Genomic DNA, 144,179 nt, shown 5'->3' with positions numbered 1-144,179 from the left:
CTTACATTGGTTTATTCCATGGCATTGTGCACTCTACATGCAATATCTGTACAGTTCCAGATCACACTGTGTAGTTATATGCATGACCTTATCACAAAATACAATGAATAGAAAGTTAAACATTCAACTCAAAGGAGTGTATTGTTCAATCTTCCTGGAAACCAATACGTGTTAACATCATGTAAACGTTATTATTATACTCACCATATGATTTAGAGTAGTCTGCAACCAATTTTATGAGTGTGCTACCTATGCTCCAGATGTTAATTTCAGTAACATCACCTTTTCTGCACAGTGGAACATTAGGGTTTGCAGAAGTAAACAAAGTCAAAGACTGTTCCACAGTATAGAGCATCAGATAGGTTATGGAATTCAGCTTGCATTGGTGTATTCCAGCTCAATGAGCTCTCTACATGCAATACCTAGACATTTACAGATCACCTTGTACAGTTATATACCATGAATAGAAAGTAAAGCATTCAACTCAGTGTATCGTTCAATTTTGCTGAAAACCAATATGTGCTAACATGATGTAAACCTTATTATTATACTCACCATATGATTTAGAGTAGTCTGCAACCAATTTTATGAGTGTGCTACCTAAGCTCAAGATGTTACTTTCAGTAACATCAGCTTTTCTACACACTGGAACATAACCGTTTGCAGAACTTAACCAAGTCAATGATAGTTCATCTGCAAAGGGTGCCAGATAGGTTACTGAATTCAGCTTGCATTGGTTTATTCCATGGCATTGTGCACTCTACATGCAATATCTGTACAGTTCCAGATCACCTTTTGTAGTTATATACATGACCTTATCACAAAATACAATGAATAGAAAGTTAAGCATTCAACTCAAAGGAGTGTATTGTTCAATCTTCCTGGAAACCAATATGTGTTAACATGATGTAAACCTTATTATTATACTCACCATACGATTTAGAATAGTCTGCAACCAATTTTATGAGTGTGCTACCTAAGCTCAAGATGTTACGTTCAGTAACATAAGCTTTTCTACACACTGGAACATTAGCGTTTGCAGAAGTAAACCAAGTCAATGGCAGTTCATATGAAAAGGGTGCCAGATAGATTACTGAATTCAACTTGCATTGGGGTATTCCATGGCATTGTGCACTCTACATGCAATATCTGTACAGTTCCAGATCACCTAGTGTAGTTATATACATGACATCACAAAATACAATGAATTGAAAGTTAAGCATTCAACTCAAAGGAGTGTATTGTTCAATTTCGCTGGAAACCAATATGTGCTAACATGATGTAAACCTTATTATTATACTCACCATATGATTTAGAGTAGTCTGCAACCAATTTTATGAGTGTGCTACCTATGCTCCAGATGTTAATTTCAGTAACATCACCTTCTCTGCACAGTGGAACATTAGGGTTTGCAGCACAAAACCAAGTCAATGGCTGTTCCACTGGAAAGCGTACCAGGTAGGTTACTGAATTCAGCTTTGATTGGTTTATTCCATAGTATTCAGCACTCTACATGCAATATCTATACATTTCCAGATCACCTTGTGTAGTTATATACATGACCTTATCACAAAATACAATGAATAGAAAGTAAAGCATTCAACTCAGTGTATCGTTCAATTTTGCTGAAAACCAATATGTGCTAACATGATGTAAACCTTATTATTATACTCACCATATGATTTAGAGTAGTCTGCAACCAATTTTATGAGTGTGCTACCTAAGCTCAAGATGTTACTTTCAGTAACATCAGCTTTTCTACACACTGGAACATAACCGTTTGCAGAACTTAACCAAATCAATGACAGTTCATCTGCAAAGGGTGCCAGATAGGTTACTGAATTCAGCTTACATTGGTTTATTCCATGGCATTGTGCACTCTACATGCAATATCTGTACAGTTCCAGATCACACTGTGTAGTTATATACATGACCTTATCACAAAATACAATGAATAGAAAGTTAAACATTCAACTCAAAGGAGTGTATTGTTCAATCTTCCTGGAAACCAATACGTGTTAACATCATGTAAACGTTATTATTATACTCACCATATGATTTAGAGTAGTCTGCAACCAATTTTATGAGTGTGCTACCTATGCTCCAGATGTTAATTTCAGTAACATCACCTTTTCTGCACAGTGGAACATTAGGGTTTGCAGAAGTAAACAAAGTCAAAGACTGTTCCACAGTATAGAGCATCAGATAGGTTATGGAATTCAGCTTGCATTGGTGTATTCCAGCTCAATGAGCTCTCTACATGCAATACCTAGACATTTACAGATCACCTTGTACAGTTATATACCATGAATAGAAAGTAAAGCATTCAACTCAGTGTATCGTTCAATTTTGCTGAAAACCAATATGTGCTAACATGATGTAAACCTTATTATTATACTCACCATATGATTTAGAGTAGTCTGCAACCAATTTTATGAGTGTGCTACCTAAGCTCAAGATGTTACTTTCAGTAACATCAGCTTTTCTACACACTGGAACATAACCGTTTGCAGAACTTAACCAAGTCAATGATAGTTCATCTGCAAAGGGTGCCAGATAGGTTACTGAATTCAGCTTGCATTGGTTTATTCCATGGCATTGTGCACTCTACATGCAATATCTGTACAGTTCCAGATCACCTTTTGTAGTTATATACATGACCTTATCACAAAATACAATGAATAGAAAGTTAAGCATTCAACTCAAAGGAGTGTATTGTTCAATCTTCCTGGAAACCAATATGTGTTAACATTATGTAAACCTTATTATTATACTCACCATACGATTTAGAATAGTCTGCAACCAATTTTATGAGTGTGCTACCTAAGCTCAAGATGTTACGTTCAGTAACATCAGCTTTTCTACACACTGGAACATTAGCGTTTGCAGAAGTAAACCAACTCAATGGCAGTTCATATGAAAAGGGTGCCAGATAGATTACTGAATTCAACTTGCATTGGGGTATTCCATGGCATTGTGCACTCTACATGCAATATCTGTACAGTTCCAGATCAACTAGTGTAGTTATATACATGACCTTATCACAAAATACAATGAATAGAAAGTTAAGCATTCAACTCAAAGGAGTGTATTGTTCAATCTTCCTGGAAACCAATATGTGTTAACATGATGTAAACCTTATTATTATACTCACCATACGATTTAGAATAGTCTGCAACCAATATTATGAGTGTACTACCTAAGCTCAAGATGTTACGTTCAGTAACATCAGCTTTTCTACACACTGGAACATTAGCGTTTGCAGAAGTAAACCAAGTCAATGGCAGTTCATATGCAAACGGTGCCAGATAGGTTACTGAATTCAACTTGCATTGGGGTATTCCATGGCATTGTGCACTCTACATGCAATATCTGTACAGTTCCAGATCACCCTGTGTAGTTATATACATGACCTTATCACAAAATACAATGAATAGAAAGTTAAGCATTCAACTCAAAGGAGTGTATTGTTCAATCTTCCTGGAAACCAATATGTGTTAACATGATGTAAACCTTATTATTATACTCACCATACGATTTAGAATAGTCTGCAACCAATTTTATGAGTGTGCTACCTAAGCTCAAGATGTTACGTTCAGTAACATCAGCTTTTCTACACACTGGAACATCAGCGTTTGCAGAAGTAAACCAAGTCAATGGCAGTTCATATGCAAAGGGTGCCAGATAGGTTACTGAATTCAACTTGCATTGGGGTATTCCATGGCATTGTGCACTCTACATGCAATATCTGTACAGTTCCAGATCACCTTTTGTAGTTATATACATGACCTTATCACAAAATACAATGAATGGAAAGTTAAGCATTCAACTCAAAGGAGTGTATTGTTCAATCTTCCTGGAAACCAATATGTGTTAACATGATGTAAACCTTATTATTATACTCACCATACGATTTAGAATAGTCTGCAACCAATTTTATGAGTGTGCTACCTAAGCTCAAGATGTTACGTTCAGTAACATCAGCTTTTCTACACACTGGAACATTAGCGTTTGCAGAAGTAAACCAAGTTAATGGCAGTTCATATGCAAACGGTGCCAGATAGGTTACTGAATTCAACTTGCATTGGGGTATTCCATGGCATTGTGCACTCTACATGCAATATCTGTACAGTTCCAGATCACCCTGTGTAGTTATATACATGACCTTATCACAAAATACAATGAATAGAAAGTTAAGCATTCAACTCAAAGGAGTGTATTGTTCAATCTTCCTGGAAACAAATATGTGTTAACATCATGTAAACGTTATTATTATACTCACCATATGATTTAGAGTAGTCTGCAACCAATTTTATGAGTGTGCTACCTATGCTCCAGATGTTAATTTCAGTAACATCACCTTTTCTGCACAGTGGAACATTAGGGTTTGCAGAAGTAAACAAAGTCAAAGACTGTTCCACAGTATAGAGCATCAGATAGGTTATGGAATTCAGCTTGCATTGGTGTATTCCAGCTCAATGAGCTCTCTACATGCAATACCTAGACATTTACAGATCACCTTGTACAGTTATATACCATGAATAGAAAGTAAAGCATTCAACTCAGTGTATCGTTCAATTTTGCTGAAAACCAATATGTGCTAACATGATGTAAACCTTATTATTATACTCACCATATGATTTAGAGTAGTCTGCAACCAATTTTATGAGTGTGCTACCTAAGCTCAAGATGTTACTTTCAGTAACATCAGCTTTTCTACACACTGGAACATAACCGTTTGCAGAACTTAACCAAGTCAATGACAGGTCATCTGCAAAAGGTGCCAGATAGGTTACTGAATTCAGCTTGCATTGGTTTATTCCATGGCATTGTGCACTCTACATGCAATATCTGTACAGTTCCAGATCACCTTTTGTAGTTATATACATGACCTTATCACAAAATACAATGAATAGAAAGTTAAGCATTCAACTCAAAGGAGTGTATTGTTCAATCTTCCTGGAAACCAATATGTGTTAACATGATGTAAACCTTATTATTATACTCACCATACGATTTAGAATAGTCTGCAACCAATTTTATGGGTGTGCTACCTAAGCTCAAGATGTTACGTTCAGTAACATCAGCTTTTCTACACACTGGAACATTAGCGTTTGCAGAAGTAAACCAAGTCAATGGCAGTTCATATGCAAACGGTGCCAGATAGGTTACTGAATTCAACTTGCATTGGGGTATTCCATGGCATTGTGCACTCTACATGCAATATCTGTACAGTTCCAGATCACCTTGTGTAGTTATATACATGACCTTATCACAAAATACAATGAATAGAAAGTTAAGCATTCAACTCAAAGGAGTGTATTGTTCAATCTTCCTGGAAACCAATATGTGTTAACATGATGTAAACCTTATTATTATACTCACCATACGATTTAGAATAGTCTGCAACCAATTTTATGAGTGTGCTACCTAAGCTCAAGATGTTACGTTCAGTAACATCAGCTTTTCTACACACTGGAACATTAGCGTTTGCAGAAGTAAACCAACTCAATGGCAGTTCATATGAAAAGGGTGCCAGATAGATTACTGAATTCAACTTGCATTGGGGTATTCCATGGCATTGTGCACTCTACATGCAATATCTGTACAGTTCCAGATCACCTAGTGTAGTTATATACATGACATCACAAAATACAATGAATTGAAAGTTAAGCATTCAACTCAAAGGAGTGTATTCTTCAATTTCGCTGGAAACCAATATGTGCTAACATGATGTAAACCTTATTATTATACTCACCATATGATTTAGAGTAGTCTGCAACCAATTTTATGAGTGTGCTACCTATGCTCCAGATGTTAATTTCAGTAACATCACCTTCTCTGCACAGTGGAACATTAGGGTTTGCAGCACAAAACCAAGTCAATGGCTGTTCCACTGGAAAGCGTACCAGGTAGGTTACTGAATTCAGCTTTGATTGGTTTATTCCATAGTATTCAGCACTCTACATGCAATATCTATACATTTCCAGATCACCTTGTGTAGTTATATACATGACCTTATCACAAAATACAATGAATAGAAAGTAAAGCATTCAACTCAGTGTATCGTTCAATTTTGCTGAAAACCAATATGTGCTAACATGATGTAAACCTTATTATTATACTCACCATATGATTTAGAGTAGTCTGCAACCAATTTTATGAGTGTGCTACCTAAGCTCAAGATGTTACTTTCAGTAACATCAGCTTTTCTACACACTGGAACATAACCGTTTGCAGAACTTAACCAAATCAATGACAGTTCATCTGCAAAGGGTGCCAGATAGGTTACTGAATTCAGCTTGCATTGGTTTATTCCATGGCATTGTGCACTCTACATGCAATATCTGTACAGTTCCAGATCACCTTTTGTAGTTATATACATGACCTTATCACAAAATACAATGAATAGAAAGTTAAGCATTCAACTCAAAGGAGTGTATTGTTCAATCTTCCTGGAAACCAATATGTGTTAACATGATGTAAACCTTATTATTATACTCACCATACGATTTAGAATAGTCTGCAACCAATTTTATGAGTGTGCTACCTAAGCTCAAGATGTTACGTTCAGTAACATCAGCTTTTCTACACACTGGAACATTAGCGTTTGCAGAAGTAAACCAAGTCAATGGCAGTTCATATGCAAAGGGTGCCAGATAGGTTACTGAATTCAACTTGCATTGGGGTATTCCATGACATTGTGCACTCTACATGCAATATCTGTACAGTTCCAGATCAACTAGTGTAGTTATATACATGACATCACAAAATACAATGAATTGAAAGTTAAGCATTCAACTCAAAGGAGTGTATTGTTCAATTTCGCTGTTAACCAATACGTGCTAACATGATGTAAACATTATTTTACTCACCATATGATTTAGAGTAGTCTGCAACCAATTTTATGAGTGTGCTACCTATGCTCCAGATGTTAATTTCAGTAACATCACCTTTTCTGCACGGTGGAACATTAGGGTTTGCAGAAGTAAACAAAGTCAAAGTCTGTTCCACAGTATAGAGCATCAGATAGGTTAGTGAATTCAGCTTGCATTGGTGTATTCCAGCTCAATGAGCTCTCTACATGCAATACCTAGACATTTGCAGATCACCTTGTGCAGTTATATACACAAACCTATCACAAATTGCATTGAATACAAAGCAAAGCACACAACTCAATGAAGTGTACAGTTCAATTTTGCTGAAAACCAGTATGTGCTAACATGATGTAAACCTTATTATTATGCTCACCATATGATTTAGAGTAGTCTGCAACCAATTTTATGGGTGTGCTACCTAAGCTCAAGATGTTACTTTCAGTAACATCAGCTTTTCTACACACTGGAACATAACCGTTTGCAGAACTTAACCAAGTCAATGACAGTTCATCTGCAAAGGGTGCCAGACAGGTTACTGAATTCAGCTTGCATTAGTTTATTCCATGGCATTGTGAACTCTACATGCAATATCTGTACAGTTCCAGATCACCTTTTGTAGTTATATACATGACCTTATCACAAAATACAATGAATAGAAAGTTAAGCATTCAACTCAAAGGAGTGTATTGTTCAATCTTCCTGGAAACCAATATGTGTTAACATGATGTAAACCTTATTATTATAGTCACCATACGATTTAGAATAGTCTGCAACCAATTTTATGAGTGTGCTACCTAAGCTCAAGATGTTACGTTCAGTAACATCAGCTTTTCTACACACTGGAACATTAGCGTTTGCAGAAGTAAACCAAGTCAATGGCAGTTCATATGCAAACGGTGCCAGATAGGTTACTGAATTCAACTTGCATTGGGGTATTCCATGGCATTGTGCACTCTACATGCAATATCTGTACAGTTCCAAATCACCTTTTGTAGTTATATACATGACCTTATCACAAAATACAATGAATGGAAAGTTAAGCATTCAACTCAAAGGAGTGTATTGTTCAATCTTCCTGGAAACCAATATGTGTTAACATGATGTAAACCTTATTATTATACTCACCATACGATTTAGAATAGTCTGCAACCAATTTTATGAGTGTGCTACCTAAGCTCAAGATGTTACGTTCAGTAACATCAGCTTTTCTACACACTGGAACATTAGCGTTTGCAGAAGTAAACCAAGTGAATGGCAGTTCATATGCAAACGGTGCCAGATAGGTTACTGAATTCAACTTGCATTGGGGTATTCCATGGCATTGTGCACTCTACATGCAATATCTGTACAGTTCCAGATCACCCTGTGTAGTTATATACATGACCTTATCACAAAATACAATGAATAGAAAGTTAAGCATTCAACTCAAAGGAGTGTATTGTTCAATCTTCCTGGAAACCAATATGTGTTAACATGATGTAAACCTTATTATTATACTCACCATACGATTTAGAATAGTCTGCAACCAATTTTATGAGTGTGCTACCTAAGCTCAAGATGTTACGTTCAGTAACATCAGCTTTTCTACACACTGGAACATTAGCGTTTGCAGAAGTAAACCAAGTCAATGGCAGTTCATATGCAAAGGGTGCCAGATAGGTTACTGAATTCAACTTGCATTGGGGTATTCCATGGCATTGTGCACTCTACATGCAATATCTGTACAGTTCCAGATCACCTTTTGTAGTTATATACATGACCTTATCACAAAATACAATGAATGGAAAGTTAAGCATTCAACTCAAAGGAGTGTCTTGTTCAATCTTCCTGGAAACCAATATGTGTTAACATGATGTAAACCTTATTATTATACTCACCATACGATTTAGAATAGTCTGCAACCAATTTTATGAGTGTGCTACCTAAGCTCAAGATGTTACGTTCAGTAACATCAGCTTTTCTACACACTGGAACATTAGCGTTTGCAGAAGTAAACCAAGTCAATGGCAGTTCATATGCAAACGGTGCCAGATAGGTTACTGAATTCAACTTGCATTGGGGTATTCCATGGCATTGTGCACTCTACATGCAATATCTGTACAGTTCCAGATCACCCTGTGTAGTTATATACATGACCTTATCACAAAATACAATGAATAGAAAGTTAAGCATTCAAGTCAAAGGAGTGTATTGTTCAATCTTCCTGGAAACCAATATGTGTTAACATCATTTAAACGTTATTATTATACTCACCATATGATTTAGAGTAGTCTGCAACCAATTTTATGAGTGTGCTACCTATGCTCCAGATGTTAATTTCAGTAACATCACCTTTTCTGCACAGTGGAACATTAGGGTTTGCAGAAGTAAACAAAGTCAAAGACTGTTCCACAGTATAGAGCATCAGATAGGTTATGGAATTCAGCTTGCATTGGTGTATTCCAGCTCAATGAGCTCTCTACATGCAATACCTAGACATTTGCAGATCACCTTGTACAGTTATATACACAAACCTATCACAAATTGCATTGAATACAAAGCAAAGCACCCAACTCAATGAAGTGTACAGTTCAATTTTGCTGGAAACCAATATGTGTTAACATGATGTTCACCTTATTATTATACTCACCATACGATTTAGAATAGTCTGCAACCAATTTTATGAGTGTGCTACCTAAGCTCAAGATGTTACGTTCAGTACCATCAGCTTTTCTACACACTGGAACATTAGCGTTTGCAGAAGTAAACCAAGTCAATGGCAGTTCATATGCAAAGGGTGCCAGATAGGTTACTGAATTCAACTTGCATTGGGGTATTCCATGGCATTGTGCACTCTACATGCAATATCTGTACAGTTCCAGATCAACTAGTGTAGTTATATACATGACATCACAAAATACAATGAATTGAAAGTTAAGCATTCAACTCAAAGGAGTGTATTGTTCAATTTCGCTGGAAACCAATATGTGCTAACATGATGTAAACCTTATTATTATACTCACCATATGATTTAGAGTAGTCTGCAACCAATTTTATGAGTGTGCTACCTAAGCTCAAGATGTTACTTTCAGTAACATCAGCTTTTCTACACACTGGAACATAACCGTTGGCAGAACTTAACCAAGTCAATGACAGTTCATCTGCAAAGGGTGCCAGATAGGCTACTGAATTCAGCTTGCATTAGTTTATTCCATGGCATTGTGAACTCTACATGCAATATCTGTACAGTTCCAGATCACCTTTTGTAGTTATATACATGACCTTATCACAAAATACAATGAATAGAAAGTTAAGCATTCAACTCAAAGGAGTGTATTGTTCAATCTTCCTGGAAACCAATATGTGTTAACATGATGTAAACCTTATTATTATAGTCACCATACGATTTAGAATAGTCTGCAACCAATTTTATGAGTGTGCTACCTAAGTTCAAGATGTTACGTTCAGTAACATCAGCTTTTCTACACACTGGAACATTAGCGTTTGCAGAAGTAAACCAAGTCAATGGCAGTTCATATGCAAACGGTGCCAGATAGGTTACTGAATTCAACTTGCATTGGGGTATTCCATGGCATTGTGCACTCTACATGCAATATCTGTACAGTTCCAAATCACCTTTTGTAGTTATATACATGACCTTATCACAAAATACAATGAATGGAAAGTTAAGCATTCAACTCAAAGGAGTGTATTGTTCAATCTTCCTGGAAACCAATATGTGTTAACATGATGTAAACCTTATTATTATACTCACCATACGATTTAGAATAGTCTGCAACCAATTTTATGAGTGTGCTACCTAAGCTCAAGATGTTACGTTCAGTAACATCAGCTTTTCTACACACTGGAACATTAGCGTTTGCAGAAGTAAACCAAGTCAATGGCAGTTCATATGCAAACGGTGCCAGATAGGTTACTGAATTCAACTTGCATTGGGGTATTCCATGGCATTGTGCACTCTACATGCAATATCTGTACAGTTCCAGATCACCCTGTGTAGTTATATACATGACCTTATCACAAAATACAATGAATAGAAAGTTAAGCATTCAACTCAAAGGAGTGTATTGTTCAATCTTCCTGGAAACCAATATGTGTTAACATGATGTAAACCTTATTATTATACTCACCATACGATTTAGAATAGTCTGCAACCAATTTTATGAGTGTGCTACCTAAGCTCAAGATGTTACGTTCAGTAACATCAGCTTTTCTACACACTGGAACATTAGCGTTTGCAGAAGTAAACCAAGTCAATGGCAGTTCATATGCAAAGGGTGCCAGATAGGTTACTGAATTCAACTTGCATTGGGGTATTCCATGGCATTGTGCACTCTACATGCAATATCTGTACAGTTCCAGATCACCTTTTGTAGTTATATACATGACCTTATCACAAAATACAATGAATTGAAAGTTAAGCATTCAACTCAAAGGAGTGTCTTGTTCAATCTTCCTGGAAACCAATATGTGTTAACATGATGTAAACCTTATTATTATACTCACCATACGATTTAGAATAGTCTGCAACCAATTTTATGAGTGTGCTACCTAAGCTCAAGATGTTACGTTCAGTAACATCAGCTTTTCTACACACTGGAACATTAGCGTTTGCAGAAGTAAACCAAGTCAATGGCAGTTCATATGCAAAGGGTGCCAGATAGGTTACTGAATTCAACTTGCATTGGGGTATTCCATGGCATTGTGCACTCTACATGCAATATCTGTACAGTTCCAGATCAACCAGTGTAGTTATATACATGACATCACAAAATACAATGAATTGAAAGTTAAGCATTCAACTCAAAGGAGTGTATTGTTCAATTTCGCTGTTAACCAATATGTGCTAACATGATGTAAACCTTATTATTATACTCACCATATGATTTAGAGTAGTCTGCAACCAATTTTATGAGTGTGCTACCTATGCTCCAGATGTTAATTTCAGTAACATCACCTTTTCTGCACGGTGGAACATTAGGGTTTGCAGAAGTAAACCAAGTCAATGGCAGTTCATCTGCAAAGGGTGCTAGATAGTTTACTGAATTCAACTTGCATTGGGGTATTCCATGTCACAGAGCAATCTACATGCAATATCTAGACAGTTCTGGCTCACCTTGTGTAGTTATATACACAATCTTATCAGAAAATGCATTGAATAGAAAGCAAAGCATTTAACTCAATGAAGTGTCCTGTTCAATTTTGCTGAAAACCAGTATGTGCTAACATGATGTAAACCTTATTATTATACTCACCATATGATTTAGAGTAGTCTGCAACCAATTTTATGAGTGTGCTAGTTAGCACCAGAAGTTGCTTTCAGGAACAGCAAGCTTTCTCCACACGAACATTAGCGTTTGCAGAAGTAAACAAAGTCAAAGACTGTTCCACAGTATAGAGCATCAGATAGGTTAGTGAATTCAGCTTGCATTGGTGTATTCCAGCTCAATGAGCTCTCTACATGCAATACCTAGACATTTGCAGATCACCTTGTGCAGTTATATACACAAACCTATCACAAATTGCATTGAATACAAAGCAAAGCACACAACTCAATGAAGTGTACAGTTCAATTTTGCTGAAAACCAGTATGTGCTAACATGATGTAAACCTTATTATTATACTCACCATATGATTTAGAGTAGTCTGCAACCAATTTTATGAGTGTGCTACCTAAGCTCAAGATGTTACTTTAGGTAACATCAGCTTTTCTACACACTGGAACATTAGCGTTTGCAGAAGTAAACCAAGTCAATGGCAGTTCATATGCAAAGTGTGCCAGATAGGTTACTGAATTCAGCTTGCATTGGGGTATTCCATGGCATTGTCCACTCTACATGCAATATCTGTACAGTTCCAGATCACCTTGTGTAGTTATATACATGACCTTATCACAAAATACAATGAATAGAAAGTTAAGCATTCAACTCAAAGGAGTGTATTGTTCAATCTTCCTGGAAACCAATATGTGTTAACATGATGTAAACCTTATTATTATACTCACCATACGATTTAGAATAGTCTGCAACCAATTTTATGAGTGTGCTACCTAAGCTCAAGATGTTACGTTCAGTAACATCAGCTTTTCTACACACTGGAACATTAGCGTTTGCAGAAGTAAACCAAGTCAATGGCAGTTCATATGCAAAGGGTGCCAGATAGGTTACTGAATTCAACTTGCATTGGGGTATTCCATGGCATTGTGCACTCTACATGCAATATCTGTACAGTTCCAGATCAACTGGTGTAGCTATATACATGACATCACAAAATACAATGAATGGAAAGTTAAGCATTCAACTCAAAGGAGTGTATTGTTCAATTTCGCTGGAAACCAATATGTGCTAACATGATGTAAACCTTATTATTATGCTCACCATATGATTTAGAGTAGTCTGCAACCAATTTTATGAGTGTGCTACCTAAGCTCAAGATGTTACTTTCAGTAACATCAGCTTTTCTACACACTGGAACATAACAGTTTGCAGAACTTAACCAAGTCAATGACAGTTCATCTGCAAAGGGTGCCAGATAGGTTACTGAATTCAGCTTGCATTGGTTTATTCCATGGCATTGTGCACTCTACATGCAATATCTGTACAGTTCCAGATCACCTTTTGTAGTTATATACATGAACTTATCACAAAATACAATGAATAGAAAGTTAAGCATTCAACTCAAAGGAGTGTATTGTTCAATCTTCCTGGAAACCAATATGTGTTAACATAATGTAAACCTTATTATTATAGTCACCATACGATTTAGAATAGTCTGCAACCAATTTTATGAGTGTGCTACCTAAGCTCAAGATGTTACGTTCAGTACCATCAGCTTTTCTACACACTGGAACATTAGCGTTTGCAGAAGTAAACCAAGTCAATGGCAGTTCATATTCAACTTGCATTGGGGTATTCCATGGCATTGTGCACTCTACATGCAATATCTGTACAGTTCCAGATCACCTTTTGTAGTTATATACATGACCTTATCACAAAATACAATGAATGGAAAGTTAAGCATTCAACTCAAAGGAGTGTATTGTTCAATCTTCCTGGAAACCAATATGTGTTAACATGATGTAAACCTTATTATTATACTCACCATACGATTTAGAATAGTCTGCAACCAATTTTATCAGTGTGCTACCTAAGCTCAAGATGTTACGTTCAGTAACATCAGCTTTTCTACACACTAGAACATTAGCGTTTGCAGAAGTAAACCAAGTCAATGGCAGTTCATATGCAAACGGTGCCAGATAGGTTACTGAATTCAACTTGCATTGGGGTATTCCATGGCATTGTGCACTCTACATGCAATATCTGTACAGTTCCAGATCACCCTGTGTAGTTATATACATGACCTTATCACAAAATACAATGAATAGAAAGTTAAGCATTCAACTCAAAGGAGTGTATTGTTCAATCTTCCTGGAAACCAATATGTGTTAACATGATGTAAACCTTATTATTATACTCACCATACGATTTAGAATAGTCTGCAACCAATTTTATGAGTGTGCTACCTAAGCTCAAGATGTTACGTTCAGTAACATCAGCTTTTCTACACACTGGAACATTAGCGTTTGCAGAAGTAAACCAAGTCAATGGCAGTTCATATGCAAAGGGTGCCAGATAGGTTACTGAATTCAACTTGCATTGGGGTATTCCATGGCATTGTGCACTCTACATGCAATATCTGTACAGTTCCAGATCACCTTTTGTAGTTATATACATGACCTTATCACAAAATACAATGAATGGAAAGTTAAGCATTCAACTCAAAGGAGTGTATTGTTCAATCTTCCTGGAAACCAATATGTGTTAACATGATGTAAACCTTATTATTATACTCACCATACGATTTAGAATAGTCTGCAACCAATTTTATGAGTGTGCTACCTAAGCTCAAGATGTTACGTTCAGTAACATCAGCTTTTCTACACACTGGAACATTAGCGTTTGCAGAAGTAAACCAAGTCAATGGCAGTTCATATGCAAACGGTGCCAGATAGGTTACTGAATTCAACTTGCATTGGGGTATTCCATGGCATTGTGCACTCTACATGCAATATCTGTACAGTTCCAGATCACCCTGTGTAGTTATATACATGACCTTATCACAAAATACAATGAATAGAAAGTTAAGCATTCAACTCAAAGGAGTGTATTGTTCAATCTTCCTGGAAACCAATATGTGTTAACATCATGTAAACGTTATTATTATACTCACCATATGATTTAGAGTAGTCTGCAACCAATTTTATGAGTGTGCTACCTATGCTCCAGATGTTAATTTCAGTAACATCACCTTTTCTGCACAGTGGAACATTAGGGTTTGCAGAAGTAAACAAAGTCAAAGACTGTTCCACAGTATAGAGCATCAGATAGGTTATGGAATTCAGCTTGCATTGGTGTATTCCAGCTCAATGAGCTCTCTACATGCAATACCTAGACATTTGCAGATCACCTTGTACAGTTATATACACAAACCTATCACAAATTGCATTGAATACAAAGCAAAGCACCCAACTCAATGAAGTGTACAGTTCAATTTTGCTGGAAACCAATATGTGTTAAGATGTTGTAAACGTTATTATTATACTCACCATACGATTTAGAGTAGTCTGCAACCAATTTTATGAGTGTGCTACCTATGCTCCAGATGTTAATTTCAGTAACATCACCTTTTCTGCACGGTGGAACATTAGGGTTTGCAGAAGTAAACCAAGTCAATGGCAGTTCATCTGCAAAGGGTGCTAGATAGTTTACTGAATTCAACTTGCATTGGGGTATTCCATGTCACAGAGCAATCTACATGCAATATCTAGACAGTTCTGGCTCACCTTGTGTAGTTATATACACAATCTTATCAGAAAATGCATTGAATAGAAAGCAAAGCATTTAACTCAATGAAGTGTCCTGTTCAATTTTGCTGAAAACCAGTATGTGCTAACATGATGTAAACCTTATTATTATACTCACCATATGATTTAGAGTAGTCTGCAACCAATTTTATGAGTGTGCTAGTTAGCACCAGAAGTTGCTTTCAGGAACAGCAAGCTTTCTCCACACGAACATTAGCGTTTGCAGAAGTAAACAAAGTCAAAGACTGTTCCACAGTATAGAGCATCAGATAGGTTAGTGAATTCAGCTTGCATTGGTGTATTCCAGCTCAATGAGCTCTCTACATGCAATACCTAGACATTTGCAGATCACCTTGTGCAGTTATATACACAAACCTATCACAAATTGCATTGAATACAAAGCAAAGCACACAACTCAATGAAGTGTACAGTTCAATTTTGCTGAAAACCAGTATGTGCTAACATGATGTAAACCTTATTATTATACTCACCATATGATTTAGAGTAGTCTGCAACCAATTTTATGAGTGTGCTACCTAAGCTCAAGATGTTACTTTAGGTAACATCAGCTTTTCTACACACTGGAACATTAGCGTTTGCAGAAGTAAACCAAGTCAATGGCAGTTCATATGCAAAGGGTGCCAGATAGGTTACTGAATTCAGCTTGCATTGGGGTATTCCATGGCATTGTCCACTCTACATGCAATATCTGTACAGTTCCAGATCACCTTGTGTAGTTATATACATGACCTTATCACAAAATACAATGAATAGAAAGTTAAGCATTCAACTCAAAGGAGTGTATTGTTCAATCTTCCTGGAAACCAATATGTGTTAACATGATGTAAACCTTATTATTATACTCACCATACGATTTAGAATAGTCTGCAACCAATTTTATGAGTGTGCTACCTAAGCTCAAGATGTTACGTTCAGTAACATCAGCTTTTCTACACACTGGAACATTAGCGTTTGCAGAAGTAAACCAAGTCAATGGCAGTTCATATGCAAAGGGTGCCAGATAGGTTACTGAATTCAACTTGCATTGGGGTATTCCATGGCATTGTGCACTCTACATGCAATATCTGTACAGTTCCAGATCAACTGGTGTAGCTATATACATGACATCACAAAATACAATGAATGGAAAGTTAAGCATTCAACTCAAAGGAGTGTATTGTTCAATTTCGCTGGAAACCAATATGTGCTAACATGATGTAAACCTTATTATTATGCTCACCATATGATTTAGAGTAGTCTGCAACCAATTTTATGAGTGTGCTACCTAAGCTCAAGATGTTACTTTCAGTAACATCAGCTTTTCTACACACTGGAACATAACAGTTTGCAGAACTTAACCAAGTCAATGACAGTTCATCTGCAAAGGGTGCCAGATAGGTTACTGAATTCAGCTTGCATTGGTTTATTCCATGGCATTGTGCACTCTACATGCAATATCTGTACAGTTCCAGATCACCTTTTGTAGTTATATACATGAACTTATCACAAAATACAATGAATAGAAAGTTAAGCATTCAACTCAAAGGAGTGTATTGTTCAATCTTCCTGGAAACCAATATGTGTTAACATAATGTAAACCTTATTATTATAGTCACCATACGATTTAGAATAGTCTGCAACCAATTTTATGAGTGTGCTACCTAAGCTCAAGATGTTACGTTCAGTACCATCAGCTTTTCTACACACTGGAACATTAGCGTTTGCAGAAGTAAACCAAGTCAATGGCAGTTCATATTCAACTTGCATTGGGGTATTCCATGGCATTGTGCACTCTACATGCAATATCTGTACAGTTCCAGATCACCTTTTGTAGTTATATACATGACCTTATCACAAAATACAATGAATGGAAAGTTAAGCATTCAACTCAAAGGAGTGTATTGTTCAATCTTCCTGGAAACCAATATGTGTTAACATGATGTAAACCTTATTATTATACTCACCATACGATTTAGAATAGTCTGCAACCAATTTTATCAGTGTGCTACCTAAGCTCAAGATGTTACGTTCAGTAACATCAGCTTTTCTACACACTAGAACATTAGCGTTTGCAGAAGTAAACCAAGTCAATGGCAGTTCATATGCAAACGGTGCCAGATAGGTTACTGAATTCAACTTGCATTGGGGTATTCCATGGCATTGTGCACTCTACATGCAATATCTGTACAGTTCCAGATCACCCTGTGTAGTTATATACATGACCTTATCACAAAATACAATGAATAGAAAGTTAAGCATTCAACTCAAAGGAGTGTATTGTTCAATCTTCCTGGAAACCAATATGTGTTAACATGATGTAAACCTTATTATTATACTCACCATACGATTTAGAATAGTCTGCAACCAATTTTATGAGTGTGCTACCTAAGCTCAAGATGTTACGTTCAGTAACATCAGCTTTTCTACACACTGGAACATTAGCGTTTGCAGAAGTAAACCAAGTCAATGGCAGTTCATATGCAAAGGGTGCCAGATAGGTTACTGAATTCAACTTGCATTGGGGTATTCCATGGCATTGTGCACTCTACATGCAATATCTGTACAGTTCCAGATCACCTTTTGTAGTTATATACATGACCTTATCACAAAATACAATGAATGGAAAGTTAAGCATTCAACTCAAAGGAGTGTATTGTTCAATCTTCCTGGAAACCAATATGTGTTAACATGATGTAAACCTTATTATTATACTCACCATACGATTTAGAATAGTCTGCAACCAATTTTATGAGTGTGCTACCTAAGCTCAAGATGTTACGTTCAGTAACATCAGCTTTTCTACACACTGGAACATTAGCGTTTGCAGAAGTAAACCAAGTCAATGGCAGTTCATATGCAAACGGTGCCAGATAGGTTACTGAATTCAACTTGCATTGGGGTATTCCATGGCATTGTGCACTCTACATGCAATATCTGTACAGTTCCAGATCACCCTGTGTAGTTATATACATGACCTTATCACAAAATACAATGAATAGAAAGTTAAGCATTCAACTCAAAGGAGTGTATTGTTCAATCTTCCTGGAAACCAATATGTGTTAACATCATGTAAACGTTATTATTATACTCACCATATGATTTAGAGTAGTCTGCAACCAATTTTATGAGTGTGCTACCTATGCTCCAGATGTTAATTTCAGTAACATCACCTTTTCTGCACAGTGGAACATTAGGGTTTGCAGAAGTAAACAAAGTCAAAGACTGTTCCACAGTATAGAGCATCAGATAGGTTATGGAATTCAGCTTGCATTGGTGTATTCCAGCTCAATGAGCTCTCTACATGCAATACCTAGACATTTGCAGATCACCTTGTACAGTTATATACACAAACCTATCACAAATTGCATTGAATACAAAGCAAAGCACCCAACTCAATGAAGTGTACAGTTCAATTTTGCTGGAAACCAATATGTGTTAAGATGTTGTAAACGTTATTATTATACTCACCATACGATTTAGAGTAGTCTGCAACCAATTTTATGAGTGTGCTACCTAAGCTCAAGATGTTACTTTAGGTAACATCAGCTTTTCTACACACTGGAACATTAGCGTTTGCAGAAGTAAACCAAGTCAATGGCAGTTCATCTGCAAAGGGTGCTAGATAGTTTACTGAATTCAACTTGCATTGGGGTATTCCATGTCACAGAGCAATCTACATGCAATATCTAGACAGTTCTGGCTCACCTTGTGTAGTTATATACACAAACTTATCAGAAAATGCATTGAATAGAAAGCAAAGCATTTAACTCAATGAAGTGTCCTGTTCAATTTTGCTGAAAACCAGTATGTGCTAACATGATGTAAACCTTATTATTATACTCACCATATGATTTAGAGTAGTCTGCAACCAATTTTATGAGTGTGCTAGTTAGCACCAGAAGTTGCTTTCAGGAACAGCAAGCTTTCTCCACACGAACATTAGCGTTTGCAGAAGTAAACAAAGTCAAAGACTGTTCCACAGTATAGAGCATCAGATAGGTTAGTGAATTCAGCTTGCATTGGTGTATTCCAGCTCAATGAGCTCTCTACATGCAATACCTAGACATTTGCAGATCACCTTGTGCAGTTATATACACAAACCTATCACAAATTGCATTGAATACAAAGCAAAGCACACAACTCAATGAAGTGTACAGTTCAATTTTGCTGAAAACCAGTATGTGCTAACATGATGTAAACCTTATTATTATACTCACCATATGATTTAGAGTAGTCTGCAACCAATTTTATGAGTGTGCTACCTAAGCTCAAGATGTTACTTTAGGTAACATCAGCTTTTCTACACACTGGAACATTAGCGTTTGCAGAAGTAAACCAAGTCAATGGCAGTTCATATGCAAAGGGTGCCAGATAGGTTACTGAATTCAACTTGCATTGGGGTATTCCATGGCATTGTGCACTCTACATGCAATATCTGTACAGTTCCAGATCAACTAGTGTAGTTATATACATGACATCACAAAATACAATGAATTGTAAGTTAAGCATTCAACTCAAAGGAGTGTATTGTTCAATTTCGCTGGAAACCAATATCTGCTAACATGATGTAAACCTTATTATTATACTCACCATATGATTTAGAGTAGTCTGCAACCAATTTTATGAGTGTGCTACCTAAGCTCAAGATGTTACTTTCAGTTACATCAGCTTTTCTACACACTGGAAGGTAACAGTTTGCAGAACTTAACCAAGTCAATGACAGTTCATCTGCAAAGGGTGCCAGATAGGTTACTGAATTCAGCTTGCATTGGTTTATTCCATGGCATTGTGCACTCTACATGCAATATCTGTACAGTTCCAGATCACCTTTTGTAGTTATATACATGACCTTATCACAAAATACAATGAATAGAAAGTTAAGCATTCAACTCAAAGGAGTGTATTGTTCAATCTTCCTGGAAACCAATATGTGTTAACATAATGTAAACCTTATTATTATAGTCACCATACGATTTAGAATAGTCTGCAACCAATTTTATGAGTGTGCTACCTAAGCTCAAGATGTTACGTTCAGTACCATCAGCTTTTCTACACACTGGAACATTAGCGTTTGCAGAAGTAAACCAAGTCAATGGCAGTTCATATGCAAAGGGTGCCAGATAGGTTACTGAATTAAACTTGCATTGGGGTATTCCATGGCATTGTGCACTCTACATGCAATATCTGTACAGTTCCAGATCACCTTTTGTAGTTATATACATGACCTTATCACAAAATACAATGAATGGAAAGTTAAGCATTCAACTCAAAGGAGTGTATTGTTCAATCTTCCTGGAAACCAATATGTGTTAACATGATGTTCACCTTATTATTATACTCACCATACGATTTAGAATAGTCTGCAACCAATTTTATGAGTGTGCTACCTAAGCTCAAGATGTTACGTTCAGTAACATCAGCTTTTCTACACACTGGAACATTAGCGTTTGCAGAAGTAAACCAAGTCAATGGCAGTTCATATGCAAAGGGTGCCAGATAGGTTACTGAATTCAACTTGCATTGGGGTATTCCATGGCATTGTGCACTCTACATGCAATATCTGTACAGTTCCAGATCAACTGGTGTAGCTATATACATGACATCACAAAATACAATGAATGGAAAGTTAAGCATTCAACTCAAAGGAGTGTATTGTTCAATTTCGCTGGAAACCAATATGTGCTAACATGATGTAAACCTTATTATTATGCTCACCATATGATTTAGAGTAGTCTGCAACCAATTTTATGAGTGTGCTACCTAAGCTCAAGATGTTACTTTCAGTAACATCAGCTTTTCTACACACTGGAACATAACAGTTTGCAGAACTTAACCAAGTCAATGACAGTTCATCTGCAAAGGGTGCCAGATAGGTTACTGAATTCAGCTTGCATTGGTTTATTCCATGGCATTGTGCACTCTACATGCAATATCTGTACAGTTCCAGATCACCTTTTGTAGTTATATACATGAACTTATCACAAAATACAATGAATAGAAAGTTAAGCATTCAACTCAAAGGAGTGTATTGTTCAATCTTCCTGGAAACCAATATGTGTTAACATAATGTAAACCTTATTATTATAGTCACCATACGATTTAGAATAGTCTGCAACCAATTTTATGAGTGTGCTACCTAAGCTCAAGATGTTACGTTCAGTACCATCAGCTTTTCTACACACTGGAACATTAGCGTTTGCAGAAGTAAACCAAGTCAATGGCAGTTCATATTCAACTTGCATTGGGGTATTCCATGGCATTGTGCACTCTACATGCAATATCTGTACAGTTCCAGATCACCTTTTGTAGTTATATACATGACCTTATCACAAAATACAATGAATGGAAAGTTAAGCATTCAACTCAAAGGAGTGTATTGTTCAATCTTCCTGGAAACCAATATGTGTTAACATGATGTAAACCTTATTATTATACTCACCATACGATTTAGAATAGTCTGCAACCAATTTTATCAGTGTGCTACCTAAGCTCAAGATGTTACGTTCAGTAACATCAGCTTTTCTACACACTAGAACATTAGCGTTTGCAGAAGTATACCAAGTCAATGGCAGTTCATATGCAAACGGTGCCAGATAGGTTACTGAATTCAACTTGCATTGGGGTATTCCATGGCATTGTGCACTCTACATGCAATATCTGTACAGTTCCAGATCACCCTGTGTAGTTATATACATGACCTTATCACAAAATACAATGAATAGAAAGTTAAGCATTCAACTCAAAGGAGTGTATTGTTCAATCTTCCTGGAAACCAATATGTGTTAACATGATGTAAACCTTATTATTATACTCACCATACGATTTAGAATAGTCTGCAACCAATTTTATGAGTGTGCTACCTAAGCTCAAGATGTTACGTTCAGTAACATCAGCTTTTCTACACACTGGAACATTAGCGTTTGCAGAAGTAAACCAAGTCAATGGCAGTTCATATGCAAAGGGTGCCAGATAGGTTACTGAATTCAACTTGCATTGGGGTATTCCATGGCATTGTGCACTCTACATGCAATATCTGTACAGTTCCAGATCACCTTTTGTAGTTATATACATGACCTTATCACAAAATACAATGAATGGAAAGTTAAGCATTCAACTCAAAGGAGTGTATTGTTCAATCTTCCTGGAAACCAATATGTGTTAACATGATGTAAACCTTATTATTATACTCACCATACGATTTAGAATAGTCTGCAACCAATTTTATGAGTGTGCTACCTAAGCTCAAGATGTTACGTTCAGTAACATCAGCTTTTCTACACACTGGAACATTAGCGTTTGCAGAAGTAAACCAAGTCAATGGCAGTTCATATGCAAACGGTGCCAGATAGGTTACTGAATTCAACTTGCATTGGGGTATTCCATGGCATTGTGCACTCTACATGCAATATCTGTACAGTTCCAGATCACCCTGTGTAGTTATATACATGACCTTATCACAAAATACAATGAATAGAAAGTTAAGCATTCAACTCAAAGGAGTGTATTGTTCAATCTTCCTGGAAACCAATATGTGTTAACATCATGTAAACGTTATTATTATACTCACCATATGATTTAGAGTAGTCTGCAACCAATTTTATGAGTGTGCTACCTATGCTCCAGATGTTAATTTCAGTAACATCACCTTTTCTGCACAGTGGAACATTAGGGTTTGCAGAAGTAAACAAAGTCAAAGACTGTTCCACAGTATAGAGCATCAGATAGGTTATGGAATTCAGCTTGCATTGGTGTATTCCAGCTCAATGAGCTCTCTACATGCAATACCTAGACATTTGCAGATCACCTTGTACAGTTATATACACAAACCTATCACAAATTGCATTGAATACAAAGCAAAGCACCCAACTCAATGAAGTGTACAGTTCAATTTTGCTGGAAACCAATATGTGTTAAGATGTTGTAAACGTTATTATTATACTCACCATACGATTTAGAGTAGTCTGCAACCAATTTTATGAGTGTGCTACCTAAGCTCAAGATGTTACTTTAGGTAACATCAGCTTTTCTACACACTGGCACATTAGCGTTTGCAGAAGTAAACCAAGTCAATGGCAGTTCATCTGCAAAGGGTGCTAGATAGTTTACTGAATTCAACTTGCATTGGGGTATTCCATGTCACAGAGCAATCTACATGCAATATCTAGACAGTTCTGGCTCACCTTGTGTAGTTATATACACAAACTTATCAGAAAATGCATTGAATAGAAAGCAAAGCATTTAACTCAATGAAGTGTCCTGTTCAATTTTGCTGAAAACCAGTATGTGCTAACATGATGTAAACCTTATTATTATACTCACCATATGATTTAGAGTAGTCTGCAACCAATTTTATGAGTGTGCTAGTTAGCACCAGAAGTTGCTTTCAGGAACAGCAAGCTTTCTCCACACGAACATTAGCGTTTGCAGAAGTAAACAAAGTCAAAGACTGTTCCACAGTATAGAGCATCAGATAGGTTAGTGAATTCAGCTTGCATTGGTGTATTCCAGCTCAATGAGCTCTCTACATGCAATACCTAGACATTTGCAGATCACCTTGTGCAGTTATATACACAAACCTATCACAAATTGCATTGAATACAAAGCAAAGCACACAACTCAATGAAGTGTACAGTTCAATTTTGCTGAAAACCAGTATGTGCTAACATGATGTAAACCTTATTATTATACTCACCATATGATTTAGAGTAGTCTGCAACCAATTTTATGAGTGTGCTACCTAAGCTCAAGATGTTACTTTAGGTAACATCAGCTTTTCTACACACTGGAACATTAGCGTTTGCAGAAGTAAACCAAGTCAATGGCAGTTCATATGCAAAGGGTGCCAGATAGGTTACTGAATTCAACTTGCATTGGGGTATTCCATGGCATTGTGCACTCTACATGCAATATCTGTACAGTTCCAGATCAACTAGTGTAGTTATATACATGACATCACAAAATACAATGAATTGTAAGTTAAGCATTCAACTCAAAGGAGTGTATTGTTCAATTTCGCTGGAAACCAATATCTGCTAACATGATGTAAACCTTATTATTATACTCACCATATGATTTAGAGTAGTCTGCAACCAATTTTATGAGTGTGCTACCTAAGCTCAAGATGTTACTTTCAGTTACATCAGCTTTTCTACACACTGGAAGGTAACAGTTTGCAGAACTTAACCAAGTCAATGACAGTTCATCTGCAAAGGGTGCCAGATAGGTTACTGAATTCAGCTTGCATTGGTTTATTCCATGGCATTGTGCACTCTACATGCAATATCTGTACAGTTCCAGATCACCTTTTGTAGTTATATACATGACCTTATCACAAAATACAATGAATAGAAAGTTAAGCATTCAACTCAAAGGAGTGTATTGTTCAATCTTCCTGGAAACCAATATGTGTTAACATAATGTAAACCTTATTATTATAGTCACCATACGATTTAGAATAGTCTGCAACCAATTTTATGAGTGTGCTACCTAAGCTCAAGATGTTACGTTCAGTACCATCAGCTTTTCTACACACTGGAACATTAGCGTTTGCAGAAGTAAACCAAGTCAATGGCAGTTCATATGCAAAGGGTGCCAGATAGGTTACTGAATTAAACTTGCATTGGGGTATTCCATGGCATTGTGCACTCTACATGCAATATCTGTACAGTTCCAGATCACCTTTTGTAGTTATATACATGACCTTATCACAAAATACAATGAATGGAAAGTTAAGCATTCAACTCAAAGGAGTGTATTGTTCAATCTTCCTGGAAACCAATATGTGTTAACATGATGTTCACCTTATTATTATACTCACCATACGATTTAGAATAGTCTGCAACCAATTTTATGAGTGTGCTACCTAAGCTCAAGATGTTACGTTCAGTAACATCAGCTTTTCTACACACTGGAACATTAGCGTTTGCAGAAGTAAACCAAGTCAATGGCAGTTCATATGCAAACGGTGCCAGATAGGTTACTGAATTCAACTTGCATTGGGGTATTCCATGGCATTGTGCACTCTACATGCAATATCTGTACAGTTCCAGATCACCCTGTGTAGTTATATACATGACCTTATCACAAAATACAATGAATAGAAAGTTAAGCATTCAACTCAAAGGAGTGTATTGTTCAATCTTCCTGGAAACCAATATGTGTTAACATGATGTAAACCTTATTATTATACTCACCATACGATTTAGAATAGTCTGCAACCAATTTTATGAGTGTGCTACCTAAGCTCAAGATGTTACGTTCAGTAACATCAGCTTTTCTACACACTGGAACATTAGCGTTTGCAGAAGTAAACCAAGTCAATGGCAGTTCATATGCAAAGGGTGCCAGATAGGTTACTGAATTCAACTTGCATTGGGGTATTCCATGGCACTGTGCACTCTACATGCAATATCTGTACAGTTCCAGATCAACTTTTGTAGTTATATACATGACCTTATCACAAAATACAATGAATGGAAAGTTAAGCATTCAACTCAAAGGAGTGTATTGTTCAATCTTCCTGGAAACCAATATGTGTTAACATGATGTAAACCTTATTATTATACTCACCATACGATTTAGAATAGTCTGCAACCAATTTTATGAGTGTGCTACCTAAGCTCAAGATGTTACGTTCAGTAACATCAGCTTTTCTACACACTGGAACATTAGCGTTTGCAGAAGTAAACCAAGTCAATGGCAGTTCATATGCAAACGGTGCCAGATAGGTTACTGAATTCAACTTGCATTGGGGTATTCCATGGCATTGTGCACTCTACATGCAATATCTGTACAGTTCCAGATCACCCTGTGTAGTTATATACATGACCTTATCACAAAATACAATGAATAGAAAGTTAAGCATTCAACTCAAAGGAGTGTATTGTTCAATCTTCCTGGAAACCAATATGTGTTAACATCATGTAAACGTTATTATTATACTCACCATATGATTTAGAGTAGTCTGCAACCAATTTTATGAGTGTGCTACCTATGCTCCAGATGTTAATTTCAGTAACATCACCTTTTCTGCACAGTGGAACATTAGGGTTTGCAGAAGTAAACAAAGTCAAAGACTGTTCCACAGTATAGAGCATCAGATAGGTTATGGAATTCAGCTTGCATTGGTGTATTCCAGCTCAATGAGCTCTCTACATGCAATACCTAGACATTTGCAGATCACCTTGTACAGTTATATACACAAACCTATCACAAATTGCATTGAATACAAAGCAAAGCACCCAACTCAATGAAGTGTACAGTTCAATTTTGCTGGAAACCAATATGTGTTAAGATGTTGTAAACGTTATTATTATACTCACCATACGATTTAGAGTAGTCTGCAACCAATTTTATGAGTGTGCTACCTAAGCTCAAGATGTTACTTTAGGTAACATCAGCTTTTCTACACACTGGAACATTAGCGTTTGCAGAAGTAAACCAAGTCAATGGCAGTTCATCTGCAAAGGGTGCTAGATAGTTTACTGAATTCAACTTGCATTGGGGTATTCCATGTCACAGAGCAATCTACATGCAATATCTAGACAGTTCTGGCTCACCTTGTGTAGTTATATACACAAACTTATCAGAAAATGCATTGAATAGAAAGCAAAGCATTTAACTCAATGAAGTGTCCTGTTCAATTTTGCTGAAAACCAGTATGTGCTAACATGATGTAAACCTTATTATTATACTCACCATATGATTTAGAGTAGTCTGCAACCAATTTTATGAGTGTGCTAGTTAGCACCAGAAGTTGCTTTCAGGAACAGCAAGCTTTCTCCACACGAACATTAGCGTTTGCAGAAGTAAACAAAGTCAAAGACTGTTCCACAGTATAGAGCATCAGATAGGTTAGTGAATTCAGCTTGCATTGGTGTATTCCAGCTCAATGAGCTCTCTACATGCAATACCTAGACATTTGCAGATCACCTTGTGCAGTTATATACACAAACCTATCACAAATTTCATTGAATACAAAGCAAAGCACACAACTCAATGAAGTGTACAGTTCAATTTTGCTGAAAACCAGTATGTGCTAACATGATGTAAACCTTATTATTATACTCACCATATGATTTAGAGTAGTCTGCAACCAATTTTATGAGTGTGCTACCTAAGCTCAAGATGTTACTTTAGGTAACATCAGCTTTTCTACACACTGGAACATTAGCGTTTGCAGAAGTAAACCAAGTCAATGGCAGTTCATATGCAAAGGGTGCCAGATAGGTTACTGAATTCAACTTGCATTGGGGTATTCCATGGCATTGTGCACTCTACATGCAATATCTGTACAGTTCCAGATCAACTAGTGTAGTTATATACATGACATCACAAAATACAATGAATTGAAAGTTAAGCATTCAACTCAAAGGAGTGTATTGTTCAATTTCGCTGGAAACCAATATCTGCTAACATGATGTAAACCTTATTATTATACTCACCATATGATTTAGAGTAGTCTGCAACCAATTTTATGAGTGTGCTACCTAAGCTCAAGATGTTACTTTCAGTTACATCAGCTTTTCTACACACTGGAACATAACAGTTTGCAGAACTTAACCAAGTCAATGACAGTTCATCTGCAAAGGGTGCCAGATAGGTTACTGAATTCAGCTTGCATTGGTTTATTCCATGGCATTGTGCACTCTACATGCAATATCTGTACAGTTCCAGATCACCTTTTGTAGTTATATACATGACCTTATCACAAAATACAATGAATAGAAAGTTAAGCATTCAACTCAAAGGAGTGTATTGTTCAATCTTCCTGGAAACCAATATGTGTTAACATAATGTAAACCTTATTATTATAGTCACCATACGATTTAGAATAGTCTGCAACCAATTTTATGAGTGTGCTACCTAAGCTCAAGATGTTACGTTCAGTACCATCAGCTTTTCTACACACTGGAACATTAGCGTTTGCAGAAGTAAACCAAGTCAATGGCAGTTCATATGCAAACGGTGCCAGATAGGTTACTGAATTCAACTTGCATTGCGGTATTCCATGGCATTGTGCACTCTACATGCAATATCTGTACAGTTCCAGATCACCCTGTGTAGTTATATACATGACCTTATCACAAAATACAATGAATAGAAAGTTAAGCATTCAACTCAAAGGAGTGTATTGTTCAATCTTCCTGGAAACCAATATGTGTTAACATGATGTAAACCTTATTATTATACTCACCATACGATTTAGAATAGTCTGCAACCAATTTTATGAGTGTGCTACCTAAGCTCAAGATGTTACGTTCAGTAACATCAGCTTTTCTACACACTGGAACATTAGCGTTTGCAGAAGTAAACCAAGTCAATGGCAGTTCATATGCAAAGGGTGCCAGATAGGTTACTGAATTCAACTTGCATTGGGGTATTCCATGGCATTGTGCACTCTACATGCAATATCTGTACAGTTCCAGATCACCTTTTGTAGTTATATACATGACCTTATCACAAAATACAATGAATGGAAAGTTAAGCATTCAACTCAAAGGAGTGTATTGTTCAATCTTCCTGGAAACCAATATGTGTTAACATGATGTAAGCCTTATTATTATACTCACCATACGATTTAGAATAGTCTGCAACCAATTTTATGAGTGTGCTACCTAAGCTCAAGATGTTACGTTCAGTAACATCAGCTTTTCTACACACTGGAACATTAGCGTTTGCAGAAGTAAACAAAGTCAATGGCAGTTCATATGCAAACGGTGCCAGATAGGTTACTGAATTCAACTTGCATTGGGGTATTCCATGGCATTGTGCACTCTACATGCAATATCTGTACAGTTCCAGATCACCCTGTGTAGTTATATACATGACCTTATCACAAAATACAATGAATAGAAAGTTAAGCATTCAACTCAAAGGAGTGTATTGTTCAATCTTCCTGGAAACCAATATGTGTTAACATCATGTAAACGTTATTATTATACTCACCATATGATTTAGAGTAGTCTGCAACCAATTTTATGAGTGTGCTACCTATGCTCCAGATGTTAATTTCAGTAACATCACCTTTTCTGCACAGTGGAACATTAGGGTTTGCAGAAGTAAACAAAGTCAAAGACTGTTCCACAGTATAGAGCATCAGATAGGTTATGGAATTCAGCTTGCATTGGTGTATTCCAGCTCAATGAGCTCTCTACATGCAATATCTAGACATTTGCAGATCACCTTGTACAGTTATATACACAAACCTATCACAAATTGCATTGAATACAAAGCAAAGCACCCAACTCAATGAAGTGTACAGTTCAATTTTGCTGGAAACCAATATGTGTTAAGATGTTGTAAACGTTATTATTATACTCACCATACGATTTAGAGTAGTCTGCAACCAATTTTATGAGTGTGCTACCTAAGCTCAAGATGTTACTTTAGGTAACATCAGCTTTTCTACACACTGGAACATTAGCGTTTGCAGAAGTAAACCAAGTCAATGGCAGTTCATCTGCAAAGGGTGCTAGATAGTTTACTGAATTCAACTTGCATTGGGGTATTCCATGTCACAGAGCAATCTACATGCAATATCTAGACAGTTCTGGCTCACCTTGTGTAGTTATATACACAAACTTATCAGAAAATGCATTGAATAGAAAGCAAAGCATTTAACTCAATGAAGTGTCCTGTTCAATTTTGCTGAAAACCAGTATGTGCTAACATGATGTAAACCTTATTATTATACTCACCATATGATTTAGAGTAGTCTGCAACCAATTTTATGAGTGTGCTAGTTAGCACCAGAAGTTGCTTTCAGGAACAGCAAGCTTTCTCCACACGAACATTAGCGTTTGCAGAAGTAAACAAAGTCAAAGACTGTTCCACAGTATAGAGCATCAGATAGGTTAGTGAATTCAGCTTGCATTGGTGTATTCCAGCTCAATGAGCTCTCTACATGCAATACCTAGACATTTGCAGATCACCTTGTGCAGTTATATACACAAACCTATCACAAATTGCATTGAATACAAAGCAAAGCACACAACTCAATGAAGTGTACAGTTCAATTTTGCTGAAAACCAGTATGTGCTAACATGATGTAAACCTTATTATTATACTCACCATATGATTTAGAGTAGTCTGCAACCAATTTTATGAGTGTGCTACCTAAGCTCAAGATGTTACTTTAGGTAACATCAGCTTTTCTACACACTGGAACATTAGCGTTTGCAGAAGTAAACCAAGTCAATGGCAGTTCATATGCAAAGGGTGCCAGATAGGTTACTGAATTAAACTTGCATTGGGGTATTCCATGGCATTGTGCACTCTACATGCAATATCTGTACAGTTCCAGATCACCTTTTGTAGTTATATACATGACCTTATCACAAAATACAATGAATGGAAAGTTAAGCATTCAACTCAAAGGAGTGTATTGTTCAATCTTCCTGGAAACCAATATGTGTTAACATGATGTTCACCTTATTATTATACTCACCATACGATTTAGAATAGTCTGCAACCAATTTTATGAGCGTGCTACCTAAGCTCAAGATGTTACGTTCAGTAACATCAGCTTTTCTACACACTGGAACATTAGCGTTTGCAGAAGTAAACCAAGTCAATGGCAGTTCATATGCAAACGGTGCCAGATAGGTTACTGAATTCAACTTGCATTGCGGTATTCCATGGCATTGTGAACTCTACATGCAATATCTGTACAGTTCCAGATCACCCTGTGTAGTTATATACATGACCTTATCACAAAATACAATGAATAGAAAGTTAAGCATTCAACTCAAAGGAGTGTATTGTTCAATCTTCCTGGAAACCAATATGTGTTAACATGATGTAAACCTTATTATTATACTCACCATACGATTTAGAATAGTCTGCAACCAATTTTATGAGTGTGCTACCTAAGCTCAAGATGTTACGTTCAGTAACATCAGCTTTTCTACACACTGGAACATTAGCGTTTGCAGAAGTAAACCAAGTCAATGGCAGTTCATATGCAAAGGGTGCCAGATAGGTTACTGAATTCAACTTGCATTGGGGTATTCCATGGCATTGTGCACTCTACATGCAATATCTGTACAGTTCCAGATCACCTTTTGTAGTTATATACATGACCTTATCACAAAATACAATGAATGGAAAGTTAAGCATTTAACTCAAAGGAGTGTATTGTTCAATCTTCCTGGAAACCAATATGTGCTAACATGATGTAAACCTTATTATTATACTCACCATACGATTTAGAATAGTCTGCAACCAATTTTATGAGTGTGCTACCTAAGCTCAAGATGTTACGTTCAGTAACATCAGCTTTTCTACACACTGGAACATTAGCGTTTGCAGAAGTAAACTAAGTCAATGGCAGTTCATATGCAAAGGGTGCCAGATAGGTTACTGAATTCAACTTGCATTGGGGTATTCCATGGCATTGTGCACTCTACATGCAATATCTGTACAGTTCCAGATCACCTTTTGTAGTTATATACATGACCTTATCACAAAATACAATGAATGGAAAGTTAAGCATTTAACTCAAAGGAGTGTATTGTTCAATCTTCCTGGAAACCAATATGTGTTAACATGATGTAAGCCTTATTATTATACTCACCATACGATTTAGAATAGTCTGCAACCAATTTTATGAGTGTGCTACCTAAGCTCAAGATGTTACGTTCAGTAACATCAGCTTTTCTACACACTGGAACATTAGCGTTTGCAGAAGTAAACCAAGTCAATGGCAGTTCATATGCAAAGGGTGCCAGATAGGTTACTGAATTCAACTTGCATTGGGGTATTCCATGGCATTGTGCACTCTACATGCAATATCTGTACAGTTCCAGATCACCTTTTGTAGTTATATACATGACCTTATCACAAAATACAATGAATGGAAAGTTAAGCATTTAACTCAAAGGAGTGTATTGTTCAATCTTCCTGGAAACCAATATGTGTTAACATGATGTAAGCCTTATTATTATACTCACCATACGATTTAGAATAGTCTGCAACCAATTTTATGAGTGTGCTACCTAAGCTCAAGATGTTACGTTCAGTAACATCAGCTTTTCTACACACTGGAACATTAGCGTTTGCAGAAGTAAACCAAGTCAATGGCAGTTCATATGCAAACGGTGCCAGATAGGTTACTGAATTCAACTTGCATTGCGGTATTCCATGGCATTGTGAACTCTACATGCAATATCTGTACAGTTCCAGATCACCCTGTGTAGTTATATACATGACCTTATCACAAAATACAATGAATAGAAAGTTAAGCATTCAACTCAAAGGAGTGTATTGTTCAATCTTCCTGGAAACCAATATGTGTTAACATGATGTAAACCTTATTATTATACTCACCATACGATTTAGAATAGTCTGCAACCAATTTTATGAGTGTGCTACCTAAGCTCAAGATGTTACGTTCAGTAACATCAGCTTTTCTACACACTGGAACATTAGCGTTTGCAGAAGTAAACCAAGTCAATGGCAGTTCATATGCAAAGGGTGCCAGATAGGTTACTGAATTCAACTTGCATTGGGGTATTCCATGGCATTGTGCACTCTACATGCAATATCTGTACAGTTCCAGATCACCTTTTGTAGTTATATACATGACCTTATCACAAAATACAATGAATGGAAAGTTAAGCATTTAACTCAAAGGAGTGTATTGTTCAATCTTCCTGGAAACCAATATGTGTTAACATGATGTAAGCCTTATTATTATACTCACCATACGATTTAGAATAGTCTGCAACCAATTTTATGAGTGTGCTACCTATGCTCCAGATGTTAATTTCAGTAACATCACCTTTTCTGCACAGTGGAACATTAGGGTTTGCAGAAGTAAACAAAGTCAAAGACTGTTCCACAGTATAGAGCATCAGATAGGTTATGGAATTCAGCTTGCATTGGTGTATTCCAGCTCAATGAGCTCTCTACATGCAATACCTAGACATTTGCAGATCACCTTATACAGTTATATACCATGAATAGAAAGTAAAGCATTCAACTCAGTGTATCGTTCAATTTTGCTGAAAACCAATATGTGCTAACATGATGTAAACCTTATTATTATACTCACCATATGATTTAGAGTAGTCTGCAACCAATTTTATGAGTGTGCTACCTAAGCTCAAGATGTTACTTTCAGTAACATCAGCTTTTCTACACACTGGAACATAACCGTTTGCAGAACTTAACCAAGTCAATGACAGTTCATCTGCAAAGGGTGCCAGATAGGTTACTGAATTCAGCTTGCATTGGTTTATTCCATGGCATTGTGCACTCTACATGCAATATCTGTACAGTTCCAAATCACCTCTTGTAGTTATATACATGACCTTATCACAAAATACAATGAATGGAAAGTTAAGCATTCAACTCAAAGGAGTGTATTGTTCAATTTTGCTGGAAACCAATATGTGTTAACATCATGTAAACGTTATTATTATAGTCACCATACGATTTAGAATAGTCTGCAACCAATTTTATGAGTGTGCTACCTAAGCTCAAGATGTTACGTTCAGTAACATCAGCTTTTCTACACACTGGAACATTAGCGTTTGCAGAAGTAAACCAAGTCAATGGCAGTTCATATGCAAACGGTGCCAGATAGGTTACTGAATTCAACTTGCATTTGGGTATTCCATGGCATTGTGCACTCTACATGCAATATCTGTACAGTTCCAGATCACCCTGTGTAGTTATATACATGACCTTATCACAAAATACAATGAATAGAAAGTTAAGCATTCAACTCAAAGGAGTGTATTGTTCAATCTTCCTGGAAACCAATATGTGTTAACATGATGTAAACCTTATTATTATACTCACCATACGATTTAGAATAGTCTGCAACCAATTTTATGAGTGTGCTACCTAAGCTCAAGATGTTACGTTCAGTAACATCAGCTTTTCTACACACTGGAACATTAGCGTTTGCAGAAGTAAACCAAGTCAATGGCAGTTCATATGAAAAGGGTGCCAGATAGGTTACTGAATTCAACTTGCATTGGGGTATTCCATGGCATTGTGCACTCTACATGCAATATCTGTACAGTTCCAGATCACCTAGTGTAGTTATATACATGACATCACAAAATACAATGAATTGAAAGTTAAGCATTCAACTCAAAGGAGTGTATTATTCAATTTCGCTGGAAACCAATATGTGCTAACATGATGTAAACCTTATTATTATACTCACCATATGATTTAGAGTAGTCTGCAACCAATTTTATGAGTGTGCTACCTATGCTCCAGATGTTAATTTCAGTAACATCACCTTTTCTGCACAGTGGAACATTAGGGTTTGCAGAAGTAAACAAAGTCAAAGTCTGTTCCACAGTATAGAGCATCAGATAGGTTAGTCAATTTAGCTTGCATTGGTGTATTCCAGCTCAATGAGCTCTCTACATGCAATACCTATACATTTGCAGATCACCCTGTGCAGTAATATACACAAACCTATCACAAATTGCATTGAATACAAAGCAAAGCACACAACTCAATGAAGTGTACAGTTCAATTTTGCTGAAAACCAGTATGTGCTAACATGATGTAAACCTTATTATTATGCTCACCATATGATTTAGAGTAGTCTGCAACCAATTTTATGAGTGTGCTACCTAAGCTCAAGATGTTACTTTCAGTAACATCAGCTTTTCTACACACTGGAACATAACCGTTTGCAGAACTTAACCAAGTCAATGACAGTTCATCTGCAAAGGGTGCCAGATAGGTTACTGAATTCAGCTCGCATTGGTTTATTCCATGGCATTGTGCACTCTACATGCAATATCTGTACAGTTCCAGATCACCTTTTGTAGTTATATACATGACCTTATCACAAAATACAATGAATAGAAAGTTAAGCATTCAACTCAAAGGAGTGTATTGTTCAATCTTCCTGGAAACCAATATGTGTTAACATGATGTAAACCTTATTATTATAGTCACCATACGATTTAGAATAGTCTGCAACCAATTTTATGAGTGTGCTACCTAAGCTCAAGATGTTACGTTCAGTAACATCAGCTTTTCTACACACTGGAACATTAGCGTTTGCAGAAGTAAACCAAGTCAATGGCAGTTCATATGCAAAGGATGCCAGATAGGTTACTGAATTCAACTTGCATTGGGGTATTCCATGGCATTGTGCACTCTACATGCAATATCTGTACAGTTCCAGATCACCTTTTGTAGTTATATACATGACCTTATCACAAAATACAATGAATGGAAAGTTAAGCATTCAACTCAAAGGAGTGTATTGTTCAATCTTCCTGGAAACCAATATGTGTTAACATGATGTAAACCTTATTATTATACTCACCATACGATTTAGAATAGTCTGCAACCAATTTTATGAGTGTGCTACCTAAGCTCAAGATGTTACGTTCAGTAACATCAGCTTTTCTACACACTGGAACATTAGCGTTTGCAGAAGTAAACCAAGTCAATGGCAGTTCATATGCAAACGGTGCCAGATAGGTTACTGAATTCAACTTGCATTGGGGTATTAAATGGCATTGTGCTCTCTACATGCAATATCTGTACAGTTCCAGATCACCTTGTGTAGTTATATACATGACCTTATCACAAAATACAATGAATAGAAAGTTAAGCATTCAACTCAAAGGAGTGTATTGTTCAATCTTACTGGAAACCAATATGTGTTAACATGATGTAAACCTTATTATTATACTCACCATACGATTTAGAATAGTCTGCAACCAATTTTATGAGTGTGCTACCTAAGCTCAAGATGTTACGTTCAGTAACATCAGCTTTTCTACACACTGGAACATTAGCGTTTGCAGAAGTAAACCAAGTCAATGGCAGTTCATATGCAAAGGGTGCCAGATAGGTTACTGAATTCAACTTGCATTGGGGTATTCCATGGCATTGTGCACTCTACATGCAATATCTGTACAGTTCCAGATCAACTAGTGTAGTTATATACATGACATCACAAAATACAATGAATTGAAAGTTAAGCATTCTACTCAAAGGAGTGTATTGTTCAATTTCGCTGTTAACCAATATGTGCTAACATGATGTAAACCTTATTATTATACTCACCATACGATTTAGAATAGTCTGCAACCAATTTTATGAGTGTGCAACCTAAGCTCAAGATGTTACGTTCAGTAACATCAGCTTTTCTACACACTGGAACATTAGCGTTTGCAGAAGTAAACCAAGTCAATGGCAGTTCATATGAAAAGGGTGCCAGATAGGTTACTGAATTCAACTTGCATTGGGGTATTCCATGGCATTGTGCACTCTACATGCAATATCTGTACAGTTCCAGATCACCTAGTGTAGTTATATACATGACATCACAAAATACAATGAATTGAAAGTTAAGCATTCAACTCAAAGGAGTGTATTATTCAATTTCGCTGGAAACCAATATGTGCTAACATGATGTAAACCTTATTATTATACTCACCATATGATTTAGAGTAGTCTGCAACCAATTTTATGAGTGTGCTACCTATGCTCCAGATGTTAATTTCAGTAACCTCACCTTTTCTGCACAGTGGAACATTAGGGTTTGCAGAAGTAAACAAAGTCAAAGTCTGTTCCACAGTATAGAGCATCAGATAGGTTAGTCAATTTAGCTTGCATTGGTGTATTCCAGCTCAATGAGCTCTCTACATGCAATACCTATACATTTGCAGATCACCCTGTGCAGTTATATACACAAACCGATCACAAATTGCATTGAATACAAAGCAAAGCACACAACTCAATGAAGTGTACAGTTCAATTTTGCTGAAAACCAGTATGTGCTAACATGATGTAAACCTTATTATTATGCTCACCATATGATTTAGAGTAGTCTGCAACCAATTTTATGAGTGTGCTACCTAAGCTCAAGATGTTACTTTCAGTAACATCAGCTTTTCTACACATTGGAACATAACCGTTTGCAGAACTTAACCAAGTCAATGACAGTTCATCTGCAAAGGATGCCAGATAGGTTACTGAATTCAACTTGCATTGGGGTATTCCATGGCATTGTGCACTCTACATGCAATATCTGTACAGTTCCAGATCACCTTTTGTAGTTATATACATGACCTTATCACAAAATACAATGAATGGAAAGTTAAGCATTCAACTCAAAGGAGTGTATTGTTCAATCTTCCTGGAAACCAATATGTGTTAACATGATGTAAACCTTATTATTATAGTCACCATACGATTTAGAATAGTCTGCAACCAATTTTATGAGTGTGCTACCTAAGCTCAAGATGTTACGTTCAGTAACATCAGCTTTTCTACACACTGGAACATTAGCGTTTGCAGAAGTAAACCAAGTCAATGGCAGTTCATATGCAAAGGATGCCAGATAGGTTACTGAATTCAACTTGCATTGGGGTATTCCATGGCATTGTGCACTCTACATGCAATATCTGTACAGTTCCAGATCACCTTTTGTAGTTATATACATGACCTTATCACAAAATACAATGAATGGAAAGTTAAGCATTCAACTCAAAGGAGTGTATTGTTCAATCTTCCTGGAAACCAATATGTGTTAACATGATGTAAACCTTATTATTATACTCACCATACGATTTAGAATAGTCTGCAACCAATTTTATGAGTGTGCTACCTAAGCTCAAGATGTTACGTTCAGTAACATCAGCTTTTCTACACACTGGAACATTAGCGTTTGCAGAAGTAAACCAAGTCAATGGCAGTTCATATGCAAACGGTGCCAGATAGGTTACTGAATTCAACTTGCATTGGGGTATTAAATGGCATTGTGCACTCTACATGCAATATCTGTACAGTTCCAGATCACCTTGTGTAGTTATATACATGACCTTATCACAAAATACAATGAATAGAAAGTTAAGCATTCAACTCAAAGGAGTGTATTGTTCAATCTTCCTGGAAACCAATATGTGTTAACATGATGTAAACCTTATTATTATAGTCACCATACGATTTAGAATAGTCTGCAACCAATTTTATGAGTGTGCTACCTAAGCTCAAGATGTTACGTTCAGTAACATCAGCTTTTCTACACACTGGAACATTAGCGTTTGCAGAAGTAAACCAAGTCAATGGCAGTTCATATGCAAAGGATGCCAGATAGGTTACTGAATTCAACTTGCATTGGGGTATTCCATGGCATTGTGCACTCTACATGCAATATCTGTACAGTTCCAGATCACCTTTTGTAGTTATATACATGACCTTATCACAAAATACAATGAATGGAAAGTTAAGCATTCAACTCAAAGGAGTGTATTGTTCAATCTTCCTGGAAACCAATATGTGTTAACATGATGTAAACCTTATTATTATACTCACCATACGATTTAGAATAGTCTGCAACCAATTTTATGAGTGTGCTACCTAAGCTCAAGATGTTACGTTCAGTAACATCAGCTTTTCTACACACTGGAACATTAGCGTTTGCAGAAGTAAACCAAGTCAATGGCAGTTCATATGCAAACGGTGCCAGATAGGTTACTGAATTCAACTTGCATTGGGGTATTCCATGGCATTGTGCACTCTACATGCAATATCTGTACAGTTCCAGATCACCCTGTGTAGTTATATACATGACCTTATCACAAAATACAATGAATAGAAAGTTAAGCATTCAACTCAAAGGAGTGTATTGTTCAATCTTCCTGGAAACCAATATGTGTTAACATCATGTAAACGTTATTATTATACTCACCATATGATTTAGAGTAGTCTGCAACCAATTTTATGAGTGTCCTACCTATGCTCCAGATGTTAATTTCAGTAACATCACCTTTTCTGCACAGTGGAACATTAGGGTTTGAAGAAGTAAACAAAGTCAAAGACTGTTCCACAGTATAGAGCATCAGATAGGTTATGGAATTCAGCTTGCAATGGTGTATTCCAGCTCAATGAGCTCTCTACATGCAATACCTAGACATTTGCAGATCACCTTATACAGTTATATACCATGAATAGAAAGTAAAGCATTCAACTCAGTGTATCGTTCAATTTTGCTGAAAACCAATATGTGCTAACATGATGTAAACCTTATTATTATACTCACCATATGATTTAGAGTAGTCTGCAACCAATTTTATGAGTGTGCTACCTAAGCTCAAGATGTTACTTTCAGTAACATCAGCTTTTCTACACACTGGAACATAACCGTTTGCAGAACTTAACCAAGTCAATGACAGTTCATCTGCAAAGGGTGCCAGATAGGTTACTGAATTCAGCTTGCATTGGTTTATTCCATGGCATTGTGCACTCTACATGCAATATCTGTACAGTTCCAGATCACCTTTTGTAGTTATATACATGACCTTATCACAAAATACAATGAATAGAACGTTAAGCATTCAACACAAATGAGTGTATTGTTCAATCTTCCTGGAAACCAATATGTGTTAACATGATGTAAACCTTATTATTATACTCACCATACGATTTAGAATAGTCTGCAACCAATTTTATGAGTGTGCTACCTAAGCTCAAGATGTTACGTTCAGTAACATCAGCTTTTCTACACACTGGAACATTAGCGTTTGCAGAAGTAAACCAAGTCAATGGCAGTTCATATGCAAACGGTGCCAGATAGGTTACTGAATTCAACTTGCATTGGGGTATTCCATGGCATTGTGCACTCTACATGCAATATCTGTACAGTTCCAGATCACCTTGTGTAGTTATATACATGACCTTATCACAAAATACAATGAATAGAAAGTTAAGCATTCAACTCAAAGGAGTGTATTGTTCAATCTTCCTGGAAACCAATATGTGTTAACATGATGTAAACCTTATTATTATACTCACCATACGATTTAGAATAGTCTGCAACCAATTTTATGAGTGTGCTACCTAAGCTCAAGATGTTACGTTCAGTAACATCAGCTTTTCTACACACTGGAACATTAGCTTTTGCAGAAGTAAACCAAGTCAATGGCAGTTCATATGAAAAGGGTGCCAGATAGGTTACTGAATTCAACTTGCATTGGGGTATTCCATGGCATTGTGCACTCTACATGCAATATCTGTACAGTTCCAGATCACCTAGTGTAGTTATATACATGACATCACAAAATACAATGAATTAAAAGTTAAGCATTCAACTCAAAGGAGTGTATTGTTCAATTTCGCTGGAAACCAATATGTGCTAACATGATGTAAACCTTATTATTATACTCACCATATGATTTAGAGTAGTCTGCAACCAATTTTATGAGTGTGCTACCTAAGCTCAAGATGTTACGTTCAGTAACATCAGCTTTTCTACACACTGGAACATTAGCGTTTGCAGAAGTAAACCAAGTCAATGGCAGTTCATATGCAAACGGTGCCAGATAGGTTACTGAATTCAACTTGCATTGGGGTATTCCATGGCATTGTGCACTCTACATGCAATATCTGTACAGTTCCAGATCACCTTTTGTAGTTATATACATGACCTTATCACAAAATACAATGAATGGAAAGTTAAGCATTCAACTCAAAGGAGTGTATTGTTCAATCTTCCTGGAAACCAATATGTGTTAACATAATGTAAACCTTATTATTATACTCACCATACGATTTAGAATAGTCTGCAACCAATTTTATGAGTGTGCTACCTAAGCTCAAGATGTTACGTTCAGTAACATCAGCTTTTCTACACACTGGAACATTAGCGTTTGCAGAAGTAAACCAAGTCAATGGCAGTTCATATGCAAACGGTGCCAGATAGGTTACTGAATTCAACTTGCATTGGGGTATTCCATGGCATTGTGCACTCTACATGCAATATTTGTACAGTTCCAGATCACCTAGTGTAGTTATATACATGACATCACAAAATACAATGAATTGAAAGTTAAGCATTCAACTCAAAGGAGTGTATTGTTCAATTTCGCTGTTAACCAATATGTGCTAACATGATGTAAACCTTATTATTATACTCACCATATGATTTAGAGTAGTCTGCAACCAATTTTATCAGTGTGCTACCTATGCTCCAGATGTTAATTTCAGTAACATCACCTTTTCTGCACAGTGGAACATTAGGGTTTGCAGAAGTAAACAAAGTCAAAGTCTGTTCCACAGTATAGAGCATCAGATAGGTTAGTCAATTCAGCTTGCATTGGTGTATTCCAGCTCAATGAGCTCTCTACATGCAATACCTAGACATTTGCAGATCACCTTGTGCAGTTATATACACAAACCTATCACAAATTGCATTGAATACAAAGCAAAGCACACAACTCAATGAAGTGTACAGTTCAATTTTGCTGAAAACCAGTATGTGCTAACATGATTTAAACCTTATTATTATGCTCACCATATGATTTAGAGTAGTCTGCAAACAATTTTATGAGTGTGCTACCTAAGCTCAAGATGTTACTTTCAGTAACATCAGCTTTTCTACACACTGGAACATAACCGTTTGCAGAACTTAACCAAGTCAATGACAGTTCATCTGCAAAGGGTGCCAGATAGGTTACTGAATTCAGCTTGCATTGGTTTATTCCATGGCATTGTGCACTCTACATGCAATATCTGTACAGTTCCAAATCACCTCTTGTAGTTATATACATGACCTTATCACAAAATACAATGAATGGAAAGTTAAGCATTCAACTCAAAGGAGTGTATTGTTCAATTTTGCTGGAAACCAATATGTGTTAACATCATGTAAACGTTATTATTATAGTCACCATACGATTTAGAATAGTCTGCAACCAATTTTATGAGTGTGCTACCTAAGCTCAAGATGTTACGTTCAGTAACATCAGCTTTTCTACACACTGGAACATTAGCGTTTGCAGAAGTAAACCAAGTCAATGGCAGTTCATATGCAAACGGTGCCAGATAGGTTACTGAATTCAACTTGCATTTGGGTATTCCATGGCATTGTGCACTCTACATGCAATATCTGTACAGTTCCAGATCACCCTGTGTAGTTATATACATGACCTTATCACAAAATACAATGAATAGAAAGTTAAGCATTCAACTCAAAGGAGTGTATTGTTCAATCTTCCTGGAAACCAATATGTGTTAACATGATGTAAACCTTATTATTATACTCACCATACGATTTAGAATAGTCTGCAACCAATTTTATGAGTGTGCTACCTAAGCTCAAGATGTTACGTTCAGTAACATCAGCTTTTCTACACACTGGAACATTAGCGTTTGCAGAAGTAAACCAAGTCAATGGCAGTTCATATGAAAAGGGTGCCAGATAGGTTACTGAATTCAACTTGCATTGGGGTATTCCATGGCATTGTGCACTCTACATGCAATATCTGTACAGTTCCAGATCACCTAGTGTAGTTATATACATGACATCACAAAATACAATGAATTGAAAGTTAAGCATTCAACTCAAAGGAGTGTATTATTCAATTTCGCTGGAAACCAATATGTGCTAACATGATGTAAACCTTATTATTATACTCACCATATGATTTAGAGTAGTCTGCAACCAATTTTATGAGTGTGCTACCTATGCTCCAGATGTTAATTTCAGTAACATCACCTTTTCTGCACAGTGGAACATTAGGGTTTGCAGAAGTAAACAAAGTCAAAGTCTGTTCCACAGTATAGAGCATCAGATAGGTTAGTCAATTTAGCTTGCATTGGTGTATTCCAGCTCAATGAGCTCTCTACATGCAATACCTATACATTTGCAGATCACCCTGTGCAGTAATATACACAAACCTATCACAAATTGCATTGAATACAAAGCAAAGCACACAACTCAATGAAGTGTACAGTTCAATTTTGCTGAAAACCAGTATGTGCTAACATGATGTAAACCTTATTATTATGCTCACCATATGATTTAGAGTAGTCTGCAACCAATTTTATGAGTGTGCTACCTAAGCTCAAGATGTTACTTTCAGTAACATCAGCTTTTCTACACACTGGAACATAACCGTTTGCAGAACTTAACCAAGTCAATGACAGTTCATCTGCAAAGGGTGCCAGATAGGTTACTGAATTCAGCTCGCATTGGTTTATTCCATGGCATTGTGCACTCTACATGCAATATCTGTACAGTTCCAGATCACCTTTTGTAGTTATATACATGACCTTATCACAAAATACAATGAATAGAAAGTTAAGCATTCAACTCAAAGGAGTGTATTGTTCAATCTTCCTGGAAACCAATATGTGTTAACATGATGTAAACCTTATTATTATAGTCACCATACGATTTAGAATAGTCTGCAACCAATTTTATGAGTGTGCTACCTAAGCTCAAGATGTTACGTTCAGTAACATCAGCTTTTCTACACACTGGAACATTAGCGTTTGCAGAAGTAAACCAAGTCAATGGCAGTTCATATGCAAAGGATGCCAGATAGGTTACTGAATTCAACTTGCATTGGGGTATTCCATGGCATTGTGCACTCTACATGCAATATCTGTACAGTTCCAGATCACCTTTTGTAGTTATATACATGACCTTATCACAAAATACAATGAATGGAAAGTTAAGCATTCAACTCAAAGGAGTGTATTGTTCAATCTTCCTGGAAACCAATATGTGTTAACATGATGTAAACCTTATTATTATACTCACCATACGATTTAGAATAGTCTGCAACCAATTTTATGAGTGTGCTACCTAAGCTCAAGATGTTACGTTCAGTAACATCAGCTTTTCTACACACTGGAACATTAGCGTTTGCAGAAGTAAACCAAGTCAATGGCAGTTCATATGCAAACGGTGCCAGATAGGTTACTGAATTCAACTTGCATTGGGGTATTAAATGGCATTGTGCTCTCTACATGCAATATCTGTACAGTTCCAGATCACCTTGTGTAGTTATATACATGACCTTATCACAAAATACAATGAATAGAAAGTTAAGCATTCAACTCAAAGGAGTGTATTGTTCAATCTTACTGGAAACCAATATGTGTTAACATGATGTAAACCTTATTATTATACTCACCATACGATTTAGAATAGTCTGCAACCAATTTTATGAGTGTGCTACCTAAGCTCAAGATGTTACGTTCAGTAACATCAGCTTTTCTACACACTGGAACATTAGCGTTTGCAGAAGTAAACCAAGTCAATGGCAGTTCATATGCAAAGGGTGCCAGATAGGTTACTGAATTCAACTTGCATTGGGGTATTCCATGGCATTGTGCACTCTACATGCAATATCTGTACAGTTCCAGATCAACTAGTGTAGTTATATACATGACATCACAAAATACAATGAATTGAAAGTTAAGCATTCTACTCAAAGGAGTGTATTGTTCAATTTCGCTGTTAACCAATATGTGCTAACATGATGTAAACCTTATTATTATACTCACCATACGATTTAGAATAGTCTGCAACCAATTTTATGAGTGTGCAACCTAAGCTCAAGATGTTACGTTCAGTAACATCAGCTTTTCTACACACTGGAACATTAGCGTTTGCAGAAGTAAACCAAGTCAATGGCAGTTCATATGAAAAGGGTGCCAGATAGGTTACTGAATTCAACTTGCATTGGGGTATTCCATGGCATTGTGCACTCTACATGCAATATCTGTACAGTTCCAGATCACCTAGTGTAGTTATATACATGACATCACAAAATACAATGAATTGAAAGTTAAGCATTCAACTCAAAGGAGTGTATTATTCAATTTCGCTGGAAACCAATATGTGCTAACATGATGTAAACCTTATTATTATACTCACCATATGATTTAGAGTAGTCTGCAACCAATTTTATGAGTGTGCTACCTATGCTCCAGATGTTAATTTCAGTAACCTCACCTTTTCTGCACAGTGGAACATTAGGGTTTGCAGAAGTAAACAAAGTCAAAGTCTGTTCCACAGTATAGAGCATCAGATAGGTTAGTCAATTTAGCTTGCATTGGTGTATTCCAGCTCAATGAGCTCTCTACATGCAATACCTATACATTTGCAGATCACCCTGTGCAGTTATATACACAAACCGATCACAAATTGCATTGAATACAAAGCAAAGCACACAACTCAATGAAGTGTACAGTTCAATTTTGCTGAAAACCAGTATGTGCTAACATGATGTAAACCTTATTATTATGCTCACCATATGATTTAGAGTAGTCTGCAACCAATTTTATGAGTGTGCTACCTAAGCTCAAGATGTTACTTTCAGTAACATCAGCTTTTCTACACATTGGAACATAACCGTTTGCATAACTTAACCAAGTCAATGACAGTTCATCTGCAAAGGGTGCCAGATAGTTTATTGAATTCAGCTCGCATTGGTTTATTCCATGGCATTGTGCACTCTACATGCAATATCTGTACAGTTCCAGATCACCTTTTGTAGTTATATACATGACCTTATCACAAAATACAATGAATAGAAAGTTAAGCATTCAACTCAAAGGAGTGTATTGTTCAATCTTCCTGGAAACCAATATGTGTTAACATGATGTAAACCTTATTATTATAGTCACCATACGATTTAGAATAGTCTGCAACCAATTTTATGAGTGTGCTACCTAAGCTCAAGATGTTACGTTCAGTAACATCAGCTTTTCTACACACTGGAACATTAGCGTTTGCAGAAGTAAACCAAGTCAATGGCAGTTCATATGCAAAGGATGCCAGATAGGTTACTGAATTCAACTTGCATTGGGGTATTCCATGGCATTGTGCACTCTACATGCAATATCTGTACAGTTCCAGATCACCTTTTGTAGTTATATACATGACCTTATCACAAAATACAATGAATGGAAAGTTAAGCATTCAACTCAAAGGAGTGTATTGTTCAATCTTCCTGGAAACCAATATGTGTTAACATGATGTAAACCTTATTATTATACTCACCATACGATTTAGAATAGTCTGCAACCAATTTTATGAGTGTGCTACCTAAGCTCAAGATGTTACGTTCAGTAACATCAGCTTTTCTACACACTGGAACATTAGCGTTTGCAGAAGTAAACCAAGTCAATGGCAGTTCATATGCAAACGGTGCCAGATAGGTTACTGAATTCAACTTGCATTGGGGTATTAAATGGCATTGTGCACTCTACATGCAATATCTGTACAGTTCCAGATCACCTTGTGTAGTTATATACATGACCTTATCACAAAATACAATGAATAGAAAGTTAAGCATTCAACTCAAAGGAGTGTATTGTTCAATCTTCCTGGAAACCAATATGTGTTAACATGATGTAAACCTTATTATTATAGTCACCATACGATTTAGAATAGTCTGCAACCAATTTTATGAGTGTGCTACCTAAGCTCAAGATGTTACGTTCAGTAACATCAGCTTTTCTACACACTGGAACATTAGCGTTTGCAGAAGTAAACCAAGTCAATGGCAGTTCATATGCAAAGGATGCCAGATAGGTTACTGAATTCAACTTGCATTGGGGTATTCCATGGCATTGTGCACTCTACATGCAATATCTGTACAGTTCCAGATCACCTTTTGTAGTTATATACATGACCTTATCACAAAATACAATGAATGGAAAGTTAAGCATTCAACTCAAAGGAGTGTATTGTTCAATCTTCCTGGAAACCAATATGTGTTAACATGATGTAAACCTTATTATTATACTCACCATACGATTTAGAATAGTCTGCAACCAATTTTATGAGTGTGCTACCTAAGCTCAAGATGTTACGTTCAGTAACATCAGCTTTTCTACACACTGGAACATTAGCGTTTGCAGAAGTAAACCAAGTCAATGGCAGTTCATATGCAAACGGTGCCAGATAGGTTACTGAATTCAACTTGCATTGGGGTATTAAATGGCATTGTGCACTCTACATGCAATATCTGTACAGTTCCAGATCACCTTGTGTAGTTATATACATGACCTTATCACAAAATACAATGAATAGAAAGTTAAGCATTCAACTCAAAGGAGTGTATTGTTCAATCTTCCTGGAAACCAATATGTGTTAACATGATGTAAACCTTATTATTATACTCACCATACGATTTAGAATAGTCTGCAACCAATTTTATGAGTGTGCTACCTAAGCTCAAGATGTTACGTTCAGTAACATCAGCTTTTCTACACACTGGAACATTAGCGTTTGCAGAAGTAAACCAAGTCAATGGCAGTTCATATGCAAAGGGTGCCAGATAGGTTACTGAATTCAACTTGCATTGGGGTATTCCATGGCATTGTGCACTCTACATGCAATATCTGTACAGTTCCAGATCAACTAGTGTAGTTATATACATGACATCACAAAATACAATGAATTGAAAGTTAAGCATTCAACTCAAAGGAGTGTATTGTTCAATTTCGCTGGAAACCAATATGTGCTAACATGATGTAAACCTTATTATTATACTCACCATATGATTTAGAGTAGTCTGCAACCAATTTTATGAGTGTGCTACCTATGCTCCAGATGTTAATTTCAGTAACATCACCTTTTCTGCACAGTGGAACATTAGGGTTTGCAGAAGTAAACAAAGTCAAAGTCTGTTCCACAGTATAGAGCATCAGATAGGTTAGTCAATTTAGCTTGCATTGGTGTATTCCAGCTCAATGAGCTCTCTACATGCAATACCTATACATTTGCAGATCACCCTGTGCAGTTATATACACAAACCTATCACAAATTGCATTGAATACAAAGCAAAGCACACAACTCAATGAAGTGTACAGTTCAATTTTGCTGAAAACCAGTATGTGCTAACATGATGTAAACCTTATTATTATGCTCACCGTATGATTTAGAGTAGTCTGCAACCAATTTTATGAGTGTGCTACCTAAGCTCAAGATGTTACTTTCAGTAACATCAGCTTTTCTACACACTGGAACATTAGCGTTTGCAGAAGTAAACCAAGTCAATGGCAGTTCATATGCAAACGGTGCCAGATAGGTTACTGAATTCAACTTGCATTGGGGTATTAAATGACATTGTGCACTCTACATGCAATATCTGTACAGTTCCAGATCACCTTGTGTAGTTATATACATGACCTTATCACAAAATACAATGAATAGAAAGTTAAGCATTCAACTCAAAGGAGTGTATTGTTCAATCTTCCTGGAAACCAATATGTGTTAACATGATGTAAACCTTATTATTATAGTCACCATACGATTTAGAATAGTCTGCAACCAATTTTATGAGTGTGCTACCTAAGCTCAAGATGTTACGTTCAGTAACATCAGCTTTTCTACACACTGGAACATTAGCGTTTGCAGAAGTAAACCAAGTCAATGGCAGTTCATATGCAAAGGGTGCCAGATAGGTTACTGAATTCAACTTGCATTGGGGTATTCCATGGCATTGTGCACTCTACATGCAATATCTGTACAGTTCCAGATCACCCTGTGTAGTTATATACATGACCTTATCACAAAATACAATGAATGGAAAGTTAAGCATTCAACTCAAAGGAGTGTATTGTTCAATCTTCCTGGAAACCAATATGTGTTAACATGATGTAAACCTTATTATTATACTCACCATACGATTTAGAATAGTCTGCAACCAATTTTATGAGTGTGCTACCTAAGCTCAAGAAGTTACTTTAGGTAACATCAGCTTTTCTACACACTGGAACATTAGCGTTTGCAGAAGTAAACCAAGTCAATGGCAGTTCATCTGCAAAGGGTGCTAGATAGTTTACTGAATTCAACTTGCATTGGGGTATTCCATGTCACAGAGCAATCTACATGCAATATCTAGACAGTTCTGGCTCACCTTGTGTAGTTATATACACAAACTTATCAGAAAATGCATTGAATAGAAAGCAAAGCATTTAACTCAATGAAGTGTCCTGTTCAATTTTGCTGAAAACCAGTATGTGCTAACATGATGTAAACCTTATTATTATACTCACCATATGATTTAGAGTAGTCTGCAACCAATTTTATGAGTGTGCTAGTTAGCACCAGAAGTTGCTTTCAGGAACAGCAAGCTTTCTCCACACGAACATTAGCGTTTGCAGAAGTAAACAAAGTCAAAGACTGTTCCACAGTTTAGAGCATCAGATAGGTTAGTGAATTCAGCTTGCATTGGTGTATTCCAGCTCAATGAGCTCTCTACATGCAATACCTAGACATTTGCAGATCACCTTGTGCAGTTATATACACAAACCTATCACAAATTGCATTGAATACAAAGCAAAGCACACAACTCAATGAAGTGTACAGTTCAATTTTGCTGAAAACCAGTATGTGCTAACATGATGTAAACCTTATTATTATGCTCACCATATGATTTAGAGTAGTCTGCAACCAATTTTATGAGTGTGCTACCTAAGCTCAAGATGTTACTTTCAGTAACATCAGCTTTTCTACACACTGGAACATAACCGTTTGCAGTACTTAACCAAGTCAATGACAGTTCATCTGCAAAGGGTGCCAGATAGGTTACTGAATTCAGCTTGCATTGGTTTATTCCATGGCATTGTGCACTCTACATGCAATATCTGTACAGTTCCAGATCACCTTTTGTAGTTATATACATGACCTTATCACAAAATACAATGAATAGAAAGTTAAGCATTCAACTCAAAGGAGTGTATTGTTCAATCTTCCTGGAAACCAATATGTGTTAACATGATGTAAACCTTATTATTATAGTCACCATACGATTTAGAATAGTCTGCAACCAATTTTATGAGTGTGCTACCTAAGCTCAAGATGTTACGTTCAGTAACATCAGCTTTTCTACACACTGGAACATTAGCGTTTGCAGAAGTAAACCAAGTCAATGGCAGTTCATATGCAAAGGATGCCAGATAGGTTACTGAATTCAACTTGCATTGGGGTATTCCATGGCATTGTGCACTCTACATGCAATATCTGTACAGTTCCAGATCACCTTTTGTAGTTATATACATGACCTTATCACAAAATACAATGAATGGAAAGTTAAGCATTCAACTCAAAGGAGTGTATTGTTCAATCTTCCTGGAAACCAATATGTGTTAACATGATGTAAACCTTATTATTATACTCACCATACGATTTAGAATAGTCTGCAACCAATTTTATGAGTGTGCTACCTAAGCTCAAGATGTTACGTTCAGTAACATCAGCTTTTCTACACACTGGAACATTAGCGTTTGCAGAAGTAAACCAAGTCAATGGCAGTTCATATGCAAACGGTGCCAGATAGGTTACTGAATTCAACTTGCATTGGGGTATTAAATGGCATTGTGCACTCTACATGCAATATCTGTACAGTTCCAGATCACCTTGTGTAGTTATATACATGACCTTATCACAAAATACAATGAATAGAAAGTTAAGCATTCAACTCAAAGGAGTGTATTGTTCAATCTTCCTGGAAACCAATATGTGTTAACATGATGTAAACCTTATTATTATAGTCACCATACGATTTAGAATAGTCTGCAACCAATTTTATGAGTGTGCTACCTAAGCTCAAGATGTTACGTTCAGTAACATCAGCTTTTCTACACACTGGAACATTAGCGTTTGCAGAAGTAAACCAAGTCAATGGCAGTTCATATGCAAAGGATGCCAGATAGGTTACTGAATTCAACTTGCATTGGGGTATTCCATGGCATTGTGCACTCTACATGCAATATCTGTACAGTTCCAGATCACCTTTTGTAGTTATATACATGACCTTATCACAAAATACAATGAATGGAAAGTTAAGCATTCAACTCAAAGGAGTGTATTGTTCAATCTTCCTGGAAACCAATATGTGTTAACATGATGTAAACCTTATTATTATACTCACCATACGATTTAGAATAGTCTGCAACCAATTTTATGAGTGTGCTACCTAAGCTCAAGATGTTACGTTCAGTAACATCAGCTTTTCTACACACTGGAACATTAGCGTTTGCAGAAGTAAACCAAGTCAATGGCAGTTCATATGCAAACGGTGCCAGATAGGTTACTGAATTCAACTTGCATTGGGGTATTAAATGGCATTGTGCACTCTACATGCAATATCTGTACAGTTCCAGATCACCTTGTGTAGTTATATACATGACCTTATCACAAAATACAATGAATAGAAAGTTAAGCATTCAACTCAAAGGAGTGTATTGTTCAATCTTCCTGGAAACCAATATGTGTTAACATGATGTAAACCTTATTATTATACTCACCATACGATTTAGAATAGTCTGCAACCAATTTTATGAGTGTGCTACCTAAGCTCAAGATGTTACGTTCAGTAACATCAGCTTTTCTACACACTGGAACATTAGCGTTTGCAGAAGTAAACCAAGTCAATGGCAGTTCATATGCAAAGGGTGCCAGATAGGTTACTGAATTCAACTTGCATTGGGGTATTCCATGGCATTGTGCACTCTACATGCAATATCTGTACAGTTCCAGATCAACTAGTGTAGTTATATACATGACATCACAAAATACAATGAATTGAAAGTTAAGCATTCAACTCAAAGGAGTGTATTGTTCAATTTCGCTGGAAACCAATATGTGCTAACATGATGTAAACCTTATTATTATACTCACCATATGATTTAGAGTAGTCTGCAACCAATTTTATGAGTGTGCTACCTATGCTCCAGATGTTAATTTCAGTAACATCACCTTTTCTGCACAGTGGAACATTAGGGTTTGCAGAAGTAAACAAAGTCAAAGTCTGTTCCACAGTATAGAGCATCAGATAGGTTAGTCAATTTAGCTTGCATTGGTGTATTCCAGCTCAATGAGCTCTCTACATGCAATACCTATACATTTGCAGATCACCCTGTGCAGTTATATACACAAACCTATCACAAATTGCATTGAATACAAAGCAAAGCACACAACTCAATGAAGTGTACAGTTCAATTTTGCTGAAAACCAGTATGTGCTAACATGATGTAAACCTTATTATTATGCTCACCGTATGATTTAGAGTAGTCTGCAACCAATTTTATGAGTGTGCTACCTAAGCTCAAGATGTTACTTTCAGTAACATCAGCTTTTCTACACACTGGAACATTAGCGTTTGCAGAAGTAAACCAAGTCAATGGCAGTTCATATGCAAACGGTGCCAGATAGGTTACTGAATTCAACTTGCATTGGGGTATTAAATGACATTGTGCACTCTACATGCAATATCTGTACAGTTCCAGATCACCTTGTGTAGTTATATACATGACCTTATCACAAAATACAATGAATAGAAAGTTAAGCATTCAACTCAAAGGAGTGTATTGTTCAATCTTCCTGGAAACCAATATGTGTTAACATGATGTAAACCTTATTATTATAGTCACCATACGATTTAGAATAGTCTGCAACCAATTTTATGAGTGTGCTACCTAAGCTCAAGATGTTACGTTCAGTAACATCAGCTTTTCTACACACTGGAACATTAGCGTTTGCAGAAGTAAACCAAGTCAATGGCAGTTCATATGCAAAGGGTGCCAGATAGGTTACTGAATTCAACTTGCATTGGGGTATTCCATGGCATTGTGCACTCTACATGCAATATCTGTACAGTTCCAGATCACCCTGTGTAGTTATATACATGACCTTATCACAAAATACAATGAATGGAAAGTTAAGCATTCAACTCAAAGGAGTGTATTGTTCAATCTTCCTGGAAACCAATATGTGTTAACATGATGTAAACCTTATTATTATACTCACCATACGATTTAGAATAGTCTGCAACCAATTTTATGAGTGTGCTACCTAAGCTCAAGAAGTTACTTTAGGTAACATCAGCTTTTCTACACACTGGAACATTAGCGTTTGCAGAAGTAAACCAAGTCAATGGCAGTTCATCTGCAAAGGGTGCTAGATAGTTTACTGAATTCAACTTGCATTGGGGTATTCCATGTCACAGAGCAATCTACATGCAATATCTAGACAGTTCTGGCTCACCTTGTGTAGTTATATACACAAACTTATCAGAAAATGCATTGAATAGAAAGCAAAGCATTTAACTCAATGAAGTGTCCTGTTCAATTTTGCTGAAAACCAGTATGTGCTAACATGATGTAAACCTTATTATTATACTCACCATATGATTTAGAGTAGTCTGCAACCAATTTTATGAGTGTGCTAGTTAGCACCAGAAGTTGCTTTCAGGAACAGCAAGCTTTCTCCACACGAACATTAGCGTTTGCAGAAGTAAACAAAGTCAAAGACTGTTCCACAGTATAGAGCATCAGATAGGTTAGTGAATTCAGCTTGCATTGGTGTATTCCAGCTCAATGAGCTCTCTACATGCAATACCTAGACATTTGCAGATCACCTTGTGCAGTTATATACACAAACCTATCACAAATTGCATTGAATACAAAGCAAAGCACACAACTCAATGAAGTGTACAGTTCAATTTTGCTGAAAACCAGTATGTGCTAACATGATGTAAACCTTATTATTATGCTCACCATATGATTTAGAGTAGTCTGCAACCAATTTTATGAGTGTGCTACCTAAGCTCAAGATGTTACTTTCAGTAACATCAGCTTTTCTACACACTGGAACATAACCGTTTGCAGTACTTAACCAAGTCAATGACAGTTCATCTGCAAAGGGTGCCAGATAGGTTACTGAATTCAGCTTGCATTGGTTTATTCCATGGCATTGTGCACTCTACATGCAATATCTGTACAGTTCCAGATCACCTTTTGTAGTTATATACATGACCTTATCACAAAATACAATGAATGGAAAGTTAAGCATTCAACTCAAAGGAGTGTATTGTTCAATCTTCCTGGAAACCAATATGTGTTAACATGATGTAAACCTTATTATTATACTCACCATACGATTTAGAATAGTCTGCAACCAATTTTATGAGTGTGCTACCTAAGCTCAAGATGTTACGTTCAGTAACATCAGCTTTTCTACACACTGGAACATTAGCGTTTGCAGAAGTAAACCAAGTCAATGGCAGTTCATATGCAAACGGTGCCAGATAGGTTACTGAATTCAACTTGCATTGGGGTATTCCATGGCATTGTGCACTCTACATGCAATATCTGTACAGTTCCAGATCACCCTGTGTAGTTATATACATGACCTTATCACAAAATACAATGAATAGAAAGTTAAGCATTCAACTCAAAGGAGTGTATTGTTCAATCTTCCTGGAAACCAATATGTGTTAACATCATGTAAACGTTATTATTATACTCACCATATGATTTAGAGTAGTCTGCAACCAATTTTATGAGTGTGCTACCTATGCTCCAGATGTTAATTTCAGTAACATCACCTTTTCTGCACAGTGGAACATTAGGGTTTGAAGAAGTAAACAAAGTCAAAGACTGTTCCACAGTATAGAGCATCAGATAGGTTATGGAATTCAGCTTGCATTGGTGTATTCCAGCTCAATGAGCTCTCTACATGCAATACCTAGACATTTGCAGATCACCTTATACAGTTATATACCATGAATAGAAAGTAAAGCATTCAACTCAGTGTATCGTTCAATTTTGCTGAAAACCAATATGTGCTAACATGATGTAAACCTTATTATTATGCTCACCATATGATTTAGAGTAGTCTGCAACCAATTTTATGAGTGTGCTACCTAAGCTCAAGATGTTACGTTCAGTAACATCAGCTTTTCTACACACTGGAACATTAGCGTTTGCAGAAGTAAACCAAGTCAATGGCAGTTCATATGCAAACGGTGCCAGATAGGTTACTGAATTCAACTTGCATTGGGGTATTCCATGGCATTGTGCACTCTACATGCAATATCTGTACAGTTCCAGATCACCTTGTGTAGTTATATACATGACATCACAAAATACAATGAATTAAAAGTTAAGCATTCAACTCAAGGAGTGTATTGTTCAATTTCGCTGGAAACCAATATGTGCTAACATGATGTAAACCTTATTATTATACTCACCATATGATTTAGAGTAGTCTGCAACCAATTTTATGAGTGTGCTACCTAAGCTCAAGATGTTACGTTCAGTAACATCAGCTTTTCTACACACTGGAACATTAGCGTTTGCAGAAGTAAACCAAGTCAATGGCAGTTCATATGCAAACGGTGCCAGATAGGTTACTGAATTCAACTTGCATTGGGGTATTCCATGGCATTGTGCACTCTACATGCAATATCTGTACAGTTCCAGATCACCTTTTGTAGTTATATACATGACCTTATCACAAAATACAATGAATGGAAAGTTAAGCATTCAACTCAAAGGAGTGTATTGTTCAATTTCGCTGGAAACCAATATGTGCTAACATGATGTAAACCTTATTATTATACTCACCATATGATTTAGAGTAGTCTGCAACCAATTTTATCAGTGTGCTACCTATGCTCCAGATGTTAATTTCAGTAACATCACCTTTTCTGCACAGTGGAACATTAGGGTTTGCAGAAGTAAACAAAGTCAAAGTCTGTTCCACAGTATAGAGCATCAGATAGGTTAGTCAATTCAGCTTGCATTGGTGTATTCCAGCTCAATGAGCTCTCTACATGCAATACCTAGACATTTGCAGATCACCTTATACAGTTATATACCATGAATAGAAAGTAAAGCATTCAACTCAGTGTATCGTTCAATTTTGCTGAAAACCAATATGTGCTAACATGATGTAAACCTTATTATTATGCTCACCATATGATTTAGAGTAGTCTGCAACCAATTTTATGAGTGTGCTACCTAAGCTCAAGATGTTACGTTCAGTAACATCAGCTTTTCTACACACTGGAACATTAGCGTTTGCAGAAGTAAACCAAGTCAATGGCAGTTCATATGCAAACGGTGCCAGATAGGTTACTGAATTCAACTTGCATTGGGGTATTCCATGGCATTGTGCACTCTACATGCAATATCTGTACAGTTCCAGATCACCTTGTGTAGTTATATACATGACATCACAAAATACAATGAATTAAAAGTTAAGCATTCAACTCAAGGAGTGTATTGTTCAATTTCGCTGGAAACCAATATGTGCTAACATGATGTAAACCTTATTATTATACTCACCATATGATTTAGAGTAGTCTGCAACCAATTTTATGAGTGTGCTACCTAAGCTCAAGATGTTACGTTCAGTAACATCAGCTTTTCTACACACTGGAACATTAGCGTTTGCAGAAGTAAACCAAGTCAATGGCAGTTCATATGCAAACGGTGCCAGATAGGTTACTGAATTCAACTTGCATTGGGGTATTCCATGGCATTGTGCACTCTACATGCAATATCTGTACAGTTCCAGATCACCTTTTGTAGTTATATACATGACCTTATCACAAAATACAATGAATGGAAAGTTAAGCATTCAACTCAAAGGAGTGTATTGTTCAATTTCGCTGGAAACCAATATGTGCTAACATGATGTAAACCTTATTATTATACTCACCATATGATTTAGAGTAGTCTGCAACCAATTTTATCAGTGTGCTACCTATGCTCCAGATGTTAATTTCAGTAACATCACCTTTTCTGCACAGTGGAACATTAGGGTTTGCAGAAGTAAACAAAGTCAAAGTCTGTTCCACAGTATAGAGCATCAGATAGGTTAGTCAATTCAGCTTGCATTGGTGTATTCCAGCTCAATGAGCTCTCTACATGCAATACCTAGACATTTGCAGATCACCTTGTGCAGTTATATACACAAACCTATCACAAATTGCATTGAATACAAAGCAAAGCACACAACTCAATGAAGTGTACAGTTCAATTTTGCTGAAAACCAGTATGTGCTAACATGATTTAAACCTTATTATTATGCTCACCATATGATTTAGAGTAGTCTGCAAACAATTTTATGAGTGTGCTACCTAAGCTCAAGATGTTACTTTCAGTAACATCAGCTTTTCTACACACTGGAACATAACCGTTTGCAGAACTTAACCAAGTCAATGACAGTTCATCTGCAAAGGGTGCCAGATAGGTTACTGAATTCAGCTTGCATTGGTTTATTCCATGGCATTGTGCACTCTACATGCAATATCTGTACAGTTCCAAATCACCTCTTGTAGTTATATACATGACCTTATCACAAAATACAATGAATGGAAAGTTAAGCATTCAACTCAAAGGAGTGTATTGTTCAATTTTGCTGGAAACCAATATGTGTTAACATCATGTAAACGTTATTATTATAGTCACCATACGATTTAGAATAGTCTGCAACCAATTTTATGAGTGTGCTACCTAAGCTCAAGATGTTACGTTCAGTAACATCAGCTTTTCTACACACTGGAACATTAGCGTTTGCAGAAGTAAACCAAGTCAATGGCAGTTCATATGCAAACGGTGCCAGATTGGTTACTGAATTCAACTTGCATTGGGGTATTCCATGGCATTGTGCACTCTACATGCAATATCTGTACAGTTCCAGATCACCCTGTGTAGTTATATACATGACCTTATCACAAAATACAATGAATAGAAAGTTAAGCATTCAACTCAAAGGAGTGTATTGTTCAATCTTCCTGGAAACCAATATGTGTTAACATGATGTAAACCTTATTATTATACTCACCATACGATTTAGAATAGTCTGCAACCAATTTTATGAGTGTGCTACCTAAGCTCAAGATGTTACGTTCAGTAACATCAGCTTTTCTACACACTGGAACATTAGCGTTTGCAGAAGTAAACCAAGTCAATGGCAGTTCATATGAAAAGGGTGCCAGATAGGTTACTGTATTCAACTTGCATTGGGGTATTCCATGGCATTGTGCACTCTACATGCAATATCTGTACAGTTCCAGATCACCTAGTGTAGTTATATACATGACATCACAAAATACAATGAATTGAAAGTTAAGCATTCAACTCAAAGGAGTGTATTATTCAATTTCGCTGGAAACCAATATGTGCTAACATGATGTAAACCTTATTATTATACTCACCATATGATTTAGAGTAGTCTGCAACCAATTTTATGAGTGTGCTACCTATGCTCCAGATGTTAATTTCAGTAACATCACCTTTTCTGCACAGTGGAACATTAGGGTTTGCAGAAGTAAACAAAGTCAAAGTCTGTTCCACAGTATAGAGCATCAGATAGGTTAGTCAATTTAGCTTGCATTGGTGTATTCCAGCTCAATGAGCTCTCTACATGCAATACCTATACATTTGCAGATCACCCTGTGCAGTAATGTACACAAACCTATCACAAATTGCATTGAATACAAAGCAAAGCACACAACTCAATGAAGTGTACAGTTCAATTTTGCTGAAAACCAGTATGTGCTAACATGATGTAAACCTTATTATTATGCTCACCATATGATTTAGAGTAGTCTGCAACCAATTTTATGAGTGTGCTACCTAAGCTCAAGATGTTACTTTCAGTAACATCAGCTTTTCTACACACTGGAACATAACCGTTTGCAGAACTTAACCAAGTCAATGACAGTTCATCTGCAAAGGGTGCCAGATAGGTTACTGAATTCAGCTCGCATTGGTTTATTCCATGGCATTGTGCACTCTACATGCAATATCTGTACAGTTCCAGATCACCTTTTGTAGTTATATACATGACCTTATCACAAAATACAATGAATAGAAAGTTAAGCATTCAACTCAAAGGAGTGTATTGTTCAATCTTCCTGGAAACCAATATGTGTTAACATGATGTAAACCTTATTATTATAGTCACCATACGATTTAGAATAGTCTGCAACCAATTTTATGAGTGTGCTACCTAAGCTCAAAATGTTACGTTCAGTAACATCAGCTTTTCTACACACTGGAACATTAGCGTTTGCAGAAGTAAACCAAGTCAATGGCAGTTCATATGCAAAGGATGCCAGATAGGTTACTGAATTCAACTTGCATTGGGGTATTCCATGGCATTGTGCACTCTACATGCAATATCTGTACAGTTCCAGATCACCTTTTGTAGTTATATACATGACCTTATCACAAAATACAATGAATGGAAAGTTAAGCATTCAACTCAAAGGAGTGTATTGTTCAATCTTCCTGGAAACCAATATGTGTTAACATGATGTAAACCTTATTATTATACTCACCATACGATTTAGAATAGTCTGCAACCAATTTTATGAGTGTGCTACCTAAGCTCAAGATGTTACGTTCAGTAACATCAGCTTTTCTACACACTGGAACATTAGCGTTTGCAGAAGTAAACCAAGTCAATGGCAGTTCATATGAAAAGGGTGCCAGATAGGTTACTGAATTCAACTTGCATTGGGGTATTCCATGGCATTGTGCACTCTACATGCAATATCTGTACAGTTCCAGATCACCTAGTGTAGTTATATACATGACATCACAAAATACAATGAATTGAAAGTTAAGCATTCAACTCAAAGGAGTGTATTATTCAATTTCGCTGGAAACCAATATGTGCTAACATGATGTAAACCTTATTATTATACTCACCATATGATTTAGAGTAGTCTGCAACCAATTTTATGAGTGTGCTACCTATGCTCCAGATGTTAATTTCAGTAACATCACCTTTTCTGCACAGTGGAACATTAGGGTTTGCAGAAGTAAACAAAGTCAAAGTCTGTTCCACAGTATAGAGCATCAGATAGGTTAGTCAATTTAGCTTGCATTGGTGTATTCCAGCTCAATGAGCTCTCTACATGCAATACCTATACATTTGCAGATCACCCTGTGCAGTAATGTACACAAACCTATCACAAATTGCATTGAATACAAAGCAAAGCACACAACTCAATGAAGTGTACAGTTCAATTTTGCTGAAAACCAGTATGTGCTAACATGATGTAAACCTTATTATTATGCTCACCATATGATTTAGAGTAGTCTGCAACCAATTTTATGAGTGTGCTACCTAAGCTCAAGATGTTACTTTCAGTAACATCAGCTTTTCTACACACTGGAACATAACCGTTTGCAGAACTTAACCAAGTCAATGACAGTTCATCTGCAAAGGGTGCCAGATAGGTTACTGAATTCAGCTCGCATTGGTTTATTCCATGGCATTGTGCACTCTACATGCAATATCTGTACAGTTCCAGATCACCTTTTGTAGTTATATACATGACCTTATCACAAAATACAATGAATAGAAAGTTAAGCATTCAACTCAAAGGAGTGTATTGTTCAATCTTCCTGGAAACCAATATGTGTTAACATGATGTAAACCTTATTATTATAGTCACCATACGATTTAGAATAGTCTGCAACCAATTTTATGAGTGTGCTACCTAAGCTCAAAATGTTACGTTCAGTAACATCAGCTTTTCTACACACTGGAACATTAGCGTTTGCAGAAGTAAACCAAGTCAATGGCAGTTCATATGCAAAGGATGCCAGATAGGTTACTGAATTCAACTTGCATTGGGGTATTCCATGGCATTGTGCACTCTACATGCAATATCTGTACAGTTCCAGATCACCTTTTGTAGTTATATACATGACCTTATCACAAAATACAATGAATGGAAAGTTAAGCATTCAACTCAAAGGAGTGTATTGTTCAATCTTCCTGGAAACCAATATGTGTTAACATGATGTAAACCTTATTATTATACTCACCATACGATTTAGAATAGTCTGCAACCAATTTTATGAGTGTGCTACCTAAGCTCAAGATGTTACGTTCAGTAACATCAGCTTTTCTACACACTGGAACATTAGCGTTTGCAGAAGTAAACCAAGTCAATGGCAGTTCATATGCAAACGGTGCCAGATAGGTTACTGAATTCAACTTGCATTGGGGTATTAAATGGCATTGTGCTCTCTACATGCAATATCTGTACAGTTCCAGATCACCTTGTGTAGTTATATACATGACCTTATCACAAAATACAATGAATAGAAAGTTAAGCATTCAACTCAAAGGAGTGTATTGTTCAATCTTACTGGAAACCAATATGTGTTAACATGATGTAAACCTTATTATTATACTCACCATACGATTTAGAATAGTCTGCAACCAATTTTATGAGTGTGCTACCTAAGCTCAAGATGTTACGTTCAGTAACATCAGCTTTTCTACACACTGGAACATTAGCGTTTGCAGAAGTAAACCAAGTCAATGGCAGTTCATATGCAAAGGGTGCCAGATAGGTTACTGAATTCAACTTGCATTGGGGTATTCCATGGCATTGTGCACTCTACATGCAATATCTGTACAGTTCCAGATCAACTAGTGCAGTTATATACATGACATCACAAAATACAATGAATTGAAAGTTAAGCATTCTACTCAAAGGAGTGTATTGTTCAATTTCGCTGTTAACCAATATGTGCTAACATGATGTAAACCTTATTATTATACTCACCATATGATTTAGAATAGTCTGCAACCAATTTTATGAGTGTGCTACCTAAGCTCAAGATGTTACGTTCAGTAACATCAGCTTTTCTACACACTGGAACATTAGCGTTTGCAGAAGTAAACCAAGTCAATGGCAGTTCATATGAAAAGGGTGCCAGATAGGTTACTGAATTCAACTTGCATTGGGGTATTCCATGGCATTGTGCACTCTACATGCAATATCTGTACAGTTCCAGATCACCTAGTGTAGTTATACACATGACATCACAAAATACAATGAATTGAAAGTTAAGCATTCAACTCAAAGGAGTGTATTATTCAATTTCGCTGGAAACCAATATGTGCTAACATGATGTAAACCTTATTATTATACTCACCATATGATTTAGAGTAGTCTGCAACCAATTTTATGAGTGTGCTACCTATGCTCCAGATGTTAATTTCAGTAACATCACCTTTTCTGCACAGTGGAACATTAGGGTTTGCAGAAGTAAACAAAGTCAAAGTCTGTTCCACAGTATAGAGCATCAGATAGGTTAGTCAATTTAGCTTGCATTGGTGTATTCCAGCTCAATGAGCTCTCTACATGCAATACCTATACATTTGCAGATCACCCTGTGCAGTTATATACACAAACCGATCACAAATTGCATTGAATACAAAGCAAAGCACACAACTCAATGAAGTGTACAGTTCAATTTTGCTGAAAACCAGTATGTGCTAACATGATGTAAACCTTATTATTATGCTCACCATATGATTTAGAGTAGTCTGCAACCAATTTTATGAGTGTGCTACCTAAGCTCAAGATGTTACTTTCAGTAACATCAGCTTTTCTACACATTGGAACATAACCGTTTGCAGAACTTAACCAAGTCAATGACAGTTCATCTGCAAAGGGTGCCAGATAGTTTATTGAATTCAGCTCGCATTGGTTTATTCCATGGCATTGTGCACTCTACATGCAATATCTGTACAGTTCCAGATCACCTTTTGTAGTTATATACATGACCTTATCACAAAATACAATGAATAGAAAGTTAAGCATTCAACTCAAAGGAGTGTATTGTTCAATCTTCCTGGAAACCAATATGTGTTAACATGATGTAAACCTTATTATTATAGTCACCATACGATTTAGAATAGTCTGCAACCAATTTTATGAGTGTGCTACCTAAGCTCAAGATGTTACGTTCAGTAACATCAGCTTTTCTACACACTGGAACATTAGCGTTTGCAGAAGTAAACCAAGTCAATGGCAGTTCATATGCAAAGGATGCCAGATAGGTTACTGAATTCAACTTGCATTGGGGTATTCCATGGCATTGTGCACTCTACATGCAATATCTGTACAGTTCCAGATCACCTTTTGTAGTTATATACATGACCTTATCACAAAATACAATGAATGGAAAGTTAAGCATTCAACTCAAAGGAGTGTATTGTTCAATCTTCCTGGAAACCAATATGTGTTAACATGATGTAAACCTTATTATTATACTCACCATACGATTTAGAATAGTCTGCAACCAATTTTATGAGTGTGCTACCTAAGCTCAAGATGTTACGTTCAGTAACATCAGCTTTTCTACACACTGGAACATTAGCGTTTGCAGAAGTAAACCAAGTCAATGGCAGTTCATATGCAAACGGTGCCAGATAGGTTACTGAATTCAACTTGCATTGGGGTATTAAATGGCATTGTGCACTCTACATGCAATATATGTACAGTTCCAGATCACCTTGTGTAGTTATATACATGACCTTATCACAAAATACAATGAATAGAAAGTTAAGCATTCAACTCAAAGGAGTGTATTGTTCAATCTTCCTGGAAACCAATATGTGTTAACATGATGTAAACCTTATTATTATACTCACCATACGATTTAGAATAGTCTGCAACCAATTTTATGAGTGTGCTACCTAAGCTCAAGATGTTACGTTCAGTAACATCAGCTTTTCTACACACTGGAACATTAGCGTTTGCAGAAGTAAACCAAGTCAATGGCAGTTCATATGCAAAGGGTGCCAGATAGGTTACTGAATTCAACTTGCATTGGGGTATTCCATGGCATTGTGCACTCTACATGCAATATCTGTACAGTTCCAGATCAACTAGTGTAGTTATATACATGACATCACAAAATACAATGAATTGAAAGTTAAGCATTCAACTCAAAGGAGTGTATTGTTCAATTTCGCTGGAAACCAATATGTGCTAACATGATGTAAACCTTATTATTATACTCACCATATGATTTAGAGTAGTCTGCAACCAATTTTATGAGTGTGCTACCTATGCTCCAGATGTTAATTTCAGTAACATCACCTTTTCTGCACAGTGGAACATTAGGGTTTGCAGAAGTAAACAAAGTCAAAGTCTGTTCCACAGTATAGAGCATCAGATAGGTTAGTCAATTTAGCTTGCATTGGTGTATTCCAGCTCAATGAGCTCTCTACATGCAATACCTATACATTTGCAGATCACCCTGTGCAGTTATATACACAAACCTATCACAAATTGCATTGAATACAAAGCAAAGCACACAACTCAATGAAGTGTACAGTTCAATTTTGCTGAAAACCAGTATGTGCTAACATGATGTAAACCTTATTATTATGCTCACCGTATGATTTAGAGTAGTCTGCAACCAATTTTATGAGTGTGCTACCTAAGCTCAAGATGTTACTTTCAGTAACATCAGCTTTTCTACACACTGGAACATTAGCGTTTGCAGAAGTAAACCAAGTCAATGGCAGTTCATATGCAAACGGTGCCAGATAGGTTACTGAATTCAACTTGCATTGGGGTATTAAATGGCATTGTGCACTCTACATGCAATATCTGTACAGTTCCAGATCACCTTGTGTAGTTATATACATGACCTTATCACAAAATACAATGAATAGAAAGTTAAGCATTCAACTCAAAGGAGTGTATTGTTCAATCTTCCTGGAAACCAATATGTGTTAACATGATGTAAACCTTATTATTATAGTCACCATACGATTTAGAATAGTCTGCAACCAATTTTATGAGTGTGCTACCTAAGCTCAAGATGTTACGTTCAGTAACATCAGCTTTTCTACACACTGGAACATTAGCGTTTGCAGAAGTAAACCAAGTCAATGGCAGTTCATATGCAAACGGTGCCAGATAGGTTACTGAATTCAACTTGCATTGGGGTATTCCATGGCATTGTGCACTCTACATGCAATATCTGTACAGTTCCAGATCACCCTGTGTAGTTATATACATGACCTTATCACAAAATACAATGAATGGAAAGTTAAGCATTCAACTCAAAGGAGTGTATTGTTCAATCTTCCTGGAAACCAATATGTGTTAACATGATGTAAACCTTATTATTATACTCACCATACGATTTAGAATAGTCTGCAACCAATTTTATGAGTGTGCTACCTAAGCTCAAGATGTTACGTTCAGTAACATCAGCTTTTCTACACACTGGAACATTAGCGTTTGCAGAAGTAAACCAAGTCAATGGCAGTTCATATGCAAAGGGTGCCAGATAGGTTACTGAATTCAACTTGCATTGGGGTATTCCATGGCATTGTGCACTCTACATGCAATATCTGTATAGTTCCAGATCAACTAGTGTAGTTATATGCATGACATCACAAAATACAATGAATTGAAAGTTAAGCATTCAACTCAAAGGAGTGTATTGTTGAATTTCGCTGTTAACCAATATGTGCTAACATGATGTAAACCTTATTATTATACTCACCATATGATTTAGAGTAGTCTGCAACCAATTTTATGAGTGTGCTACCTATGCTCCAGATGTTAATTTCAGTAACATCACCTTTTCTGCACAGTTGAACATTAGGGTTTGCAGAAGTAAACAAAGTCAAAGTCTGTTCCACAGTATAGAGCATCAGATAGGTTAGTCAATTCAGCTTGCATTGGTGTATTCCAGCTCAATGAGCTCTCTACATGCAATACCTATACATTTGCAGATCACCTTGTGCAGTTATATACACAAAGCTATCACAAATTGCATTGAATACAAAGCAAAGCACACAACTCAATGAAGTGTACAGTTCAATTTTGCTGAAAACCAGTATGTGCTAACATGATGTAAACCTTATTATTATGCTCACCATATGATTTAGAGTAGTCTGCAACCAATTTTATGAGTGTGCTACCTAAGCTCAAGATGTTACTTTCAGTAACATCAGCTTTTCTACACACTGGAACATAACCGTTTGCAGAACTTAACCAAGTCAATGACAGTTCATCTGCAAAAGGTGCCAGATAGGTTACTGAATTCAGCTTGCATTGGTTTATTCCATGGCATTGTGCACTCTACATGCAATATCTGTACAGTTCCAGATCACCTTTTGTAGTTATATACATGACCTTATCACAAAATACAATGAATAGAAAGTTAAGCATTCAACTCAAAGGAGTGTATTGTTCAATCTTCCTGGAAACCAATATGTGTTAACATGATGTAAACCTTATTATTATACTCACCATACGATTTAGAATAGTCTGCAACCAATTTTATGAGTGTGCTACCTAAGCTCAAGATGTTACGTTCAGTAACATCAGCTTTTCTACACACTGGAACATTAGCGTTTGCAGAAGTAAACCAAGTCAATGGCAGTTCATATGAAAAGGGTGCCAGATAGGTTACTGAATTCAACTTGCATTGGGGTATTCCATGGCATTGTGCACTCTACATGCAATATCTGTACAGTTCCAGATCACCTAGTGTAGTTATATACATGACATCACAAAATACAATGAATTAAAAGTTAAGCATTCAACTCAAAGGAGTGTATTGTTCAATTTCGCTGGAAACCAATATGTGCTAACATGATGTAAACCTTATTATTATACTCACCATATGATTTAGAGTAGTCTGCAACCAATTTTATGAGTGTGCTACCTAAGCTCAAGATGTTACGTTCAGTAACATCAGCTTTTCTACACACTGGAACATTAGCATTTGCAGAAGTAAACCAAGTCAATGGCAGTTCATATGAAAAGGGTGCCAGATAGGTTACTGAATTCAACTTGCATTGGGGTATTCCATGGCATTGTGCACTCTACATGCAATATTTGTACAGTTCCAGATCACCTAGTGTAGTTATATACATGACATCACAAAATACAATGAATTGAAAGTTAAGCATTCAACTCAAAGGAGTGTATTGTTCAATTTCGCTGGAAACCAATATGTGCTAACATGATGTAAACCTTATTATTATACTCACCATATGATTTAGAGTAGTCTGCAACCAATTTTATGAGTGTGCTACCTATGCTCCAGATGTTAATTTCAGTAACATCACCTTTTCTGCACAGTGGAACATTAGGGTTTGCAGAAGTAAACAAAGTCAAAGTCTGTTCCACAGTATAGAGCATCAGATAGGTTAGTCAATTTAGCTTGCATTGGTGTATTCCAGCTCAATGAGCTCTCTACATGCAATACCTATACATTTGCAGATCACCCTGTGCAGTAATATACACAAACCTATCACAAATTGCATTGAATACAAAGCAAAGCACACAACTCAATGAAGTGTACAGTTCAATTTTGCTGAAAACCAGTATGTGCTAACATGATGTAAACCTTATTATTATGCTCACCATATGATTTAGAGTAGTCTGCAACCAATTTTATGAGTGTGCTACCTAAGCTCAAGATGTTACTTTCAGTAACATCAGCTTTTCTACACACTGGAACATAACCGTTTGCAGAACTTAACCAAGTCAATGACAGTTCATCTGCAAAGGGTGCCAGATAGGTTACTGAATTCAGCTCGCATTGGTTTATTCCATGGCATTGTGCACTCTACATGCAATATCTGTACAGTTCCAGATCACCTTTTGTAGTTATATACATGACCTTATCACAAAATACAATGAATAGAAAGTTAAGCATTCAACTCAAAGGAGTGTATTGTTCAATCTTCCTGGAAACCAATATGTGTTAACATGATGTAAACCTTATTATTATAGTCACCATACGATTTAGAATAGTCTGCAACCAATTTTATGAGTGTGCTACCTAAGCTCAAGATGTTACGTTCAGTAACATCAGCTTTTCTACACACTGGAACATTAGCGTTTGCAGAAGTAAACCAAGTCAATGGCAGTTCATATGCAAAGGATGCCAGATAGGTTACTGAATTCAACTTGCATTGGGGTATTCCATGGCATTGTGCACTCTACATGCAATATCTGTACAGTTCCAGATCACCTTTTGTAGTTATATACATGACCTTATCACAAAATACAATGAATGGAAAGTTAAGCATTCAACTCAAAGGAGTGTATTGTTCAATCTTCCTGGAAACCAATATGTGTTAACATGATGTAAACCTTATTATTATACTCACCATACGATTTAGAATAGTCTGCAACCAATTTTATGAGTGTGCTACCTAAGCTCAAGATGTTACGTTCAGTAACATCAGCTTTTCTACACACTGGAACATTAGCGTTTGCAGAAGTAAACCAAGTCAATGGCAGTTCATATGCAAAGGGTGCCAGGTAGGTTACTGAATTCAACTTGCATTGGGGTATTCCATGGCATTGTGCACTCTACATGCAATATCTGTACAGTTCCAGATCAACTAGTGTAGTTATATACATGACATCACAAAATACAATGAATTGAAAGTTAAGCATTCAACTCAAAGGAGTGTATTGTTCAATTTCGCTGTTAACCAATATGTGCTAACATGATGTAAACCTTATTATTATACTCACCATACGATTTAGAATAGTCTGCAACCAATTTTATGAGTGTGCTACCTAAGCTCAAGATGTTACGTTCAGTAACATCAGCTTTTCTACACACTGGAACATTAGCGTTTGCAGAAGTAAACAAAGTCAAAGTCTGTTCCACAGTATAGAGCATCAGATAGGTTAGTCAATTTAGCTTGCATTGGTGTATTCCAGCTCAATGAGCTCTCTACATGCAATACCTATACATTTGCAGATCACCCTGTGCAGTTATATACACAAACCTATCACAAATTGCATTGAATACAAAGCAAAGCACACAACTCAATGAAGTGTACAGTTCAATTTTGCTGAAAACCAGTATGTGCTAACATGATGTAAACCTTATTATTATGCTCACCATATGATTTAGAGTAGTCTGCAACCAATTTTATGAGTGTGCTACCTAAGCTCAAGATGTTACTTTCAGTAACATCAGCTTTTCTACACACTGGAACATAACCGTTTGCAGAACTTAACCAAGTCAATGACAGTTCATCTGCAAAGGGTGCCAGATAGGTTACTGAATTCAGCTCGCATTGGTTTATTCCATGGCATTGTGCACTCTACATGCAATATCTGTACAGTTCCAGATCACCTTTTGTAGTTATATACATGACCTTATCACAAAATACAATGAATAGAAAGTTAAGCATTCAACTCAAAGGAGTGTATTGTTCAATCTTCCTGGAAACCAATATGTGTTAACATGATGTAAACCTTATTATTATACTCACCATACGATTTAGAATAGTCTGCAACCAATTTTATGAGTGTGCTACCTAAGCTCAAGATGTTACGTTCAGTAACATCAGCTTTTCTACACACTGGAACATTAGCGTTTGCAGAAGTAAACCAAGTCAATGGCAGTTCATATGCAAACGGTGCCAGATAGGTTACTGAATTCAACTTGCATTGGGGTATTAAATGGCATTGTGCACTCTACATGCAATATCTGTACAGTTCCAGATCACCTTGTGTAGTTATATACATGACCTTATCACAAAATACAATGAATAGAAAGTTAAGCATTCAACTCAAAGGAGTGTATTGTTCAATCTTCCTGGAAACCAATATGTGTTAACATGATGTAAACCTTATTATTATACTCACCATACGATTTAGAATAGTCTGCAACCAATTTTATGAGTGTGCTACCTAAGCTCAAGATGTTACGTTCAGTAACATCAGCTTTTCTACACACTGGAACATTAGCGTTTGCAGAAGTAAACCAAGTCAATGGCAGTTCATATGCAAAGGGTGCCAGATAGGTTACTGAATTCAACTTGCATTGGGGTATTCCATGGCATTGTGCACTCTACATGCAATATCTGTACAGTTCCAGATCAACTAGTGTAGTTATGTACATGACATCACAAAATACAATGAATTGAAAGTTAACCATTCAACTCAAAGGAGTGTATTGTTCAATTTCGCTGGAAACCAATATGTGCTAACATGATGTAAACCTTATTATTATACTCACCATATGATTTAGAGTAGTCTGCAACCAATTTTATGAGTGTGCTACCTATGCTCCAGATGTTAATTTCAGTAACATCACCTTTTCTGCACAGTGGAACATTAGGGTTTGCAGAAGTAAACAAAGTCAAAGTCTGTTCCACAGTATAGAGCATCAGATAGGTTAGTCAATTTAGCTTGCATTGGTGTATTCCAGCTCAATGAGCTCTCTACATGCAATACCTATACATTTGCAGATCACCCTGTGCAGTTATATACACAAACCTATCACAAATTGCATTGAATACAAAGCAAAGCACACAACTCAATGAAGTGTACAGTTCAATTTTGCTGAAAACCAGTATGTGCTAACATGATGTAAACCTTATTATTATGCTCACCATATGATTTAGAGTAGTCTGCAACCAATTTTATGAGTGTGCTACCTAAGCTCAAGATGTTACTTTCAGTAACATCAGCTTTTCTACACACTGGAACATAACCGTTTGCAGAACTTAACCAAGTCAATGACAGTTCATCTGCAAAGGGTGCCAGATAGGTTACTGAATTCAGCTCGCATTGGTTTATTCCATGGCATTGTGCACTCTACATGCAATATCTGTACAGTTCCAGATCACCTTTTGTAGTTATATACATGACCTTATCACAAAATACAATGAATAGAAAGTTAAGCATTCAACTCAAAGGAGTGTATTGTTCAATCTTCCTGGAAACCAATATGTGTTAACATGATGTAAACCTTATTATTATACTCACCATACGATTTAGAATAGTCTGCAACCAATTTTATGAGTGTGCTACCTAAGCTCAAGATGTTACGTTCAGTAACATCAGCTTTTCTACACACTGGAACATTAGCGTTTGCAGAAGTAAACCAAGTCAATGGCAGTTCATATGCAAGCGGTGCCAGATAGGTTACTGAATTCAACTTGCATTGGGGTATTAAATGGCATTGTGCACTCTACATGCAATATCTGTACAGTTCCAGATCACCTTGTGTAGTTATATACATGACCTTATCACAAAATACAATGAATAGAAAGTTAAGCATTCAACTCAAAGGAGTGTATTGTTCAATCTTCCTGGAAACCAATATGTGTTAACATGATGTAAACCTTATTATTATACTCACCATACGATTTAGAATAGTCTGCAACCAATTTTATGAGTGTGCTACCTAAGCTCAAGATGTTACGTTCAGTAACATCAGCTTTTCTACACACTGGAACATTAGCGTTTGCAGAAGTAAACCAAGTCAATGGCAGTTCATATGCAAAGGGTGCCAGATAGGTTACTGAATTCAACTTGCATTGGGGTATTCCATGGCATTGTGCACTCTACATGCAATATCTGTACAGTTCCAGATCAACTAGTGTAGTTATATACATGACATCACAAAATACAATGAATTGAAAGTTAAGCATTCAACTCAAAGGAGTGTATTGTTCAATTTCGCTGGAAACCAATATGTGCTAACATGATGTAAACCTTATTATTATACTCACCATATGATTTAGAGTAGTCTGCAACCAATTTTATGAGTGTGCTACCTATGCTCCAGATGTTAATTTCAGTAACATCACCTTTTCTGCACAGTGGAACATTAGGGTTTGCAGAAGTAAACAAAGTCAAAGTCTGTTCCACAGTATAGAGCATCAGATAGGTTAGTCAATTTAGCTTGCATTGGTGTATTCCAGCTCAATGAGCTCTCTACATGCAATACCTATACATTTGCAGATCACCCTGTGCAGTTATATACACAAACCTATCACAAATTGCATTGAATACAAAGCAAAGCACACAACTCAATGAAGTGTACAGTTCAATTTTGCTGAAAACCAGTATGTGCTAACATGATGTAAACCTTATTATTATGCTCACCATATGATTTAGAGTAGTCTGCAACCAATTTTATGAGTGTGCTACCTAAGCTCAAGATGTTACTTTCAGTAACATCAGCTTTTCTACACACTGGAACATAACCGTTTGCAGAACTTAACCAAGTCAATGACAGTTCATCTGCAAAGGGTGCCAGATAGGTTACTGAATTCAGCTCGCATTGGTTTATTCCATGGCATTGTGCACTCTACATGCAATATCTGTACAGTTCCAGATCACCTTTTGTAGTTATATACATGACCTTATCACAAAATACAATGAATAGAAAGTTAAGCATTCAACTCAAAGGAGTGTATTGTTCAATCTTCCTGGAAACCAATATGTGTTAACATGATGTAAACCTTATTATTATACTCACCATACGATTTAGAATAGTCTGCAACCAATTTTATGAGTGTGCTACCTAAGCTCAAGATGTTACGTTCAGTAACATCAGCTTTTCTACACACTGGAACATTAGCGTTTGCAGAAGTAAACCAAGTCAATGGCAGTTCATATGCAAACGGTGCCAGATAGGTTACTGAATTCAACTTGCATTGGGGTATTAAATGGCATTGTGCACTCTACATGCAATATCTGTACAGTTCCAGATCACCTTGTGTAGTTATATACATGACCTTATCACAAAATACAATGAATAGAAAGTTAAGCATTCAACTCAAAGGAGTGTATTGTTCAATCTTCCTGGAAACCAATATGTGTTAACATGATGTAAACCTTATTATTATACTCACCATACGATTTAGAATAGTCTGCAACCAATTTTATGAGTGTGCTACCTAAGCTCAAGATGTTACGTTCAGTAACATCAGCTTTTCTACACACTGGAACATTAGCGTTTGCAGAAGTAAACCAAGTCAATGGCAGTTCATATGCAAAGGGTGCCAGATAGGTTACTGAATTCAACTTGCATTGGGGTATTCCATGGCATTGTGCACTCTACATGCAATATCTGTACAGTTCCAGATCAACTAGTGTAGTTATATACATGACATCACAAAATACAATGAATTGAAAGTTAAGCATTCAACTCAAAGGAGTGTATTGTTCAATTTCGCTGGAAACCAATATGCGCTAACATGATGTAAACCTTATTATTATACTCACCATATAATTTAGAGTAGTCTGCAACCAATTTTATGAGTGTGCTACCTATGCTCCAGATGTTAATTTCAGTAACATCACCTTTTCTGCACAGTGGAACATTAGGGTTTGCAGAAGTAAACAAAGTCAAAGTCTGTTCCACAGTATAGAGCATCAGATAGGTTTGTCAATTCAGCTTGCATTGGTGTATTCCAGCTCAATGAGCACTCTACATGCAATACCTATACATTTGCAGATCACCTTGTGCAGTTATATACACAAACCTATCACAAATTGCATTGAATACAAAGTAAAGCACAGAACTCAATGAAGTGTACAGTTCAATTTTGCTGAAAACCAGTATGTGCTAACATGATGTAAACCTTATTATTATGCTCACCATATTATTTAGAGTAGTCTGCAACCAATTTTATGAGTGTGCTACCTAAGCTCAAGATGTTACTTTCAGTAACATCAGCTTTTCTACACACTGGAACATAACCGTTTGCAGAACTTAACCAAGTCAATGACAGTTCATCTGCAAAAGGTGCCAGATAGGTTACTGAATTCAGCTTGCATTGGTTTATTCCATGGCATTGTGCACTCTACATGCAATATCTGTACAGTTCCAGATCACCTTTTGTAGTTATATACATGACCTTATCACAAAATACAATGAATAGAAAGTTAAGCATTCAACTCAAAGGAGTGTATTGTTCAATCTTCCTGGAAACCAATATGTGTTAACATGATGTAAACCTTATTATTATACTCACCATACGATTTAGAATAGTCTGCAACCAATTTTATGAGTGTGCTACCTAAGCTCAAGATGTTACGTTCAGTAATATCAGCTTTTCTACACACTGGAACATTAGCGTTTGCAGAAGTAAACCAAGTCAATGGCAGTTCATATGCAAACGGTGCCAGATAGGTTACTGAATTCAACTTGCATTGGGGTATTAAATGGCATTGTGCACTCTACATGCAATATCTGTACAGTTCCAGATCACCTTGTGTAGTTATATACATGACCTTATCACAAAATACAATGAATAGAAAGTTAAGCATTCAACTCAAAGGAGTGTATTGTTCAATCTTCCTGGAAACCAATATGTGTTAACATGATGTAAACCTTATTATTATACTCACCATACGATTTAGAATAGTCTGCAACCAATTTTATGAGTGTGCTACCTAAGCTCAAGATGTTACGTTCAGTAACATCAGCTTTTCTACACACTGGAACATTAGCGTTTGCAGAAGTAAACCAAGTCAATGGCAGTTCATATGCAAAGGGTGCCAGATAGGTTACTGAATTCAACTTGCATTGGGGTATTCCATGGCATTGTGCACTCTACATGCAATATCTGTACAGTTCCAGATCAACTAGTGTAGTTATATACATGACATCACAAAATACAATGAATTGAAAGTTAAGCATTCAACTCAAAGGAGTGTATTGTTCAATTTCGCTGTTAACCAATATGTGCTAACATGATGTAAACCTTATTATTATACTCACCATACGATTTAGAATAGTCTGCAACCAATTTTATGAGTGTGCTACCTAAGCTCAAGATGTTACGTTCAGTAACATCAGCTTTTCTACACACTGGAACATTAGCGTTTGCAGAAGTAAACCAAGTCAATGGCAGTTCATATGAAAAGGGTGCCAGATAGGTTACTGAATTCAACTTGCATTGGGGTATTCCATGGCATTGTGCACTCTACATGCAATATCTGTACAGTTCCAGATCACCTAGTGTAGTTATATACATGACATCACAAAATACAATGAATTGAAAGTTAAGCATTCAACTCAAAGGAGTGTATTATTCAATTTCGCTGGAAACCAATATGTGCTAACATGATGTAAACCTTATTATTATACTCACCATATGATTTAGAGTAGTCTGCAACCAATTTTATGAGTGTGCTACCTATGCTCCAGATGTTAATTTCAGTAACATCACCTTTTCTGCACAGTGGAACATTAGGGTTTGCAGAAGTAAACAAAGTCAAAGTCTGTTCCACAGTATAGAGCATCAGATAGGTTAGTCAATTTAGCTTGCATTGGTGTATTCCAGCTCAATGAGCTCTCTACATGCAATACCTATACATTTGCAGATCACCCTGTGCAGTTATATACACAAACCTATCACAAATTGCATTGAATACAAAGCAAAGCACACAACTCAATGAAGTGTACAGTTCAATTTTGCTGAAAACCAGTATGTGCTAACATGATGTAAACCTTATTATTATGCTCACCATATGATTTAGAGTAGTCTGCAACCAATTTTATGAGTGTGCTACCTAAGCTCAAGATGTTACTTTCAGTAACATCAGCTTTTCTACACACTGGAACATAACCGTTTGCAGAACTTAACCAAGTCAATGACAGTTCATCTGCAAAGGGCGCCAGATAGGTTACTGAATTCAGCTCGCATTGGTTTATTCCATGGCATTGTGCACTCTACATGCAATATCTGTACAGTTCCAGATCACCTTTTGTAGTTATATACATGACCTTATCACAAAATACAATGAATAGAAAGTTAAGCATTCAACTCAAAGGAGTGTATTGTTCAATCTTCCTGGAAACCAATATGTGTTAACATGATGTAAACCTTATTATTATACTTACCATACGATTTAGAATAGTCTGCAACCAATTTTATGAGTGTGCTACCTAAGCTCAAGATGTTACGTTCAGTAACATCAGCTTTTCTACACACTGGAACATTAGCGTTTGCAGAAGTAAACCAAGTCAATGGCAGTTCATATGCAAACGGTGCCAGATAGGTTAATGAATTCAACTTGCATTGGGGTATTAAATGGCATTGTGCACTCTACATGCAATATCTGTACAGTTCCAGATCACCTTGTGTAGTTATATACATGACCTTATCACAAAATACAATGAATAGAAAGTTAAGCATTCAACTCAAAGGAGTGTATTGTTCAATCTTCCTGGAAACCAATATGTGTTAACATGATGTAAACCTTATTATTATACTCACCATACGATTTAGAATAGTCTGCAACCAATTTTATGAGTGTGCTACCTAAGCTCAAGATGTTACGTTCAGTAACATCAGCTTTTCTACACACTGGAACATTAGCGTTTGCAGAAGTAAACCAAGTCAATGGCAGTTCATATGCAAAGGGTGCCAGATAGGTTACTGAATTCAACTTGCATTGGGGTATTCCATGGCATTGTGCACTCTACATGCAATATCTGTACAGTTCCAGATCAACTAGTGTAGTTATATACATGACATCACAAAATACAATGAATTGAAAGTTAAGCATTCAACTCAAAGGAGTGTATTGTTCAATTTCGCTGGAAACCAATATGTGCTAACATGATGTAAACCTTATTATTATACTCACCATATGATTTAGAGTAGTCTGCAACCAATTTTATGAGTGTGCTACCTATGCTCCAGATGTTAATTTCAGTAACATCACCTTTTCTGCACAGTGGAACATTAGGGTTTGCAGAAGTAAACAAAGTCAAAGTCTGTTCCACAGTATAGAGCATCAGATAGGTTTGTCAATTCAGCTTGCATTGGTGTATTCCAGCTCAATGAGCACTCTACATGCAATACCTATACATTTGCAGATCACCTTGTGCAGTTATATACACAAACCTATCACAAATTGCATTGAATACAAAGCAAAGCACAGAACTCAATGAAGTGTACAGTTCAATTTTGCTGAAAACCAGTATGTGCTAACATGATGTAAACCTTATTATTATGCTCACCATATTATTTAGAGTAGTCTGCAACCAATTTTATGAGTGTGCTACCTAAGCTCAAGATGTTACTTTCAGTAACATCAGCTTTTCTACACACTGGAACATAACCGTTTGCAGAACTTAACCAAGTCAATGACAGTTCATCTGCAAAAGGTGCCAGATAGGTTACTGAATTCAGCTTGCATTGGTTTATTCCATGGCATTGTGCACTCTACATGCAATATCTGTACAGTTCCAGATCACCTTTTGTAGTTATATACATGACCTTATCACAAAATACAATGAATAGAAAGTTAAGCATTCAACTCAAAGGAGTGTATTGTTCAATCTTCCTGGAAACCAATATGTGTTAACATGATGTAAACCTTATTATTATACTCACCATACGATTTAGAATAGTCTGCAACCAATTTTATGAGTGTGCTACCTAAGCTCAAGATGTTACGTTCAGTAATATCAGCTTTTCTACACACTGGAACATTAGCGTTTGCAGAAGTAAACCAAGTCAATGGCAGTTCATATGCAAACGGTGCCAGATAGGTTACTGAATTCAACTTGCATTGGGGTATTCCATGGCATTGTGCACTCTACATGCAATATCTGTACAGTTCCAGATCACCCTGTGTAGTTATATACATGACCTTATCACAAAATACAATGAATAGAAAGTTAAGCATTCAACTCAAAGGAGTGCATTGTTCAATCTTCCTGGAAACCAATATGTGTTAACATGATGTAAACCTTATTATTATACTCACCATACGATTTAGAATAGTCTGCAACCAATTTTATGAGTGTGCTACCTAAGCTCAAGATGTTACGTTCAGTAACATCAGCTTTTCTACACACTGGAACATTAGCGTTTGCAGAAGTAAACCAAGTCAATGGCAGTTCATATGCAAAGGGTGCCAGATAGGTTACTGAATTCAACTTGCATTGGGGTATTCCATGGCATTGTGCACTCTACATGCAATATCTGTACAGTTCCAGATCAACTAGTGTAGTTATATACATGACATCAGAAAATACAATGAATAGAAAGTTAAGCATTCAACTCAAAGGAGTGTATTGTTGAATTTCGCTGTTAACCAATATGTGCTAACATGATGTAAACCTTATTATTATACTCACCATATGATTTAGAGTAGTCTGCAACCAATTTTATGAGTGTGCTACCTATGCTCCAGATGTTAATTTCAGTAACATCACCTTTTCTGCACAGTTGAACATTAGGGTTTGCAGAAGTAAACAAAGTCAAAGTCTGTTCCACAGTATAGAGCATCAGATAGGTTATGGAATTCAGCTTGCATTGGTGTATTCCAGCTCAATGAGCTCTCTACATGCAATATCTAGACATTTGCAGATCACCTTGTACAGTTATATACACAAACCTATCACAAATTGCATTGAATACAAAGCAAAGCACCCAACTCAATGAAGTGTACAGTTCAATTTTGCTGGAAACCAATATGTGTTAAGATGTTGTAAACGTTATTATTATACTCACCATACGATTTAGAGTAGTCTGCAACCAATTTTATGAGTGTGCTACCTAAGCTCAAGATGTTACTTTAGGTAACATCAGCTTTTCTACACACTGGAACATTAGCGTTTGCAGAAGTAAACCAAGTCAATGGCAGTTCATCTGCAAAGGGTGCTAGATAGTTTACTGAATTCAACTTGCATTGGGGTATTCCATGTCACAGAGCAATCTACATGCAATATCTAGACAGTTCTGGCTCACCTTGTGTAGTTATATACACAAACTTATCAGAAAATGCATTGAATAGAAAGCAAAGCATTTAACTCAATGAAGTGTCCTGTTCAATTTTGCTGAAAACCAGTATGTGCTAACATGATGTAAACCTTATTATTATACTCACCATATGATTTAGAGTAGTCTGCAACCAATTTTATGAGTGTGCTAGTTAGCACCAGAAGTTGCTTTCAGGAACAGCAAGCTTTCTCCACACGAACATTAGCGTTTGCAGAAGTAAACAAAGTCAAAGACTGTTCCACAGTATAGAGCATCAGATAGGTTAGTGAATTCAGCTTGCATTGGTGTATTCCAGCTCAATGAGCTCTCTACATGCAATACCTAGACATTTGCAGATCACCTTGTGCAGTTATATACACAAACCTATCACAAATTGCATTGAATACAAAGCAAAGCACACAACTCAATGAAGTGTACAGTTCAATTTTGCTGAAAACCAGTATGTGCTAACATGATGTAAACCTTATTATTATGCTCACCATATGATTTAGAGTAGTCTGCAACCAATTTTATGAGTGTGCTACCTAAGCTCAAGATGTTACTTTCAGTAACATCAGCTTTTCTACACACTGGAACATAACCGTTTGCAGTACTTAACCAAGTCAATGACAGTTCATCTGCAAAGGGTGCCAGATAGGTTACTGAATTCAGCTCGCATTGGGGTATTCCATGGCATTGTGCACTCTACATGCAATATCTGTACAGTTCCAGATCACCCTGTGTAGTTATATACATGACCTTATCACAAAATACAATGAATAGAAAGTTAAGCATTCAACTCAAAGGAGTGTATTGTTCAATCTTCCTGGAAACCAATATGTGTTAACATGATGTAAACCTTATTATTATACTCACCATACGATTTAGAATAGTCTGCAACCAATTTTATGAGTGTGCTACCTAAGCTCAAGATGTTACGTTCAGTAACATCAGCTTTTCTACACACTGGAACATTAGCGTTTGCAGAAGTAAACCAAGTCAATGGCAGTTCATATGCAAAGGGTGCCAGATAGGTTACTGAATTCAACTTGCATTGGGGTATTCCATGGCATTGTGCACTCTACATCCAATATCTGTACAGTTCCAGATCAACTAGTGTAGTTATATACATGACATCACAAAATACAATGAATAGAAAGTTAAGCATTCAACTCAAAGGAGTGTATTGTTGAATTTCGCTGTTAACCAATATGTGCTAACATGATGTAAACCTTATTATTATACTCACCATATGATTTAGAGTAGTCTGCAACCAATTTTATGAGTGTGCTACCTATGGTCCAGATGTTAATTTCAGTAACATCACCTTTTCTGCACAGTTGAACATTAGGGTTTGCAGAAGTAAACAAAGTCAAAGTCTGTTCCACAGTATAGAGCATCAGATAGGTTATGGAATTCAGCTTGCATTGGTGTATTCCAGCTCAATGAGCTCTCCACATGCAATATCTAGACATTTGCAGATCACCTTGTACAGTTATATACACAAACCTATCACAAATTGCATTGAATACAAAGCAAAGCACCCAACTCAATGAAGTGTACAGTTCAATTTTGCTGGAAACCAATATGTGTTAAGATGTTGTAAACGTTATTATTATACTCACCATACGATTTAGAGTAGTCTGCAACCAATTTTATGAGTGTGCTACCTAAGCTCAAGATGTTACTTTAGGTAACATCAGCTTTTCTACACACTGGAACATTAGCGTTTGCAGAAGTAAACCAAGTCAATGGCAGTTCATCTGCAAAGGGTGCTAGATAGTTTACTGAATTCAACTTGCATTGGGGTATTCCATGTCACAGAGCAATCTACATGCAATATCTAGACAGTTCTGGCTCACCTTGTGTAGTTATATACACAAACTTATCAGAAAATGCATTGAATAGAAAGCAAAGCATTTAACTCAATGAAGTGTCCTGTTCAATTTTGCTGAAAACCAGTATGTGCTAACATGATGTAAACCTTATTATTATACTCACCATATGATTTAGAGTAGTCTGCAACCAATTTTATGAGTGTGCTAGTTAGCACCAGAAGTTGCTTTCAGGAACAGCAAGCTTTCTCCACACGAACATTAGCGTTTGCAGAAGTAAACAAAGTCAAAGACTGTTCCACAGTATAGAGCATCAGATAGGTTAGTGAATTCAGCTTGCATTGGTGTATTCCAGCTCAATGAGCTCTCTACATGCAATACCTAGACATTTGCAGATCACCTTGTGCAGTTATATACACAAACCTATCACAAATTGCATTGAATACAAAGCAAAGCACACAACTCAATGAAGTGTACAGTTCAATTTTGCTGAAAACCAGTATGTGCTAACATGATGTAAACCTTATTATTATGCTCACCATATGATTTAGAGTAGTCTGCAACCAATTTTATGAGTGTGCTACCTAAGCTCAAGATGTTACTTTCAGTAACATCAGCTTTTCTACACACTGGAACATAACCGTTTGCAGTACTTAACCAAGTCAATGACAGTTCATCTGCAAAGGGTGCCAGATAGGTTACTGAATTCAGCTTGCATTGGTTTATTCCATGGCATTGTGCACTCTACATGCAATATCTGTACAGTTCCAGATCACCTTTTGTAGTTATATACATGACCTTATCACAAAATACAATGAATGGAAAGTTAAGCATTCAACTCAAAGGAGTGTATTGTTCAATCTTCCTGGAAACCAATATGTGTTAACATGATGTAAACCTTATTATTATACTCACCATACGATTTAGAATAGTCTGCAACCAATTTTATGAGTGTGCTACCTAAGCTCAAGATGTTACGTTCAGTAACATCAGCTTTTCTACACACTGGAACATTAGCGTTTGCAGAAGTAAACCAAGTCAATGGCAGTTCATATGCAAACGGTGCCAGATAGGTTACTGAATTCAACTTGCATTGGGGTATTCCATGGCATTGTGCACTCTACATGCAATATCTGTACAGTTCCAGATCACCCTGTGTAGTTATATACATGACCTTATCACAAAATACAATGAATAGAAAGTTAAGCATTCAACTCAAAGGAGTGTATTGTTCAATCTTCCTGGAAACCAATATGTGTTAACATCATGTAAACGTTATTATTATACTCACCATATGATTTAGAGTAGTCTGCAACCAATTTTATGAGTGTGCTACCTATGCTCCAGATGTTAATTTCAGTAACATCACCTTTTCTGCACAGTGGAACATTAGGGTTTGCAGAAGTAAACAAAGTCAAAGACTGTTCCACAGTATAGAGCATCAGATAGGTTATGGAATTCAGCTTGCAGTGGTGTATTCCAGCTCAATGAGCTCTCTACATGCAATACCTAGACATTTGCAGATCACCTTATACAGTTATATACCATGAATAGAAAGTAAAGCATTCAACTCAGTGTATCGTTCAATTTTGCTGAAAACCAATATGTGCTAACATGATGTAAACCTTATTATTATACTCACCATATGATTTAGAGTAGTCTGCAACCAATTTTATGAGTGTGCTACCTAAGCTCAAGATGTTACTTTCAGTAACATCAGCTTTTCTACACACTGGAACATAACCGTTTGCAGAACTTAACCAAGTCAATGACAGTTCATCTGCAAAGGGTGCCAGATAGGTTACTGAATTCAGCTTGCATTGGTTTATTCCATGGCATTGTGCACTCTACATGCAATATCTGTACAGTTCCAGATCACCTTGTGTAGTTATATACATGACCTTATCACAAAATACAATGAATAGAAAGTTAAGCATTCAACTCAAAGGAGTGTATCGTTCAATTTTGCTGAAAACCAATATGTGCTAACATGATGTAAACCTTATTATTATACTCACCATATGATTTAGAGTAGTCTGCAACCAATTTTATGAGTGTGCTACCTAAGCTCAAGATGTTACTTTCAGTAACATCAGCTTTTCTACACACTGGAACATAACCGTTTGCAGAACTTAACCAAGTCAATGACAGTTCATCTGCAAAGGGTGCCAGATAGGTTACTGAATTCAGCTTGCATTGGTTTATTCCATGGCATTGTGCACTCTACATGCAATATCTGTACAGTTCCAGATCACCTTTTGTAGTTATATACATGACCTTATCACAAAATACAATGAATAGAACGTTAAGCATTCAACTCAAATGAGTGTATTGTTCAATCTTCCTGGAAACCAATATGTGTTAACATGATGTAAACCTTATTATTATACTCACCATACGATTTAGAATAGTCTGCAACCAATTTTATGAGTGTGCTACCTAAGCTCAAGATGTTACGTTCAGTAACATCAGCTTTTCTACACACTGGAACATTAGCGTTTGCAGAAGTAAACCAAGTCAATGGCAGTTCATATGCAAACGGTGCCAGATAGGTTACTGAATTCAACTTGCATTGGGGTATTCCATGGCATTGTGCACTCTACATGCAATATCTGTACAGTTCCAGATCACCTTGTGTAGTTATATACATGACCTTATCACAAAATACAATGAATAGAAAGTTAAGCATTCAACTCAAAGGAGTGTATTGTTCAATCTTCCTGGAAACCAATATGTGTTAACATGATGTAAACCTTATTATTATACTCACCATACGATTTAGAATAGTCTGCAACCAATTTTATGAGTGTGCTACCTAAGCTCAAGATGTTACGTTCAGTAACATCAGCTTTTCTACACACTGGAACATTAGCTTTTGCAGAAGTAAACCAAGTCAATGGCAGTTCATATGAAAAGGGTGCCAGATAGGTTACTGAATTCAACTTGCATTGGGGTATTCCATGGCATTGTGCACTCTACATGCAATATCTGTACAGTTCCAGATCACCTAGTGTAGTTATATACATGACATCACAAAATACAATGAATTAAAAGTTAAGCATTCAACTCAAAGGAGTGTATTGTTCAATTTCGCTGGAAACCAATATGTGCTAACATGATGTAAACCTTATTATTATACTCACCATATGATTTAGAGTAGTCTGCAAACAATTTTATGAGTGTGCTACCTAAGCTCAAGATGTTACGTTCAGTAACATCAGCTTTTCTACACACTGGAACATTAGCGTTTGCAGAAGTAAACCAAGTCAATGGCAGTTCATATGCAAACGGTGCCAGATAGGTTACTGAATTCAACTTGCATTGGGGTATTCCATGGCATTGTGCACTCTACATGCAATATCTGTACAGTTCCAGATCACCTTTTGTAGTTATATACATGACCTTATCACAAAATACAATGAATGGAAAGTTAAGCATTCAACTCAAAGGAGTGTATTGTTCAATCTTCCTGGAAACCAATATGTGTTAACATAATGTAAACCTTATTATTATACTCACCATACGATTTAGAATAGTCTGCAACCAATTTTATGAGTGTGCTACCTAAGCTCAAGATGTTACGTTCAGTAACATCAGCTTTTCTACACACTGGAACATTAGCGTTTGCAGAAGTAAACCAAGTCAATGGCAGTTCATATGCAAACGGTGCCAGATAGGTTACTGAATTCAACTTGCATTGGGGTATTCCATGGCATTGTGCACTCTACATGCAATATTTGTACAGTTCCAGATCACCTAGTGTAGTTATATACATGACATCACAAAATACAATGAATTGAAAGTTAAGCATTCAACTCAAAGGAGTGTATTGTTCAATTTCGCTGGAAACCAATATGTGCTAACATGATGTAAACCTTATTATTATACTCACCATATGATTTAGAGTAGTCTGCAACCAATTTTATCAGTGTGCTACCTATGCTCCAGATGTTAATTTCAGTAACATCACCTTTTCTGCACAGTGGAACATTAGGGTTTGCAGAAGTAAACAAAGTCAAAGTCTGTTCCACAGTATAGAGCATCAGATAGGTTAGTCAATTCAGCTTGCATTGGTGTATTCCAGCTCAATGAGCTCTCTACATGCAATACCTAGACATTTGCAGATCACCTTGTGCAGTTATATACACAAACCTATCACAAATTGCATTGAATACAAAGCAAAGCACACAACTCAATGAAGTGTACAGTTCAATTTTGCTGAAAACCAGTATGTGCTAACATGATGTAAACCTTATTATTATGCTCACCATATGATTTAGAGTAGTCTGCAACCAATTTTATGAGTGTGCTACCTAAGCTCAAGATGTTACTTTCAGTAACATCAGCTTTTCTACACACTGGAACATAACCGTTTGCAGAACTTAACCAAGTCAATGACAGTTCATCTGCAAAGGGTGCCAGATAGGTTACTGAATTCAGCTCGCATTGGTTTATTCCATGGCATTGTGCACTCTACATGCAATATCTGTACAGTTCCAAATCACCTTTTGTAGTTATATACATGACCTTATCACAAAATACAATGAATAGAAAGTTAAGCATTCAACTCAAAGGAGTGTATTGTTCAATCTTCCTGGAAACCAATATGTGTTAACATGATGTAAACCTTATTATTATAGTCACCGTACGATTTAGAATAGTCTGCAACCAATTTTATGAGTGTGCTACCTAAGCTCAAGATGTTACGTTCAGTAACATCAGCTTTTCTACACACTGGAACATTAGCGTTTGCAGAAGTAAACCAAGTCAATGGCAGTTCATATGCAAAGGATGCCAGATAGGTTACTGAATTCAACTTGCATTGGGGTATTCCATGGCATTGTGCACTCTACATGCAATATCTGTACAGTTCCAGATCACCTTTTGTAGTTATATACATGACCTTATCACAAAATACAATGAATGGAAAGTTAAGCATTCAACTCAAAGGAGTGTATTGTTCAATCTTCCTGGAAACCAATATGTGTTAACATAATGTAAACCTTATTATTATACTCACCATACGATTTAGAATAGTCTGCAACCAATTTTATGAGTGTGCTACCTAAGCTCAAGATGTTACGTTCAGTAACATCAGCTTTTCTACACACTGGAACATTAGCGTTTGCAGAAGTAAACCAAGTCAATGGCAGTTCATATGCAAACGGTGCCAGATAGGTTACTGAATTCAACTTGCATTGGGGTATTCCATGGCATTGTGCACTCTACATGCAATATTTGTACAGTTCCAGATCACCTAGTGTAGTTATATACATGACATCACAAAATACAATGAATTGAAAGTTAAGCATTCAACTCAAAGGAGTGTATTGTTCAATTTCGCTGGAAACCAATATGTGCTAACATGATGTAAACCTTATTATTATACTCACCATATGATTTAGAGTAGTCTGCAACCAATTTTATCAGTGTGCTACCTATGCTCCAGATGTTAATTTCAGTAACATCACCTTTTCTGCACAGTGGAACATTAGGGTTTGCAGAAGTAAACAAAGTCAAAGTCTGTTCCACAGTATAGAGCATCAGATAGGTTAGTCAATTCAGCTTGCATTGGTGTATTCCAGCTCAATGAGCTCTCTACATGCAATACCTAGACATTTGCAGATCACCTTGTGCAGTTATATACACAAACCTATCACAAATTGCATTGAATACAAAGCAAAGCACACAACTCAATGAAGTGTACAGTTCAATTTTGCTGAAAACCAGTATGTGCTAACATGATGTAAACCTTATTATTATGCTCACCATATGATTTAGAGTAGTCTGCAACCAATTTTATGAGTGTGCTACCTAAGCTCAAGATGTTACTTTCAGTAACATCAGCTTTTCTACACACTGGAACATAACCGTTTGCAGAACTTAACCAAGTCAATGACAGTTCATCTGCAAAGGGTGCCAGATAGGTTACTGAATTCAGCTCGCATTGGTTTATTCCATGGCATTGTGCACTCTACATGCAATATCTGTACAGTTCCAAATCACCTTTTGTAGTTATATACATGACCTTATCACAAAATACAATGAATAGAAAGTTAAGCATTCAACTCAAAGGAGTGTATTGTTCAATCTTCCTGGAAACCAATATGTGTTAACATGATGTAAACCTTATTATTATAGTCACCGTACGATTTAGAATAGTCTGCAACCAATTTTATGAGTGTGCTACCTAAGCTCAAGATGTTACGTTCAGTAACATCAGCTTTTCTACACACTGGAACATTAGCGTTTGCAGAAGTAAACCAAGTCAATGGCAGTTCATATGCAAAGGATGCCAGATAGGTTACTGAATTCAACTTGCATTGGGGTATTCCATGGCATTGTGCACTCTACATGCAATATCTGTACAGTTCCAGATCACCTTTTGTAGTTATATACATGACCTTATCACAAAATACAATGAATGGAAAGTTAAGCATTCAACTCAAAGGAGTGTATTGTTCAATCTTCCTGGAAACCAATATGTGTTAACATGATGTAAACCTTATTATTATACTCACCATACGATTTAGAATAGTCTGCAACCAATTTTATGAGTGTGCTACCTAAGCTCAAGATGTTACGTTCAGTAACATCAGCTTTTCTACACACTGGAACATTAGCGTTTGCAGAAGTAAACCAAGTCAATGGCAGTTCATATGCAAACGGTGCCAGATAGGTTACTGAATTCAACTTGCATTGGGGTATTAAATGGCATTGTGCACTCTACATGCAATATCTGTACAGTTCCAGATCACCTTGTGTAGTTATATACATGACCTTATCACAAAATACAATGAATAGAAAGTTAAGCATTCAACTCAAAGGAGTGTATCGTTCAATCTTACTGGAAACCAATATGTGTTAACATGATGTAAACCTTATTATTATACTCACCATACGATTTAGAATAGTCTGCAACCAATTTTATGAGTGTGCTACCTAAGCTCAAGATGTTACGTTCAGTAACATCAGCTTTTCTACACACTGGAACATTAGCGTTTGCAGAAGTAAACCAAGTCAATGGCAGTTCATATGCAAAGGGTGCCAGATAGGTTACTGAATTCAACTTGCATTGGGGTATTCCATGGCATTGTGCACTCTACATGCAATATCTGTACAGTTCCAGATCAACTAGTGTAGTTATATACATGACATCACAAAATACAATGAATTGAAAGTTAAGCATTCAACTCAAAGGAGTGTATTGTTCAATTTCGCTGTTAACCAATATGTGCTAACATGATGTAAACCTTATTATTATACTCACCATACGATTTAGAATAGTCTGCAACCAATTTTATGAGTGTGCTACCTAAGCTCAAGATGTTACGTTCAGTAACATCAGCTTTTCTACACACTGGAACATTAGCGTTTGCAGAAGTAAACCAAGTCAATGGCAGTTCATATGAAAAGGGTGCCAGATAGGTTACTGAATTCAACTTGCATTGGGGTATTCCATGGCATTGTGCACTCTACATGCAATATCTGTACAGTTCCAGATCAACTAGTGTAGTTATATACATGACATCACAAAATACAATGAATTGAAAGTTAAGCATTCAACTCAAAGGAGTGTATTGTTCAATTTCGCTGTTAACCAATATGTGCTAACATGATGTAAACCTTATTATTATACTCACCATACGATTTAGAATAGTCTGCAACCAATTTTATGAGTGTGCTACCTAAGCTCAAGATGTTACGTTCAGTAACATCAGCTTTTCTACACACTGGAACATTAGCGTTTGCAGAAGTAAACCAAGTCAATGGCAGTTCATATGAAAAGGGTGCCAGATAGGTTACTGAATTCAACTTGCATTGGGGTATTCCATGGCATTGTGCACTCTACATGCAATATCTGTACAGTTCCAGATCACCTAGTGTAGTTATATACATGACATCACAAAATACAATGAATTGAAAGTTAAGCATTCAACTCAAAGGAGTGTATTATTCAATTTCGCTGGAAACCAATATGTGCTAACATGATGTAAACCTTATTATTATACTCACCATATGATTTAGAGTAGTCTGCAACCAATTTTATGAGTGTGCTACCTATGCTCCAGATGTTAATTTCAGTAACATCACCTTTTCTGCACAGTGGAACATTAGGGTTTGCAGAAGTAAACAAAGTCAAAGTCTGTTCCACAGTATAGAGCATCAGATAGGTTAGTCAATTCAGCTTGCATTGGTGTATTCCAGCTCAATGAGCTCTCTACATGCAATACCTAGACATTTGCAGATCACCTTGTGCAGTTATATACACAAACCTATCACAAATTGCATTGAATACAAAGCAAAGCACACAACTCAATGAAGTGTACAGTTCAATTTTGCTGAAAACCAGTATGTGCTAACATGATGTAAACCTTATTATTATGCTCACCATATGATTTAGAGTAGTCTGCAACCAATTTTATGAGTGTGCTACCTAAGCTCAAGATGTTACTTTCAGTAACATCAGCTTTTCTACACACTGGAACATAACCGTTTGCAGAACTTAACCAAGTCAATGACAGTTCATCTGCAAAGGGTGCCAGATAGGTTACTGAATTCAGCTCGCATTGGTTTATTCCATGGCATTGTGCACTCTACATGCAATATCTGTACAGTTCCAAATCACCTTTTGTAGTTATATACATGACCTTATCACAAAATACAATGAATAGAAAGTTAAGCATTCAACTCAAAGGAGTGTATTGTTCAATCTTCCTGGAAACCAATATGTGTTAACATGATGTAAACCTTATTATTATAGTCACCGTACGATTTAGAATAGTCTGCAACCAATTTTATGAGTGTGCTACCTAAGCTCAAGATGTTACGTTCAGTAACATCAGCTTTTCTACACACTGGAACATTAGCGTTTGCAGAAGTAAACCAAGTCAATGGCAGTTCATATGCAAAGGATGCCAGATAGGTTACTGAATTCAACTTGCATTGGGGTATTCCATGGCATTGTGCACTCTACATGCAATATCTGTACAGTTCCAGATCACCTTTTGTAGTTATATACATGACCTTATCACAAAATACAATGAATGGAAAGTTAAGCATTCAACTCAAAGGAGTGTATTGTTCAATCTTCCTGGAAACCAATATGTGTTAACATGATGTAAACCTTATTATTATACTCACCATACGATTTAGAATAGTCTGCAACCAATTTTATGAGTGTGCTACCTAAGCTCAAGATGTTACGTTCAGTAACATCAGCTTTTCTACACACTGGAACATTAGCGTTTGCAGAAGTAAACCAAGTCAATGGCAGTTCATATGCAAACGGTGCCAGATAGGTTACTGAATTCAACTTGCATTGGGGTATTAAATGGCATTGTGCACTCTACATGCAATATCTGTACAGTTCCAGATCACCTTGTGTAGTTATATACATGACCTTATCACAAAATACAATGAATAGAAAGTTAAGCATTCAACTCAAAGGAGTGTATCGTTCAATCTTACTGGAAACCAATATGTGTTAACATGATGTAAACCTTATTATTATACTCACCATACGATTTAGAATAGTCTGCAACCAATTTTATGAGTGTGCTACCTAAGCTCAAGATGTTACGTTCAGTAACATCAGCTTTTCTACACACTGGAACATTAGCGTTTGCAGAAGTAAACCAAGTCAATGGCAGTTCATATGCAAAGGGTGCCAGATAGGTTACTGAATTCAACTTGCATTGGGGTATTCCATGGCATTGTGCACTCTACATGCAATATCTGTACAGTTCCAGATCAACTAGTGTAGTTATATACATGACATCACAAAATACAATGAATTGAAAGTTAAGCATTCAACTCAAAGGAGTGTATTGTTCAATTTCGCTGTTAACCAATATGTGCTAACATGATGTAAACCTTATTATTATACTCACCATACGATTTAGAATAGTCTGCAACCAATTTTATGAGTGTGCTACCTAAGCTCAAGATGTTACGTTCAGTAACATCAGCTTTTCTACACACTGGAACATTAGCGTTTGCAGAAGTAAACCAAGTCAATGGCAGTTCATATGAAAAGGGTGCCAGATAGGTTACTGAATTCAACTTGCATTGGGGTATTCCATGGCATTGTGCACTCTACATGCAATATCTGTACAGTTCCAGATCACCTTTTGTAGTTATATACATGACCTTATCACAAAATACAATGAATGGAAAGTTAAGCATTCAACTCAAAGGAGTGTATTGTTCAATCTTCCTGGAAACCAATATGTGTTAACATGATGTAAACCTTATTATTATACTCACCATACGATTTAGAATAGTCTGCAACCAATTTTATGAGTGTGCTACCTAAGCTCAAGATGTTACGTTCAGTAACATCAGCTTTTCTACACACTGGAACATTAGCGTTTGCAGAAGTAAACCAAGTCAATGGCAGTTCATATGCAAACGGTGCCAGATAGGTTACTGAATTCAACTTGCATTGGGGTATTAAATGGCATTGTGCACTCTACATGCAATATCTGTACAGTTCCAGATCACCTTGTGTAGTTATATACATGACCTTATCACAAAATACAATGAATAGAAAGTTAAGCATTCAACTCAAAGGAGTGTATCGTTCAATCTTACTGGAAACCAATATGTGTTAACATGATGTAAACCTTATTATTATACTCACCATACGATTTAGAATAGTCTGCAACCAATTTTATGAGTGTGCTACCTAAGCTCAAGATGTTACGTTCAGTAACATCAGCTTTTCTACACACTGGAACATTAGCGTTTGCAGAAGTAAACCAAGTCAATGGCAGTTCATATGCAAAGGGTGCCAGATAGGTTACTGAATTCAACTTGCATTGGGGTATTCCATGGCATTGTGCACTCTACATGCAATATCTGTACAGTTCCAGATCAACTAGTGTAGTTATATACATGACATCACAAAATACAATGAATTGAAAGTTAAGCATTCAACTCAAAGGAGTGTATTGTTCAATTTCGCTGTTAACCAATATGTGCTAACATGATGTAAACCTTATTATTATACTCACCATACGATTTAGAATAGTCTGCAACCAATTTTATGAGTGTGCTACCTAAGCTCAAGATGTTACGTTCAGTAACATCAGCTTTTCTACACACTGGAACATTAGCGTTTGCAGAAGTAAACCAAGTCAATGGCAGTTCATATGAAAAGGGTGCCAGATAGGTTACTGAATTCAACTTGCATTGGGGTATTCCATGGCATTGTGCACTCTACATGCAATATCTGTACAGTTCCAGATCAACTAGTGTAGTTATATACATGACATCACAAAATACAATGAATTGAAAGTTAAGCATTCAACTCAAAGGAGTGTATTGTTCAATTTCGCTGTTAACCAATATGTGCTAACATGATGTAAACCTTATTATTATACTCACCATACGATTTAGAATAGTCTGCAACCAATTTTATGAGTGTGCTACCTAAGCTCAAGATGTTACGTTCAGTAACATCAGCTTTTCTACACACTGGAACATTAGCGTTTGCAGAAGTAAACCAAGTCAATGGCAGTTCATATGAAAAGGGTGCCAGATAGGTTACTGAATTCAACTTGCATTGGGGTATTCCATGGCATTGTGCACTCTACATGCAATATCTGTACAGTTCCAGATCACCTAGTGTAGTTATATACATGACATCACAAAATACAATGAATTGAAAGTTAAGCATTCAACTCAAAGGAGTGTATTATTCAATTTCGCTGGAAACCAATATGTGCTAACATGATGTAAACCTTATTATTATACTCACCATATGATTTAGAGTAGTCTGCAACCAATTTTATGAGTGTGCTACCTATGCTCCAGATGTTAATTTCAGTAACATCACCTTTTCTGCACAGTGGAACATTAGGGTTTGCAGAAGTAAACAAAGTCAAAGTCTGTTCCACAGTATAGAGCATCAGATAGGTTAGTCAATTTAGCTTGCATTGGTGTATTCCAGCTCAATGAGCTCTCTACATGCAATACCTATACATTTGCAGATCACCCTGTGCAGTTATATACACAAACCTATCACAAATTGCATTGAATACAAAGCAAAGCACACAACTCAATGAAGTGTACAGTTCAATTTTGCTGAAAACCAGTATGTGCTAACATGATGTAAACCTTATTATTATGCTCTCCATATGATTTAGAGTAGTCTGCAACCAATTTTATGAGTGTGCTACCTAAGCTCAAGATGTTACTTTCAGTAACATCAGCTTTTCTACACACTGGAACATAACCGTTTGCAGAACTTAACCAAGTCAATGACAGTTCATCTGCAAAGGGTGCCAGATAGGTTACTGAATTCAGCTCGCATTGGTTTATTCCATGGCATTGTGCACTCTACATGCAATATCTGTACAGTTCCAGATCACCTTTTGTAGTTATATACATGACCTTATCACAAAATACAATGAATAGAAAGTTAAGCATTCAACTCAAAGGAGTGTATTGTTCAATCTTCCTGGAAACCAATATGTGTTAACATGATGTAAACCTTATTATTATAGTCACCATACGATTTAGAATAGTCTGCAACCAATTTTATGAGTGTGCTACCTAAGCTCAAGATGTTATGTTCAGTAAAATCAGCTTTTCTACACACTGGAACATTAGCGTTTGCAGAAGTAAACCAAGTCAATGGCAGTTCATATGCAAAGGATGCCAGATAGGTTACTGAATTCAACTTGCATTGGGGTATTCCATGGCATTGTGCACTCTACATGCAATATCTGTACAGTTCCAGATCACCTTTTGTAGTTATATACATGACCTTATCACAAAATACAATGAATGGAAAGTTAAGCATTCAACTCAAAGGAGTGTATTGTTCAATCTTCCTGGAAACCAATATGTGTTAACATGATGTAAACCTTATTATTATACTCACCATACGATTTAGAATAGTCTGCAACCAATTTTATGAGTGTGCTACCTAAGCTCAAGATGTTACGTTGAGTAACATCAGCTTTTCTACACACTGGAACATTAGCGTTTGCAGAAGTAAACCAAGTCAATGGCAGTTCATATGCAAACGGTGCCAGATAGGTTACTGAATTCAACTTGCATTGGGGTATTAAATGGCATTGTGCACTCTACATGCAATATCTGTACAGTTCCAGATCACCTTGTGTAGTTATATACATGACCTTATCACAAAATACAATGAATAGAAAGTTAAGCATTCAACTCAAAGGAGTGTATTGTTCAATCTTACTGGAAACCAATATGTGTTAACATGATGTAAACCTTATTATTATACTCACCATACGATTTAGAATAGTCTGCAACCAATTTTATGAGTGTGCTACCTAAGCTCAAGATGTTACGTTCAGTAACATCAGCTTTTCTACACACTGGAACATTAGCGTTTGCAGAAGTAAACCAAGTCAATGGCAGTTCATATGCAAAGGGTGCCAGATAGGTTACTGAATTCAACTTGCATTGGGGTATTCCATGGCATTGTGCACTCTACATGCAATATCTGTACAGTTCCAGATCAACTAGTGTAGTTATATACATGACATCACAAAATACAATGAATTGAAAGTTAAGCATTCAACTCAAAGGAGTGTATTGTTCAATTTCGCTGTTAACCAATATGTGCTAACATGATGTAAACCTTATTATTATACTCACCATACGATTTAGAATAGTCTGCAACCAATTTTATGAGTGTGCTACCTAAGCTCAAGATGTTACGTTCAGTAACATCAGCTTTTCTACACACTGGAACATTAGCGTTTGCAGAAGTAAACAAAGTCAAAGTCTGTTCCACAGTATAGAGCATCAGATAGGTTAGTCAATTTAGCTTGCATTGGTGTATTCCAGCTCAATGAGCTCTCTACATGCAATACCTATACATTTGCAGATCACCCTGTGCAGTTATATACACAAACCTATCACAAATTGCATTGAATACAAAGCAAAGCACACAACTCAATGAAGTGTACAGTTCAATTTTGCTGAAAACCAGTATGTGCTAACATGATGTAAACCTTATTATTATGCTCACCATATGATTTAGAGTAGTCTGCAACCAATTTTATGAGTGTGCTACCTAAGCTCAAGATGTTACTTTCAGTAACATCAGCTTTTCTACACACTGGAACATAACCGTTTGCAGAACTTAACCAAGTCAATGACAGTTCATCTGCAAAGGGTGCCAGATAGGTTACTGAATTCAGCTCGCATTGGTTTATTCCATGGCATTGTGCACTCTACATGCAATATCTGTACAGTTCCAGATCACCTTTTGTAGTTATATACATGACCTTATCACAAAATACAATGAATAGAAAGTTAAGCATTCAACTCAAAGGAGTGTATTGTTCAATCTTCCTGGAAACCAATATGTGTTAACATGATGTAAACCTTATTATTATAGTCACCATACGATTTAGAATAGTCTGCAACCAATTTTATGAGTGTGCTACCTAAGCTCAAGATGTTACGTTCAGTAACATCAGCTTTTCTACACACTGGAACATTAGCGTTTGCAGAAGTAAACCAAGTCAATGGCAGTTCATATGCAAAGGATGCCAGATAGGTTACTGAATTCAACTTGCATTGGGGTATTCCATGGCATTGTGCACTCTACATGCAATATCTGTACAGTTCCAGATCACCTTTTGTAGTTATATACATGACCTTATCACAAAATACAATGAATGGAAAGTTAAGCATTCAACTCAAAGGAGTGTATTGTTCAATCTTCCTGGAAACCAATATGTGTTAACATGATGTAAACCTTATTATTATACTCACCATACGATTTAGAATAGTCTGCAACCAATTTTATGAGTGTGCTACCTAAGCTCAAGATGTTACGTTCAGTAACATCAGCTTTTCTACACACTGGAACATTAGCGTTTGCAGCAGTAAACCAAGTCAATGGCAGTTCATATGCAAACGGTGCCAGATAGGTTACTGAATTCAACTTGCATTGGTGTATTAAATGGCATTGTGCACTCTACATGCAATATCTGTACAGTTCCTGATCACCTTGTGTAGTTATATACATGACCTTATCACAAAATACAATGAATAGAAAGTTAAGCATTCAACTCAAAGGAGTGTATTGTTCAATCTTCCTGGAAACCAATATGTGTTAACATGATGTAAACCTTATTATTATACTCACCATACGATTTAGAATAGTCTGCAACCAATTTTATGAGTGTGCTACCTAAGCTCAAGATGTTACGTTCAGTAACATCAGCTTTTCTACACACTGGAACATTAGCGTTTGCAGAAGTAAACCAAGTCAATGGCAGTTCATATGCAAAGGGTGCCAGATAGGTTACTGAATTCAACTTGCATTGGGGTATTCCATGGCATTGTGCACTCTACATGCAATATCTGTACAGTTCCAGATCAACTAGTGTAGTTATATACATGACATCACAAAATACAATGAATTGAAAGTTAAGCATTCAACTCAAAGGAGTGTATTGTTCAATTTCGCTGGAAACCAATATGTGCTAACATGATGTAAACCTTATTATTATACTCACCATATGATTTAGAGTAGTCTGCAACCAATTTTATGAGTGTGCTACCTATGCTCCAGATGTTAATTTCAGTAACATCACCTTTTCTGCACAGTGGAACATTAGGGTTTGCAGAAGTAAACAAAGTCAAAGTCTGTTCCACAGTATAGAGCATCAGATAGGTTAGTCAATTTAGCTTGCATTGGTGTATTCCAGCTCAATGAGCTCTCTACATGCAATACCTATACATTTGCAGATCACCCTGTGCAGTTATATACACAAACCTATCACAAATTGCATTGAATACAAAGCAAAGCACACAACTCAATGAAGTGTACAGTTCAATTTTGCTGAAAACCAGTATGTGCTAACATGATGTAAACCTTATTATTATGCTCACCGTATGATTTAGAGTAGTCTGCAACCAATTTTATGAGTGTGCTACCTAAGCTCAAGATGTTACTTTCAGTAACATCAGCTTTTCTACACACTGGAACATTAGCGTTTGCAGAAGTAAACCAAGTCAATGGCAGTTCATATGCAAACGGTGCCAGATAGGTTACTGAATTCAACTTGCATTGGGGTATTAAATGGCATTGTGCACTCTACATGCAATATCTGTACAGTTCCAGATCACCTTGTGTAGTTATATACATGACCTTATAACAAAATACAATGAATGGAAAGTTAAGCATTCAACTCAAAGGAGTGTATTGTTCAATCTTCCTGGAAACCAATATGTGTTAACATGATGTAAACCTTATTATTATACTCACCATACGATTTAGAATAGTCTGCAACCAATTTTATGAGTGTGCTACCTAAGCTCAAGATGTTACGTTCAGTAACATCAGCTTTTCTACACACTGGAACATTAGCGTTTGCAGAAGTAAACCAAGTCAATGGCAGTTCATATGCAAACGGTGCCAGATAGGTTACTGAATTCAACTTGCATTGGGGTATTCCATGGCATTGTGCACTCTACATGCAATATCTGTACAGTTCCAGATCACCCTGTGTAGTTATATACATGACCTTATCACAAAATACAATGAATAGAAAGTTAAGCATTCAACTCAAAGGAGTGTATTGTTCAATCTTCCTGGAAACCAATATGTGTTAACATGATGTAAACCTTATTATTATACTCACCATACGATTTAGAATAGTCTGCAACCAATTTTATGAGTGTGCTACCTAAGCTCAAGATGTTACGTTCAGTAACATCAGCTTTTCTACACACTGGAACATTAGCGTTTGCAGAAGTAAACCAAGTCAATGGCAGTTCATATGCAAAGGGTGCCAGATAGGTTACTGAATTCAACTTGCATTGGGTTATTCCATGGCATTGTGCACTCTACATGCAATATCTGTACAGTTCCAGATCAACTAGTGTAGTTATATGCATGACATCACAAAATACAATGAATTGAAAGTTAAGCATTCAACTCAAAGGAGTGTATTGTTGAATTTTGCTGTTAACCAATATGTGCTAACATGATGTAAACCTTATTATTATACTCACCATATGATTTAGAGTAGTCTGCAACCAATTTTATGAGTGTGCTACCTATGCTCCAGATGTTAATTTCAGTAACATCACCTTTTCTGCACAGTTGAACATTAGGGTTTGCAGAAGTAAACAAAGTCAAAGTCTGTTCCACAGTATAGAGCATCAGATAGGTTAGTCAATTCAGCTTGCATTGGTGTATTCCAGCTCAATGAGCTCTCTACATGCAATACCTATACATTTGCAGATCACCTTGTGCAGTTATATACACAAAGCTATCACAAATTGCATTGAATACAAAGCAAAGCACACAACTCAATGAAGTGTACAGTTCAATTTTGCTGAAAACCAGTATGTGCTAACATGATGTAAACCTTATTATTATGCTCACCATATGATTTAGAGTAGTCTGCAACCAATTTTATGAGTGTGCTACCTAAGCTCAAGATGTTACTTTCAGTAACATCAGCTTTTCTACACACTGGAACATAACCGTTTGCAGAACTTAACCAAGTCAATGACAGTTCATCTGCAAAAGGTGCCAGATAGGTTACTGAATTCAGCTTGCATTGGTTTATTCCATGGCATTGTGCACTCTACATGCAATATCTGTACAGTTCCAGATCACCTTTTGTAGTTATATACATGACCTTATCACAAAATACAATGAATAGAAAGTTAAGCATTCAACTCAAAGGAGTGTATTGTTCAATCTTCCTGGAAACCAATATGTGTTAACATGATGTAAACCTTATTATTATACTCACCATACGATTTAGAATAGTCTGCAACCAAATTTATGAGTGTGCTACCTAAGCTCAAGATGTTACGTTCAGTAATATCAGCTTTTCTACACACTGGAACATTAGCGTTTGCAGAAGTAAACCAAGTCAATGGCAGTTCATATGCAAACGGTGCCAGATAGGTTACTGAATTCAACTTGCATTGGGGTATTCCATGGCATTGTGCACTCTACATGCAATATCTGTACAGTTCCAGATCACCCTGTGTAGTTATATACATGACCTTATCACAAAATACAATGAATAGAAAGTTAAGCATTCAACTCAAAGGAGTGTATTGTTCAATCTTCCTGGAAACCAATATGTGTTAACATGATGTAAACCTTATTATTATACTCACCATACGATTTAGAATAGTCTGCAACCAATTTTATGAGTGTGCTACCTAAGCTCAAGATGTTACGTTCAGTAACATCAGCTTTTCTACACACTGGAACATTAGCGTTTGCAGAAGTAAACCAAGTCAATGGCAGTTCATATGCAAACGGTGCCAGATAGGTTACTGAATTCAACTTGCATTGGGGTATTCCATGGCATTGTGCACTCTACATGCAATATCTGTACAGTTCCAGATCACCTTTTGTAGTTATATACATGACCTTATCACAAAATACAATGAATGGAAAGTTAAGCATTCAACTCAAAGGAGTGTATTGTTCAATCTTCCTGGAAACCAATATGTGTTAACATGATGTAAACCTTATTATTATACTCACCATACGATTTAGAATAGTCTGCAACCAATTTTATGAGTGTGCTACCTAAGCTCAAGATGTTACGTTCAGTAACATCAGCTTTTCTACACACTGGAACATTAGCGTTTGCAGAAGTAAACCAAGTCAATGGCAGTTCATATGCAAACGGTTGCAGATAGGTTACTGAATTCAACTTGCATTGGGGTATTCCATGGCATTGTGCACTCTACATGCAATATCTGTACAGTTCCAGATCACCCTGTGTAGTTATATACATGACCTTATCACAAAATACAATGAATGGAAAGTTAAGCATTCAACTCAAAGGAGTGTATTGTTCAATCTTCCTGGAAACCAATATGTGTTAAGATGTTGTAAACGTTATTATTATACTCACCATACGATTTAGAGTAGTCTGCAACCAATTTTATGAGTGTGCTACCTAAGCTCAAGATGTTACTTTAGGTAACATCAGCTTTTCTACACACTGGAACATTAGCGTTTGCAGAAGTAAACCAAGTCAATGGCAGTTCATCTGCAAAGGGTGCTAGATAGTTTACTGAATTCAACTTGCATTGGGGTATTCCATGTCACAGAGCAATCTACATGCAATATCTAGACAGTTCTGGCTCACCTTGTGTAGTTATATACACAAACTTATCAGAAAATGCATTGAATAGAAAGCAAAGCATTTAACTCAATGAAGTGTCCTGTTCAATTTTGCTGAAAACCAGTATGTGCTAACATGATGTAAACCTTATAATTATACTCACCATATGATTTAGAGTAGTCTGCAACCAATTTTATGAGTGTGCTAGTTAGCACCAGAAGTTGCTTTCAGGAACAGCAAGCTTTCTCCACACGAACATTAGCGTTTGCAGAAGTAAACAAAGTCAAAGACTGTTCCACAGTATAGAGCATCAGATAGGTTAGTGAATTCAGCTTGCATTGGTGTATTCCAGCTCAATGAGCTCTCTACATGCAATACCTAGACATTTGCAGATCACCTTGTGCAGTTATATACACAAACCTATCACAAATTGCATTGAATACAAAGCAAAGCACACAACTCAATGAAGTGTACAGTTCAATTTTGCTGAAAACCAGTATGTGCTAACATGATGTAAACCTTATTATTATGCTCACCATATGATTTAGAGTAGTCTGCAACCAATTTTATGAGTGTGCTACCTAAGCTCAAGATGTTACTTTCAGTAACATCAGCTTTTCTACACACTGGAACATAACCGTTTGCAGAACTTAACCAAGTCAATGACAGTTCATCTGCAAAAGGTGCCAGATAGGTTACTGAATTCAGCTTGCATTGGTTTATTCCATGGCATTGTGCACTCTACATGCAATATCTGTACAGTTCCAGATCACCTTTTGTAGTTATATACATGACCTTATCACAAAATACAATGAATATAAAGTTAAGCATTCAACTCAAAGGAGTGTATTGTTCAATCTTCCTGGAAACCAATATGTGTTAACATGATGTAAACCTTATTATTATACTCACCATACGATTTAGAATAGTCTGCAACCAATTTTATGAGTGTGCTACCTAAGCTCAAGATGTTACGTTCAGTAACATCAGCTTTTCTACACACTGGAACATTAGCGTTTGCAGAAGTAAACCAAGTCAATGGCAGTTCATATGCAAAGGGTGCCAGATAGGTTACTGAATTCAACTTGCATTGGGGTATTCCATGGCATTGTGCACTCTACATGCAATATCTGTACAGTTCCAGATCACCTAGTGTAGTTATATACATGACATCACAAAATACAATGAATTAAAAGTTAAGCATTCAACTCAAAGGAGTGTATTGTTCAATTTCGCTGGAAACCAATATGTGCTAACATGATGTAAACCTTATTATTATACTCACCATATGATTTAGAGTAGTCTGCAACCAATTTTATGAGTGTGCTACCTAAGCTCAAGATGTTACGTTCAGTAACATCAGCTTTTCTACACACTGGAACATTAGCATTTGCAGAAGTAAACCAAGTCAATGGCAGTTCATATGAAAAGGGTGCCAGATAGGTTACTGAATTCAGCTTGCATTGGGGTATTCCATGGCATTGTGCACTCTACATGCAATATCTGTACAGTTCCAGATCACCTAGTGTAGTTATATACATGACATCACAAAATACAATGAATTGAAAGTTAAGCATTCAACTCAAAGGAGTGTATTGTTCAATTTCGCTGGAAACCAATATGTGCTAACATGATGTAAACCTTATTATTATACTCACCATATGATTTAGAGTAGTCTGCAACCAATTTTATGAGTGTGCTACCTATGCTCCAGATGTTAATTTCAGTAACATCACCTTTTCTGCACAGTGGAACATTAGGGTTTGCAGAAGTAAACAAAGTCAAAGTCTGTTCCACAGTATAGAGCATCAGATAGGTTAGTCAATTCAGCTTGCATTGGTGTATTCCAGCTCAATGAGCTCTACATGCAATACCTAGACATTTGCAGATCACCTTGTGCAGTTATATACACAAACCTATCACAAATTGCATTGAATACAAAGCAAAGCACACAACTCAATGAAGTGTACAGTTCAATTTTGCTGAAAACCAGTATGTGCTAACATGATTTAAACCTTATTATTATGCTCACCATATGATTTAGAGTAGTCTGCAAACAATTTTATGAGTGTGCTACCTAAGCTCAAGATGTTACTTTCAGTAACATCAGCTTTTCTACACACTGGAACATAACCGTTTGCAGAACTTAACCAAGTCAATGACAGTTCATCTGCAAAGGGTGCCAGATAGGTTACTGAATTCAGCTTGCATTGGTTTATTCCATGGCATTGTGCACTCTACATGCAATATCTGTACAGTTCCAAATCACCTTTTGTAGTTATATACATGACCTTATCACAAAATACAATGAAAGGAAAGTTAAGCATTCAACTCAAAGGAGTGTATTGTTCAATTTTGCTGGAAACCAATATGTGTTAACATCATGTAAACGTTATTATTATAGTCACCATACGATTTAGAATAGTCTGCAACCAATTTTATGAGTGTGCTACCTAAGCTCAAGATGTTACGTTCAGTAACATCAGCTTTTCTACACACTGGAACATTAGCGTTTGCAGAAGTAAACCAAGTCAATGGCAGTTCATATGCAAACGGTGCCAGATAGGTTACTGAATTCAACTTGCATTTGGGTATTCCATGGCATTGTGCACTCTACATGCAATATCTGTACAGTTCCAAATCACCTTTTGTAGTTATATACATGACCTTATCACAAAATACAATGAATGGAAAGTTAAGCATTCAACTCAAAGGAGTGTATTGTTCAATCTTCCTGGAAACCAATATGTGTTAACATGATGTAAACCTTATTATTATACTCACCATACGATTTAGAATAGTCTGCAACCAATTTTATGAGTGTGCTACCTAAGCTCAAGATGTTACGTTCAGTAACATCAGCTTTTCTACACACTGGAACATTAGCGTTTGCAGAAGTAAACCAAGTCAATGGCAGTTCATATGCAAACGGTGCCAGATAGTTTACTGAATTCAACTTGCATTGGGGTATTCCATGGCATTGTGCACTCTACATGCAATATCTGTACAGTTCCAGATCACCCTGTGTAGTTATATACATGACCTTATCACAAAATACAATGAATAGAAAGTTAAGCATTCAACTCAAAGGAGTGTATTGTTCAATCTTTCTGGAAACCAATATGTGTTAACATGATGTAAACCTTATTATTATACTCACCATACGATTTAGAATAGTCTGCAACCAATTTTATGAGTGTGCTACCTAAGCTCAAGATGTTACGTTCAGTAACATCAGCTTTTCTACACACTGGAACATTAGCGTTTGCAGAAGTAAACCAAGTCAATGGCAGTTCATATGAAAAGGGTGCCAGATAGGTTACTGAATTCAACTTGCATTGGGGTATTCCATGGCATTGTGCACTCTACATGCAATATCTGTACAGTTCCAGATCACCTAGTGTAGTTATATACATGACATCACAAAATACAATGAATTGAAAGTTAAGCATTCAACTCAAAGGAGTGTATTATTCAATTTCGCTGGAAACCAATATGTGCTAACATGATGTAAACCTTATTATTATACTCACCATATGATTTAGAGTAGTCTGCAACCAATTTTATGAGTGTGCTACCTATGCTCCAGATGTTAATTTCAGTAACATCACCTTTTCTGCACAGTGGAACATTAGGGTTTGCAGAAGTAAACAAAGTCAAAGTCTGTTCCACAGTATAGAGCATGAGATAGGTTAGTCAATTTAGCTTGCATTGGTGTATTCCAGCTCAATGAGCTCTCTACATGCAATACCTATACATTTGCAGATCACCCTGTGCAGTAATATACACAAACCTATCACAAATTGCATTGAATACAAAGCAAAGCACACAACTCAATGAAGTGAACAGTTCAATTTTGCTGAAAACCAGTATGTGCTAACATGATGTAAACCTTATTATTATGCTCACCATATGATTTAGAGTAGTCTGCAACCAATTTTATGAGTGTGCTACCTAAGCTCAAGATGTTACTTTCAGTAACATCAGCTTTTCTACACACTGGAACATAACCGTTTGATGAACTTAACCAAGTCAATGACAGTTCATCTGCAAAGGGTGCCAGATAGGTTACTGAATTCAGCTCGCATTGGTTTATTCCATGGCATTGTGCACTCTACATGCAATATCTGTACAGTTCCAGATCACCTTTTGTAGTTATATACATGACCTTATCACAAAATACAATGAATAGAAAGTTAAGCATTCAACTCAAAGGAGTGTATTGTTCAATCTTCCTGGAAACCAATATGTGTTAACATGATGTAAACCTTATTATTATAGTCACCATACGATTTAGAATAGTCCGCAACCAATTTTATGAGTGTGCTACCTAAGCTCAAGATGTTACGTTCAGTAACATCAGCTTTTCTACACACTGGAACATTAGCGTTTGCAGAGGTAAACCAAGTCAATGGCAGTTCATATGCAAAGGATGCCAGATAGGTTACTGAATTCAACTTGCATTGGGGTATTCCATGGCATTGTGCACTCTACATGCAATATCTGTACAGTTCCAGATCACCTTTTGTAGTTATATACATGACCTTATCACAAAATACAATGAATGGAAAGTTAAGCATTCAACTCAAAGGAGTGTATTGTTCAATCTTCCTGGAAACCAATATGTGTTAACAAGATGTAAACCTTATTATTATACTCACCATACGATTTAGAATAGTCTGCAACCAATTTTATGAGTGTGCTACCTAAGCTCAAGATGTTACGTTCAGTAACATCAGCTTTTCTACACACTGGAACATTAGCGTTTGCAGAAGTAAACCAAGTCAATGGCAGTTCATATGAAAAGGGTGCCAGATAGGTTACTGAATTCAACTTGCATTGGGGTATTCCATGGCATTGTGCACTCTACATGCAATATCTGTACTGTTCCAGATCACCTAGTGTAGTTATATACATGACATCACAAAATACAATGAATTGAAAGTTAAGCATTCAACTCAAAGGAGTGTATTATTCAATTTCGCTGGAAACCAATATGTGCTAACATGATGTAAACCTTATTATTATACTCACCATATGATTTAGAGTAGTCTGCAACCAATTTTATGAGTGTGCTACCTAAGCTCAAGATGTTACTTTCAGTAACATCAGCTTTTCTACACACTGGAACATAACCGTTTGCAGAACTTAACCAAGTCAATGACAGTTCATCTGCAAAGGGTGCCAGATAGGTTACTGAATTCAGCTCGCATTGGTTTATTCCATGGCATTGTGCACTCTACATGCAATATCTGTACAGTTCCAGATCACCTTTTGTAGTTATATACATGACCTTATCACAAAATACAATGAATAGAAAGTTAAGCATTCAACTCAAAGGAGTGTATTGTTCAATCTTCCTGGAAACCAATATGTGTTAACATGATGTAAACCTTATTATTATAGTCACCATACGATTTAGAATAGTCTGCAACCAATTTTATGAGTGTGCTACCTAAGCTCAAGATGTTACGTTCAGTAACATCAGCTTTTCTACACACTGGAACATTAGCGTTTGCAGAAGTAAACCAAGTCAATGGCAGTTCATATGCAAACGGTGCCAGATAGGTTACTGAATTCAACTTGCATTGGGGTATTAAATGGCATTGTGCACTCTACATGCAATATCTGTACAGTTCCAGATCAACTAGTGTAGTTATATACATAACATCACAAAATACAATGAATTGAAAGTTAAGCATTCAACTCAAAGGAGTGTATTGTTCAATTTCGCTGTTAACCAATATGTGCTAACATGATGTAAACCTTATTATTATACTCACCATACGATTTAGAATAGTCTGCAACCAATTTTATGAGTGTGCTACCTAAGCTCAAGATGTTACGTTCAGTAACATCAGCTTTTCTACACACTGGAACATTAGCGTTTGCAGAAGTAAACCAAGTCAATGGCAGTTCATATGAAAAGGGTGCCAGATAGGTTACTGAATTCAACTTGCATTGGGGTATTCCATGGCATTGTGCACTCTACATGCAATATCTGTACAGTTCCAGATCACCTAGTGTAGTTATATACATGACATCACAAAATACAATGAATTGAAAGTTAAGCATTCAACTCAAAGGAGTGTATTATTCAATCTTCCTGGAAACCAATATGTGTTAACATGATGTAAACCTTATTATTATAGTCACCATACGATTTAGAATAGTCTGCAACCAATTTTATGAGTGTGCTACCTAAGCTCAAGATGTTACGTTCAGTAACATCAGCTTTTCTACACACTGGAACATTAGCGTTTGCAGAAGTAAACCAAGTCAATGGCAGTTCATATGCAAACGGTGCCAGATAGGTTACTGAATTCAACTTGCATTGGGGTATTAAATGGCATTGTGCACTCTACATGCAATATCTGTACAGTTCCAGATCAACTAGTGTAGTTATATACATAACATCACAAAATACAATGAATTGAAAGTTAAGCATTCAACTCAAAGGAGTGTATTGTTCAATTTCGCTGTTAACCAATATGTGCTAACATGATGTAAACCTTATTATTATACTCACCATACGATTTAGAATAGTCTGCAACCAATTTTATGAGTGTGCTACCTAAGCTCAAGATGTTACGTTCAGTAACATCAGCTTTTCTACACACTGGAACATTAGCGTTTGCAGAAGTAAACCAAGTCAATGGCAGTTCATATGAAAAGGGTGCCAGATAGGTTACTGAATTCAACTTGCATTGGGGTATTCCATGGCATTGTGCACTCTACATGCAATATCTGTACAGTTCCAGATCACCTAGTGTAGTTATATACATGACATCACAAAATACAATGAATTGAAAGTTAAGCATTCAACTCAAAGGAGTGTATTATTCAATTTCGCTGGAAACCAATATGTGCTAACATGATGTAAACCTTATTATTATACTCACCATATGATTTAGAGTAGTCTGCAACCAATTTTATGAGTGTGCTACCTAAGCTCAAGATGTTACTTTCAGTAACATCAGCTTTTCTACACACTGGAACATAACCGTTTGCAGAACTTAACCAAGTCAATGACAGTTCATCTGCAAAGGGTGCCAGATAGGTTACTGAATTCAGCTCGCATTGGTTTATTCCATGGCATTGTGCACTCTACATGCAATATCTGTACAGTTCCAGATCACCTTTTGTAGTCATATACATGACCTTATCACAAAATACAACGAATAGAAAGTTAAGCATTCAACTCAAAGGAGTGTATTGTTCAATCTTCCTGGAAACCAATATGTGTTAACATGATGTAAACCTTATTATTATAGTCACCATACGATTTAGAATAGTCTGCAACCAATTTTATGAGTGTGCTACCTAAGCTCAAGATGTTACGTTCAGTAACATCAGCTTTTCTACACACTGGAACATTAGCGTTTGCAGAAGTAAACCAAGTCAATGGCAGTTCATATGCAAACGGTGCCAGATAGGTTACTGAATTCAACTTGCATTGGGGTATTAAATGGCATTGTGCACTCTACCTGCAATATCTGTACAGTTCCAGATCACCTTGTGTAGTTATATACATGACCTTATCACAAAATACAATGAATAGAAAGTTAAGCATTCAACTCAAAGGAGTGTATTGTTCAATCTTCCTGGAAACCAATATGTGTTAACATGATGTAAACCTTATTATTATACTCACCATACGATTTAGAATAGTCTGCAACCAATTTTATGAGTGTGCTACCTAAGCTCAAGATGTTACGTTCAGTAACATCAGCTTTTCTACACACTGGAACATTAGCGTTTGCAGAAGTAAACCAAGTCAATGGCAGTTCATATGCAAAGGGTGCCAGATAGGTTACTGAATTCAACTTGCATTGGGGTATTCCATGGCATTGTGCACTCTACATGCAATATCTGTACAGTTCCAGATCAACTAGTGTAGTTATATACATGACATCACAAAATACAATGAATTGAAAGTTAAGCATTCAACTCAAAGGAGTGTATTGTTCAATTTCGCTGGAAACCAATATGTGCTAACATGATGTAAACCTTATTATTATACTCACCATATGATTTAGAGTAGTCTGCAACCAATTTTATGAGTGTGCTACCTATGCTCCAGATGTTAATTTCAGTAACATCACCTTTTCTGCACAGTGGAACATTAGGGTTTGCAGAAGTAAACAAAGTCAAAGTGTGTTCCACAGTATAGAGCATCAGATAGGTTTGTCAATTCAGCTTGCATTGGTGTATTCCAGCTCAATGAGCACTCTACATGCAATACCTATACATTTGCAGATCACCTTGTGCAGTTATATACACAAACCTATCACAAATTGCATTGAATACAAAGCAAAGCACAGAACTCAATGAAGTGTACAGTTCAATTTTGCTGAAAACCAGTATGTGCTAACATGATGTAAACCTTATTATTATGCTCACCATATTATTTAGAGTAGTCTGCAACCAATTTTATGAGTGTGCTACCTAAGCTCAAGATGTTACTTTCAGTAACATCAGCTTTTCTACACACTGGAACATAACCGTTTGCAGAACTTAACCAAGTCAATGACAGTTCATCTGCAAAAGGTGCCAGATAGGTTACTGAATTCAGCTCGCATTGGTTTATTCCATGGCATTGTGCACTCTACATGCAATATCTGTACAGTTCCAGATCACCTTTTGTAGTTATATACATGACCTTATCACAAAATACAATGAATAGAAAGTTAAGCATTCAACTCAAAGGAGTGTATTGTTCAATCTTCCTGGAAACCAATATGTGTTAACATGATGTAAACCTTATTATTATACTCACCATACGATTTAGAATAGTCTGCAACCAATTTTATGAGTGTGCTACCTAAGCTCAAGATGTTACGTTCAGTAACATCAGCTTTTCTACACACTGGAACATTAGCGTTTGCAGAAGTAAACCAAGTCAATGGCAGTTCATATGCAAAGGGTGCCAGATAGGTTACTGAATTCAACTTGCATTGGGGTATTCCATGGCATTGTGCACTCTACATGCAATATCTGTACAGTTCCAGATCAACTAGTGTAGTTATATACATGACATCACAAAATACAATGAATTGAAAGTTAAGCATTCAACTCAAAGGAGTGTATTGTTCAATTTCGCTGGAAACCAATATGTGCTAACATGATGTAAACCTTATTATTATACTCACCATATGATTTAGAGTAGTCTGCAACCAATTTTATGAGTGTGCTACCTATGCTCCAGATGTTAATTTCAGTAACATCACCTTTTCTGCACAGTGGAACATTAGGGTTTGCAGAAGTAAACAAAGTCAAAGTGTGTTCCACAGTATAGAGCATCAGATAGGTTTGTCAATTCAGCTTGCATTGGTGTATTCCAGCTCAATGAGCACTCTACATGCAATACCTATACATTTGCAGATCACCTTGTGCAGTTATATACACAAACCTATCACAAATTGCATTGAATACAAAGCAAAGCACAGAACTCAATGAAGTGTACAGTTCAATTTTGCTGAAAACCAGTATGTGCTAACATGATGTAAACCTTATTATTATGCTCACCATATTATTTAGAGTAGTCTGCAACCAATTTTATGAGTGTGCTACCTAAGCTCAAGATGTTACTTTCAGTAACATCAGCTTTTCTACACACTGGAACATAACCGTTTGCAGAACTTAACCAAGTCAATGACAGTTCATCTGCAAAAGGTGCCAGATAGGTTACTGAATTCAGCTCGCATTGGTTTATTCCATGGCATTGTGCACTCTACATGCAATATCTGTACAGTTCCAGATCACCTTTTGTAGTTATATACATGACCTTATCACAAAATACAATGAATAGAAAGTTAAGCATTCAACTCAAAGGAGTGTATTGTTCAATCTTCCTGGAAACCAATATGTGTTAACATGATGTAAACCTTATTATTATACTCACCATACGATTTAGAATAGTCTGCAATAATTTTATGAGTGTGCTACCTAAGCTCAAGATGTTACGTTCAGTAATATCAGCTTTTCTACACACTGGAACATTAGCGTTTGCAGAAGTAAACCAAGTCAATGGCAGTTCATATGCAAACGGTGCCAGATAGGTTACTGAATTCAACTTGCATTGGGGTATTCCATGGCATTGTGCACTCTACATGCAATATCTGTACAGTTCCAGATCACCCTGTGTAGTTATATACATGACCTTATCACAAAATACAATGAATAGAAAGTTAAGCATTCAACTCAAAGGAGTGTATTGTTCAATCTTCCTGGAAACCAATATGTGTTAACATGATGTAAACCTTATTATTATACTCACCGTACGATTTAGAATAGTCTGCAACCAATTTTATGAGTGTGCTACCTAAGCTCAAGATGTTACGTTCAGTAACATCAGCTTTTCTACACACTGGAACATTAGCGTTTGCAGAAGTAAACCAAGTCAATGGCAGTTCATATGCAAAGGGTGCCAGATAGGTTACTGAATTCAACTTGCATTGGGGTATTCCATGGCATTGTGCACTCTACATGCAATATCTGTACAGTTCCAGATCAACTAGTGTAGTTATATACATGACATCACAAAATACAATGAATAGAAAGTTAAGCATTCAACTCAAAGGAGTGTATTGTTGAATTTCGCTGTTAACCAATATGTGCTAACATGATGTAAACCTTATTATTATACTCACCATATGATTTAGAGTAGTCTGCAACCAATTTTATGAGTGTGCTACCTATGCTCCAGATGTTAATTTCAGTAACATCACCTTTTCTGCACAGTTGAACATTAGGGTTTGCAGAAGTAAACAAAGTCAAAGTCTGTTCCACAGTATAGAGCATCAGATAGGTTAGTCAATTCAGCTTGCATTGGTGTATTCCAGCTCAATGAGCTCTCTACATGCAATACCTATACATTTGCAGATCACCTTGTGCAGTTATATACACAAAGCTATCACAAATTGCATTGAATACAAAGCAAAGCACACAACTCAATGAAGTGTACAGTTCAATTTTGCTGAAAACCAGTATGTGCTAACATGATGTAAACCTTATTATTATGCTCACCATATGATTTAGAGTAGTCTGCAACCAATTTTATGAGTGTGCTACCTAAGCTCAAGATGTTACTTTCAGTAACATCAGCTTTTCTACACACTGGAACATAACCGTTTGCAGAACTTAACCAAGTCAATGACAGTTCATCTGCAAAAGGTGCCAGATAGGTTACTGAATTCAGCTTGCATTGGTTTATTCCATGGCATTGTGCACTCTACATGCAATATCTGTACAGTTCCAGATCACCTTTTGTAGTTATATACATGACCTTATCACAAAATACAATGAATAGAAAGTTAAGCATTCAACTCAAAGGAGTGTATTGTTCAATCTTCCTGGAAACCAATATGTGTTAACATGATGTAAACCTTATTATTATACTCACCATACGATTTAGAATAGTCTGCAACCAATTTTATGAGTGTGCTACCTAAGCTCAAGATGTTACGTTCAGTAACATCAGCTTTTCTACACACTGGAACATTAGCGTTTGCAGAAGTAAACCAAGTCAATGGCAGTTCATATGCAAACGGTGCCAGATAGGTTACTGAATTCAACTTGCATTGGGGTATTCCATGGCATTGTGCACTCTACATGCAATATCTGTACAGTTCCAGATCACCCTGTGTAGTTATATACATGACCTTATCACAAAATACAATGAATAGAAAGTTAAGCATTCAACTCAAAGGAGTGTATTGTTCAATCTTCCTGGAAACCAATATGTGTTAACATGATGTAAACCTTATTATTATACTCACCATACGATTTAGAATAGTCTGCAACCAATTTTATGAGTGTGCTACCTAAGCTCAAGATGTTACGTTCAGTAACATCAGCTTTTCTACACACTGGAACATTAGCGTTTGCAGAAGTAAACCAAGTCAATGGCAGTTCATATGCAAAGGGTGCCAGATAGGTTACTGAATTCAACTTGCATTGGGGTATTCCATGGCATTGTGCACTCTACATGCAATATCTGTACAGTTCCAAATCACCTTTTGTAGTTATATACATGACCTTATCACAAAATACAATGAATGGAAAGTTAAGCATTCAACTCAAAGGAGTGTATTGTTCAATCTTCCTGGAAACCAATATGTGTTAACATGATGTAAACCTTATTATTATACTCACCATACGATTTAGAATAGTCTGCAACCAATTTTATGAGTGTGCTACCTAAGCTCAAGATGTTACGTTCAGTAACATCAGCTTTTCTACACACTGGAACATTAGCGTTTGCAGAAGTAAACCAAGTCAATGGCAGTTCATATGCAAACGGTGCCAGATAGGTTACTGAATTCAACTTGCATTGGGGTATTCCATGGCATTGTGCACTCTACATGCAATATCTGTACAGTTCCAGATCACCCTGTGTAGTTATATACATGACCTGATCACAAAATGCAATGAATAGAAAGTTAAGCATTCAACTCAAAGGAGTGTATTGTTCAATCTTCCTGGAAACCAATATGTGTTAACATGATGTAAACCTTATTATTATACTCACCATACGATTTAGAATAGTCTGCAACCAATTTTATGAGTGTGCTACCTAAGCTCAAGATGTTACGTTCAGTAACATCAGCTTTTCTACACACTGGAACATTAGCGTTTGCAGAAGTAAACCAAGTCAATGGCAGTTCATATGAAAAGGGTGCCAGATAGGTTACTGAATTCAACTTGCATTGGGGTATTCCATGGCATTGTGCACTCTACATGCAATATCTGTACTGTTCCAGATCACCTAGTGTAGTTATATACATGACATCACAAAATACAATGAATTGAAAGTTAAGCATTCAACTCAAAGGAGTGTATTGTTCAATTTCGCTGGAAACCAATATGTGCTAACATGATGTAAACCTTATTATTATACTCACCATATGATTTAGAGTAGTCTGCAGCCAATTTTATGAGTGTGCTACCTATGCTCCAGATGTTAATTTCAGTAACATCACCTTTTCTGCACAGTGGAACATTAGGGTTTGCAGAAGTAAACAAAGTCAAAGTCTGTTCCACAGTATAGAGCATCAGATAGGTTAGTCAATTCAGCTTGCATTGGTGTATTCCAGCTCAATGAGCTCTCTACATGCAATACCAATACATTTGCAGATCACCTTGTGCTGTTATATACACAAACCTATCACAAATTGCATTGAATACAAAGCAAAGCACACAACTCAAAGAAGTGTACAGTTCAATTCTGCTGAAAACCAGTATGTGCTAACATGATGTAAACATTATTATGCTCACCATATGATTTAGAGTAGTCTGCAACCAATTTTATGAGTGTGCTACCTAAGCTCAAGATGTTACTTTCAGAAACATCAGCTTTTCTACACACTGGAACATAACCGTTTGCAGAACTTAACCAAGTCAATGACAGTTCATCTGCAAAGGGTGCCAGATAGGTTACTGAATTCAGCTTGCATTGGTTTATTCCATGGCATTGTGCACTCTACATGCAATATCTGTACAGTTCCAGATCACCTTTTGTAGTTATATACATGACCTTATCACAAAATACAATGAATAGAAAGTTAAGCATTCAACTCAAAGGAGTGTATTGTTCAATCTTCCTGGAAACCAATATGTGTTAACATGATGTAAACCTTATTATTATAGTCACCATACGATTTAGAATAGTCTGCAACCAATTTTATGAGTGTGCTACCTAAGCTCAAGATGTTACGTTCAGTAACATCAGCTTTTCTACACACTGGAACATTAGCGTTTGCAGAAGTAAACCAAGTCAATGGCAGTTCATATGCAAAGGGTGCCAGATAGGTTACTGAATTCAACTTGCATTGGGGTATTCCATGGCATTGTGCACTCTACATGCAATATCTGTACAGTTCCAGATCACCTTTTGTAGTTATATACATGACCTTATCACAAAATACAATGAATGGAAAGTTAAGCATTCAACTCAAAGGAGTGTATTGTTCAATCTTCCTGGAAACCAATATGTGTTAACATGATGTAAACCTTATTATTCTACTCACCATACGATTTAGAATAGTCTGCAACCAATTTTATGAGTGTGCTACCTAAGCTCAAGATGTTACGTTCAGTAACATCAGCTTTTCTACACACTGGAACATTAGCGTTTGCAGAAGTAAACCAAGTCAATGGCAGTTCATATGCAAACGGTGCCAGATAGGTTACTGAATTCAACTTGCATTGGGGTATTCCATGGCATTGTGCACTCTACATGCAATATCTGTACAGTTCCAGATCACCCTGTGTAGTTATATACATGACCTTATCACAAAATACAATGAATAGAAAGTTAAGCATTCAACTCAAAGGAGTGTATTGTTCAATCTTCCTGGAAACCAATATGTGTTAACATGATGTAAACCTTATTATTATACTCACCATACGATTTAGAATAGTCTGCAACCAATTTTATGAGTGTGCTACCTAAGCTCAAGATGTTACCTTCAGTAACATCAGCTTTTCTACACACTGGAACATTAGCGTTTGCAGAAGTAAACCAAGTCAATGGCAGTTCATATGCAAAGGGTGCCAGATAGGTTACTGAATTCAACTTGCATTGGGGTATTCCATGGCATTGTGCACTCTACATGCAATATCTGTACAGTTCCAGATCACCCTGTGTAGTTATATACATGACCTTATCACAAAATACAATGAATGGAAAGTTAAGCATTCAACTCAAAGGAGTGTATTGTTCAATCTTCCTGGAAACCAATATGTGTTAACATGATGTAAACCTTATTATTATACTCACCATATGATTTAGAATAGTCTGCAACCAATTTTATGAGTGTGCTACCTAAGCTCAAGATGTTACGTTCAGTAACATCAGCTTTTCTACACACTGGAACATTAGCGTTTGCAGAAGTAAACCAAGTCAATGGCAGTTCATATGCAAAGGGTGCCAGATAGGTTACTGAATTCAACTTGCATTGGGGTATTCCATGGCATTGTGCACTCTACATGCAATATCTGTACAGTTCCAGATCACCTTTTGTAGTTATATACATGACCTTATCACAAAATACAATGAATGGAAAGTTAAGCATTCAACTCAAAGGAGTGTATTGTTCAATCTTCCTGGAAACCAATATGTGTTAACATGATGTAAACCTTATTATTATACTCACCATACGATTTAGAATAGTCTGCAACCAATTTTATGAGTGTGCTACCTAAGCTCAAAATGTTACCTTCAGTAACATCAGCTTTTCTACACACTGGAACATTAGCGTTTGCAGAAGTAATCCAAGTCAATGGCAGTTCATATGCAAAGGGTGCCAGATAGGTTACTGAATTCAACTTGCATTGGGGTATTCCATGGCATTGTGCACTCTACATGCAATATCTGTACAGTTCCAGATCACCTTTTGTAGTTATATACATGACCTTATCACAAAATACAATGAATGGAAAGTTAAGCATTCAACTCAAAGGAGTGTATTGTTCAATCTTCCTGGAAACCAATATGTGTTAACATGATGTAAACCTTATTATTATACTCACCATACGATTTAGAATAGTCTGCAACCAATTTTATGAGTGTGCTACCTAAGCTCAAGATGTTACGTTCAGTAACATCAGCTTTTCTACACACTGGAACATTAGCGTTTGCAGAAGTAAACCAAGTCAATGGCAGTTCATATGCAAACGGTGCCAGATAGGTTACTGAATTCAACTTGCATTGGGGTATTCCATGGCATTGTGCACTCTACATGCAATATCTGTACAGTTCCAGATCACCCTGTGTAGTTATATACATGACCTTATCACAAAATACAATGAATGGAAAGTTAAGCATTCAACTCAAAGGAGTGTATTGTTCAATCTTCCTGGAAACCAATATGTGTTAACATGATGTAAACCTTATTATTATACTCACCATACGATTTAGAATAGTCTGCAACCAATTTTATGAGTGTGCTACCTAAGCTCAAGATGTTACGTTCAGTAACATCAGCTTTTCTACACACTGGAACATTAGCGTTTGCAGAAGTAAACCAAGTCAATGGCAGTTCATATGCAAAGGGTGCCAGATAGGTTACTGAATTCAACTTGCATTGGGGTATTCCATGGCATTGTGCACTCTACATGCAATATCTGTACAGTTCCAGATCACCCTGTGTAGTTATATACATGACCTTATCACAAAATACAATGAATAGAAAGTTAAGCATTCAACTCAAAGGTGTGTATTGTTCAATCTTCCTGGAAACCAATATGTGTTAACATGATGTAAACCATATTATTATACTCACCATACGATTTAGAATAGTCTGCAACCAATTTTATGAGTGTGCTACCTAAGCTCAAGATGTTACGTTCAGTAACATCAGCTTTTCTACACACTGGAACATTAGCGTTTGCAGAAGTAAACCAAGTCAATGGCAGTTCATATGCAAAGGGTGCCAGATAGGTTACTGAATTCAACTTGCATTGGGGTATTCCATGGCATTGTGCACTCTACATGCAATATCTGTACAGTTCCAGATCACCTTTTGTAGTTATATACATGACCTTATCACAAAATACAATGAATGGAAAGTTAAGCATTCAACTCAAAGGAGTGTATTGTTCAATCTTCCTGGAAACCAATATGTGTTAACATGATGTAAACCTTATTATTATACTCACCATACGATTTAGAATAGTCTGCAACCAATTTTATGAGTGTGCTACCGAAGCTCAAGATGTTACGTTCAGTAACATCAGCTTTTCTACACACTGGAACATTAGCGTTTGCAGAAGTAAACCAAGTCAATGGCAGTTCATATGGAAAGGGTGCCAGATAGGTTACTGAATTCAACTTGCATTGGGGTATTCCATGGCATTGTGCACTCTACATGCAATATCTGTACAGTTCCAGATCACCTTTTGTAGTTATATACATGACCTTATCACAAAATACAATGAATGGAAAGTTAAGCATTCAACTCAAAGGAGTGTATTGTTCAATCTTCCTGGAAACCAATATGTGTTAACATGATGTAAACCTTATTATTATACTCACCATACGATTTAGAATAGTCTGCAACCAATTTTATGAGTGTGCTACCTAAGCTCAAGATGTTACGTTCAGTAACATCAGCTTTTCTACACACTGGAACATTAGCGTTTGCAGAAGTAAACCAAGTCAATGGCAGTTCATATGCAAACGGTGCCAGATAGGTTACTGAATTCAACTTGCATTGGGGTATTCCATGGCATTGTGCACTCTACATGCAATATCTGTACAGTTCCAGATCACCTTTTGTAGTTATATACATGACCTTATCACAAAATACAATGAATGGAAAGTTAAGCATTCAACTCAAAGGAGTGTATTGTTCAATCTTCCAGGAAACCAATATGTGTTAACATGATGTAAACCTTATTATTATACTCACCATACGATTTAGAATAGTCTGCAACCAATTTTATGAGTGTGCTACCTAAGCTCAAGATGTTACCTTCAGTAACATCAGCTTTTCTACACACTGGAACATTAGCGTTTGCAGAAGTAAACCAAGTCAATGGCAGTTCATATGCAAAGGGTGCCAGATAGGTTACTGAATTCAACTTGCATTGGGGTATTCCATGGCATTGTGCACTCTACATGCAATATCTGTACAGTTCCAGATCACCTTTTGTAGTTATATACATGACCTTATCACAAAATACAATGAATGGAAAGTTAAGCATTCAACTCAAAGGAGTGTATTGTTCAAACTTCCTGGAAACCAATATGTGTTAACATGATGTAAACCTTATTATTATACTCACCATACGATTTAGAATAGTCTGCAACCAATTTTATGAGTGTGCTACCTAAGCTCAAGATGTTACGTTCAGTAACATCAGCTTTTCTACACACTGGAACATTAGCGTTTGCAGAAGTAAACCAAGTCAATGGCAGTTCATATGCAAACGGTGCCAGATAGGTTACTGAATTCAACTTGCATTGGGGTATTCCATGGCATTGTGCACTCTACATGCAATATCTGTACAGTTCCAGATCACCTATTGTAGTTATATACATGACCTTATCACAAAATACAATGAATGGAAAGTTAAGCATTCAACTCAAAGGAGTGTATTGTTCAATCTTCCTGGAAACCAATATGTGTTAACATGATGTAAACCTTATTATTATACTCACCATACGATTTAGAATAGTCTGCAACCAATTTTACGAGTGTGCTACCTAAGCTCAAGATGTTACGTTCAGTAACATCAGCTTTTCTACACACTGGAACATTAGCGTTTGCAGAAGTAAACCAAGTCAATGGCAGTTCATATGCAAACGGTGCCAGATAGGTTACTGAATTCAACTTGCATTGGGGTATTCCATGGCATTGTGCACTCTACATGCAATATCTGTACAGTTCCAGATCACCCTGTGTAGTTATATACATGACCTTATCACAAAATACAATGAATGGAAAGTTAAGCATTCAACTCAAAGGAGTGTATTGTTCAATCTTCCAGGAAACCAATATGTGTTAACATGATGTAAACCTTATTATTATACTCACCATACGATTTAGAATAGTCTGCAACCAATTTTATGAGTGTGCTACCTAAGCTCAAGATGTTACGTTCAGTAACATCAGCTTTTCTACACACTGGAACATTAGCGTTTGCAGAAGTAAACCAAGTCAATGGCAGTTCATATGCAAAGGGTGCCAGATAGGTTACTGAATTCAACTTGCATTGGGGTATTCCATGGCATTGTGCACTCTACATGCAATATCTGTACAGTTCCAGATCACCCTGTGTAGTTATATACATGACCTTATCACAAAATACAATGAATGGAAAGTTAAGCATTCAACTCAAAGGAGTGTATTGTTCAATCTTCCTGGAAACCAATATGTGTTAACATGATGTAAACCTTATTATTATACTCACCATACGATTTAGAATAGTCTGCAACCAATTTTATGAGTGTGCTACCTAAGCTCAAGATGTTAAGTTCAGTAACATCAGCTTTTCTACACACTGGAACATTAGCGTTTGCAGAAGTAAACCAAGTCAATGGCAGTTCATATGCAAAGGGTGCCAGATAGGTTACTGAATTCAACTTGCATTGGGGTATTCCATGGCATTGTGCACTCTACATGCAATATCTGTACAGTTCCAGATCACCTTTTGTAGTTATATACATGACCTTATCACAAAATACAATGAATGGAAAGTTAAGCATTCAACTCAAAGGAGTGTATTGTACAATCTTCCTGGAAACCAATATGTCTTAACATGATGTAAACCTTATTATTATACTCACCATACGATTTAGAATAGTCTGCAACCAATTTTATGAGTGTGCTACCTAAGCTCAAGATGTTACCTTCAGTAACATCAGCTTTTCTACACACTGGAACATTAGCGTTTGCAGAAGTAAACCAAGTCAATGGCAGTTCATATGCAAAGGGTGCCAGATAGGTTAATGAATTCAACTTGCATTGGGGTATTCCATGGCATTGTGCACTCTACATGCAATATCTGTACAGTTCCAGATCACCTTTTGTAGTTATATACATGACCTTATCACAAAATACAATGAATGGAAAGTTAAGCATTCAGCTCAAAGGAGTGTATTGTTCAATCTTCCTGGAAACCAATATGTGTTAACATGATGTAAACCTTATTATTATACTCACCATATGATTTAGAATAGTCTGCAACCAATTTTATGAGTGTGCTACCTAAGCTCAAGATGTTACGTTCAGTAACATCAGCTTTTCTACACACTGGAACATTAGCGTTTGCAGAAGTAAACCAAGTCAATGGCAGTTCATATGCAAACGGTGCCAGATAGGTTACTGAATTCAACTTGCATTGGGGTATTCCATGGCATTGTGCACTCTACATGCAATATCTGTACAGTTCCAGATCACCCTGTGTAATTATATACATGACCTTATCACAAAATACAATGAATGGAAAGTTAAGCATTCAACTCAAAGGAGTGTATTGTTCAATCTTCCTGGAAACCAATATGTGTTAACTTGATGTAAACCTTATTATTATACTCACCATACGATTTAGAATAGTCTGCAACCAATTTTATGAGTGTGCTACCTAAGCTCAAGATGTTACGTTCAGTAACATCAGCTTTTCTACACACTGGAACATTAGCGTTTGCAGAAGTAAACCAAGTCAATGGCAGTTCATATGCAAAGGGTGCCAGATAGGTTACTGAATTCAACTTGCATTGGGGTATTCCATGGCATTGTGCACTCTACATGCAATATCTGTACAGTTCCAGATCACCTTTTGTAGTTATATACATGACCTTATCACAAAATACAATGAATGGAAAGTTAAGCATTCAACTCAAAGGAGTGTATTGTTCAATCTTCCTGGAAACCAATATGTGTTAACATGATGTAAACCTTATTATTATACTCACCATACGATTTAGAATAGTCTGCAACCAATTTTATGAGTGTGCTACCTAAGCTCAAGATGTTACGTTCAGTAACATCAGCTTTTCTACACACTGGAACATTAGCTTTTGCAGAAGTAAACCAAGTCAATGGCAGTTCATATGCAAACGGTGCCAGATAGGTTACTGAATTCAACTTGCATTGGGGTATTCCATGGCATTGTGCACTCTACATGCAATATCTGTACAGTTCCAGATCACCCTGTGTAGTTATATACATGACCTTATCACAAAATACAATGAATGGAAAGTTAAGCATTCAACTCAAAGGAGTGTATTGTTCAATCTTCCAGGAAACCAATATGTGTTAACATGATGTAAACCTTATTATTATACTCACCATACGATTTAGAATAGTCTGCAACCAATTTTATGAGTGTGCTTCCTAAGCTCAAGATGTTACGTTCAGTAACATCAGCTTTTCTACACACTGGAACATTAGCGTTTGCAGAAGTAAACCAAGTCAATGGCAGTACATATGCAAAGGGTGCCAGATAGGTTACTGAATTCAACTTGCATTGGGGTATTCCATGGCATTGTGCACTCTACATGCAATATCTGTACAGTTCCAGATCACCTGTTGTAGTTATATACATGACCTTAGCACAAAATACAATGAATGGAAAGTTAAGCATTCAGCTCAAAGGAGTGTATTGTTCAATCTTCCTGGAAACCAATATGTGTTAACATGATGTAAACCTTATTATTATACTCACCATATGATTTAGAATAGTCTGCAACCAATTTTATGAGTGTGCTACCTAAGCTCAAGATGTTACCTTCAGTAACATCAGCTTTTCTACACACTGGAACATTAGCGTTTGCAGAAGTAAACCAAGTCAATGGCAGTTCATATGCAAAGGGTGCCAGATAGGTTACTGAATTCAACTTGCATTGGGGTATTCCATGGCATTGTGCACTCTACATGCAATATCTGTACAGTTCCAGATCACCTTTTGTAGTTATATACATGACCTTATCACAAAATACAATGAATGGAAAGTTAAGCATTCAGCTCAAAGGAGTGTATTGTTCAATCTTCCTGGAAACCAATATGTGTTAACATGATGTAAACCTTATTATTATACTCACCATATGATTTAGAATAGTCTGCAACCAATTTTATGAGTGTGCTACCTAAGCTCAAGATGTTACGTTCAGTAACATCAGCTTTTCTACACACTGGAACATTAGCGTTTGCAGAAGTAAACCAAGTCAATGGCAGTTCATATGCAAACGGTGCCAGATAGGTTACTGAATTCAACTTGCATTGGGGTATTCCATGGCATTGTGCACTCTACATGCAATATCTGTACAGTTCCAGATCACCCTGTGTAATTATATACATGACCTTATCACAAAATACAATGAATGGAAAGTTAAGCATTCAACTCAAAGGAGTGTATTGTTCAATCTTCCTGGAAACCAATATGTGTTAACTTGATGTAAACCTTATTATTATACTCACCATACGATTTAGAATAGTCTGCAACCAATTTTATGAGTGTGCTACCTAAGCTCAAGATGTTACGTTCAGTAACATCAGCTTTTCTACACACTGGAACATTAGCGTTTGCAGAAGTAAACCAAGTCAATGGCAGTTCATATGCAAAGGGTGCCAGATAGGTTACTGAATTCAACTTGCATTGGGGTATTCCATGGCATTGTGCACTCTACATGCAATATCTGTACAGTTCCAGATCACCTTTTGTAGTTATATACATGACCTTATCACAAAATACAATGAATGGAAAGTTAAGCATTCAACTCAAAGGAGTGTATTGTTCAATCTTCCTGGAAACCAATATGTGTTAACATGATGTAAACCTTATTATTATACTCACCATACGATTTAGAATAGTCTGCAACCAATTTTATGAGTGTGCTACCTAAGCTCAAGATGTTACGTTCAGTAACATCAGCTTTTCTACACACTGGAACATTAGCTTTTGCAGAAGTAAACCAAGTCAATGGCAGTTCATATGCAAACGGTGCCAGATAGGTTACTGAATTCAACTTGCATTGGGGTATTCCATGGCATTGTGCACTCTACATGCAATATCTGTACAGTTCCAGATCACCCTGTGTAGTTATATACATGACCTTATCACAAAATACAATGAATGGAAAGTTAAGCATTCAACTCAAAGGAGTGTATTGTTCAATCTTCCAGGAAACCAATATGTGTTAACATGATGTAAACCTTATTATTATACTCACCATACGATTTAGAATAGTCTGCAACCAATTTTATGAGTGTGCTTCCTAAGCTCAAGATGTTACGTTCAGTAACATCAGCTTTTCTACACACTGGAACATTAGCGTTTGCAGAAGTAAACCAAGTCAATGGCAGTACATATGCAAAGGGTGCCAGATAGGTTACTGAATTCAACTTGCATTGGGGTATTCCATGGCATTGTGCACTCTACATGCAATATCTGTACAGTTCCAGATCACCTGTTGTAGTTATATACATGACCTTAGCACAAAATACAATGAATGGAAAGTTAAGCATTCAGCTCAAAGGAGTGTATTGTTCAATCTTCCTGGAAACCAATATGTGTTAACATGATGTAAACCTTATTATTATACTCACCATATGATTTAGAATAGTCTGCAACCAATTTTATGAGTGTGCTACCTAAGCTCAAGATGTTACCTTCAGTAACATCAGCTTTTCTACACACTGGAACATTAGCGTTTGCAGAAGTAAACCAAGTCAATGGCAGTTCATATGCAAAGGGTGCCAGATAGGTTACTGAATTCAACTTGCATTGGGGTATTCCATGGCATTGTGCACTCTACATGCAATATCTGTACAGTTCCAGATCACCTTTTGTAGTTATATACATGACCTTATCACAAAATACAATGAATGGAAAGTTAAGCATTCAACTCAAAGGAGTGTATTGTTCAATCTTCCTGGAAACCAATATGTGTTAACATGATGTAAACCTTATTATTATACTCACCATACGATTTAGAATAGTCTGCAACCAATTTTATGAGTGTGCTACCTAAGCTCAAGATGTTACGTTCAGTAACATCAGCTTTTCTACACACTGGAACATTAGCGTTTGCAGAAGTAAACCAAGTCAATGGCAGTTCATATGCAAAGGGTGCCAGATAGGTTACTGAATTCAACTTGCATTGGGGTATTCCATGGCATTGTGCACTCTACATGCAATATCTGTACAGTTCCAGATCACCTTTTGTAGTTATATACATGACCTTATCACAAAATACAATGAATGGAAAGTTAAGCATTCAACTCAAAGGAGTGTATTGTTCAATCTTCCTGGAAACCAATATGTGTTAACATGATGTAAACCTTATTATTATACTCACCATACGATTTAGAATAGTCTGCAACCAATTTTATGAGTGTGCTACCTAAGCTCAAGATGTTACCTTCAGTAACATCAGCTTTTCTACACACTGGAACATTAGCGTTTGCAGAAGTAAACCAAGTCAATGGCAGTTCATATGCAAACGGTGCCAGATAGGTTACTGAATTCAACTTGCATTGGGGTATTCCATGGCATTGTGCACTCTACATGCAATATCTGTACAGTTCCAGATCACCCTGTGTAGTTATACACATGACCTTATCACAAAATACAATGAATGGAAAGTTAAGCATTCAACTCAAAGGAGTGTATTGTTCAATCTTCCTGGAAACCAATATGCGTTAACATGATGTAAACCTTATTATTATACTCACCATACGATTTAGAATAGTCTGCAACCAATTTTATGAGTGTGCTACCTAAGCTCAAGATGTTACGTTCAGTAACATCAGCTTTTCTACACACTGGAACATTAGCGTTTGCAGAAGTAAACCAAGTCAATGGCAGTTCATATGCAAAGGGTGCCAGATAGGTTACTGAATTCAACTTGCATTGGGGTATTCCATGGCATTGTGCACTCTACATGCAATATCTGTACAGTTCCAGATCACCTTTTGTAGTTATATACATGACCTTATCACAAAATACAATGAATGGAAAGTTAAGCATTCAACTCAAAGGAGTGTATTGTTCAATCTTCCTGGAAACCAATATGTGTTAACATGATGTAAACCTTATTATTATACTCACCATACGATTTAGAATAGTCTGCAACCAATTTTATGAGTGTGCTACCTAAGCTCAAGATGTTACGTTCAGTAACATCAGCTTTACTACACACTGGAACATTAGCGTTTGCAGAAGTAAACCAAGTCAATGGCAGTTCATATGCAAAGGGTGCCAGATAGGTTACTGAATTCAACTTGCATTGGGGTATTCCATGGCATTGTGCACTCTACATGCAATATCTGTACAGTTCCAGATCACCTTTTGTAGTTATATACATGACCTTATCACAAAATACAATGAATAGAAAGTTAAGCATTCAACTCAAAGGAGTGTATTGTTCAATCTTCCTGGAAACCAATATGTGTTAACATGATGTAAACCTTATTATTATACTCACCATACGATTTAGAATAGTCTGCAACCAATTTTATGAGTGTGCTACCTAAGCTCAAGATGTTACGTTCAGTAACATCAGCTTTTCTACACACTGGAACATTAGCGTTTGCAGAAGTAAACCAAGTCAATGGCAGTTCATATGCAAACGGTGCCAGATAGGTTACTGAATTCAACTTGCATTGGGGTATTCCATGGCATTGTGCACTCTACATGCAATATCTGTACAGTTCCAGATCACCCTGTGTAGTTATATACATGACCTTATCACAAAATACAATGAATAGAAAGTTAAGCATTCAACTCAAAGGAGTGTATTGTTCAATCTTCCTGGAAACCAATATGTGTTAACATGATGTAAACCTTATTATTATACTCACCATAGGATTTAGAATAGTCTGCAACCAATCTTATGAGTGTGCTACCTAAGGTCAAGATGTTACGTTCAGTAACATCAGCTTTTCTACACACTGGAACATTAGCGTTTGCAGAAGTAAACCAAGTCAATGGCAGTTCGTATGCAAAGGGTGCCAGATAGGTTACTGAATTCAACTTGCATTGGGGTATTCCATGGCATTGTGCACTCTACATGCAATATCTGTACAGTTCCAGATCACCTTTTGTAGTTATATACATGACCTTATCACAAAATACAATGAATGGAAAGTTAAGCATTCAACTCAAAGGAGTGTATTGTTCAATCTTCCTGGAAACCAATATGTGTTAACATGATGTAAACCTTATTATTATACTCACCATATGATTTAGAATAGTCTGCAACCAATTTTATGAGTGTGCTACCTAAGCTCAAGATGTTACCTTCAGTAACATCAGCTTTTCTACACACTGGAACATTAGCGTTTGCAGAAGTAAACCAAGTCAATGGCAGTTCATATGCAAACGGTGCCAGATAGGTTACTGAATTCAACTTGCATTGGGGTATTCCATGGCATTGTGCACTCTACATGCAATATCTGTACAGTTCCAGATCACCCTGTGTAGTTATATACATGACCTTATCACAAAATACAATGAATGGAAAGTTAAGCATTCAACTCAAAGGAGTGTATTGTTCAATCTTCCTGGAAACCAATATGTGTTAACATGATGTAAACCTTATTATTATACTCACCATACGATTTAGAATAGTCTGCAACCAATTTTATGAGTGTGCTACCTAAGCTCAAGATGTTACGTTCAGTAACATCAGCTTTTCTACACACTGGAACATTAGCGTTTGCAGAAGTAAACCAAGTCAATGGCAGTTCATATGCAAAGGGTGCCAGATAGGTTACTGAATTCAACTTGCATTGGGGTATTCCATGGCATTGTGCACTCTACATGCAATATCTGTACAGTTCCAGATCACCTTTTGTAGTTATATACATGACCTTATCACAAAATACAATGAATGGAAAGTTAAGCATTCAACTCAAAGGAGTGTATTGTTCAATCTTCCTGGAAACCAATATGTGTTAACATGATGTAAACCTTATTATTATACTCACCATACGATTTAGAATAGACTGCAACCAATTTTCTGAGTGTGCTACCTAAGCTCAAGATGTTACCTTCAGTAACATCAGCTTTTCTACACACTGGAACATTCGCGTTTGCAGAAGTAAACCAAGTCAATGGCAGTTCATATGCAAACGGTGCCAGATAGGTTACTGAATTCAACTTGCATTGGGGTATTCCATGGCATTGTGCACTCTACATGCAATATCTGTACAGTTCCAGATCACCCTGTGTAGTTATATACATGACCTTATCACAAAATACAATGAATGGAAAGTTAAGCATTCAACTCAAAGGAGTGTATTGTTCAATCTTCCTGGAAACCAATATGTGTTAACATGATGTAAACCTTATTATTATACTCACCATACGATTTAGAATAGTCTGCAACCAATTTTATGAGTGTGCTACCTAAGCTCAAGATGTTACGTTCAGTAACATCAGCTTTTCTACACACTGGAACATTAGCGTTTGCAGAAGTAAACCAAGTCAATGGCAGTTCATATGCAAAGGGTGCCAGATAGGTTACTGAATTCAACTTGCATTGGGGTATTCCATGGCATTGTGCACTCTACATGCAATATCTGTACAGTTCCAGATCACCTTTTGTAGTTATATACATGACCTTATCACAAAATACAATGAATGGAAAGTTAAGCATTCAACTCAAAGGAGTGTATTGTTCAATCTTCCTGGAAACCAATATGTCTTAACATGATGTAAACCTTATTATTATACTCACCATACGATTTAGAATAGTCTGCAACCAATTTTATGAGTGTGCTACCTAAGCTCAAGATGTTACCTTCAGTAACATCAGCTTTTCTACACACTGGAACATTAGCGTTTGCAGAAGTAAACCAAGTCAATGGCAGTTCATATGCAAAGGGTGCCAGATAGGTTAATGAATTCAACTTGCATTGGGGTATTCCATGGCATTGTGCACTCTACATGCAATATCTGTACAGTTCCAGATCACCTTTTGTAGTTATATACATGACCTTATCACAAAATACAATGAATGGAAAGTTAAGCATTCAACTCAAAGGAGTGTATTGTTCAATCTTCCTGGAAACCAATATGTGTTAACATGATGTAAACCTTATTATTATACTCACCATATGATTTAGAATAGTCTGCAACCAATTTTATGAGTGTGCTACCTAAGCTCAAGATGTTACGTTCAGTAACATCAGCTTTTCTACACACTGGAACATTAGCGTTTGCAGAAGTAAACCAAGTCAATGGCAGTTCATATGCAAACGGTGCCAGATAGGTTACTGAATTCAACTTGCATTGGGGTATTCCATGGCATTGTGCACTCTACATGCAATATCTGTACAGTTCCAGATCACCCTGTGTAATTATATACATGACCTTATCACAAAATACAATGAATGGAAAGTTAAGCATTCAACTCAAAGGAGTGTATTGTTCAATCTTCCTGGAAACCAATATGTGTTAACATGATGTAAACCTTATTATTATACTCACCATACGATTTAGAATAGTCTGCAACCAATTTCATGAGTGTGCTACCTAAGCTCAAGATGTTACGTTCAGTAACATCAGCTTTTCTACACACTGGAACATTAGCGTTTGCAGAAGTAAACCAAGTCAATGGCAGTTCATATGCAAAGGGTGCCAGATAGGTTACTGAATTCAACTTGCATTGGGGTATTCCATGGCATTGTGCACTCTACATGCAATATCTGTACAGTTCCAGATCACCTTTTGTAGTTATATACATGATCTTATCACAAAATACAATGAATGGAAAGTTAAGCATTCAACTCAAAGGAGTGTATTGTTCAATCTTCCTGGAAACCAATATGTGTTAACATGATGTAAACCTTATTATTATACTCACCATACGATTTAGAATAGTCTGCAACCAATTTTATGAGTGTGCTACCTAAGCTCAAGATGTTACGTTCAGTAACATCAGCTTTTCTACACACTGGAACATTAGCTTTTGCAGAAGTAAACCAAGTCAATGGCAGTTCATATGCAAAGGGTGCCAGATAGGTTACTGAATTCAACTTGCATTGGGGTATTCCATGGCATTGTGCACTCTACATGCAATATCTGTACAGTTCCAGATCACCCTGTGTAGTTATATACATGACCTTATCACAAAATACAATGAATGGAAAGTTAAGCATTCAACTCAAAGGAGTGTATTGTTCAATCTTCCTGGAAACCAATATGTGTTAACATGATGTAAACCTTATTATTATACTCACCATACGATTTAGAATAGTCTGCAACCAATTTTATGAGTGTGCTACCTAAGCTCAAGATGTTACCTTCAGTAACATCAGCTTTTCTACACACTGGAACATTAGCGTTTGCAGAAGTAAACCAAGTCAATGGCAGTTCATATGCAAAGGGTGCCAGATAGGTTACTGAATTCAACTTGCATTGGGGTATTCCATGGCATTGTGCACTCTACATGCAATATCTGTACAGTTCCAGATCACCTTTTGTAGTTATATACATGACCTTATCACAAAATACAATGAATGGAAAGTTAAGCATTCAACTCAAAGGAGTGTATTGTTCAATCTTCCTGGAAACCAATATGTGTTAACATGATGTAAACCTTATTATTATACTCACCATACGATTTAGAATAGTGTGCAACCAATTTTATGAGTGTGCTACCTAAGCTCAAGATGTTACCTTCAGTAACATCAGCTTTTCTACACACTGGAACATTAGCGTTTGCAGAAGTAAACCAAGTCAATGGCAGTTCATATGCAAAGGGTGCCAGATAGGTTACTGAATTCAACTTGCATTGGGGTATTCCATGGCATTGTGCACTCTACATGCAATATCTGTACAGTTCCAGATCACCTTTTGTAGTTATATACATGATCTTATCACAAAATACAATGAATGGAAAGTTAAGCATTCAACTCAAAGGAGTGTATTGTTCAATCTTCCTGGAAACCAATATGTGTTAACATGATGTAAACCTTATTATTATACTCACCATACGATTTAGAATAGTCTGCAACCAATTTTATGAGTGTGCTACCTAAGCTCAAGATGTTACCTTCAGTAACATCAGCTTTTCTACACACTGGAACATTAGCGTTTGCAGAAGTAAACCAAGTCAATGGCAGTTCATATGCAAAGGGTGCCAGATAGGTTACTGAATTCAACTTGCATTGGGGTATTCCATGGCATTGTGCACTCTACATGCAATATCTGTACAGTTCCAGATCACCTTTTGTAGTTATATACATGACCTTATCACAAAATACAATGAATAGAAAGTTAAGCATTCAACTCAAAGGAGTGTATTGTTCAATCTTCCTGGAAACCAATATGTGTTAACATGATGTAAACCTTATTATTATACTCACCATATGATTTAGAATAGTCTGCAACCAATTTTATGAGTGTGCTACCTAAGCTCAAGATGTTACGTTCAGTAACATCAGCTTTTCTACACACTGGAACATTAGCGTTTGCAGAAGTAAACCAAGTCAATGGCAGTTCATATGCAAACGGTGCCAGATAGGTTACTGAATTCAACTTGCATTGGGGTATTCCATGGCATTGTGCACCCTACATGCAATATCTGTACAGTTCCAGATCACCCTGTGTAATTATATACATGACCTTATCACAAAATACAATGAATGGAAAGTTAAGCATTCAACTCAAAGGAGTGTATTGTTCAATCTTCCTGGAAACCAATATGTGTTAACATGATGTAAACCTTATTATTATACTCACCATACGATTTAGAATAGTCTGCAACCAATTTCATGAGTGTGCTACCTAAGCTCAAGATGTTACGTTCAGTAACATCAGCTTTTCTACACACTGGAACATTAGCGTTTGCAGAAGTAAACCAAGTCAATGGCAGTTCATATGCAAAGGGTGCCAGATAGGTTACTGAATTCAACTTGCATTGGGGTATTCCATGGCATTGTGCACTCTACATGCAATATCTGTACAGTTCCAGATCACCTTTTGTAGTTATATACATGATCTTATCACAAAATACAATGAATGGAAAGTTAAGCATTCAACTCAAAGGAGTGTATTGTTCAATCTTCCTGGAAACCAATATGTGTTAACATGACGTAAACCTTATTATTATACTCACCATACGATTTAGAATAGTCTGCAACCAATTTTATGAGTGTGCTACCTAAGCTCAAGATGTTACGTTCAGTAACATCAGCTTTTCTACACACTGGAACATTAGCTTTTGCAGAAGTAAACCAAGTCAATGGCAGTTCATATGCAAAGGGTGCCAGATAGGTTACTGAATTCAACTTGCATTGGGGTATTCCACGGCATTGTGCACTCTACATGCAATATCTGTACAGTTCCAGATCACCCTGTGTAGTTATATACATGACCTTATCACAAAATACAATGAATGGAAAGTTAAGCATTCAACTCAAAGGAGTGTATTGTTCAATCTTCCAGGAAACCAATATGTGTTAACATGATGTAAACCTTATTATTATACTCACCATACGATTTAGAATAGTCTGCAACCAATTTTATGAGTGTGCTACCTAAGCTCAAGATGTTACGTTCAGTAACATCAGCTTTTCTACACACTGGAACATTAGCGTTTGCAGAAGTAAACCAAGTCAATGGCAGTTCATATGCAAAGGGTGCCAGATAGGTTACTGAATTCAACTTGCTTTGGGGTATTCCATGGCATTGTGCACTCTACATGCAATATCTGTACAGTTCCAGATCACCTTTTGTAGTTATATACATGACCTTATCACAAAATACAATGAATGGAAAGTTAAGCATTCAACTCAAAGGAGTGTATTGTTCAATCTTCCTGGAAACCAATATGTGTTAACATGATGTAAACCTTATTATTATACTCACCATACGATTTAGAATAGTCTGCAACCAATTTTATGAGTGTGCTACCTAAGCTCAAGATGTTACCTTCAGTAACATCAGCTTTTCTACACACTGGAACATTAGCGTTTGCAGAAGTAAACCAAGTCAATGGCAGTTCATATGCAAACGGTGCCAGATAGATTACTGAATTCAACTTGCATTGGGGTATTCCATGGCATTGTGCACTCTACATGCAATATCTGTACAGTTCCAGATTACCCTGTGTAGTTATATACAGGACCTTATCACAAAATACAATGAATGGAAAGTTAAGCATTCAACTCAAAGGAGTGTATTGTTCAATCTTCCTGGAAACCAATATGTGTTAACATGATGTAAACCTTATTATTATACTCATCATACGATTTAGAATAGTCTGCAACCAATTTTATGAGTGTGCTACCTAAGCTCAAGATGTTACGTTCAGTAACATCAGCTTTTCTACACACTGGAACATTAGCGTTTGCAGAAGTAAACCAAGTCAATGGCAGTTCATATGCAAAGGGTGCCAGATAGGTTACTGAATTCAACTTGCATTGGGGTATTCCATGGCATTGTGCACTCTACATGCAATATCTGTACAGTTCCAGATCACCTTTTGTAGTTATATACATGATCTTATCACAAAATACAATGAATGGAAAGTTAAGCATTCAACTCAAAGGAGTGTATTGTTCAATCTTCCTGGAAACCAATATGTGTTAACATGACGTAAACCTTATTATTATACTCACCATACGATTTAGAATAGTCTGCAACCAATTTTATGAGTGTGCTACCTAAGCTCAAGATGTTACGTTCAGTAACATCAGCTTTTCTACACACTGGAACATTAGCTTTTGCAGAAGTAAACCAAGTCAATGGCAGTTCATATGGAAAGGGTGCCAGATAGGTTACTGAATTCAACTTGCATTGGGGTATTCCACGGCATTGTGCACTCTACATGCAATATCTGTACAGTTCCAGATCACCCTGTGTAGTTATATACATGACCTTATCACAAAATACAATGAATGGAAAGTTAAGCATTCAACTCAAAGGAGTGTATTGTTCAATCTTCCAGGAAACCAATATGTGTTAACATGATGTAAACCTTATTATTATACTCACCATACGATTTAGAATAGTCTGCAACCAATTTTATGAGTGTGCTACCTAAGCTCAAGATGTTACGTTCAGTAACATCAGCTTTTCTACACACTGGAACATTAGCGTTTGCAGAAGTAAACCAAGTCAATGGCAGTTCATATGCAAAGGGTGCCAGATAGGTTACTGAATTCAACTTGCATTGGGGTATTCCATGGCATTGTGCACTCTACATGCAATATCTGTACAGTTCCAGATCACCTTTTGTAGTTATATACATGACCTTATCACAAAATACAATGAATGGAAAGTTAAGCATTCAACTCAAAGGAGTGTATTGTTCAATCTTCCTGGAAACCAATATGTGTTAACATGATGTAAACCTTATTATTATACTCACCATACGATTTAGAATAGTCTGCAACCAATTTTATGAGTGTGCTACCTAAGCTCAAGATGTTACCTTCAGTAACATCAGCTTTTCTACACACTGGAACATTAGCGTTTGCAGAAGTAAACCAAGTCAATGGCAGTTCATATGCAAACGGTGCCAGATAGATTACTGAATTCAACTTGCATTGGGGTATTCCATGGCATTGTGCACTCTACATGCAATATCTGTACAGTTCCAGATTACCCTGTGTAGTTATATACAGGACCTTATCACAAAATACAATGAATGGAAAGTTAAGCATTCAACTCAAAGGAGTGTATTGTTCAATCTTCCTGGAAACCAATATGTGTTAACATGATGTAAACCTTATTATTATACTCACCATACGATTTAGAATAGTCTGCAACCAATTTTATGAGTGTGCTACCTAAGCTCAAGATGTTACGTTCAGTAACATCAGCTTTTCTACACACTGGAACATTAGCGTTTGCAGAAGTAAACCAAGTCAATGGCAGTTCATATGCAAAGGGTGCCAGATAGGTTACTGAATTCAACTTGCATTGGGGTATTCCATGGCATTGTGCACTCTACATGCAATATCTGTACAGTTCCAGATCACCTTTTGTAGTTATATACATGGCCTTATCACAAAATACAATGAATGGAAAGTTAAGCATTCAACTCAAAGGAGTGTATTGTTCAATCTTCCTGGAAACCAATATGTGTTAACATGATGTAAACCTTATTATTATACTCACCATACGATTTAGAATAGTCTGCAACCAATTTTATGAGTGTGCTACCTAAGCTCAAGATGTTACGTTCAGTAACATCAGCTTTTCTACACACTGGAACATTAGCGTTTGCAGAAGTAAACCAAGTCAATGGCAGTTCATATGCAAACGGTTGCAGATAGGTTACTGAATTCAACTTGCATTGGGGTATTCCATGGCATTGTGCACTCTACATGCAATATCTGTACAGTTCCAGATCACCCTGTGTAGTTATATACATGACCTTATCACAAAATACAATGAATGGAAAGTTAAGCATTCAACTCAAAGGAGTGTATTGTTCAATCTTCCTGGAAACCAATATGTGTTAACATGATGTAACCCTTATTATTATACTCACCATACGATTTAGAATAGTCTGCAACCAATTTTATGAGTGTGCTACCTAAGCTCAAGATGTTACGTTCAGTAACATCAGCTTTTCTACACACTGGAACATTAGCGTTTGCAGAAGTAAACCAAGTCAATGGCAGTTCATATGCAAAGGGTGCCAGATAGGTTACTGAATTCAACTTGCATTGGGGTATTCCATGGCATTGTGCACTCTACATGCAATATCTGTACAGTTCCAGATCACCTTTTGTAGTTATATACATGACCTTATCACAAAATACAATGAATGGAAAGTTAAGCATTCAACTCAAAGGAGTGTATTGTTCAATCTTCCTGGAAACCAATATGTGTTAACATGATGTAAACCTTATTATTATACTCACCATACGATTTAGAATAGTCTGCAACCAATTTTATGAGTGTGCTACCTAAGCTCAAGATGTTACGTTCAGTAACATCAGCTTTTCTACACACTGGAACATTAGCGTTTGCAGAAGTAAACCAAGTCAATGGCAGTTTATATGCAAACGGTGCCAGATAGGTTACTGAATTCAACTTGCATTGGGGTATTCCATGGCATTGTGGACTCTAAATGCAATATCTGTACAGTTCCAGATCACCCTCTGTAGTTATATACATGACCTTATCACAAAATACAATGAATAGAAAGTTAAGCATTCAACTCTAAGGAGTGTATTGTTCAATCTTCCTGGAAACCAATATGTGTTAACATGATGTAAACCTTATTATTATACTCACCATACGATTTAGAATAGTCTGCAACCAATTTTATGAGTGTGCTACCTAAGCTCAAGATGTTACCTTCAGTAACATCAGCTTTTCTACACACTGGAACATTAGCGTTTGCAGAAGTAAACCAAGTCAATGGCAGTTCATATGCAAACGGTGCCAGATAGGTTACTGAATTCAACTTGCATTGGGGTATTCCATGGCATTGTGCACTCTACATGCAATATCTGTACAGTTCCAGATCACCTTTTGTAGTTATATACATGGCCTTATCACAAAATACAATGAATGGAAAGTTAAGCATTCAACTCAAAGGAGTGTATTGTTCAATCTTCCTGGAAACCAATATGTGTTAACATGATGTAAACCTTATTATTATACTCACCATACGATTTAGAATAGTCTGCAACCAATTTTATGAGTGTGCTACCTAAGCTCAAGATGTTACGTTCAGTAACATCAGCTTTTCTACACACTGGAACATTAGCGTTTGCAGAAGTAAACCAAGTCAATGGCAGTTCATATGCAAAGGGTGCCAGATAGGTTACTGAATTCAACTTGCATTGGGGTATTCCATGGCATTGTGCACTCTACATGCAATATCTGTACAGTTCCAGATCACCTTTTGTAGTTATATACATGACCTTATCACAAAATACAATGAATTGAAAGTTAAGCATTCAACTCAAAGGAGTGTATTGTTCAATCTTCCTGGAAACCAATATGTGTTAACATGATGTAAACCTTATTATTATACTCACCATACGATTTAGAATAGTCTGCAACCAATTTTATGAGTGTGCTACCTAAGCTCAAGATGTTACGTTCAGTAACATCAGCTTTTCTACACACTGGAACATTAGCGTTTGCAGAAGTAAACCAAGTCAATGGCAGTTTATATGCAAACGGTGCCAGATAGGTTACTGAATTCAACTTGCATTGGGGTATTCCATGGCATTGTGGACTCTACATGCAATATCTGTACAGTTCCAGATCACCCTCTGTAGTTATATACATGACCTTATCACAAAATACAATGAATAGAAAGTTAAGCATTCAACTCAAAGGAGTGTATTGTTCAATCTTCCTGGAAACCAATATGTGTTAACATGATGTAAACCTTATTATTATACTCACCATACGATTTAGAATAGTCTGCAACCAATTTTATGAGTGTGCTACCTAAGCTCAAGATGTTACCTTCAGTAACATCAGCTTTTCTACACACTGGAACATTAGCGTTTGCAGAAGTAAACCAAGTCAATGGCAGTTCATATGCAAACGGTGCCAGATAGGTTACTGAATTCAACTTGCATTGGGGTATTCCATGGCATTGTGCACTCTACATGCAATATCTGTACAGTTCCAGATAACCCTGTGTAGTTATATACATGACCTTATCACAAAATACAATGAATAGAAAGTTAAGCATTCAACTCAAAGGAGTGTATTGGTCAATCTTCCTGGAAACCAATATGTGTTAACATGATGTAAACCTTATTATTATACTCACCATACGATTTAGAATAGTCTGCAACCAATTTTATGAGTGTGCTACCTAAGCTCAAGATGTTACGTTCAGTAACATCAGCTTTTCTACACACTGGAACATTAGCGTTTGCAGAAGTAAACCAAGTCAATGGCAGTTCATATGCAAAGGGTGCCAGATAGGTTACTGAATTCAACTTGCATTGGGGTATTCCATGGCATTGTGCACTCTACATGCAATATCTGTACAGTTCCAGATCACCTTTTGTAGTTATATACATGGCCTTATCACAAAATACAATGAATGGAAAGTTAAGCATTCAACTCAAAGGAGTGTATTGTTCAATCTTCCTGGAAACCAATATGTGTTAACATGATGTAAACCTTATTATTATACTCACCATACGATTTAGAATAGTCTGCAACCAATTTTATGAGTGTGCTACCTAAGCTCAAGATGTTACGTTCAGTAACATCAGCTTTTCTACACACTGGAACATTAGCGTTTGCAGAAGTAAACCAAGTCAATGGCAGTTTATATGCAAACGGTGCCAGATAGGTTACTGAATTCAACTTGCATTGGGGTATTCCATGGCATTGTGGACTCTACATGCAATATCTGTACAGTTCCAGATCACCCTCTGTAGTTATATACATGACCTTATCACAAAATACAATGAATAGAAAGTTAAGCATTCAACTCTAAGGAGTGTATTGTTCAATCTTCCTGGAAACCAATATGTGTTAACATGATGTAAACCTTATTATTATACTCACCATACGATTTAGAATAGTCTGCAACCAATTTTATGAGTGTGCTACCTAAGCTCAAGATGTTACCTTCAGTAACATCAGCTTTTCTACACACTGGAACATTAGCGTTTGCAGAAGTAAACCAAGTCAATGGCAGTTCATATGCAAACGGTGCCAGATAGGTTACTGAATTCAACTTGCATTGGGGTATTCCATGGCATTGTGCACTCTACATGCAATATCTGTACAGTTCCAGATCACCCTGTGTAGTTATATACATGACCTTATCACAAAATACAATGAATAGAAAGTTAAGCATTCAACTCAAAGGAGTGTATTGGTCAATCTTCCTGGAAACCAATATGTGTTAACATGATGTAAACCTTATTATTATACTCACCATACGATTTAGAATAGTCTGCAACCAATTTTATGAGTGTGCTACCTAAGCTCAAGATGTTACGTTCAGTAACATCAGCTTTTCTACACACTGGAACATTAGCGTTTGCAGAAGTAAACCAAGTCAATGGCAGTTCATATGCAAAGGGTGCCAGATAGGTTACTGAATTCAACTTGCATTGGGGTATTCCATGGCATTGTGCACTCTACATGCAATATCTGTACAGTTCCAGATCACCTTTTGTAGTTATATACATGGCCTTATCACAAAATACAATGAATGGAAAGTTAAGCATTCAACTCAAAGGAGTGTATTGTTCAATCTTCCTGGAAACCAATATGTGTTAACATGATGTAAACCTTATTATTATACTCACCATACGATTTAGAATAGTCTGCAACCAATTTTATGAGTGTGCTACCTAAGCTCAAGATGTTACGTTCAGTAACATCAGCTTTTCTACACACTGGAACATTAGCGTTTGCAGAAGTAAACCAAGTCAATGGCAGTTCATATGCAAAGGGTGCCAGATAGGTTACTGAATTCAACTTGCATTGGGGTATTCCATGGCATTGTGCACTCTACATGCAATATCTGTACAGTTCCAGATCACCTTTTGTAGTTATATACATGACCTTATCACAAAATACAATGAATTGAAAGTTAAGCATTCAACTCAAAGGAGTGTATTGTTCAATCTTCCTGGAAACCAATATGTGTTAACATGATGTAAACCTTATTATTATACTCACCATACGATTTAGAATAGTCTGCAACCAATTTTATGAGTGTGCTACCTAAGCTCAAGATGTTACGTTCAGTAACATCAGCTTTTCTACACACTGGAACATTAGCGTTTGCAGAAGTAAACCAAGTCAATGGCAGTTTATATGCAAACGGTGCCAGATAGGTTACTGAATTCAACTTGCATTGGGGTATTCCATGGCATTGTGGACTCTACATGCAATATCTGTACAGTTCCAGATCACCCTCTGTAGTTATATACATGACCTTATCACAAAATACAATGAATAGAAAGTTAAGCATTCAACTCAAAGGAGTGTATTGTTCAATCTTCCTGGAAACCAATATGTGTTAACATGATGTAAACCTTATTATTATACTCACCATACGATTTAGAATAGTCTGCAACCAATTTTATGAGTGTGCTACCTAAGCTCAAGATGTTACCTTCAGTAACATCAGCTTTTCTACACACTGGAACATTAGCGTTTGCAGAAGTAAACCAAGTCAATGGCAGTTCATATGCAAACGGTGCCAGATAGGTTACTGAATTCAACTTGCATTGGGGTATTCCATGGCATTGTGCACTCTACATGCAATATCTGTACAGTTCCAGATAACCCTGTGTAGTTATATACATGACCTTATCACAAAATACAATGAATAGAAAGTTAAGCATTCAACTCAAAGGAGTGTATTGGTCAATCTTCCTGGAAACCAATATGTGTTAACATGATGTAAACCTTATTATTATACTCACCATACGATTTAGAATAGTCTGCAACCAATTTTATGAGTGTGCTACCTAAGCTCAAGATGTTACGTTCAGTAACATCAGCTTTTCTACACACTGGAACATTAGCGTTTGCAGAAGTAAACCAAGTCAATGGCAGTTCATATGCAAAGGGTGCCAGATAGGTTACTGAATTCAACTTGCATTGGGGTATTCCATGGCATTGTGCACTCTACATGCAATATCTGTACAGTTCCAGATCACCTTTTGTAGTTATATACATGGCCTTATCACAAAATACAATGAATGGAAAGTTAAGCATTCAACTCAAAGGAGTGTATTGTTCAATCTTCCTGGAAACCAATATGTGTTAACATGATGTAAACCTTATTATTATACTCACCATACGATTTAGAATAGTCTGCAACCAATTTTATGAGTGTGCTACCTAAGCTCAAGATGTTACGTTCAGTAACATCAGCTTTTCTACACACTGGAACATTAGCGTTTGCAGAAGTAAACCAAGTCAATGGCAGTTCATATGCAAAGGGTGCCAGATAGGTTACTGAATTCAACTTGCATTGGGGTATTCCATGGCATTGTGCACTCTACATGCAATATCTGTACAGTTCCAGATCACCTTTTGTAGTTATATACATGACCTTATCACAAAATACAATGAATGGAAAGTTAAGCATTCAACTCAAAGGAGTGTATTGTTCAATCTTCCTGGAAACCAATATGTGTTAACATGATGTAAACCTTATTATTATACTCACCATACGATTTAGAATAGTCTGCAACCAATTTTATGAGTGTGCTACCTAAGCTCAAGATGTTACGTTCAGTAACATCAGCTTTTCTACACACTGGAACATTAGCGTTTGCAGAAGTAAACCAAGTCAATGGCAGTTCATATGCAAACGGTTGCAGATAGGTTACTGAATTCAACTTGCATTGGGGTATTCCATGGCATTGTGCACTCTACATGCAATATCTGTACAGTTCCAGATCACCCTGTGTAGTTATATACATGACCTTATCACAAAATACAATGAATGGAAAGTTAAGCATTCAACTCAAAGGAGTGTATTGTTCAATCTTCCTGGAAACCAATATGTGTTAACATGATGTAACCCTTATTATTATACTCACCATACGATTTAGAATAGTCTGCAACCAATTTTATGAGTGTGCTACCTAAGCTCAAGATGTTACGTTCAGTAACATCAGCTTTTCTACACACTGGAACATTAGCGTTTGCAGAAGTAAACCAAGTCAATGGCAGTTCATATGCAAAGGGTGCCAGATAGGTTACTGAATTCAACTTGCATTGGGGTATTCCATGTCATTGTGCACTCTACATGCAATATCTGTACAGTTCCAGATCACCTTTTGTAGTTATATACATGACCTTATCACAAAATACAATGAATGGAAAGTTAAGCATTCAACTCAAAGGAGTGTATTGTTCAATCTTCCTGGAAACCAATATGTGTTAACATGATGTAAACCTTATTATTATACTCACCATACGATTTAGAATAGTCTGCAACCAATTTTATGAGTGTGCTACCTAAGCTCAAGATGTTACCTTCAGTAACATCAGCTTTTCTACACACTGGAACATTAGCGTTTGCAGAAGTAAACCAAGTCAATGGCAGTTCATATGCAAACGGTGCCAGATAGGTTACTGAATTCAACTTGCATTGGGGTATTCCATGGCATTGTGCACTCTACATGCAATATCTGTACAGTTCCAGATCACCCTGTGTAGTTATATACATGACCTTATCACAAAATACAATGAATAGAAAGTTAAGCATTCAACTCAAAGGAGTGTATTGGTCAATCTTCCTGGAAACCAATATGTGTTAACATGATGTAAACCTTATTATTATACTCACCATACGATTTAGAATAGTCTGCAACCAATTTTATGAGTGTGCTACCTAAGCTCAAGATGTTACGTTCAGTAACATCAGCTTTTCTACACACTGGAACATTAGCGTTTGCAGAAGTAAACCAAGTCAATGGCAGTTCATATGCAAAGGGTGCCAGATAGGTTACTGAATTCAACTTGCATTGGGGTATTCCATGGCATTGTGCACTCTACATGCAATATCTGTACAGTTCCAGATCACCTTTTGTAGTTATATACATGGCCTTATCACAAAATACAATGAATGGAAAGTTAAGCATTCAACTCAAAGGAGTGTATTGTTCAATCTTCCTGGAAACCAATATGTGTTAACATGATGTAAACCTTATTATTATACTCACCATACGATTTAGAATAGTCTGCAACCAATTTTATGAGTGTGCTACCTAAGCTCAAGATGTTACGTTCAGTAACATCAGCTTTTCTACACACTGGAACATTAGCGTTTGCAGAAGTAAACCAAGTCAATGGCAGTTCATATGCAAACGGTTGCAGATAGGTTACTGAATTCAACTTGCATTGGGGTATTCCATGGCATTGTGCACTCTACATGCAATATCTGTACAGTTCCAGATCACCCTGTGTAGTTATATACATGACCTTATCACAAAATACAATGAATGGAAAGTTAAGCATTCAACTCAAAGGAGTGTATTCTTCAATCTTCCTGGAAACCAATATGTGTTAACATGATGTAACCCTTATTATTATACTCACCATACGATTTAGAATAGTCTGCAACCAATTTTATGAGTGTGCTACCTAAGCTCAAGATGTTACGTTCAGTAACATCAGCTTTTCTACACACTGGAACATTAGCGTTTGCAGAAGTAAACCAAGTCAATGGCAGTTCATATGCAAAGGGTGCCAGATAGGTTACTGAATTCAACTTGCATTGGGGTATTCCATGGCATTGTGCACTCTACATGCAATATCTGTACAGTTCCAGATCACCTTTTGTAGTTATATACATGACCTTATCACAAAATACAATGAATGGAAAGTTAAGCATTCAACTCAAAGGAGTGTATTGTTCAATCTTCCTGGAAACCAATATGTGTTAACATGATGTAAACCTTATTATTATACTCACCATACGATTTAGAATAGTCTGCAACCAATTTTATGAGTGTGCTACCTAAGCTCAAGATGTTACCTTCAGTAACATCAGCTTTTCTACACACTGGAACATTAGCGTTTGCAGAAGTAAACCAAGTCAATGGCAGTTCATATGCAAACGGTGCCAGATAGGTTACTGAATTCAACTTGCATTGGGGTATTCCATGGCATTGTGCACTCTACATGCAATATCTGTACAGTTCCAGATCACCCTGTGTAGTTATATACATGACCTTATCACAAAATACAATGAATAGAAAGTTAAGCATTCAACTCAAAGGAGTGTATTGGTCAATCTTCCTGGAAACCAATATGTGTTAACATGATGTAAACCTTATTATTATACTCACCATACGATTTAGAATAGTCTGCAACCAATTTTATGAGTGTGCTACCTAAGCTCAAGATGTTACGTTCAGTAACATCAGCTTTTCTACACACTGGAACATTAGCGTTTGCAGAAGTAAACCAAGTCAATGGCAGTTCATATGCAAAGGGTGCCAGATAGGTTACTGAATTCAACTTGCATTGGGGTATTCCATGGCATTGTGCACTCTACATGCAATATCTGTACAGTTCCAGATCACCTTTTGTAGTTATATACATGGCCTTATCACAAAATACAATGAATGGAAAGTTAAGCATTCAACTCAAAGGAGTGTATTGTTCAATCTTCCTGGAAACCAATATGTGTTAACATGATGTAAACCTTATTATTATACTCACCATACGATTTAGAATAGTCTGCAACCAATTTTATGAGTGTGCTACCTAAGCTCAAGATGTTACGTTCAGTAACATCAGCTTTTCTACACACTGGAACATTAGCGTTTGCAGAAGTAAACCAAGTCAATGGCAGTTCATATGCAAAGGGTGCCAGATAGGTTACTGAATTCAACTTGCATTGGGGTATTCCATGGCATTGTGCACTCTACATGCAATATCTGTACAGTTCCAGATCACCTTTTGTAGTTATATACATGACCTTATCACAAAATACAATGAATGGAAAGTTAAGCATTCAACTCAAAGGAGTGTATTGTTCAATCTTCCTGGAAACCAATATGTGTTAACATGATGTAAACCTTATTATTATACTCACCATACGATTTAGAATAGTCTGCAACCAATTTTATGAGTGTGCTACCTAAGCTCAAGATGTTACGTTCAGTAACATCAGCTTTTCTACACACTGGAACATTAGCGTTTGCAGAAGTAAACCAAGTCAATGGCAGTTCATATGCAAACGGTTGCAGATAGGTTACTGAATTCAACTTGCATTGGGGTATTCCATGGCATTGTGCACTCTACATGCAATATCTGTACAGTTCCAGATCACCCTGTGTAGTTATATACATGACCTTATCACAAAATACAATGAATGGAAAGTTAAGCATTCAACTCAAAGGAGTGTATTGTTCAATCTTCCTGGAAACCAATATGTGTTAACATGATGTAACCCTTATTATTATACTCACCATACGATTTAGAATAGTCTGCAACCAATTTTATGAGTGTGCTACCTAAGCTCAAGATGTTACGTTCAGTAACATCAGCTTTTCTACACACTGGAACATTAGCGTTTGCAGAAGTAAACCAAGTCAATGGCAGTTCATATGCAAAGGGTGCCAGATAGGTTACTGAATTCAACTTGCATTGGGGTATTCCATGGCATTGTGCACTCTACATGCAATATCTGTACAGTTCCAGATCACCTTTTGTAGTTATATACATGACCTTATCACAAAATACAATGAATTGAAAGTTAAGCATTCAACTCAAAGGAGTGTATTGTTCAATCTTCCTGGAAACCAATATGTGTTAACATGATGTAAACCTTATTATTATACTCACCATACAATTTAGAATAGTCTGCAACCAATTTTATGAGTGTGCTACCTAAGCTCAAGATGTTACGTTCAGTAACATCAGCTTTTCTACACACTGGAACATTAGCGTTTGCAGAAGTAAACCAAGTCAATGGCAGTTCATATGCAAACGGTTGCAGATAGGTTACTGAATTCAACTTGCATTGGGGTATTCCATGGCATTGTGCACTCTACATGCAATATCTGTACAGTTCCAGATCACCCTGTGTAGTTATATACATGACCTTATCACAAAATACAATGAATGGAAAGTTAAGCATTCAACTCAAAGGAGTGTATTGTTCAATCTTCCTGGAAACCAATATGTGTTAACATGATGTAAACCTTATTATTATACTCACCATACGATTTAGAATAGTCTGCAACCAATTTTATGAGTGTGCTACCTAAGCTCAAGATGTTACCTTCAGTAACATCAGCTTTTCTACACACTGGAACATTAGCGTTTGCAGAAGTAAACCAAGTCAATGGCAGTTCATATGCAAACGGTGCCAGATAGGTTACTGAATTCAACTTGCATTGGGGTATTCCATGGCATTGTGCACTCTACATGCAATATCTGTACAGTTCCAGATCACCCTGTGTAGTTATATACATGACCTTATCACAAAATACAATGAATGGAAAGTTAAGCATTCAACTCAAAGGAGTGTATTGTTCAATCTTCCTGGAAACCAATATGTGTTAACATGATGTAAACCTTATTATTATACTCACCATACGATTTAGAATAGTCTGCAACCAATTTTATGAGTGTGCTACCTAAGCTCAAGATGTTACGTTCAGTAACATCAGCTTTTCTACACACTGGAACATTAGCGTTTGCAGAAGTAAACCAAGT

The sequence above is a fragment of the Hypanus sabinus genome, chromosome X1 (genome assembly GCF_030144855.1).
Source record: "Hypanus sabinus isolate sHypSab1 chromosome X1, sHypSab1.hap1, whole genome shotgun sequence".
NCBI lineage: Eukaryota > Metazoa > Chordata > Chondrichthyes > Myliobatiformes > Dasyatidae > Hypanus > Hypanus sabinus.
This window is presented reverse-complemented; position numbering follows the sequence as displayed.